Genomic DNA, 140755 nt, shown 5'->3' on the forward strand with positions numbered 1-140755 from the left:
ATCATGCTCTTGGCCCTTGTAGCTCGTAATGATGGTGTTTCCTTCTCCCAGCGTGTCTCTTTTTCCGAGGACACCGATGGTGATGCTCAAGTAATATTTTTTTTTCCCAAATGTAATTATACTTGTATATGTTTTTTTATTACACTTCAATAAGTGTGAGTTTTTGAGGGGCAAATGAGAGTTTATTAAAGTGTGAAGTATTTTTGTTTGAAAAGCCAAAGACCATTTAGACAAAAGTCAAGTTAAAAAAATCAATTATCTTTTCATACATACGTTTTCAAAATAAAATTTCTCATTTATATGTCCCCATTTTTCTTCCTTTTTTTACAAGCACTTGCAATGTTGATGGGAGAAAAAGAAAACACGGATTATAGAATTTATAAATTTAAACAGTACTTATAATAATTAAATTAGTGGTAGTAAGTTAGTGATAAATCTCGGATTCACTTATGCACGTTCTTGATTGTTGATACTACCAAGAAATACATATCTAAGATCGATAGATTTGCTAAAAAAAAAAAAAAAATCGACAGATTGATTTTTATTTTTAGAGAAAAAGGTCACAGATCTAACTTTAGCAAGGCATATAGCCAAAACACCCTCTTACAAATCAAGAGGGAGACTAGAAATCCAAAGAGAAATTTCAATTTTTTAGACTTAAAAAATTAGCAAAATATCTTAATTAGGTCATACATTTTCAAAATATATCAAATTGAACGTTTAGCTCATTTTCGGACAAAAATACTTTACATTATTTTCATACTTCTCTATATCTCAAACTCTCTATTTTAACATTTTCGACGATCTCTGATGATTTTCTATGATCTCTGATGATTTTTAACGCACGTGCAAAATTTATTTTTTTTAAATCATTTTTTTTTTCATTTTTGACTATATCATAAAAGAAAATGATGAATTTCATTGCTAACTATCGTAAAACATTGCTAACCATTGCAAGTTATGGCAAAAAAAAAAAAAAAAAACAGGGACATCGACGCTTTTTATAAAATTGGAAAAAAGCAACATCGACTCGTTTTGTAGTCGTTGTTTCTCTTTTCAAGTACTTTGCGATAGTTTGCAACGGTTACCGACGTTTTGCGATGGATAGCGACGATTTACGATGATTAATGATGAAATTCGTCATTTTCGTCAATGGTATAGTAAAAAAAATGAAAAAACTGGTTTTTTAAAATTAGTTTTGCACGTGTTCTTCTAAAATCACCGGAGATCGTCAAAAATTATCGAAAATCATCGGAGATCTTCAAAAGTGCTAAAATAGAGAGTTGGAGGAGGGATAGAGAGTTTTTTTTTAGAGAATTGTGAAGGGGTGTTTTTGTCGGAAATGGAGCAAAAGTCCAATTTGAGATATTTTGAACATAAATGGTATGTCCAAGATATTTTTCTAGATTTTAGGTCTAGAAAATGAAATTTCTTAATCCAAAATACATCGTAATCAATAATATGACTTTTTTGTTACAAGTTTATAAGCCATCATATTATATTACATTGTATAAGAAAAAATATAATATTAAAATTATAGAAGTTCATGATTACATGAACAATATTATCGTTTACTTTGGTCGTCAGGCCTTTTTGGTCTTGACAAGGTGAAAAACCACCTCACAATCCGATCACATCAAGATCATAGTAACTCTTGTTGTGATAGCTTCAATTGTACTACGCAAATCGTCATCTTACCCACTACCAAAGAGCAAAAGGGTCGACCTACACGAGTACTATAGATATATAGAACTAGACCGATATAGTTACAGAAAATACCTTCAATTCCAAACTCTGTCCTATCTTTTTCAATGGTCGCATCTACACTCACGACCGTTATATGTTGGTGGCCACGGTGTTAATCTTGCACTTTGGTTTGGTGGATGCCGGTATTGTATACATTCGTTTCTCGAACATCAAGACGCGTCTAGAAACCCAATCGCCCAATTGATAAGCTTGGATGGGGTTCCCACCAGTGTGTTGTGAAGTATGTTGTTTCATCTAGTCAATTCTAAGGACTCCATGTCACCACCATAAAGAGCTTGAAATCATGTGAAGATAAAAAAAAATGTTAATAAAGAGGTCAAGGGTCTCCTCATAATAATTTCCTTTAATCATCTTCCAACAACCGAGCGACTTCGGACACTCACTTTACATTCACAAATAGTATTGAAGGTAGACTCCTTCCATCTCGGACACCTCGTGCAAAAAGGGTCCATCGCCATTCCACGTCTCGCTAAGGTTTTGAAAGTAAGAATCCAATTGCGGTTCTTCTTCCAAAGGAAAGCTCAAACCTTAGGAGGAACCCGAATCTTCCGTAAACTCTCCCATAAAATTTTGCACAAGTCTAGGAGTCGTGTCCCGACAACCGATCATGAGTCGCACACCACCCGATAGGTGCTTCTCACCTAGTATATCCCATTCTTAGTGAAGTGCAAAACCAACTTGTCACTCGCCGTCGTAGACGAACCAGGAATCTTCAAAACTTCACTCACATTGGAGCACAATAAATCTCGGATAAGAGACCTCCCAAACTTGGAAACCTCCATATGTTGAAATTTATCTATCTCGTCGCACGTTCACCATGGCTTCCGATCTTATCCTCCAACGAGAACCTTCCTCAATCACCTCCCGACCATATAGAAGGCCGTTCAAAAGGTTAGAAACTTAATGATTCAAAAAAAAAAAGGTTAGAAACTTAATACATGCGAATAGAAATAAGAATACAAGAATCGGGAAAGTAGCTTACTTTCAAGACCTTAGATGCTAATGAATTAGGAAACTAGAGCACTCTCCAATCGATCTTTCCCAAAAGTGCTATGTTAAATCATGCCAAGTTTCGAAAGTCCATCCCACTAATGAGTTTTTTTGCGTTTCTGCATCACTCCCCCACCAAATATTGGCAACCATTGTACGTAGATCACCATTGTTGACTGATCCTCAAGTACTTCTGAGGTTACAAGTGACGTAGTAATGATTAATGTCTCATCCTTATCCTTTTTCGTCGGGCTCTGACAATTATTTAGCCATTCATGCTCTCCATCAATTAGAGAAAGCTTAGTAATTCCCAAGCCAGGGGCGCATCTAATTGTCCACCACTACATTGGAAATCTTTTCAGTTAAGGCGTACCAAGTCTCACTATGATGTACTGAGATAAAAAATTGTGTCAATAGATTGATAGTTATGTAATTATTTTTTGTTATTTCACTAGGAAAAAAAGGCCTTTATAAGCGACAAAAGTCGCTTCTAAATATCAAACTGTCGTTTCTATTTGACTTTTAGAAGCGACTTTGTTGCTTCTAATGTTTCGCTTCTAAAATTTAGAAGCGACAAGTCTCCTCTATTGTCGCTTTAAGTTCCTCGAAAGTGTTGCGCGAAAAGGCTTCCACGATGAATTGAGTCCAAAAGTCTAAACACAATTAAATAAACTATTTAATACGACTATTAAATGATTTAATTTAAACGGATGAGGATATGCACAATTAATAAATAGTCGAATTTGGTTCTAACAATTATTTTTGCGAGCACGATTAACACGACATGAACACAAAATTGTCATCCATAGCATAGGGTAAACTTTTTTAACACACACACACACACACACACACACACACACACACACACACACACACACACACACACACACACACACACACACACACACACACACACACACACACACACACACACACACACACACACACACACACACACACACACACACACACACACACACACACACACACACACACACACACACACACACACACACACACACACACACACACACACACACACACACTGCAAAGTCTCGTCAGAGATTTTGCATGGAAATGACAACACTTTTAACAAGATCAGTCGTACCATCCAGTGAAATTTTTTTATTTTTGTACATTTTCCTTCAAAACATCAGAAGCACTAGACTTCTCAATGAGATCACTACTGGCTTTTCTTTCTCAAAAGACTTTTTTTTTTTTTTTGATAAAAAAACTAGAACTAAAAGACATTCTTAAAAAATTAACAAATTATTAGCTCACTTTCTTAAAGTCTTGTGCAAAAATATTTCCTAATTATATATATAAATATATATATATATATATGCTCTGGCGCTCTTCATTTTTTGTGTTTTTTTTAAATTGAGACTTGTACGAAACGGACTAGTATGTTATTTGATTGATATGCATTATACAATTTAAATATATTTCAATATACGGACATACATTGAATAAAATTTATCAGCATGTGAGACCGGGTCCTAGACACCTTGTCCTATACACGTGATATTGTACAATGTCATAATCTGGGAATTAATATCAAATTTGTATTAGTGGCATTTATCTCAAAACAGCTGGTCCTTTTAATGGCAATTTAGTGGTGCTACTTAGTGTCGGCTTGTCTTAAAGCACTTAAAAGAAAGATTTGGCACTTGAGAATAAAATCTTGTTATTATTATTTCAATTTTCGAACCAGCAATGTCTTTGTTGGCCAGCAACTGCATCTACATGACATAAACAACTTTTTTTTTTTGAGGAATTTCATAATGGAAATCATCGATTTCCATTTCGAACCAATCATATATTATATAGCAATGATAGTTCTTACCCCCCGCGCATAATAGATTTTAAAGTTCATTTTCTATGAATCTGTTCACCTTAATTTTCCAAATCTCACAACTATTATTTACCATCATCATTACCTATCACAATTACCAAACCATATTTTGTTTAATAGATTAAAACAAATGCTTTTCATATTACTTTTAAACGTCAAGTTGACACCCTTTAGCGTCTAAAATTAAAATTCGATTGTTGATTAGTAAAATAAGTTTACATTTATTATTCAATTAAAAAAAATTGAATATACTTTTGTGTTATAAAATAACATTGTCAATTTCATACAATTCTTAAACTTGATCGGTTAATATACTTAGATAGATAGATAGATAATCACATATGTGAAAACATAAGTGACATTGATATTGAGTGGGAGCATGCTTGCAGACAGTATACCTACGACCTATACTTACTTCTTTGAGATGATCATATGTAAATTGATCTTAATCATGACATGGTCATAAACTCTTAGGTCACTACAAAATGTAATTGATCTTATTCGTGTTAGAAATCATAAAAACGTAAAGTGTTTTAAAAACCTAACAGAAGAAACACAAAACATATCCAGAATCCATAAATTCAAAATAAAATAGCAAATCATTAAATGTAAATGAACTTACAGTTTTGGAGGGACGACATTGTGAGCAGAAACGTAAATATTGATCTTCAATCGATTTTCCTTAGACAAAATGATGGAGACCTTGGCGTTTTTCTTTTCACTTCAATTATGGCTTAGTGGGCAGTTATATTTTCGGAATAAATGGAAGTGGTAACTACCCCAACATGAGGAAAGGTCTATTTATAATATTTCTAAGGTAACCGTTGGGACCAATATTTTTAAAAAATGGCAATTTGAATTTTTCCATCAAAAATTACTTGTTCCTTCTCATTAGTCATATCCTTTCATTAGTGTTATTTAATGAAAATAACATAGGCCACATAATAAATAAAAATAACATTCTCCCACTTGGCCGTAATGTTATATCATAATCAAGGAATGAAAAATAAATAAATGAAAATTAGCTAATACAATTTTCATCAATATAAACCTGTTCAGTTAGATATACCAAACCAAACTAATGTAATCAAAATAACAATATCATTATTTGATCCCCATCAATCATAGCACTGGTATTCTATCCAACGATGGTTGTAATATTCATTGGTCCTACAAAATAATTTGCTTAGTTTAATAAGTAAATGATGTGCATCGAAATAACAAGCAAATTCATAAATTTAGAGTCAATACTGGACATCTATGTATATCATAATATATATATATATATATATATATATATATATATATATATACACATACTTTCTTACAACAATAAAATTATAATACATCAACCAAGCCCATGCCGGCAACATGCTCTTTGTAAAGAGTGGGTGGTAGCGCCTTAGTCAGAGAATCAGCTAACATTGCTCTTGTATTTATATGTTGTATTGCAACAGTACCATCTTTGACTTTGTCTCTAACAACTAGATATTTAATGTCGATCCACTTGGATGCACCACTTGATTTGTTGTTCTTAGAGAAGAAAACCGCAGCCTCGTTATCACAAAATAAGGTTAATGGCCTTGAAATAGTGTCTATGATTTGAAGTCCCGGAATAAAGTTCTTCAACCAAACCGCTTGACCAGTAGCATGATAACATGCTACAAATTCTGCTTGCATAGTGGAAGATGCTGTTATCGACTGCTTAGCACTCTTCCATGAAATAGGTCCCCCTGCAAGCATAAATATGTAACCTGATGTGGATTTCTTACTGTCGATACATCCAGAAAAATCTGAATCAGAATAACCAATAACTTCAAGGTTATTTGACCTTTTGTAAGTAAGCATATAATCTTTTGTCCCTTGCAAATAGCGTAAGACTTTCTTGGCAGCTTTCCAATGTTCCATCCCTGGATTAGTTTGATATCGGCCAAGCATGCCAACTGCAAATGCAATATCAGGTCGTGTACAAACTTGTGCATACATTAGACTCCCTACTACCGAAGCATAAGGAATTTGTTGCATTTGAGCACGTTCTAATTCATTTTTAGGACATTGAAATTTACTAAATTTGTCACCCTTTACAATATGAGCGACACTAGGGGAGCATCTGTGCATGTTATATCTTTTAAGCATTTTTTCAATATATGCTCTTTGGGATAAACCCAAGATCCCACGAGACCGATCACGGAAAATTTCAATGCCTATAACATAAGAGGCTTCACCGATATCTTTCATTTCAAATTTAGTTGAAAGAAAACGTTTTGTCTCATACAACATGTCCAAATCATTGCATGCTAATAAAATATCATCCACGTACAAAACGAGGAATATAAATTTACTCCCACTAATCTTGAGGTATATGCATTGATCTATAGTGTTTTCTTTAAATCCAAATTCGGTTATGACCTCATCAAATTTGAGATACCATTGTCGTGAAGCTTGCTTCAACCCATATATTGAACGTTTTAACCGACAAGCCATATGTTCCTTGCCTTTTACCACAAACCCTTCGGGTTGTTTCATAAAAATTTCTTCATGCAAGTTACCATTAAGAAATGTTGTTTTCACATCCATTTGGTGTAGCTCCAAATCATAATGAGCCACAAGAGCTAAAATAATTCTTAATGAATCTTTCTTTGAGACCGGAGAGAATGTATTATCAAAATGTACACCTTCTTGTTGTGTAAACCCTTTAGCGACTAATCTTGCTTTAAATCTGTCTATGTTACCTCCTAACAGAAGAAACACAAAACATATCCAGAATCCATAAATTCAAAATAAAATAGCAAACCATTAAATGTAAATGAACTTACAGTTTTGGAGAGACGACATTGTGAGCGGAAACGTAAATATTGATCTTCAATCGATTTTCCTTAGACAAAATGATGGAGACCTTGGCGTTTTTCTTTTCACTTCAATTATGGCTTAGTGGGCAGTTATATTTTCGGAATAAATGGAAGTGGTAACTACCCCAACATGAGGAAAGGTCTATTTATAATATTTCTAAGGTAACCGTTGGGACCAATATTTTTTAAAAATGGCAATTTGAATTTTTCCATAAAAAATTACTTGTGCCTTCTCATTAGTCATATCCTTTCATTAGTGTTATTTAATGAAAATAACATAGGCCACATAATAAATAAAAATAACAATTCGTTCATTTATAATCAGTTTATAATACTTATATGTTGGAATTTTGATGTATGATCCCTATAAAATAAGATTTACATATAAAAAGAATCAAGTTTTTTAAAGAGAGTTAATATTTTCTCATCTAAGGGTGTACTCCATAACCGAATAAATATGCACACTTTCATGATGTGATCAAGATTGAATCACACGATTGGTAGTCAATGGTACATAGGCTTGACTGTGCCTTAAAGTATAAACTCGACATGACATGTGTTAATTTAGAGGATCGATGATCATGTATCATTAGTATATCATTGAACATTCGATAATCGATTAAATTTTACTAATACTATCAAAGTGTTCATTTTTTAGTTTAAATGCAATAATAATATAATTAACAAAATGGTTGAATGTCACTACTACAAAGAGAAGATTTTACATGAAAAAAAAAAAATCACAATTGTTTTGTATTGTTGGTGAAGACTTTACAACGGTACAAAAAATGTTGTAGAAAGTCAAGTTTCTGCAACAGTATAGAATTGTCGCTAAAATTTTAATTTCTACAACAACACAAAACGGTCATAGAAACTGGACTTTCTACAACAGTTTATGTACCATTGTACAAAATCACTCGTCGAGACTTTATACAATAGTAGAGGCCACCATTGTGGAATTTTATATTCTCTTTCGCGAGACTTTACACAATGACACATCGTGGTATTACCACCCTTCAACTTGGCAAGACATGCTACAAATTTTATCAAGAACTTTACACAATGCACCATTGTGTAAAGTGCTTGATAAAATTTATAGTATTTCTTGCCACGTTGGAGGTCGGTAATACCACGACGAGCTACTACTTTTTGTGCACGACAGAACCAACGACTAATATAAAAAAAATATCAAAAAGTTGATTTAGTTTTTCGATTTAGATTACCTAAGGATGACATACAAATTTATCCAATACAAAAATTCATCCAATATAAAAATCTATTGAATACCCACAAAATATATGGTCATCCAATATATTCAAACTAAGCAAATACTATCTAATCGTCGAAACTTACCAATGATTGTACATGATTCATCCATTGTTCTCTAACTCTCACTAGATGATCAGGTGTATATGTTTTTCGTTTGATGTTTCAATACTCATTTTATCAGGCATTAAAAATAAAACGTATCTCTGAATCGTCTAGCATGTCCATTAAAAGTTTCAATCATTGTGGATTATCAAGTATCTTGGTGCCCAAACATTAAAAATTAGATCAAATAAGAATCATGAAAACTACATCAAAGATTGAAGTAGCCGGAAGGCTTCGAGGAGAAGGGCAAAGAGGAGCTCGTGTGCAAGCTCCAAAAGAGTCTTTACGGGATGAAACATCCCCCAATTCAGTGGTGGTACAATAAGTTTGACGACTTCATGAAGCGAGCTAAGTTCAACAGATGCAAAGCCGACCACTGGTGCTACTTCAAAAAACTTGAATACTCCTACGTGATTCTTCTTCTCTATGTCGATGACATGCTGATCGTAGGTGCCACCTACACGAGATCGACGAGTTGAAGAAGAGATTTTTCAAAGAGTTTACGATGAAGGATTTGGGAGCCGAGAAGCAGATCCTCGGGATGAGAATCAATAGGACCAGAGAAAGCATCGAGCTATCGTGAGAGGAGTACGTGAAGAAAGTACTCAAGCGCTTCAACATGGAGCAGACGAGATTAGTCAGCATGCCGTTGGCTGGTCACTTCAAATCTTCCACAGAGAAATCGCCAGTGACGATGGACGAGCTGGTGCACATAGACAAGATCCCATATGCTTCAGCCATCAGAAGCTTGATGTGCGTAATGAGATGTACGAGGCCGAACATTGCTCATGTAGTGGGAGTTGTGAGTAAACTTATGAGTAACTCGGGGATAGAGCGTTGGGAAGCTATGAAGTGGATCCCTCAATACCTGAAGGGAAGCTCAAGCTCGGTATTGGTATTTAGGAAGTTTCAGCTAGGACTTCAAGACTACGTCGATGCTGACAATGGAGGCGACATAAATAGTAGGAAAAGGATACATTTAAACGTCCGGATGGACTGCTATCTGTTGGGTGTCGGGAATGCATAATTTTGTCACCTTGTTGAGTTGCTAGGCGTAGATTTGCGCGAGCTGGATCAAGACCACGGCACGCCATATAGTGATAGCCAAAGTATCATTCAGTTGGCAAAGAACCCGGTGTATCATGCTCGAACAAAGCATATACAGATGTGATACCACTTCATCATATCAGCACTGGAAGATGAAGTGCTAATGCTTGAGAAGATCGCAGAAAGTCATAATCAAGTTGACATGTTGACAAAGTCATTGCCATATGACAAACTGAAATTGTGCTCGACTTTAGTTGGACTCTTCGCATGATGAGCGGAGTCGCAGCTACAAATGGAGACAGATGATTAGATTAGTCTCAAGTGAGAAATTGTTGAGGTTGTTACCGTGCTACTTTGGCCCAGTGCCAAATTACCAACATGGGCCCACACAAAAGGAAACTACAGGCCCATCCCTTGGAGCCAAAAGACCCATGTAGGAAGGTCTTGGCAGGCGGGACCGTGGCCGCCCAACCAGGGTCTCAGCCGAGATCGGAAGGTCTAGGCCATCGAGGGTTTTGGCCTACGAAGTCCCGTCCAGCTTGTTAAGGTCTTGGCTCGACATGTGGTGACCCATGAACTCTCGAATGTGGAAGTGGCGGCCTACAAAGTCCCGCCTTGTATGCTAAGGTCCCGGCCCGGGAGGAGGCGCCCCATAAGGTTCCGCTCGGCCTGCTAGGGTCTCGGTCGGTGACGCGAGGTCTCGTCCAAGAGGTTGCGGCCCATAAGACCCCGTCCGGCTTGAGGAGGTCTCTCCCAGCGCACCCGTAGCGGAAAGAATGGTTTCTTCTCATTCACACGTATCTTATGCCTATAAATACCAAGCTCGGCACACAAAACAAAGAAAAAAAACGAATTCTAGAGTACCAACACGCTGGCAGAAAGTCTACTAAAGCTCGTTTAACTCGAATCCGCTCTAAACACCCTAAAACCTCACAAATAATTTCATCTCAACCCTACTAATGTTGAGCGTCGGAGAGGTAATCAGGGGCATTGTCTCTGAGTCCCTTTGAAGTTCATCTTTGTTCTTTCTTGTTTCGGATCATCCGACGAACAATATTTCTGATCATTCAGGAAGAGGAACTCGTATCTTCTGGTCTTAGACACCTTTGGCTAGGGACTTGGTCCGACCTTAGATCCAATCGCATCACCACTAAATAGTTGTACAAAAATGAGCGATAATATTTTGACTCTAGAAGGAGGGGACTTCACCACTTAGCGGCCACGTTTTCTCTTCCACTATTCCTTTTTCTTCATTCATCGTTTCAACGACCTTTTCTGACAATGAGTCAGTTACGCGTTGCATCTATGGTGGGAAATAACGCAAATGTCAAAGCAGCAAGCTCTAACCTTCCCCCCCCCCCCCCCCCCCCCCCCCCCCCCCCCAAGCGACAAGCTCGAGGTATGACCTCCATGAGGGCGCCTCAAAACCCCGTGGCGACAAGGAACGGCGCGAAGATCAGAGCTCGCAAAAGCCATCAGGCAGCGCTCGTTGAAGAAAGTGATCGTAGGCTCGTTGAACTCCTCACTCAACCCGGTTAAATAGGGATCTCATCACAAACCTTTTTTGGGTTATGAAATTAGGGAGGATGCCCTAGCCTCCATCACGTACAACAAACTCGATCCTGATTATGTCGAAGAAATTGAGTTCGAGGAAGTCAATTTTAGTCAGTCTCGCACCCGCTCTGGGCCCGCACACTCGAGAGCCGATAGGAGAGCGCTGACGAACGCCTAACCTATTGGGGCCCGGTCCGCTCGTCAAAACTCTGGAAGCTCTCAAGGGAACGTGGCCACTAGGTCTAGGGCGGGACACTCGAGACCCTCCGCTCTCTAGAGTGCCGAACAGGGTGAGGATGGCACCGATAGCTGAGACACTCATTGGATAGCCTACATGAGAAGTGCAAGTCAACTCCGCACGTCGAGTGTGGACTTGAGAGAGCACCTCAACACCCAAAGAGGAGCTCGAGGGGGCGACCTGAGGTAAATGATGAGCTCCCAAAAGGAGGTGCATGGGCTTCCGACCAAACGTCTTGGAAAAAACGTCAAACAAACAACGTCAGATCACTCTTATGGCTCAAATCGCCGCACCGACCAATGGTTCGAAAATGGTCACAATGATGATCAAATCATCAAAATCAGGGAGTCGGGGAAAGGTATTCTGGGTATTTCAGATCATTATGTTTCCCTAGATGTTTCTCTATAAATATGTTATAACCGTCACTTTTGTATGTGTGTAAAGTAAAGAGAGAAAAGTCGGTACATAAATAAAAGAAAGAATGACTTTGTAATCACTCATCTTATTAGATTTATCGTGATATTTGCAACGATAAAATGGACATAAATCTCACGTTGAGATTGAACCACTATAAAGTTTATGTTTATTTTTTTCATTTATTTGTTTCGTTTTTTATTGTGAGAGAGATTCGGCGTGAAATCTCTACAATTTGCTACAATGGGATCTAAGTTAAATGATAAAACTAATGCTCAAGACTAACGATTAACATCAAACATGAAATTGTGGATTAAAATAATGTTAAAAAAGAAATTGTGACTCACGTTAAAAGTATAACTCGATAATATAAAATTGACTAATGTTAAATTTTTTTTTTTTTTAAAGAGACTAATGTTCAATTATTAACTATTTAAACGTAATCTAAAATGCGACAACTCAAACTAATCTGACCCAAAGACGTCAGTACACTTGGCAGTTCCGTTCCCGTTCTAAACATGAATTCACGCGCTCAGGTGCGCGTCGGAATTTATTATTTTATATACGCCATTGAAATAAGTAATCATGCTTCGAGTTTTTGACCACTTCTTCTTCTGATTTCACCGACACGTAAAAAATATTTTAAAAAGATCACATGAGTTGTTATTGCTTTCTACGTACTCAAAACGGCAGTTTTCCTTTTGCTTAAAACACGACCAACTCTATCAACTGTCATCATATCATATGGAAATGTTTTATTTGGCATCATATATAATGATACTAATTCCGATAAATAAATAAAAAAATAAAGATACTAATAAGATAAGATTAAAATTTGTTTTTCTGTACGTAGGTGACACTAAAAAATAATCATATACAGAAATCTATTATATTGGATGTCAATATATTACGAGATTTACGATCAACTAATTCTTTGTATCCGATGATAACACTCACAAAACCACTAATACTGCTCGAATAAGCACTAATAAGCAGCATGTTAAGTGTTAAACAATAGAACTGAAGTACAAAAATTAACAGTATATAAAAGTATACCTAAAGAGCAACACTGGTCAAAAACCTATATATGTTAATATTAATATATATATAATAGAAGCATATTAGACAGAGACTGCTGCTATATTTCCTATCACGTGGGCCAGTGTGGCGAGGCATGAGATATGAATATATGATAGTGTGAGAGCTTTTAATCTCTCTAATCTCTAATCTCTAATCTCTCTCTCTCTCTCTCTCTTGAATTACCCATAATAGCCGTCAATTCACTCACGAGTCACAGACTCAAAAGCCTCGAGAGACAAAGCCAATTAAAAACAGAAAATATATACCTTCACATTGTCAAAGTTCGTAACTTGAAATCTATTAGAGAGAGAGAGAGAGAGAGAGAGAGAGAGAGCTCAATAGATATAAAATATTATTTACATATATACATAAGTTGTAAGTTTCATGTATCGTTGGTAGACATTTACGGGTGATGTCCCTCGCCGGCCAAAGGAGGAATAAGAGGAGAAAAGGGGTATTTTCGTCCATTTGCGCGGCGGTGATTCTGGTCCTTCCAATGCTGCAGCTCTGGCTCTGCGGCGGTGGGTGCACAGCAGCTGCCGTGAGGCTGCCCCCACGGGATTCTGCCACGTGGAGGCCCCAGAGCAGTAGCGACAGCGAGAAGGCGTTTTACAAGTTCTTCAATGGAAGAAAAAACCCGGATTTCAACGAAACGACGTTAAAAGAGGCCAAACGACGAGTCCCCAGTTGCCCAGATCCTCTTCACAACTAGTACTATTTATTTATATCATTTTGTTTTATTTTCCTTTTCTTATACAAAAGGAAATTTTGTTGTGAATTTAATCAGAAAAACCGAAATACCCACGTTTTTCTCATCTTACTAGCGGTAGAGAAAAGAGTTCTTGTGTTCTGAGCTTTTGTAATTCAGGTGGGAAAATCGGGGGTATTTTGGTTATATAGTTTATCAGAATCCTTTTTTTGTTATATTAGAATAATCTGTGTATGTAACTATATGTATCATGCTATGATCCTTTTGGTTCTGAGAAGAAGAACAGGAAAGATAAAAAAAGAATGGCAGCAATGTAATTTTATCCAGCGACGATTCAAAAGGTCGTATTTTTTTTATTGAAACCTTTTTGAGTTCTGCCGAAATGTTTACCTTTTTAGTTTTCTAGCTCTCATCCTCATGGTACCTATTTATTTATTTAATATGTAAATTCGAAAAACAGTGTTTGATTGATACGGTCTTAACTCTTAATATCTTTTTAGTTCCAAAGACAACCAAAGTCACTGTTTTTTTTGTTTTCACGAAATCACGCTATTAAAAAAGTTAAAAGTCTCATGATTTTTTTTAGTGACGAGACTTGAAGTGGTTGTTGAAGAATGTGGACTAATACCAACGACTTGTTCCATCACTTCGTACATCTACATCACTACGGTTGGAAATGTTAAATCTATATAGTAATATGTGAAATGCTAATGATCACAATCTTTCAAAACATTTATGAAGTTTTGTCCGACCCAAGGTTTAAAATATCGATACCGATACCCATACCGAGGTTCTGATTTTACGGATATATCGAGTATCGATGGATATATCGACGGATATTCTATAACAATTTAAATACCGACTACCGATTATATCGATGATATATCGATGATATATCGGATACCGACGGATATATCGGCAGAAATCCTATAAAAATATATATAATTTAATGATACATATAACAATTATATTTTAAATATATATATATAACATATCTATATAGATATATACATATATTTATATCTATAAATATACGTAATGAATGAATATATAACATTTATTTAGCTAACAATAAAGTTCACCTTATTATGAAATTAATAAATTTTAAAAAATCACTCCATATAAACATATGTATTTCTATGAATTTTAATAAGCAATAATGAGTCTTCATCTTCCCAAGAACTCAAGTTTAAATTTTGGGCCTGTTTAGAGCTATGTAAATAGGTATTTCAGGAATAACTTTTCTGTTTTGGCTGTTGTAGGAATTTGTTTACATTTAAAAAAAATCACTTCATATGTAGTTCTATGAATTTTAATAAGCAATAATGAGTCTTCATATTCCTAAGAACTCAAGTTTAAATTTTGGACCTGTTTAGAGCTATGAAAATAGGTATTTCAGGAATAACTTTTATGTTTTTGCTGTTGTAGGAATTTTTTTTAGAAAAACGGTATATCGGGAAGAAAACGATATTTAGGCTGTTATATCAGTTTTTTTACCGAGCCTTCAAAAAAACGGATATATCGGCGATATATCCCTATATATCGCCGATATTTAGAACCTTGGTCCGACCACATTATTTGGGTCAGATATCTTATATCTCCCTTTGTATTTTATTAAATGAATATAAAATCACCACAATTTCAAAATTTAATAAAACTAGCCAAAAATGATGTAGTCAAAGAACTTTCAAGCGCCTATTTAAAAAAAAATAAAAAAAATAAAACAATTTTCAAGCGCATTACTGAACTTGTTGGGGATTTGCTGACGCACTTCACTATCTCACAATCGGATTTATGTAATACATGCATATAACAGAAGTCGGTTTCATTTACGTTGGTTTTTTGAAAGAATAGTGTTAAAAGTAGAAGAAATTATATGAAATAGTTAAATGCCTACTCTCAAATAAAATTATAGTTCAACAATTCAATACAGCCTAATTCATGCTTTTTTTTTTCACGGTAAGACGCATCCGTCTGGCTTTAATTTAGATTATTTTTAAAATTTTTAGATAGTTTGAACGTCATTTTTTAACAAAATTAATAGATACTATTTGTGATTATCATTTGATGATATGTACGGCCTTTCACTTTTTTAAATCATTATTATTTGCATTTACATCCAACTTGATGCCAAGTTTGATGACTTATTGGAGAAGGATAATATTTTAAGAAAGTTTATCTTCAGGAATGTTTTCTTCAAACAAAATAATAATAATAATAATAATAATAATAATAATAATAATAATAATAAATAAATCTTAAGGAATGTGACTTTTAACTCAACTATTATATGGGAAGTGGCTTGAAAATTACAGCGATAAAAGAAAAAGAAAAGCAAAAAGGAAGACTATGTCGTTGTCTTTAATTTATTTTAAAGCGTGGTTTGTTTGGTAATGGAGTGAGTGAGATATGATGGCTCAAGTCAATATATTCGACTCTTTATAAACGCATATAGACATATAACTTCTATAGTTAAATATAGGTAAAATCCTTCGAGCAAAAAAAATATATATAGGTAAAATCCAAAGCTGAATTGAAGATTGGACTGTAGTGTTTGTAACCTAGTGTAATGCAGAAAAATAAACGTAATTTGTACTATATATATATTGTGTTTATCCCAATAGTAACTCTTTTGGCTTGTCGTTGAAGAATTAGGTCAAGACAAATTAATGCACTTTATAATAAATTTTCCTCCACTTGTTATTAGAGTACGTTTCGACGTTTAAAACCATGCACACTGTTTTTAATTTGTTTTGTTGATGAACATTTTTATTTTATTTTTCTAAAAATTTGAGAAACAAGTTTTGAGTGTATCGTACAAAAAAAAAAAAAAAAAAATTAGAGCCCCTTCAGCTATGTAAAAATTCCATTCGCATTACCTTTGACCAAAAGTATTACAAACCTGTGCAAAATGTTTAGTAAACCCATTAAAGTGATTACATTAAAAATGATATTAACAAAAAAAACGACTTTAAGAAAATCCTAACCATTAAAAATAGCTAATTAGGGCATGTCGTATGAAACTATAATAACATATCGAATCCAATAGTTAAATGGTCACTTGAAAATGTATTAATCATATATTCGATCTGTTTCAGAAAATACAATACAATAGTTACAGTATTGGACAATTTCTTTAGCAAAATAATTGAGACTTCTCATTCTGTAATGAATAAGTCACTTGAAAATGTATTAATCATATATTTAAGTTTGAAATCCGTAATTTTTTATTCTTTTTGAATGGTCATTCTATTATGGTATTTTTTTTCCCTTCAAGAAACTATTTAATTTGATTTACCTTAATCAATTTGACTTTTAATTCAGTCAACCTATGCTGACTTGTTGACCTTTAATTTTTTTTTTTTTTTTTTTTTTTTTTTTGAGTACCCGTGTTAAGTTCATGATTGAGCTCCTGCAATATGATAAAAAGAAAATATAGTAACTGCATATTTCTGGAACTTATAAATCTATTTTTTTTAGTTTCAAACGAAATTAAAAAAAAAAAAAAAGGTTAATGGTTTCAAACTAAAACTTCTCAATTAAACTCGGTTAATACAATATTTCTTTTGTTTCACAATTTCTACTCCATTTCTTAAGAAGATATAATAGTTTTGAGTCTCGTACTTGTTTTTTTTTTTTTTTTTTCTTGGCTAGAATCGTACTTGGTATTTTACTACATAATTAGGAATTGCATTGAAAGAGTGGAAACTAATGTGGAAAAGCGCCACGTAGTCTGCGGCTTTAGAGGGGTTATTACTTTTTAATTATATTTTATTTTCAATCCGTAAATTGAATACAAAATACAGAACATGCATTAGTTTTCATAGGTGTGTTTTTTTGTCCTTTTGTGTATGGACATGGAATCAAATTGACTCAATTCACATATTTACTCATAAATGACAATTTAGCTCATCGATGCCTTGCCTACCGCTGCCGTACTCATTATCACTCCTATTTTATTTTTTTGTGCACAAATTTTATACCACTGCCTTGACTCAATATTTTTTTGAACTTTTTCTAATCTTTTTCAACTCGTCTCTTAAAGTTAATTGAGAATTATTTTAATTAATCGATTTCTTAAAAAAAAAATTATTTGCTAGAGTTTTGTAAAAAATAACTTAATTAAGAAAATCATTGATACTCTTAATAGAACGCTCTTACCAAGAAAATTCTAGAGTAACACGTGTCTAAGAGCAAATAAAATATTTTACTCGAGCCAAAATTAAATTCAAGAAAAATAAATCTTGAAAAATTAAGTAACGGTCGTATAATGAACGCATACAAATTTTAAGTAAAAATAACACGTGTAGCTTGGTCAAATGCTACCTCCTTTAATTTTGTGACATGTTCTTCACTTCTCAAAAAGAAAATCTAATTTTTTCAAAAGACATAACTCCCAAACAACAACAGCTATTGACATGATTATTATTCTAGAATACTTACGAGAACATATAGAGGATTTGTTATGAGGAAACAATATTAATAAGAAAAAGATCGAAAAATCAAAAAACAAAAAGTGCTCGATTTTGAACAAAAAATATTTTTACTCAAAACAACTAAGCTAATATGCACTTAGCTCGTACCAGCTTTTAGAAACAATGCGTAGGGTGTTGAAAAATATTTGACATATCAAGATATGTCGGAAAACAATAAAATGTCTTATTTCATAAAAACTCAAGCTTTAAAAAAAAGATGCTTTAACGAGAGTAACGTTTTTAGAGCAGCAACTAGTGATCTTCAATTTTTTATGTTCTTCTCTCCATGAGCACCACAAGGCTCCTTCTTAATGTTGAAGTGTAACCACAAATAGAATCTTAAACACTACTAAAGAAACCGTGTATATTTTTGTGTGGGCATAAGTGAAGCAATGTTGTTGTTACGTGCGTTGTTGCCTTATTTTTTAGTGCAAGTTTATTTGGCAAGATGACTTGCAATACGCTCCAGGATATGTTGAGACATCTTGACCAATGTGTGCAAAACTGTATTTCTGGCAAGTTTTCTGTTTCGCCATAATGTTTCACGGAAGACCTTATTCATATATTTTCTCCGCGTGAATGGGTAAAAAAAACTCCTAATTCGACTTCCACCGGTACTTTGACAGGAAAAAATTTGCCTATTAAAAAGCTTACATGTGCTCCTTTATGAAGTCTGTTGACAATAAGACTTGGAAAGCTATTATCAATGGGTGGATTCCTTTTATTAACGAAATTGTTGGTCTGGTGGTCTCCTTTAAGGATAAGAAAGACTGGGATGCTGAAGAAGATGAAACTACTCTTGGTAACTCACGGGCTCTCAATGCTCTTTACAACGTGTTGACAAGAATATTTTTAGGCTCATTAGTAAATGTAAGAGCACCCAGAAGGCATGTAAGATCCTAAAAGTTGCGCATAAAGCCAACTCCAACGTGCGTAGCCAGAAACTCTAGCTTCTTGCCACAAAATTGGCCATGAACATGCCTGAAGAAGAAATGAATTCAATGTTCACATCCGAGATGTCACTAATGAGTCTTTTTCTCTTGGATTTCTTATGAATGATGAGAAACTTGTTTGAAAAATATTGAGATCTCTTTCTAGAAGATTTGGAATGAATATTAGCGCCATCGAAGAAGTTAATGATCTTTCCCAAATGAAAGTTGATGATATGTTCAGGTCCCGCATGACCTATGAGTTGTCTCTTCTCAAACCTGAGAAAAAGAACAAAGGTGTGGCTCTCAAAAACACTATTACTGATCACAAGGAGCATGTATACTCTGAAGCCGATGATGATTTTGTGATTCCATTGCTATGATTGCCAAGAATTTTGGTAGGGTGATGAAGAGGCTTGAGAAAAGTACTGAGAGAAATGTGTCTCCTATTTTAGAATTCCGGATTTTCAGCCCCACTACCTTGAGTTATAGAACTCTAATGAGAAAAATTTCTTGAGCAAAAATGTTTTACATAAGATTATAAACATGATGTGTAAGATTACAATGTTTTGATTTTTGAAAGTTTAATTGAAATTGAATTTTTACAAAACTAGTTTGAATTTTGAAAAACCGTTTTTGTTTTCAAACTTGAAAATATTTTGTCATCCAAATCAAATAAGTTTTCAAAATGTTTTCAAAACTATATCTATATCACATATGTTCAAAATCTATATGCTCTTGAAAATTTGAGTGGGAGGTCTCCTTGTAGACAACCCGAAAAATAAAAAGATGTGTAATCTCAAACGTTCAAGTGTTCGAGTGAGTTGAAGTTCACACTTCCCTCACGCACTTTCCCGAAATAGAAAATAGGAAAAGATCCGAGTATGTCCCTTGTGCTTTTATGCACTAACACTGCTCTGAACATGAAAATCTAGGATTCTCTTCTAGTTGTCCGCTCTGTCATTCTCTAACTAGGAAATCTGTTTCCGAACTTATAAGAGTCGATGAACCAACTCCAAAAACTAAGTGGGAGGGTTATACTTGTTGTTTGTAACCCACGATCCCCAACACTAATGAAAAGTGCAATTGTCGCTAGACTAAGAGTCACCCTCGTGGCCCTCTCTTAAATGAGAGTACTCAAGGGCGCTTTGCACTGATCATTGCTCAATGAGCTAAATCCGAAAGTGAGACAATGAGACAAGACCTCCCCTCGGCGGATTATTTTTCAAAGTCAATCTTTTGGACTAAGTGGTTGGTTACACACTTAGACTCAATCCCTAGTAATCCTCCCCCGAGGCCCTGCGAAAGGATGTGAGTGATCAAACCAATTTACAAGGTGGCTGGTCAAAATTGGTGTATTGACATCTTGGCTAAGCATTAATGATGTGCCATTTACTTATAAATGGAGATTTTTTGCGGCCTTCCCTCGAAGGAGTAAATTATCGTTTGGTTTATAACACCTTTGGATTTTATCAAATGTTTAAAAACTTAAATCCTAAACCAAAGATTAATCATAAACTTGTTTCAACTTAAATAAGCATATGTCTCTCAACCTTCTCTCGTTCATCCTTTCCTCGAACAAACTCGAAAACGAAAACTACGTAGATTCGAAACATAACCTCGACATAATACCTACCGTTAACAAGCACAAATGGGTACTCACCACCCCGTGTCCTCCTCTGACGAATGATGATTCGACTCAAGAGGACAAAGACGCCTTGGCGGCCTGCCTCTGCTCCGATGAGATTGTGAGGTGCTATATCTTAGCATTAATGAACAATGTGTTGCAACAACAACATCGTGACATCGAGACTGTCGCCGACATGCTCAACTATCTCCATGAGATGTTTGGAGGGCAAATACGTCAAACAAGGCTACAAGCAGTCCGACAGTTTATGAACTGTCGCATGAAGGCTGGGACAACTCCTGTCAGAGACATTATGATACCGATCATTAGTTATCTGAATAAAATGGAAATCCTAGGATCTGAGATTGATGGGAAGAATGTCATAGAAACTCTCCCCGCATCTCTTGATACCTCCAAGATGAACTACTCCATAAACAAGCTAGAGTACACTGTCACCGAGCTTATGAAGGAGCATCATACTGCTGAAGGTCTCACTAAGAGAAAGAGGAATAAAGGAGAGGCACATGCTACTGAGCACAAAGCCTCCGCCTATGGAACTAAGAAGAGACATCATAAGGCCGATAAAAAGAACTGTCCTGCCTATCTCAAAGCAAAGGAACATAGTATTGTACTAGTTACCGAAGCATGCTTAGTAGCTGATAATGTATCAACGTGGATTCTTGACTCCGCTGCTACTAACCATATTTGATGTTCCTTGAATGGTTTCAAGAAAACCAAAAGCTTAGAGGAAGGCGAGTTCTGTTTCAAATGGGGTGATGGGAGCCTGGTGTCTGCGAAGGCTGTGGGATCCGTGACGTTGTCTTTTGAAGACCGCACTTTAAACTTGAATAATATTTATTTTGTTCCTACTTTTGGGAAGAACTTAATATCCATTGCTCGTCTTCTTGAGCAAGATTATTGTTTAAAGTTCATTAAGAATGGAATTCGTATTTCGTTTCCTGATAATTCTTTTGTAACTGATGCATGTATGAATAATGCTCTTTTCTACATCTATCCCACTCAACCTTTTCTTTTAGACACCGAAATAGATAATGATCTAATTAGGGAGCCAAAGAGGATCAAACTTTCTGAATCCTCCGATCTAACAAAATCAACATACCTATGGCACTTAAGACTTGGTCATATCAGTATAGATAGGATTAAGAGACTTGTGAGGGACGATCCACTCCAAGCCTCTGCAATAGGTTCACTACCTGCTTGTGAATCCTACATAGAAGGAAAAATGACTAAGCGACCTTTCTCCGATAAGGGTCGAAGAGCCACTGAGTTGCTGGAACTAGTACATTCTGATGTATGTGGTCCAACAGGCACGTGGAGGATACGAATACTTCGTTACCTTCACCGATGATTACTCACGATATGGTTTTGTCTATTTGCTCAAACACAAATCCGAGACCTTTAACGTATTTAAGGTCTTTAGGGCTTTAGTGGAAAAGCAAACTGGCAAAGTGATCAAAACCCTTCGATCTGATCGAGGTGGTGAGTATATGTCTGGAGAGTTCGATGACTTTCTTAAAGAAGAAGGTATCGCTTCTCAGCTTACCGCACCTGGCACACCTCAACAAAACAAAGTGTCAGAGAGAAGAAACCGAACTCTTATGGAGATGGTTAGATCAATGATGAGTTACTCATCACTCCCTCTTTCCTTTTGGGGATATGCCCTCGAAACAGCCGTTTATATTCTGAACCAAGTTCCGTCCAAGACGGTTTCTGGTACTCCTTATGAACGATGGACTGGCCGTAAAGTAAATCTTGGCCGCATCAAAATTTGGGGTTGCCCTGCACACGTGCTAAGGCAAAAGACTAGCAAGTTGGCTAGTAGGTCAGAATTGTGTCTGTTCGTTAGATATCCAAAGGAAACCAAGGGTTTCATCTTCTATAGTCCCGAGGACGATAAGACTGTCGTTAGCACGAATGCTCGTTTCCTCGAGGAAGACTTTATGAAGAATGCAAAACCTAGAAGCAAAATTGTGCTTGAAGAAAAGTTGGGTGAGGAAGCTTCTACCTCATCTGTAAGAACTGTTCTTACCCCAACTGAAACACAACCTAACTCTTCAGAATCTCGTCAAGTAGTTCTTCGACGTAGTGGGAGGGCTACTCAAAAGCCTGACAGGTACATGTCCTATGGAGACTCTCTCGTAGCCGTCTCTGACATGGATGATCATGTTTCCTATAGCCAAGCAATGGCTTGTTCTGAATCAAACCTTTGGCTTGACATCATGAAAGTTGAAATGCACTCGATGTATGTCAACAAAGTCTGGAAACTTGTAGACCGTCCTGAATGGATTAAACCCGTAGGGTGTAAGTGGATATACAAGAAGAAAATGAGTCCTGATGGGAACGTCGAGACGTTCAAAGCACGACTTGTGGCGAAGGGTTATACCCAACAAGAAGGGATTGACTATGAAGAAACCTTCTCGCCGACCGTGATGCTTAAATCCATCCGCATACTCCTATCCATAGCTGCAGCTCTCGACTATGAAATCTGGCAAGACAGCCTTCCTGAATGGCAATCTTGACGAGCGCATTTACATGGCTCCAAGCATCTTATATTGATAAGGTAATGGATCGCTTCTCGATGCAAGACTCCAAGAAGGGCCAAACACCCTTTAGGCATGGATTTTCACTCTCTAAGGACCAGTCTCCCAAGACTGCACAAGAGATTGAAGACATGAGGAAAATTCCTTACGCCTCTGTCGTAGGAAGCCTCATGTATGCTATGCTTTGCACTAGACCTGGCATCTGTTTCGCTGTTGGCGTAGTTAGCCGTTTCCAATCCAACCCTGGACCCGAGCACTAGATTGTTGTCAAGCATGTTCTTAAGTATCTTCGAAGAACTAGGAACTTGATGCTTACATACTCAGGTACTGACCTGACTATGACGGGATATACCGACTCCGATTTTCAAGCGGATAAGGATTCCAGGAAATCCACTTCGGGATCTGTGTTCATCCTTAATGGTGGAGCTGTTGTGTGGAGGAGTATTAAGCAATCTTGCATTGCTGACTCCACCATGGAAGCAGAATATGTGGCTGCTTGTGAAGCATCCAAAGAGGCTGTATGGCTTAGAAAATTCCTTAAGTATTTGGAAGTTGTTCTAAACGTCGACGAGCCCATGACCCTTTATTGTGATAATAGTGGGGTTGTCGCTAACTCAAAGGAACCTCGAAGCCATAAGCGCTCTAAGCATATTGAGAGGAAATACCATTTGATTTGAGAGATCGTGCAGCGCGGAGACGTGGAAGTGAAGAAGATCTCAACGGTGGACAACCTAGCAGATCCATTCAGAAAGGCCCTAGCGAACAAGGTCTTCGACCAACATCGAGAGGGATTAGGCATGAAGGACTACACACATTTTCTTTGAGTCAAGTGGGAGTTTGTTGTCAATGGTGCCCACAAGAAGAGTTGTAATCTTTATATTATACATTTGATGTAATAAAGTCTCATGAAGACTCTTGCTTGTAATTGCTTATTCATTAATAAAAAGTTGAAACGTTCATTCATTCTTCCGTGTCTGTTTGAAGCTTTATGATAAAACATTAGTCTTTAGTCCATAAACAAACTAAACAACTTACGAAGAGATAAATGTAGATTTGCATGAACAAACTCTTCGTAGTTTGCTTAAAATGATATATTCGCAATCTAAGGGTCAAAGGACTATTGACCCCAGTATGATTGTTAGAAGAATCTATGATGTCTGGTTATGAGGCATTGAGAGTTGGAGACTCTATAGTTCTTCTAGGTATCTTCCGAAGGTACTGAATTGACCAGTGCACTTCTGGAGACAAGATAAGAACAAACCATTTAACCTCTTATGTCTCGAAGTCAGTACGTATGAATTGCATCGTGATTACCTTAATCCTGAAATGAGACATGTCATTTCACACCTTAGTATTCTCATTTGAGAAAGTCAGAGTTCGGACTCACTATGTGATTCCGAACAAGGCCTATTGGTGAAGTACTAAGTTGTGAGAATGTCATGAGTAACTTTGTGAAGATCTCATAGATATGGAATTCATGTACAAGATTGCTGAAATGCAATGTATATCACCTCATGCTTTGTTCCTTGGAGTGTGAATTAATGAACTGGCCAGTGTCCAAATTGAGTCTTGACTCTTTTGGATGAAACAATGTGAGTTGTTAGCTCCTCGTCAATACATTGTTTCTAACTTATTCACAAGCGACAAAGGAGTTGAGGAAATAACAGCTAGAAGGGTAAAATGGTAATTTTGTAAATCCCGACTAGCTGATGATATTCATGAAGGGTAAACATTGATAACATTCTGTGGATCCACTCATTACAATTAGGTTGAATTCTTGAGTAGAAAATAAATTCATTTGAACCGAGAGATTTTCAGTGTCAACTCATTAGTGGAGTCAGTTGACATTAAGCTAAACTTGGAAAAGGTTTGTGAACTTTTGAGTCCAAGTATTTAGCTCAAGCTTTGTTCATTTGGATCCATGAGGTCACTGTCACGAATCACATCGAGTAGGAATAGTTAAACTGGAAGCTAAGTCAAAACAAGAACGAAAATAGTCAAAAGGGTATTTTTGTCTTTTGAGACATAGGATGAAAAGAATGTCAATAAATTTTTTGACAAGGTCATTTAGTGACATGTTTCACTCGGCCAATATTAGTTCAATCGGGCCTTGTGGATTAATTTCATTTCATAAGAATTTTAATGAAAATTCTTAATGGGTCTTTTTCATGTTGTTATGAACAAATGGAAAAGCTTCTAGAAGCCCTTTCTAGAAGGCTATAGGCGCCCAAATACCCAAGAGAAAGAGAGATTATTTTGTGCATAAATGTATCAAGATACTTGCCAAAAGAAAAAGAGGAAACAAATTTCCCCTAAGAGGAAACAAGGTGGGCTCCCAAATGAGTCAAAGGAGAAGCAAACAAAAGAGGAAACAAATCCAAGGACTTACTTGATATGTCTTGGCTGTGCACCTCATGAAGGGAAAAGGGAAATTGGCTCATGAATATGTGATATTCTATAGAAGAGAAAACTACCTTATTGAAGGTGAGACCTCTCCTATAAATATGAGCCTCATTCCACACATTTCATTCATCCAAAGTTTTAGAGATTGAGAGCTTCTCTCTCTAGACTTGGCCGCCCCTCTCCTCTCTCTCTCTAGTCAATTTCGTTTTATTGTTTTGGCACCTAGGTCCTCATTTGACCTAGAGTTTAGCTCTGCGACTTCAAGACTCGTTCTTAAGTCGTAGTGTTTAAAAGTGCCCACACACTAATTCCTTTTATTTCGAGTGATTTAGTGATAGAAACTTTCGTGGTTGCTCGAGTTAACGCGGAAAGAAAGAGAGACGTGCTGCGCGGGGAGACGAACGTTGCAACCTTTATCCAAAAGCTTCTCAACGTTCAAGCGTCTAAAAGGTTAGTAAACTTCTATGATCATATTAGTTTTTATTTACATGTGCTTGCTCTTTGTCTAGGTTAGTAAAAACTGTTTTACTTGAAAAAGAAAATTTTTAAAATTCCGCCGCTTAACGATGCGTTAAACTTTTTCTTAAACCCTAGATCAATTCCAACATTCACTACTAAAAATTTCATTTTCTGGTGTAGAATGGTATCTGGTGCGACATGTCGCACCCACCTAAATGGGAATTGGGTGCAACATGTCGCACCGGCTACCCTTCCAGAAAACCAAAAATTTCGCTCATTTTAAGTGGTATCGGGTGCGACATGTCGCACCTAATACTAACCGGTGCGACATGTCGCACCTAAAAGTTTTAAAAATTCTAAGCGGGCTTAAAATCCCTCTTATTTTCACTGTCCTGAATTGAATTTTTTTTTTACTATCCGGTGCGACATGTCGCACCTAATACTGATTTAGGTGCGACTTGTCGCACCCAATACGAACAATAGTGCGACATGTCGCACCGGATACCATTCCAGAAAACCAAAAAATTTGCTCATTTTGAATGGTATCGGGTGCGACATGTCGCACCTAATACGAGCAACAAGTACGTCATGTCGCACTTAATATAGGCAACGACTCTCTCTCTCTCTCTCATCCCTCTGCACGCCTTGCCGGATCTCGCCGCCCCTCCTCCTCGTCGTCGAACTTTAATGTAAGCTCACTCGCACTCTCTTTCTCTATATCTCACTCTCTTTCTTATTCTCTTTCTCTCTCTGTCGGACCTCAGGCCCACCACTGCCCCTCCTTGTCGCCGGACCTCAGCCCTCACTCTCGCCGACCTTAGCCTCACCCTTGCCGGCCTTCGCCTCTCTCTCTCATTTTTCTTCTTCTTCACACTCGCCTCTCTCTCTCTCTCTCTCTCTCTCTCTCTCTCTCTCTCCTGAAACACGTGTGGGAAATTTCCCTCCATTTCAAAATTTTGTTGACTTTTTTTTAGTTTGGACTAGGGGTGAAATCGGTTCGGTTTTGGACCAATTTGAAAACCGAAACCAAACTTTCGGTTTTGAAAATTTTGGACCAATGACCAAACCGAATTGGTCCAAAACCGAAAATCGGTTAACCGAAAATTCGGTTAACCGGTTTTGTAAAACTGATAACCGGTTTTATAACCGTTTTAAAACTGGTTAACCAGTTTTAAAGATGTTACAATTATCCAAATCGGTTATCCGGTTTTAAAACTGGTTATCCGGTTTCAAAACTGGATAAAAAAAATCGGTTAAATAACCGATAACCGAATTTTTGGATTTTCAAGACCGATAACCGAACCGATTCTTAAATTCGGTTTCGGTTAACCGAACCGAATTTTCGGTTTGATGACGTGGCACCGAATTTCGGTTCCGGATCGGTTCGGTTATCGGTTTAACCAATTTTCGGTCAATTTTTGTACACCCCTAGTTTGGACTACTTTTTTATATTGATTGTAGTGGATATAAAGTTAATAACTATAGTTTTAATTTTGAATGGAGTCTAATAAATCTCATAAATTTGATGACCGTAGTCTATTTTAACATACGACATTTTTTAAGCAAAATGTATTCTTAAAAAAAAAAAACTTTAATTAATAAACAGTTTTGTAATAGTGACTTGAACCTAAAAACTTATATGTTCCAAAAGTTCATATGAGCATTTAAGCTCAAGGGGGTGGTTCGGTGAATTCTCACTAGATCTTAAGATGTCATGGTACTTAAGTTTTTGTCTCATTACGAGCATTTTGGCTCGGAAATAGCTCAGTAAATTGTAACTAGATCTCAAATTGCACGGTAGTTAGGTTCTTGTTTCATTTCGAGACACTATCCAGACTTTAAAATTTAAACCACAAAGTAAGGTGGCTCAGGCCACCAAATCTAATTTTGTTACGTGCAATTCCTTCAAAAATATTTTCTTAAGTCTTAGTTAAAGAATATTTGATTTTGATTTTACATTTTTCTCTTAAAATGATTTTGAATCTCTAAAATAGCAAGAATGAGCAAAAGAGAAATTTGATCGATACATGATGGAGATGCACACTAAAACTATAATTCAAAAAAATACTAATAAATCGGAAGAAAAGAAAATTTCCATATAATCACCTATTATATAACAATATTATTCTAAAAGTTATCATTTTAAAAATCGGCATACCAATTCTTTCTCCTCAAAATTATCATACGTTGATTTTATAAATAAATAAATATACTTGTATGCCAACGATATATCATCCGATTTTATTAAACGGTTTGATATATAATCGATTTTATTTTTGAGAGATTGAATTTCTCACTACACCAACAGTATACCAACGAAATACCTATGTATATAAAAATGAACAAAATTACGCAGACGCATGAACCGACTAGTAAAATTCAAATAGAGCTCAAGACGTTAAAAAAGGCAACCATATGACACGTAGAAGTAAATGCAATAAAAGTTGGAAAGTTCTCATAAACTAGAATGAATTTTTTTTAATATTTTTTTTGCATGTAAGCCATGTGTTTATACTAAACCCACATACTGGATTCTGTTTCACGGCTTTAAATTATACTTGTAGTGGATGCTGATTTGAAAATACCTCAATCACCACTTTGAGATATGAAATATTTGTATTTTGACGGCAAGTGTTCATAATGGTATAGAAGATCATCATCATATCATGAGACGCCATTATTTAAGGTAAATGTTATAATAATCAAATTTACGAAAATGTCTAATTCATTTCCCATTTAAGGGAAAGCACAAGTTATTTTCCCATGTCATGACCACCGCAACAACATTGTGACAATTTTTTCTTCCTCTGCGTCACAATCTCTCCAATTTTGTCTATCCTATACCTTTAACAATTCCCAATTTTCCATCCAGAGACAAAAAAAAAAAAAAAAAAAAAAACAAGTGAGCCAAAAAGTCAAGGCAAGCCGAGAGTGAGGTCCAAGCCAAGCTGGCTAAGCTCTGCGCGCCGAGCCACAGAAGCGTCTTCGGTCTCGGAAGAGTCGGTCTCGTCATTCTTATTATTCCACCAAAAGTACTCGTGGCAAGGGTTCAGAAACCGAGCGAAGTCGGCCGAGCCGGGCTTTGATTCGGCTCCGGGCTTGTTTCTTTTCCTCCGAGGCCCGGACAGGTCATCGGCCGAGCTGGAGGACACGTGGCGGATGTCGCAGGAGTTCAGGGGAACGCTATGGTGCGACGCGTCCACGGTGATGGGCTTGCCGGCGAGGACAGCTTCCACGGCGGCCTGACATTTGGCCCACTCGCCGGACCAGAGAAGGCCCACTGAGCCATGTATTGGGCTCACGATCCTCCCACATGCCTCGTACAATAATGACTTAAATACCGCTACCAAAACAAACACACGTGTCTTTAATTATAAATTCAAAAAACCTACACTCAAGGAGAATCATATTTATATATAATAAAAAAAAACATAGATAATTTTAATTTATAAGGATTTTTTTTTTTCAATGTTCGAATAAAAAGGTTAAACCAATATTATTGCCAATTAATTATTTCTTCAGAATTCAGCTATATATATATACCAAAACACACATACAGCGAGTTTAGTTATGATTTCAAATAAATAATATTTTTAAGAGTCAATTTAAATAAAATTAAAAAAAAATTCGAAAGAACAAATTCCATGTATTTGATAAACTTTTGTCATAGTAACTTTCTAAATAGTTCACAACACAAAAAAGCGATTGAGAAATTGTAGGTAAAAACAATGTCATAATTACGTAAATACCCTCAGAAATGAAATTAATTACCAGGCCGGAGATAATCAGGGCCGGCGTGGATGAGGTTGAGGAGGCCGGTCCGGCCGTAGAACTTGGCGAGAAAGAGAGTGGCTTGGGCTTGGGACTCAGGGGTTTTGATCCACTGCAAACACGGCCTTATCGTGCACTCTTCGCTACACCCCTTCCGGAGAACTCGGCACCCATTGCAGCTACTTCTCATTATATTGGGTTTGTGCGTTTTTGGGTGTTAGAGAGAGATTATTTGGGGTTATATGTATCTTTGTATATGCAATGTTCTATCAATATATTTTGGTGGCCAGTGGTTTCTGAAAAGTTGTTTCGATGGGTTGAGAAATAAAAGAGGAAGAACAAAACAATCGTTCGCACTCAAAACCATGGGGGTTGTTTCGTTCTCAGTGTGTGTGTGTGTGTGTGTGTGTGTGTGTATAATCCTATAATGTTAAAATGGGAAGAGAAAAAGAAAACATCCCTTAAAAATTTGCCATATTTTGGCATTTGGGATTTGTGTTATTTTTTGCTCAGAATAGAAAAGGCACCGCATGCATGAGTTATTTACGGATTTGCCACTGTTAGTCTCGAAAATGTTTCCAAGCTTATATAATGACTTTATTGGCATATACGTGCTCCACAATTTTCTTTCGGGGTATTCATTGTCCATGTGTTAGGATTCGCGGAGGGTAAAATTGTAATTTGTTACAGATTCTGGGCTTATTTTAAGTAATGCGTGTCAAAGAACAACGGCCAAGTGTGGAAGCCATGCAACGGTCAACCGAAACAAGACAACGTTACGTGCTGGCACGTGCTTAGGTTACCAAATGGGAAAATCCGAGAGAAAACCATTTCCGGTTACAGAGAGAAAACCACCGGCACAACCGGTGTAAAATAGAAAATTAATGCAAAATCCGGTCTTCTTATGTTACACCAGATTCGTGTTATTTCCTTTCCTTTTATTACCTCAATTATCCTCATCTTTTTCTACTAAATAGGAAGATCTGTCTGAAATTAATGTTCAGATTTTCATTTATATTTGAAGTTTATCAATAAGTTCAACATACAACAAGCAAGTCATTAACTTATTGTTAAAAGTGTGTCTTTTGATACTAAAGAACTTAATATTATTTTATTAATTTATTTGTGAAATATTCGAATGAGGCCTATTTGTCTAAATTGTAATGTTTTAAGCAATTCTTATTTCTCATTCTATAATGTATAAGATTGATTATTTATTTACTAAATAATCGGAGTTAAAATAAATGAGAAATTTATGCTCAAAGTTTTTTGAAAAACATAAAAAAATTGTAGAAGAAAACTATGTTATGTGTGTGAATAGATGTTCAATGTGCACATATAACAGTCTCACATGTTAAAGTTATATGGAGTTTATTGTGCATATAAAAATTGGATAAGTCTTTGGACTTCCAAGTGTGACCCACTTTTATAGAAGATCTGAGGCGCATGCAAGCCCAAGTTCAACACATACGTGTGTCATCGTTGTTGCTCATATTTTACAGCACATGCTAGGAGAGCCATATTGCTTTGAACAAATCGTTCAACGAGCCTCGACGTTCTCCATTTGCTTATCTTATCATACTAACTAATCCGATTTTTATTTTTATTTCTAATTATTTCTTTTCATATGCCTACGTATTTATTATATATTAGTTTCCGCTTTTTTTTTATTGAATAACAGTATTGAGATTTTTCTTTTTATTCAGTCATGCCTATTAGAATCATGGACGGAGCTACAGTAGGCCGAGAGAGCTGAGCCCCCCTAAAAAAAATTTGTTGCACTTTTGGCCATTTAATTTTTTTTCATTTTTTTACCCTAAAAATTCAAAAAATTAGCCCCTCGAAACTTTTTTTTTCAAATTAGCCCCCTTTGATGAGCTTCTCTGGCACCGTGCCCGATTAGAATTATGGCTAACAATCTTAAAGTGTTATTTTTACTTTAAGCAATTTGGAGTCCCAGAGTTCTCAAGTCGATTTGTTTATTTCCCCTTTTTGAAATATTAACGAAACTAATATTTTTTATTTTTATTTTGAAGATATGCAGACTATAATTTATTTATTAATTTGAATGCTCCTAGAGCTTTAAATCCCACATGATATAATCATTGGCTTTTTTTATATCCTTTTGATTTGGGTAAAACCACGTTGTTGGCTACGGTCGGGAATGGACTTGCAGGTCTGTTTCCATGTGAGTTCGTGGCACGAGTGCCTGTCACTATAATGATATTGTTAGGTCCCTGACCGTAGATCCTCCAACCTCCCGAGAGGTTGGGGATCAATTAAAAGTACTTATGGCACTTTAAATATGAGGAATGAGATTCCTGCCTCACATGTTGGAATTATGCGATGACAAGTCTTAAATGACTTGCTATATTTTCATACTAATCTTCCACGAAATTCACACCAAAAACGGATTTAAATATATTAATCCTTTTAAGTTGTCTCAGTTATCTTTTAACTAGTCTCGGTTATCGAGAATCCGTCTACATGTTTGGAAGGAAATCAAAACTTTCTTATTTAGCACTTGCGAAAGGTGTTAAGTTTTGATCACGAAGTTGTACGTTCTTCTTTGATTCAAAGATATGAACGTGGCTCCGAAATGAGGTTTGTGACTACTTAGGTGTAGATCAACGTCATATAATGTAATGAACTAAATTTTTTAAGTCAAATGTTGGAAGAGAAGTTTCTCAAAACGACGAGAATAAACCGAGAATGGAATTTAAAGATATTAATAGTCGACAAGGTTTCGAAATATTTTTTAGAAGTTATGAAGGGCCGTGAAAGTGAAAATAAATTCTAACGACCTTAATTAAATTCTTCCTGAAATGAATTTGAAGGGAAAATTATTTAACTAATTTTTCGGTAATGTTTTCCATCTCCCGAGAAAGAAATAAAAGAAAAAGGATCCATTTGCAACAAAAGAAAAAAAAATGGTCTTGTGGAGGATATTACTAGAGGCAGAAGTATAAAGGATTTGATGAGCAAATAAGGAGAGACTTATTTGCAATTTTCGAAACTTCCTTCAGCCTTGTCTTCAGTTAAGTCAGTCTTCTTCCTCATGAAGCGATACGATCGGAAGAAAAGAGACAAACACACATAAAAGAAAGAGAAGACAAATCGTGAGAAAGAAAATCGCGGAGAGAGAGAGAGAGAAAATCGCGGAGAGAGAGAGAGAGGAGTAGAACGCGAAGATTCTCGTCAGAGGTTTGTCTTTATCTCGAGGTAATGGAAATATCTTGAATCCATCTCTTTTTTGGTTTGAATTTTTGGGATTCATGAAATCAAATTGGGAAGTTTTGATTTATAGGGTTTGGCTTCAACTCTGAATTGGGGCTTTTCTTTCTCTCGGGTTTGAACGGAATATTGGAGAATTCAGAGTAGGAGCTGCAGAGAGGTTGAATTTGTTCAAAAGTAACCCTTTTTCCTTGATGGATTTCAGAGATAAAGATTAGGGTTATAATTGGGGATTTTTTATAAGATGATTCGAAATTTTTGGATTATGAAATTGAATGGGATATTTGATTTTGTATCCATGTTGGAATTGGCATGAGGAATTGTTTGCCTTGGTTCACTTTTGGTTTGATTATGTTGGATTTTAAAAGCTGAACGTTCTGGGGATAATTCGATGTGAACCTTGATTGAATTCTTAAAACTCGAATTCTGGTTCGAAATGATTCTGAATTTCAACTCTCTCTCTCTCTCTCTCTCTCTCTCACGTCGCTGATGGAGCAGAAACTCACTACGCCGACCAAACCCCATGAGCTCCGAGAAAAGGTCAGTGATATTGGTTTAGGGTTCTAGAGTTGATCTGAAGTTGAGATCTATTTTGGTTGTAGATCTGGTATCGAAATTGATTTAGGGGTTTAGTAGATTGAATTTGATATCTTATGAAATTGTTATTGTGATTTGGTTGAATGTAAGAGAGTCGTCAACTAGAGACCTTGAGGACAATAAATAGCACTAGAATCAATCAATTGTTTTTCTCTGTTTTACTTATCTCCGCTTTGTTACCTCGTGTCCTTTTTTAGTTTCTTATTTTTCAAGTTTATAAAATGAACTGTTTGTTGTAAATAGACAAACATAAATTCGGTATCATGTTTGTGTCTAAATATATATGAGCAAAAAAGAATGTAGCTAAAATTTTCTATATGAATGAGATGATATGCTATGTAGTATGTACTAAATTTGATTATTCGAACACTTACTACTGGTTCTATTGGTATGGTATCATTGATTCAGATCTGGGCTTCTTTTCCTGAGAATTTCTCTGCTGTTTCGGAAGTTTTGAACTTTGTTTTTTCAGTAATGGTAATTTCAATAAATAAGTTGCATATATTATGTATATACTGTGTTGTTAACTCAAAACTGACAAAGATTTGAGTGTGAACATGATATTGAGACCCATTACTTCTCTTTGGCGCTTTAGATCAATTTCCCTTACTGATCTAGTAGTGTTTGAATTGTGACCCAAATTTGTTTCTTTTCTTTATTTGAATATTTCTCGTATTTTATTTTCTTGTCCCCTTATAGATCAATGTTGGCTATGTGATGTCTTTTCTATTTTTGCATTGTGTTTTTTCGGGGGTCCTGATTTAGGACTTTCCGGTTGATTTCATTGAGATTTGATAGACATCGCATTAAAGAAAGAGTCTATTCATGGTGCATTGAAGATATATCACGATTCTTCTCTTTGATTCTCAACGAAACTTATATGTTTTCATTTGTGTATGCATTGTAGTTTTATCATCAAGAAATTATATTGTTTTACTGCAAAATAAATCATATTCTCCTTATTTGCAGATTTACACCGATGAACTGCATTCAGCGTAAAATTTATCTATACAACGTTACTTTTGGACTATATATGTTGGACACGTGGGAGCAATGGCTATTCAGTATCCTTTACTTCTTTTATACAATGCTTGTTCTATGGATTTTTAGTCAATATACCGAACATTGTGTACTATATATATGTGTAATTATTAGGTTGGTTTAGGTTGAACTTCTGATGAGACAGTTTTAAGTAATTATTCATTGCTGGCTATTAAGATTAAAATTTGCCAAAGTGGTTTGGCTCCTTAACAGTTGACAGATATAATGATTGGGCTATTGGCGTGGTTTTTGTTTACTAACGGATCAAAATATGCATCAGAGTATATGAAGAGGTACGCTCGGGAAAATCTCTTTATCTTCATATGGTGCTTATATTTACAGGTTTTTCGCTTGTACTTTTCTTTGGCCTAACCAAGACTTTCTTGTATTCATGTTAATTTGAGAGTTTCTTAAAAAACAAAAATGCAACCGGTCCACGTATTCAACATTTTGTGTCCCTAGCTTATAGAACGTGATTTAGGTCATTGCTTATGTCAAAGTTAGTAATAACCCAATATTATTTGTTAAAGAAAATCATTTGAAAGAGTAGCGCTATATAATTCTTCCCCCTTTTGCAGAGTTAACATTTAAGCTTTTAGGGTGTAGAATTAAGCTTTCGCTATTTTTTTTTTCTTTTGTTATAATCTTAAGTTGGCAAAAAGTGTGGAATTTTTTTTTTTTTTTTTTTTTTTTTTTTTTTTTTAGGAAGCAAAAAGTGTGTAATTAGTGCTATGTTACTGGATAGAGAAATTTGAAATCGAGTGATATTAACATTGTTTCTGAATGGTTGAAGCATAGTATTGGGATTCAACAAATGTTAAACAGCTTAACATTTCATTCATAATAGTTTTCATACTTTTTAGTGCTCTTGTTGCAAGCTCAAATTGATTTGTCTGATTGTGTTTTACCTACAATTTCAGATATCTTTGGTAAAACACGAGAAGGGTATTTATGGAACCAGAACGACAAGGATGACTCGGAATGTGCAAATGTATTTTGTGTCAAATTAGGTGGTCACTCTCAAATTAGGCGTACAACATATTTTATGTGGCCAAGTTTAATTTATTCTTTTTATGTTGTTTTTAGTAACTGGTCCCACTTATATGAGTGTTACTGTTAGAGTAAGTGTTAATTTTTCAGAGTTTCTGTGTTTTAAGCAAGACATTCAGAAAAATTCTATGCTTCGGCACTTGTCTTTATTGATCACAAGCAAAAATGCCCGCGCTTTGCTGTGGGTTGATATATATTGGTACTAAAAAGTTATTGAAATAATTAATAGTACTTTTGTGATAATAAATACGACATACTCGTTGAGCTATTTTAGTTAACTAGTATCGTCGGTGTCCCTCCAATGCCACCATTCATGTCATGTAATGGTGGTGACTTATGTGGTGATTAAATTGGTTATCTGTATATGTACCCTGCAATATATATATGATCAAGGGACAAAGCTAATCAAGGCTAAGTAGGCTCCCCTCAATTTTTTCCTTACATTTTTAATCTAATTTTTTTTTTCCTTATTTTTATCTTGAAAATTTATAAATGGAAAAAAATGACTTATCCTCCCTAAATTTTCTAATTCCGTCCTTGTTGTTGATAAGTATTTCAACAATCACAATAATTAACCAACTGACTGAACAAAAACCAAATCGGGATAAAAATAAAGGATCCTAAATATTAAAGAAAAAAATTCGGTTAAAGAAAAAAAAAATTATTTAAATTTTAACCGAATAAAAAACAATTAACCTAGGTTAATTGAAAAAAATAATAATAGTTTATTGTAAAGTTGTTTGTTTTCTCACGGAACATTTACAAATTGCCCGCTTTCCAGTTAAAAGAATTAATTACAATTAATTGTCCACTTTTCTATTTCGGTTAACAATTAACCGTGAGAAAAAAATTCGATTAATAGTTAATTGAAGTTAACCGAATTTTCAACACTACTAAATATAAAACAAAAGTCCATTAGAACTAGGATATTGACATCTTGATTCTTGAGCCAAAAGACACTCATACAGAATATATACGCGATTGGGATTTTTCTCGTTTTCACTTTATCTACATTTTAAGTACCAAACAAAAAAGTACCATAGTTTGTATTAATGACATTTTACTTAATCTAATTGTATTGTGATTCATCTAATATAATTACAATTCAGCCTGGATTATTGATGTGTCCATCGGATCTGTTCAGCATACACTATAGTATTTGCTGAAACTGTTCTTGTATCTAAATCTTTATCAACAACAAATATAAAAGAATTTGTTTCTATGAAATACAAAAATAGATTGTAGGGACCTTTCCTTTAATAATAAATGCCAGTAAGGGGATCCATCATAGTAAAATTATTTTACAAATAATTGGTTGCGTAGCCATCTTAAACATTAGTAATTTTTTTTTCGCCAACATTTCGTTAATTTCCTGTAAATAGCCATATTGTTTACGTGGCAGCTTATTAATTAAATTAGGTTTACACTTTTGCCCTTATTTAATTCGCAGATTTTTTTAATTAGGTAGTTTTTTTTTCAAATTTCGAATCAAATAATGAAACCGAATAGAGAAGTTTTCAAATTTGAAATTTCCTGCAGATTTTGAAAGTTAATAGTCCATTTATTATTATGTATTTGGAAGTTTTCAGCGTTGCCTTTAGGTAATTAGTACCTATTTTCGTGGCAATTTATTATGGATAAAATATAAAAATATATTCTTCATTTATTGATATTATTTTGTCTTCCATATATTCATAATTTCCAGAATTTTCGTGCCCAAAATATTTCCAGAATTTTTTTCAGTTTATTTACACGAATATACTGTAAATATGCTTTGTATTTACAGTGAATATACTGTAAATATGCTTTGTATTTACAATTTATATACTGTAAATATGCTTTGTATTTACACGAATATACTGTAAATATGTTTTCTTTTTACACGAACACACTATTAATGTGAGCAACAACCAAAAAAAAAAAAAAAAACTGTTCTTCGCGGAGTCCATGATTCCGATCGGGACCTTTGGATGCAGATCGCGGAGAGGAGGACGAAGTGAGAGGCGCCGGAGTTTTTCCCGGCGACGAGGCTGTTCTTCGTGGAAAATCGCGGAGAGGAGGACGAAGTGAGAGGCGCCGGAGTTTTTCCTGGCGATGAGGCTGTTTTTCGTGGCAGATCTGCCTCTCAGCGTGGAACGTCGGGAAGAGGACGAAGACATTCCTTTTTGTACCGTCCACAAACGGCGTTGCGATTCTGATTTAACAAACTCACAACTCAAATCAGCAACCAAAATTCAGAATTAAAAAAAAAAACACACACACACACACACACCTTAGGCGGAGGAGGAACTCTGATAGCCTGAAAGCTCCGATCCGAATCGGGAGCAACCAAACCGACGAGAGCATCGTCGATGCAAGGAACCAAATCCCACATGAAGAAATCATCGCAACATTGTTCGAAATCGCCTTCGAGGAGGGCCTTCTTGTCGAGATCGTCGAAGCCTAGGATGTTGAGGAAGTCGGAGACGTCGGGGCAGGCGGCGAAGCCCTCGAGGGGTCTGCGGCGGCGGTGGTGGAGGAGGGAGGAGCGGTGGGCGTCCCAGTCGCAGTTGTGGCAGAGGACCAACGCCTCGTCGGAGCAGAAGATCGACGCCGGAGAGCCGCCGCAGGAGTCGCAGAGGAGGGACCGAGTGTGGCGACCGAAGAGGGCGTTCGCCGAGTGCACGTGCCGGTCGCACGCAAAGAACAGCTTCGATGAGTCCGCGCGGCAGTACAGAACCGCCGTCGCCGCGTCACAGTTACTTGTGGTGGTTTTAATTTGGTTTAAATGAATATCCCACGAAATCCGCGCGAGTAGTTAATGCTGAAATCTTATTTATTTTTTTAATTAAATGAATATATTTCTTGGGCGGGAAACTGCTGGACATATGCGTCATTTCGTCTACTGTAAATAAATGACACTGGCTATTTACAGCATATTAACGAAAGGTGGGCTAAAAAAATTGCTTATTTTCGAGAGGCCATTTAACTTAATTACCCATTATTTTATATCTGTTATAATTCTGCTCATCAGAGTATAATTATATTCCAATTATATATACACATATATAACAAAAATTCATATACCGACCCATATATGCAGGTCCGGCTCAACACAAAAGAGCTAAAGCCATTGCTTTAGGCCCTCACTTTAAAAAAGGCACAATATTTTTCAAAATACCTCTATACCCTTATTATATTATAACATGGATCATGCCATTCACTTTTGGACAACCCATTCTTTATCAAATAAAGGCCTTTTCCAGTAGTCGGATTTTATGCATAGACCTTTTAAGTAGGTAATTAATTTTGAGAAGACCCAATACCCAACAATTATAAATGGGAAATTGCTCTCGATAGATAGGAGTAAAAAAAAAGGGTTTCGACTTTTTTGGATTTTTTTTTCAAAAAGGTCAGCAATGGGACTTATGAATTTAAAATGAATTATGTATTTACAATTTTATCTTTAATTTTACTTTTTAATTACAATTCCCTATATTTCATTTAACATATGTATTTTTCTTTCCTTTTATTTATCTTCATTTCTCTCTCTGACTCTCTCTCTCTCTCTCTCTCTCTCTCTCTCTATCTCTCTCTCTCTCTCCACCATTTTTCCCCTCTTCTTCACCGTTAAAAAAATTGAGATATCCAGTCAGATGCTGGGTCTCGAGTATCAGCTCCGATTCGTGGAAAGTTTCGGTACTTCAGCCCCGATTCGAGGAGCGACGAGTTCTACTCTTTGCCTTATGACCTCAACAGGTTTCTGAGCTAGCTTCACACCCATGCTATAGAAGCGATGAAAGGCATAATATATAAATATATCCTTTTAAGTTTTTTTTATATAGAATAGGGTGATGTAACTGAATAGCCAATTTAAAGTTATGAATTTGCAAAATAGCGAATGTTTGTCTTAATTTAGTGAAATAGCCAAGATGTGCAGTAAGTTGGTTTAAAAAAAAAATTTTGAACCCAAGATTAATTTTTTTGAAAGTGATAAATTGCTTATACTAATCGTCAAAAAAATTTAATCTTGGCTGTCAAATTTTTTTGAAAACGTAAATTTGGCTACTTTGTTGAAAAGTTGAAACCTTGGCTATTTTGCTAATGAATAAGTTTCAAATGATTATTTTGTACAATTTTTCCTATAGAATATAGGTGTTGCTGTCGATGTAAAGCTACTACTGAACTGATCTGATAATAACGGTGTTTTTACAGACTTATGAAATGATCCAACTTTGGAGTTGTTTGATTTGATTGCTGATGGAGTTATAATATATATGTATATGTGAAATGTCATTCCCTGACTTATACTCTTATACATCATTTGAGAAGAATTAAGTTGCTTGTATGTGAGAAATACCAGTCAATGTTTGGAGTATTTTATTTTTGTTCCTTCATAGTTCAAATATTAAGCTGACAATCCTATTGTGGAGATTTGGCCTGGTCAAATATAGCTGTCACACCATTTTATAGCGAACCCCGGCTCGGAGTAGAGGCAAAGACCTTGAGGAAATACAAGACGAAATACAATTGAGCTGCAAAAGGATCAACGATGAGTTCGGCCGGCCCGGTTACAAACTCATCATCTTCATCGACAGAGTGGTGTCTTGGAATTTTAGTTTGTGACAAAATTGTCACTAAATTTAGAATTTTTTTTGAAAAATTCATCCAAAATTAATGGATACTTTGATGTATTATTCTATTGAAAGTTATTCCAACCTTCAGTGGACTACTAGTCCGTAAGCAAATATATGTCAAAGGAACAAATTATTTCAAACAAAAAAGTGAATAAGAAGGACCCTATTTCGTGACCATGTTGTCACTAAATCTTCCAATTTTGTGACAAGACGATCATGAAATCCATTATATTTGTGACCAAGTGATCACGAAATACATTATTTTCGTGATCAAGTGGTCACGAAAATTCAATATTTCTTGATCAAAAGGTCACCGGAGTCCAATTTTTTGTGACCTGTTTTTCTCACGAAACAGATGTATTTCGCAACCTTTTTGTCCAATTTTTATGACTTGTTTGTAATTTCAATATATAAGTACAAATTTACCCAAAAAATGGAAGTGTGAGGTTTTTATTTTATATTTTCATACGAGCAGAACAGTCAATACAAAAATGACGAAGATAAAAAAAAAGCATACAAATATAGCAATCGAAACTCATTAAAATATAGATATATGGATTCAAGCTTTATAAACTTCAGAAACTCACTCACTAATTTTCAGGTCATATCTTACTTTTTTTTTTTTTTTTTTTTTTTTTTTTTCTCTATCTTAGTTTATTACTATATTTAAATTAGCTTTGTGCGTATGTGTTTTTTTTTATTATTAATATAATTTTAATTACAATGGGTTTGGTAGAAATAATAGGTATTTAGTCCACTAACTTTTATTGTCCAATTTTATCCTCGTTAGATTATAATTATTAATATTAGTTTTTTTGTACTTATTTAAAATTTTCGTTTAAATAAAGGCCGATTTTTCGAAGTTTCGCCATAGGCCTCAAAATGCGTTAAGCCGGCCTTGCATATATGTTAAAGTTTTGACAAAACTAGAACCTACCCTTTTCATTATCATTCTTATAAACCCTATTTTCCATTGTCCGAAGGGTACTTTAATTTTTTTTTTTTTTGGCATAATATTGTCATCAACCTGATGGATCTGTATCTTAATCATATGACTTTACAGTCTTGATAATATTGCAGAAAAATCGATTAAACCATGAAGCGGATAAAACCTAGGTTTTTAAACCGGCAATCCTATTAAAAATGATTAGTAGAGTAAATGGTTTGGTCTAAATTTTTAACCGGTTTTCTGGGTCCAGTTCGATAATCGTTTACTGAACCGCAGTTCAAACTCGTGCGGACCAGTTTAATATCATTATAATTTTTACAATTTTTTATGTTAGTTTTAGGGTGTGTTTTTGTTTCCACCTTCTTTTTAGATTGAGTTTTTGTTTCCCGATTTTTTTTTTTTCACTGTAATTTATGTAGTACAATCCTATGGATTTCCTACTTTTTTTTTCTTTATTTATTCAAATTTTCCACTTCCTTTTTCTCATCATATCTATTTAATACACTTACTAAATATATCAAAATTTACCAACCTATTCCAAATCTACCAACTAGGCCTACTACCAACCCCAATCCCAAATCTCAAATTTGTTTTAGGCCGTTTGAAACCCAAATATGTAAGAGAAAATAAAAATTTGAAGAAAAATAAAAATTGTATGGAGAATGCGTAGAGAAAATCAAAATTCTTTATTATGTTTGGAAGTGGTTAAAATCAAATTTTCTCTCTTATTTTTTTAAATCCAAGAAAACCTAGAAAATCACAGCAGATTCTCATCCTCTTTTTCCTCACATTTTCGGTCCAAGCACAAGTCAATGAGTCTCTCCGTTGTCAATTTGGACATAGATTCCACCTAAGCTGGGTATTGATTGATATCAATTTGGGTATCGCAACGATTTGGTTTGCTGTTGTTTGCATATTGATGATTGTGGATTTCAATGGTGTTTTATTTGTATGCAAATGGAATATAGATAAGTTTGGGTATTGAAGGATGGTGATTTTGATAGTTAAGAGTCAAAAAGATTTTTCTTTTGGCGTTTGATTCGAATCCATGGCATTGATTTTTACTTCCACATAATTGACTCCATTTAATTTACTGGTTTTTGTAGACCACTTGGTCCAGTCTTGTCTGATTTCTTGGCCGGTCTCCCATTTACAGCACTATATATTTACATGCATGGTGATTTACTTTACTACATCATAATTATTTGACCGGTACAAAGACAAATATGATTGTGTAATCACCGATCAACTTAACTAAAAGTTGGTCTATGAAATAAATTAATATACATGGGTCTCAACAATCATTTGAGCAAAGGAAAATGGGGTGCTACAAAAGAAGCTCTCTTAACAAACCTTCCTTTCATCCTTGGCCTCTTCTCGGCGTTCAGTTTTCGAACCTCGTACCGGATTTTCTTCGAAAAGAGTCGAGTCCGTCGCTTTTCTCGGTACCTTGAAACTCGAGCCTCTCTGCTTCCGTCGGTCAACATCATCGGTGTCCCTCCAATGCCACCGTTCATGTGCATGTAATGGTGGTGACTCGTTTGGTGGTTAAATTGATTATCTGTATATGTATCCTGCAAAATATATATCCATATGATTTAGTAACAAATTATATTATCATAATTTGAACGGAACATAATATTGATCAATACGAATAAAAAAAAAAGGTCATATTAAATATATGATCATATCAAAATTCAAATTTTATCATATAGTCCATTTTTGGTAAATTTCAAATATATAATCATGAGATTTTATAAACAAAGCTAAAAAACGTTAAAAATTATAAATAATCGTTAATAATTATTAATTAACCATCAGACTTCGATGGCATAAATGAAATGCTAAAAAATCCAAAACAATATCACATCTTTATAATAGTTATTTATTTAAAATTTATAAAATGTTGACTATAGTAAATCTCTAAATTTTGTTGACTTAGTTACTTATAAATTTGATAAAAAAACAAAAAATATGTGTGTTTCTTATAAATTCATCAATTAAAAGTTGTTGTCTTCACATTACTAATTTATTTTCTGGATGAACCGAAATATCTAGTTGGCCCAACAAAAGCTAGCAGCGCATAAATATCTTCAATATTTATTTACCCTTTTAGTTTATCGAAATGACTCTTTTTTTTTAACCCAATAATGGTTTACTCAACGTCATTGAAACTTGAAACGTGAAAAATCACTTTTTCATGCAAAACAAAAGTACAATTCCATTATTATTACCACGAGGGACACGTACGTACCATGAGACAGTCAGGCCAATGAGAGTCTAGGTCAACGTCAGGCCGATCTCCGGTGGTCCACGGCGAACCCTGGCTCGCCCACGCCGTGATTACTCCCTCGTAGTCCAAACTCAGAACAATCTTCTTCCTCTTCTTCTTCTTTTTCTTCTTCTTGTTTTTCTTTTTCATGTTCCCACTGGATTCACTCTTTTCGTCGTTTTTAATCTCATCCTCTTCGCCTTCTTCTTGGTCTTCCTCTCCTTCTTCTTCTTCTTCTTGATCGGGCTCAGTCTTCAGATGCTGCGACGGCGCTGGTGAATCCTCGTAGTCGTCGAAGTTCAGCTCCAACGGGTCAGCCGAAATCTCGCTCCAGCATATTTTCATATCATCATTTTCTGTATAGGTTTAAACATACGTACACATATTACAAAGAGCTTATATAGTATACGAATTTATAATCGTACCTATTGAAATTCAAACAGGCATACATACATACATACCTTCTCGTTCTTCCTCATCTTCGCGAATTTCGATCTTGACAAGTCCAGCGGAAGAATCAAAACAGTCTCGCTCCGTATCGCACTCGACAAACCCTAACCCTTCGATCCCGAAATCGCACTCGTCTTCGAGCCCTCGGCCGAGAAGGCTCTCCACATCCGCCGCAAACTCCTCCAAATCCATCTCCGACGGAAGAAACGCCGCCTCATTCAAGTCCACCTTCGGCGAAACCATCGCCGCCGCATCTTTACCGGTAACAGACGACGAAAACACGTCGCTTTTTCCAAAAGCATCATTATTATTATTACTGTTATTGTTATTGTTGGAATTAGTGTTGGAGACGCAGAGCTCGGCGACGAGCGGGTCGAAAACCGGTACGCGGTAGAGAAGGTGGTCGTCGGTGACGTCATCGGTCGAAATCTCCGGGACCGGCGAGGCGTTGGTGGGCTTGCCGTTGGTGGGACGAGGGGTTCGGGGCTTTGTGGTGAAGCCGCGGTGCCACGCTGGCGAGGGCGGCTGAGGTTTGTCGGAGGAGAGAGTGTTGAGTCGGACACGGTGGTGGCGTCCGGCGAGGGAGTTGGCGGAGTGGACGGAAGTGTCGCACGCTTGACACAGAAACGCGTCGTCGGCGGCGCAGTACCACCGCGCTCTCCTCTTCACACAGCTGTCGCACGCACGCGCCGTCTTTCCTTCGCCGCCGAACGCTTTCTTGCTCGTCATCGCTTTTTCTTTTCTCTTTTTTTTTTTTCTGAAGTTGGATATTTTGTGGAAGCAAACAGTTTGGTTTTATAAAAATACTGGACCCACTGAAGACTAGCGCTTTTTACAGTGATATTTATTAGTTTGCACTTTTCGGCAACTTTTCATTTTTTTTTTCTCGCAGTTTCTCCTCTTCGCAGGTCGAAAGGGCTTATTTTTATTTGTTTTTTTGTGTTCACTTTTGGGGCCTACGGTAACACCTTATCTGAACTCTTATTGGTTGAGATTTGAAATTCCATCGTCGTTTCTGTTTCCTGATTGGTTGCCTATCCAATCAATGTGGATTTTCTCTTTTCTATCTATATGTTTATTTATTTATTTATTTTATGAATGTGACCGTAGTGTTTCTACTATACGAGTATTATACGAGTGAGTCAAATAATTGTTAGGAAAAAACGAATGGCACTTTATTTTTTTCAAGTGGAGGATTGTTGTCGTAATCGTAGCTCGGTTGTGGTCCCTATAATTGATGCTCTCCGTCTTAATTGGTTTTTGCTACCAGTTCATCAGTCATTTTCTTTGAAGGGGCATATATACATTTGTTGTGATTGTAATTGTAATTGAATATGTGTCACTGGTCTTATCTATTCACTAGACAAATGCCCAAACCTAGACTGCAGGCAATGTTCTTGTTGGACAGTAGGCCTATTATCTGTTTTTTTTTTTTTCTTCTTTTCAAACAGGTCATATGAAGTTAATAGATAGTGCAGACTATAAAAATTGTCCAAATATCATTAAAAATTGGTTACTTGATGTAAATAGAATGGAATGTTATGAGAGACACATAATTGTTAAGACTCAGCTTCGGGCTAATATTGAAGAACGTCCACGATATATTCGATCTAAGATCAGACCTTGAGGTTGGGCTGTAGTTAAAGTGTTGGTCACGATCTCCTCTAGTTACGTGACCTCGTAAGAGAGGTATATCCTCTTATCCAATTTTTCTATAAATGAAACAGAGGAACAATGAACTCAAAAAGGCACTGTAGAATTTTTTCCAAACCGCTCTCCATTGTTGACAATTTGTTCTGTTTGTTTGAGGAGGGGATCACATCTTATCTCCAACTCTAATTCTTTTAAGAATAAAAATAAAAATCTGGAATTTGTGGTTTGACAGAGTTTTTAGAAATGTTGAAATTTCGTATAGGTTTTAGAAAAATATTTGACATAGCAACTATTGCGTAATTTAAAAAAAAAAAAAAAAAAAAAAAAAAAAATTTCACAAAAACCGGTTTTAGGTGTAAGTTACAAATTGTGCATAATAACTTGTTTAGTGATTAAAGATTTTGAGATCATGCTTGAGTTTTTAGATTCTAAATCTCTTTCCTTCCTAAGTCTCCTTCTTGATCTTGGAAGAGTAACAAGTGAGTCTTCAACTATACTCAAAGAAAACCGTGTATAGATTATGTGGGCACAAGTGAATACACACTACCACAAAACTGTTTATCAACTACAGTCTTTTTTAAGAAGACTCGTTTTGATCCAAAAATGGAGTCTGTTGAAATAGACTACGGTAATTAAATGTTTGGCAGTTATTAGACTCCAGTCATATATATAAAACAATAGTGATTGGCTCTATATTCACTATGGTCACTATAAAAACGTAGTGTAAAACTAAAAAAAAAATGAAAATGTCAAATTTTCACCAAGTGTAGGAGAGGAAAATTATCCCTCTAAAGATTTAATTGAGCGGTAGATCAAAATTCAAATTTTACTTTTACTATTTTATATCTCTTCTAATAAGAAATTAAACAAAACAAGACCTTCAAATTCATTTATACCTCTCTCTCTCTCTCTTTCTGCCGCGCTAACCGCACCACCCTCCAACAGTTCTCTGTTGTTGGCCGTCGTTGGTCGTGCTCCGCCTACAACTCTGACGGCAAGTCATCTCCTCCTCAAATCCTCTCTCTCCGCCGCTTCTCTTCGTCACCTTTCGCAGAGTGAGATGATGAGGAATATTGAAGCCTAAGACGAAATCTATCAATAGAATTTTGAGAGTTTGAATTCGTGTCTGAAAGAGTTTAAACGTGTTTGGTTTGCTGATTTGGAGTTTAAAATCGAATATGCGATTTAGAATTATATTCTCCTTCTTAGATTTAATAGTAGAGTTTGAATTATTGTCTTAGTTCTTTGAAGGGAGAGAAGTGAGCATTGAGGGTCTATCGTGGATGAGCTCGATAGCAACGCGTGTTATGTTTGGCGACGCAAATCTAAGCAGCAAGGCGGCGCGGAGGTTTTCGCAGAAGATATGTGTCGACGGAGAAGTAAGAAAATGTCAATTTATTTGACATATATAAATTTTAATAAGTCACAAAAATATGTTTAAAGTTTTCACAATGGTGTATCACTATTGGAGTCTTTGGTGATTTACTTGAGGCATTACATCGACACCAACGCCTTGCGGCAGGCCAAGGCTCTCTGTGTAGTCAGTGACAAGGAGATCGTCGCCAACAATGAGAGTTGTGAGCAAAACAAACGTGGTGGTATGTTTGTCTATCAATGCATCAGAGTGAGCTGTGTTTGTTTTCCAAGGAGAAGGGAAGTATGTTCAAAGCCCTTTCTCTTCAATACTAGTTTCATAGAAAAAAAATCCAATATTAAATTGATGTCTATCTTTAAAATTCATGATATCAGGAAACAACAACACCAACAACAGTTTGAAAGAGGAGAATATTCTTCCCTATGCTTAAGCCTATCGCGATTACGATATACACCACAATATATACACACCATCACAATTTGTTTGGCATTTAGTAGTTTGATTCCAGCCCTTTATATAGTGATCTTATTGCTCGAAATTTTTGGTGCGCTCTATACATACATATATACATACATATATATATATATATATATATATATATATATATATATTCATTCGTTCATTGGTGATAGAGACATGATCAGGTGCTCCTGTTTTCTAGGCTTGCGATATTCCTAGAATTAAATCATATGATTGAATAAGTTTTAGATTGGGCATGTTGGAATAATAATTTTTAGTTTTGATTCTGCATCTATTGTTAGATTTAGAAAGTTTAACTTTTAGGTCCCCTTAGTGATCACTTCTACTGTTTCATTAGGATATTCAAAATCTGTATTAACATGGTGTAGACAACCATCTTAATTATAAGACTTTGAATTTGAACAAAGTTGGCTATAGCAAAGGTTTTATTTCTCGATGTCTATTATAAGTAGTGTGTTTATCTATGCGTACCTCCAAATGTTGCTAAAACTTATGATCGTGATCTTTTTGCTCTGGGAAATTGGTCCTTAGACTTTCATAGTTTTAGTTGACTTTCATAGTTTCAAATGTTGAGTCTTGTATGGAATGACTTTAACAACTTGGCAGGTGTATATGTGTAGATACTTTTGCTTCTATTAGTTGTAGAGCTTGCTTGTTATGGTTGGAGGAGTTGTCTGTAGTTTGACTGATAATACACGAGAACTATGATGTTTCTCTCCTTTTGGTGTAGGTGCCTTATTTTCTTGTTTTTTGTTCATGATATTATAGTTTACTAAGTTTTTGTTATGGTTACTCTGTTTCCAAAGTGTGTGTTTGGAATCTTTGTCTGATATGGATGATTTGGCAAGTACTTTTGCAAAGGTCATTTTCCTTGACTTTGATGAGCAATAATTAACGAAAATAGTATCATAAATAGTTATACTTTTTGGACCCATGAAGTGTACATGGATTTTTAAAATTGACAATGAATTGCATTTTATCAGTTTATTGGTTGACACCAAAGTTAATATTTAAGTATGATCTATAGCTTTTAGGTTTAGATTATTTTTTGCTACTGAATTTGGAAACTTGTCTTGGTTATTTTTGTGTTGCGTTTGTGTGAGGTTTGGTTTGGCAGCGATCGAGGCAAAGGAGGTGATGTTCAATCTTTGATAAAGACAACGTAGCTAATAAGTAGCACGAGTTTGGTTTAGCGACGAAATAATGGTGACATTGTTGATCACAGTCGTTACTCTAATTTTATTTTACTTTATTTTTTTGGACAGTGAATTTACGACTTGTGGTGCTAGTAGCGGCATATAAGTGTTGCTCTTTTTCTTATTTATTTGAGTGTTAAAAGAGCAAAGCTTAGTATAATATAGATTAAATGTAATTCATAATGACTTAGTATACATTTTTATGGCAGTGGAGAAGAGTAATTATTATGATTGGATTTTGTGAAACCCCTAATATATATATATATATATATATATATATATATATATATATATATATATATATATATATATATATATATATATATAAAAGTCAGGTTCAAAGGAGTAAAGTTTTTTTTAGTCTTCTCATGATTGTAATGATTCTCATGATTGTGGAAGCAATTCTTTGTTATTTTGAGCTAGTGAGTGTAAATTATATCATGTGTTGCCCGCACTGGCATTGCGAGTATATACTCCTTCGGAGCGAATAGCTAGCCGGTTACTCATAGTTGCTCGAGTGTGAGCGTGCCTTTTGTTTTGGGACTCAAAAATTTGTTACCATTCTTTTGGGGAGAATGGCCTATTTATGGGTGTTGAGAGGCATGCATTTAAGGTTTTCGCACACTTCCTCAATCATAATGGTCAGAACCTTGTGTGTAAGTGTTGGATTGCTAGAGTCTGGGAGGCTGGGTGGTCAGAGCCTACGCAATGGGTGGATGGTCGGAGCCTACTCTACTAGATGGTCAGAGCCTCTCTCCTGAACGACTAGCCATGACTTATTCTCGGTCAGTAGGGATGGACAGCGCCTTCATTGACTGAGGCCCATTGGCTGGAGCCTCGGAGGCATAGCCAGAACTCGTCGTCGGCCCGTGCGTGATTGGAAGTGGGATTTGTCGAGGGTTCACCGTGGTCGTGTCGTATATTTTAATCATCATAAATAATCCGATAACATGTACAATTTGTATCTAGAAGGTTAAAACACCCTCTAGCACAAATTGATATTTTGAATTATATGAAAGAAAGAAAGAGGAAATGGACTTAGCTAGTACTTTGGACAAAAATAGTAGTGTTTTTGAACACTTTTACTAGTAACTGTACACTTATATCACTACAATTGTTATTAATTGTAGACTTGTAAATCTATAGTTTATGACAACTGTATACTTTGATGTCTACAGTTACTAGTAAAAATGTCCAAAAACATAGTTGCTACTATTTTGGTCAAAATTATCAAAATTACTACTAGTTGATGGGGAAATGGCTGGATCTACTACTCAATTCAATGATTTGGACCAAAATTTAGAGTTTTTTATTTTGGACACTTTTAGTAGTTGCTTAAGTGAGCAAGTACATATTTGCCCTTCTTCTTCATTCTTCACGTTATCTTCTTCTTCTTCTCTCCTCACCCGTGCGACATTGGAGAGCAAACAGAACAAGAAAAAAAAATTCCAGACCACATCATCCAAGCTCTCTTCCCGGCCGGCCACCCAAAATCATCATCGCCACCTTTCCTCGCCTTCCTTCTTCCTTTCCTATTCCCGCGCGCCACCACCGAGTCTCCTCCATCGCGCGACTCACAGCCACCGATCCTCCACCGCACGTGCGCCGGCCGAGAGAAGGGAGAACGCCGCTACCGCCGAGGCCCATCTTGGACGCGAACCTCGACCACTCCGATCATCTTCTCTTTGCTTAGCTCTCTCGCGTGGATCGCTGCCAAGGAACGAGCCCAGGCGCACGACCACCGAGTCTCCTCGAGCGCTCGACTGCCGTGAAGTGTACGCCGCCGCGAGCTAGGAGAAACGCCGGGATGGAGAGAGAGCTTGTGGAGGAGGCCGGATTTCAGGAACATAGAGAGGTGAAGAGATTTCTTCATATTGGAATCCATGTTGATTAGGATTAGGTTTTGATTTGGGGGTTTTGGTTGTGAACGTGCTTTGATGATTTTAGTTGAAGATTTGAATAGCTTTCGGTGATGATTCTTCTGGTTATGGGTTTGTTCTTGGTTTTGGACGAGTGTTGTTTTGGATTGGGTCTTGGCCGTGAGCTTGGTTTGCTTGTGTGTTTTTGGTCGTGAGCTAAGGTTGGCCGTGAGCTTGGTTTGCTTATTTTTTGCCGTGTTTTACGTTTTGGCCGTGTGGTTCTTTTGGCTGGGAATTCTGAAATGTGTTGTTGTTTAGTGTCTTGTGATAGAAAATCTGAGCCTCGGGAATTCTGAAATTTGAGATTTGATATTTCGTTCGGGCTCGGGTTTCTGTTAGTTAATTCTGAGATTGAAATGTGGTTTTTATGACGAGTTAAGTAATTTAGAAATTGACTCGATGTTCATTTCTGAATTTCACAGCTCAGTCGCAGATCAAGTCAAAGCGAGCGAAAATCGGCGGAAACTGAGCGCGTCGAAGCCGAAGAGTAGTGAATTCAGAAAAAGATTTTAAAGCTCGATCTCACTCGTGAGTCGTTTATCGCTTTATAGCGTTAGACTCGAGTTTTAATTTTTGGATTTGAGATTGTATTAAGGGATTATTAATTATTTATTTAAGAATGTTCGAGAATTTAAATTCTGGTTAATTAAATCAGAATTCTCGGTTTGTATGATTTTTCGGATTATTCATTTAATTTATTTAAGACTCGTTAAATTCTCGAACCCTGAACCAACTCGCAGTGAATCCCGATGACGAACCTTAAGCTCGTCAGCTTCTCCCGAATCATTGACTAATGAGATTTCAACATTTTGAACAACTATTGTCATTTATGTTTAGGAATTAAAGACGTAAAAAAGACATAAATTACTGAAATTGTAACATATAATTAGTCATTCATCCATTATTGAAATACACTCCAAGTTTCAAAAAGACATATAATTAGTCATTAAACTATAATAACTGAAATTAATTCCAAAAACACATACAACTATAATAATTCATACATTCCTCTCGGACAAAGGAACTGGACTGTTGCATGTAGTCCGGTTGTGACCAACTTCTCCACATCGCGAACACTTCCTAAGAATAGGCTCTTCCCCTTGAGAATGTATCAGTCTCTTCTTCGGTCTACCGACGACACGTGATCTGTATGTCGGAGGCTTGTCTCTCATTTATACAACAAATATGTTCACTCTCATACCTGAATAAGAAAATTTAAAAATCAGAATAACTTTAGATTGGTATGTATAATTGTAATAAAAAAGCTGTCATAAATTGTAGACTACAATTGTTGTTAACTGTAGACTTATAAGTCTACAGTTAACAACAATTGTAGATATCGATGTCTAGAGTTGTAGTAACTGTAGACTTATAATATCTACAATGAGACTATTTGTATATATGTATATCTACAATTACACCAATTGTAGATATACATGTCTACAATTCTTGTAATTGTAGACATATAGGTCTACACTTTCAGCAGTTGTAGACTTATTACAAGAATTGTAGACATGTATATCTACAATTACAATAACGACGTATGACGGAGACAGTCTACAATTGCAGAGATTGTAGACATGTATATCTACAATTCAAGAACGCGAAAAAAACTCAAATGTCCAAAAACACGAAGAACAACACACAAACAAACCCAGCAACAAACAACACAGAGACGACGGGTAATGGCACCAACAAACCCAGAACGACACATACCTGAACTAGATCTCCGGCCATGATTTTTTTGCCTCACCATCGGATCGCGGCCATGAACAACGTCGTGATTTAGAAACAAAGCCATGTGCTGAATCTCAACAAAGTTCATCTTCATGTGCTCACGCGCTCGAGCTCTTCGGTGGTGAGCGAGGACGACCAACATAAAAAGGTAAGCTTTTTTTGTATGTCAAAATGAACGAGAGAGAAAAACAGAGGAGAGAGAGAGAGAGAGAGAGAGAGAGAGAGAGAGAGAGAGAGAGAGAGAGAGAGCTCTGAGAGGTGAGAGCTTTTTTGGCTTTATGAGCAAGTTTTGGATTAAAATGAACAAAATTAAAAATTAAAGGACAAAGAGGGTAACAAAGATTTATCTCTCCTCATATTGGTAGTATAATTGTTCAAAAACATGGACCACAATATTTTGGTTAAAACTTTCCAAATCACTACTAGTTGAGGCCATTTCCCCTAGTTGATGCCATTTCTTGAAAAGAAAAGGTTTGATGGGCTTGTGAAAATTTAGGCCCAAAAAGGAAAAAAAAAAATTGAATACCAAGTAGAGACAGACACCCATGACCCAGAGCGCGAAATCTCCACCGCAGTTCTGGTCGAAACGCACCGTCGTCGCTCATTCCGATTGAGTATCGAAACCACTGGAGGCTCTCTCGCTTGTTCTTATCCCATGTAAGCGCTTATTTTGTATACTAGACGCTGCGAACGAGCTTGTTCATTCTGTCTTGTAATTTTTTGCTTTCGCTTTTTTAGGTTCCCAAATTCGTCTGAATAATATTTCTCACGATAATTAACATGTTGTTTTTGTTGATTGATTGTTTAGAGAATCTTTTCAATGTGGTTTCTAAAGAAACCAAACCATCATAATAAATGAACGAAAGCAAAAAAAAAATAAATTTTGTTGATTGTGAGCAGGATCAGTAAAATTCAGTTGGGTTTTTTAATAAGAAAAGTAATGCCAATTTCGTTATTTATGTGTGGGAGAAGCGAACAATCCAACGATACGAGTTTTTCGGATACGTATTTGTAAAATTTATATTCATAGAACCTGATATTTCATTGAATTGAAGCTGTGATGAGATACTCGGATATACACTTTGTGGTTCTGTAGAAAAAAACTCGTTTCTAGGTTTAATAAGAAATATAGAAAATATGGCTTTTCATTTCAGATTCCGATTAGGTTCTGAGAAGATTGTTGGGAATTGAAGAAGCCTTTGGCAGCCAGACCTTTCCATGGATATGTGAAATAGGCTCCGATTAATCACTTTGTTGAGTTTTATCGTTAGGCCAAAGATTTTTGCCAAAGTGCTGCCGAAAATTTGATTTTTTGGCTAGCCCTTAATCTCTTTCAAGCTGAACACAGACGAGTATGTTCTGCTTTGGAATCATTCATATGATTCTTCGGAAAAAAACTGTTGGGCGACTCTCTCACTTCTTTTCCTTGCTTGGCTCTGTCTTCATAAGATTCCGGAAAGAACTGACAAGTGGCGTCCCACGGCTAAAATGATTATTATTACCTCATCTTGAGGATTAATCGTTGCGATTCAATTAGTCTTTCTTCCTTTTCTTGGACCAATCTCATACGAGACTACACAGTGTTCTCGTGATAATAGACAAGACAAAGTCTATCAAACCATTAGGAGAGAAAAAAGAGCCGCAGAGCAATGCTATGATTAGGAGAAAGTGCTATATCAGGATTTCCGACCTAAACAATATCCTCCGGTTTAGCCTTCCAACGAACGACAAGCCACTTGGAAACTCAGAATCGGGGCTGGAGAATCTATCGATACGGACGTTTCTAAGTGGATATATGTGCTAATGCCGGGAAGCAATCAGAAATCTCAATCCCAATTCAACGGTCCATAAATACTGCTTGAATTGATGTTAACTTCGCTCCTATGAATTGAGTTTTTTTATCCAAAAAAAAAATATGTAATCACTTTGTCATCCCGGGGATTCTATCGGAAGCAAAATTTATTGGAACCTCACTAGTAGAGAGTTCGCTGAAGTGTCTAGGTGGAGGACATCGCTCAGTTGGAAGCCAGGAATTCTGGGGCTGAGACTTTCTCGGTCAAATCTATGCCAGGAATGTTAAATGGTGACATGTTGTCAGTGTTGTCTTATTTTCTTCTTGTTGGGAACTCGGGGGCGGTCGGATCATAAATTCCTTTGAAGAAGTCATTCTACGATCTGTGGGAGAAAATCATTGGAAACATATAGTGCTGTATTGGTTCCAGATTTTGGAAATTTTTCATTGAACGATCTCACTCGGGATCTGTTAAGCGCTATATAGCTTATACTTTGCTTTGGATTATCCACAGCTCTCTCTTTCTTTCTCTCTCAAGTTTCTTCTAAAAAAGGAGAAATAAATAAATGTACCCATCTTTCTGAAGCTTTGTTAGATTTTTAAAGTAGAGATTATGAATAATAGTGTTATTATGTTTTTTTTTTGTTTTTTTTAATCAGGATTTATGCTTGTAATATATACATACACAAGCTGTTGGTCGAGCAGCGAAGGCGTTTTGATGCTGTTTGAGACTTTCTGCTGCAAGAGCCAATCGCGATAGAAATCAGAAACAATCCAAATCAAGTATATTCTTCAGATACCACTTGATCTCCTAAATGTCTGGGAGATATAACAGACCTCGATGGTCCGAAGATTACCGCGGCTCTAATCCTGATCCTCCTCGTCCCATTACAAGCCGGTTGTCGCTGCCCATTTCTGCTTCGGCTATGGAGAATGAACTCCGTGAGCAAGACCGAGAAGCGAAGATAATATTTGCAGAGAATCGTGTTATGATCGAAGAGAACACGCTGCTTCACCGGGAGTTATCGGCCACGAAGGAGGAGATCAGCCGATTGGACGAGGTCATACCGACGCTAAGAGCCGAGAGAGAGACCCGTCAGAGGGATTTGATCAAGAGGAAGACGATACTCGAAGCTGATCTCCGTGCCTCCGAGCCATCAAAGCTCGAGATCGCTCGGCTCAGAGCCGAGGTTTTGGATCTGAATGCTGCTCGGGAAGAGCTTTGTATGCAGATCCAGGGGCTCACAAACATCGTGAATAGATTCAGAGACGAGAATCAGAAAGTGGGGACTATGAGGACTGATATCGAGAGGCTGAAGAAAGAACTGGTCGAAGCAAGGTTTGAGACCACTTTGATAAAGTAGTATCTGGGGTTTTTTTTAGTGTTTCTTTTTCCTCAACTGTTTTTTTTTTAGGAAGGATTGCGAGTATGAGAAGAAAGCCACTGAGGAACAAGCTGAGATGAAACAAGCGGTGGAAAAGAACCTCGAGTTTATGGCTCGTGAAATCGAGGAGTTGCGAGCGGAGAAAATGAATTCTGATAGAATACTATGCGACCCAGGTAGAGAAAATGAATTCTTTTACCCTGAAAAGTAACGTTTTTTTGAGTCTTTTTCCGCACATATGTATAGGCATTGATAGATACGAGAGGTTTAATGGGAGCTCCGAAATAAGATACCCAAGTGGGAATTTCGGTGAAGGTTACGCGAATGCATGGAGACAATACGAGAAACGCAGCCCGACTCGGCGTGAACACATGTACTGAATCAAAATTTTCTTTTTTTGGTTGGTCATCGACCCAACTCCTTTCTTTTATACATATGAGAATTATGGGGGGGTTTCATAGACAAGTAATTACTTTTGAGAGAGAGAGACAGAGAGAGAGAGAGAGAGAGAGAGAGAGAGAGAGAGAGAGAATGGGTAGTGTATTCACAGGCGTGGGCTATTGACTTGTAATTTCATTTTAAACCATTTGCCTTTGAGCAAAGAGATAGTAACATCAATTAATCCAAAGGGCGTTTTGGCTATTTGTATCAAACATAACATAGTGGTTGGAAAGTTCTCGAGTATGCCATGGCTTCTTTTGCGTCGGAGTTGTGGGTTTTGAGATCGTGATTGCAGATAAACTCTACACAAACAGACAAGACACCGTCGGGTTTCCTCGAATATGCTAGGTTCTTTGTTCTCTACATTTCGGTACTGTTTGAAGAATCTTAGCTCTTGTTCCGGATTTTAATGGCTCCTCGAACCATATCGATCCGAGAGGCCTTAAGTGGCTTTAATGAATTACAGGATTTAGTGCTTCAGCCTTTTAAGCAGCTTGTAATATGTTTAATGATGAATTCAATCTATCTCGGTCGATACTATTTTTATAAGAAGCTTTGAAGTCCAATAAGGCTGTGTGAGAAACAAATCACTTGATTGAAAATAAATTAATAAACCAATGAATACATCACAGATAATAAATAGAGAAATGGACTACGTATTTCTAGAATTTTTTCCCCCTTTGCTATAGATTAAACTTCTCCAACTTTTAATCTACCCACCCTGATAATTTTGTAAAGCTTTGTGGCATTAAAAATATATTTTTTAAAAGTAATTTTTCTGTTCTATCTTCAAGTGGTATGTTTGAGAGCCTTTGATACGGATTGAATGGTCGAAGGCGTTGTCCGACAACAACCTCCGATAAGTTTGGCGCCGGAATCGCGCCATTTTTTAGCAAAACATTCGAATTTGTGGTCACCGGAGCACTTTGATGGCTGTTCATCATTAAAAAAAAACTTCAATTTCGTTTTTACGGAATAAACATTCATTAGAAGTGATCAAACTCACCAGCCATCTCTTAGCTTTGCCATCCCAAATCTCCCCGCTGTTTGGGTATACTATTATTGCCTTCTCTGTCAGCTGCAGAAAAATTCATTTTTATGTTCAGCCAAGTTAATTATGTTGCACTTCTTTATAGAGTGGCATTTGGTCCTTTAGACTAATTTAGTGAAGAAAAATAGTCAAACTAAAACAATTGCTTTTTGTATTATTTAAGTCATAATCATAAGATATTAAAATGAGAATAACAATCAAATGACCAAGGAGTGAATGTAATGGAAATGAAAACTTGATTACTTTATTTGGTAAGTACATATTGAAATGGGAAATTGAATATGCAATAACATATTTAGTTATTAGTGGAATGGAATGAAATCAAATGGTTTTTTTTTGTTTTGTTTTTATTTTTTTATTACTAAATTACTGTTATTATAAGTGAATGTGTGCAAGTATATAGAATTATGACTGTATATACATATATATATATATATATATATATATATATATATATATATATATGGACGCAAAATGCATATACTCGAATATACGTAAACCACTATTTTTTTATATGATAGTATACATAGAATTATCAATTAAATATTGTACTCGATAACGTATATAATTCATAATATCTTTAGATTAGCATTGTCTATACTCTATACATATTTTATAATTACACATTCTAATTTAATAATAAAATAATTGTCTGTTTCTTTCAGTAATATTTTAGTTTTGTAAAGTTTTAAAGTGGTGAAAATAATATAAGTGTGCATATATTCTTAATAAAATTATTCGATTTTAATAAACAAAAATCTTGATCATATTGTATGAAAATGACTAAAATGTACAAAATCAACACTCTTAGAGAAAAATAAAAATCATTTTTTGCCAATAAATTTTGCTCAACAGCCGGAAGACTATTTGCCGCGAAAGCCTGTATTATAAAACGTGCATGTCAATAACTACACCTACCATATAAACGCTCTCTTCTTCTCTGATATATTTTTCTTAGATTAGACACCCTTTAATCGATTTGACTTGGTAGTACAAGTGTACTATTTTTATCTTGTTTTTACCTTGGTGAATTTGCGAATGAGCGAGTCAACGAACTGAGGAGGTGCACAGTTAATCCCGACGGCGTGGACTCTGTCGCTATCGTTGATAACACCGAGACAATCTTCGAAACTCTCTCCGGAAGGAGCGTTTTCACCGTCGACAGAGCTGAAGCAAATCCAAGACGGTATTTTTACGTCTTCCTCTTCCAGCAACTCCACACAAGCCTAAATAAATCAAAAAACCCGTTCAAAATCCCGAGACAATTTTAGATGTAGTGAAATTCAAGATCGGAGTGAAACCTGTGCTTCGAGTTTGTTGGGAATGGTTTCGAATGCGAGCAAATCGGCGCCGGCTTCCACCACAACTTGCAGCCTCCGCCGGTGGAAATCCTTCAACTTCTCCACACTTACATTCTCGCCATAATTACCGCTGCAATACCAAATCATAGCAAAAAAAAAAAATTATTGATATCTGGTACATACATAAATGGATGGAGCCAGGGCCGGCCCAAGCTATTATTTGACCTTAGTAAAAATGAAAAAAATGAGGAGTTTTTAAATATATTATAAAAAAATTGGAATTTAGAGTTTTGGACATAGTAGTTTTCCTTTCTAAAAATTAGGAGTGTGCATGGTCCGGTCCAGTCCGGTCTAAATCCGGCTTTCAAATCGGACCAGATCGATTTATTTATAGTCAAGAAAAATATTTAAACCTTTTTTCACTAAAGATCTGAAGCTTTGGGACATTGCCTGAATGACCTAAGACTTGGGCTGGCCTTGGATGGAGTCAGAAACCTAAACTAAGGAGGGCTTATATGCAAAAACAACTTCAAAATTGACTAATTTATAGTAAAAAATTATTTTAAAAAAAAAAACGATCTTTTACATATTTTCATTCAAAGGAGTAGAAAACTTCATGACCAGAAACCTAAATTAAGGGGGTTAATATGCAAAAAAAAAAAAAAAAAAAAAAAAAAAAAAGGGTTCAGGAAAGCCAATTTGTAAACAGTAAACACATAATAAAAAATAGACCATCTTTTACGTATTTGCATTAAAAGGAGGAGTTATTAAAACTTGAGAGAGTTGTTTGATTTCGTTGAAACTGTGTATAAATAAAAGAAAGAACCTGTATTCGGAGCCGTCGGCGAGATAGGCACCGTAGCTTCCGATGGAGGCGGCGACGAGAGCGCGGTTATAAGTGTTCCCCGGCCTCCCTTTCACACAGTCCCAGAAACTGTCCCTCGCTTCTCTCGCCACTCTCACGCTCCGCCGCAGCAACATTTCTGCTTCCTCCACCGACACTCCCCGAGACACAAATCCAGGTATCGTCGCCTATAAACACAATACACACAATTCACAATCAAATCAATACATGTATATTTATATATGTATATAAGTATGTATGTGCATTCCTGACCTGGTACGAGGACGTGACGAGAATATCGGCGCCGGCTTCCAAGTATTCTCTGTGCACCTATGCGTGAATGTGATGTACAATGAGAATGAATACACTAAAAAGGAAATGTGAAAAGAAAAAAGAAAGAGAGATTTGAAATGAAACCAGTTTGATGAGATGAGGGCTTTTGATAAGGCAAAGAGCGCTCCACAGAGGATCATTGATGTCGGCGCCGTGAATCTCCAGCTGCGTCGCGAAGCCGCCGTCCACCACCGCGCACCCTCCGGCGCTCGAAATCAGCTCATCCAGCGGCGACGATTTCGTCCTTTTTTCGAATCCCATTTCTCTCTCTCTCTCTCTCTCTGAACGACTATTGGTGTGGAGGTTTTTTTTTTTTTTTTTTTAAAGAGGAGAGACTGGCGGGGAATTTAATGGCTTTGATGGCGAATTTAGCCGTCTTAATGTACGATAATTGAATCTGGACGGGATTAAGAATCAGATTCCTTACTCCTCCTTCACGCCACGCATTTACCCCGAATCACCAGCCAAAACAGAGTTTTATGAAGAAAAATATATATTGGGTCTGTGTCTCTTCGATTCGAAACTTTTTTTTGTTTTTTCCTCGGAATGTTTTAATGTTTTGTTATTATCAGTTCTGGAAAATTAGATTCTGGACTGATACGTGTCCTTATGGGGATGAAAGTTGAAAAGGAACAAAATTGGAGATTAGTTTGGTTTTTAATTTTTGCTTCTTTTTTTTTTTTTGTTTCCTTATGGATTGAAAAAACAAAAAAACAAAAAATTCGATACGATCGTGTTTGCCAAAATATGAATGCAAATCGAAAATCCCAAGGTCCAATTTGATCAGAAATGTTTGATGGTGCAAGGAAAAAGTGTCGAGGTGATCGATTATATATAGTGTTGGTGGTTGGTTGGTTGGTTGGTATGTTCTTACAAATAAATAAATTATTAATTAAAGATTGGTGTTAGTTGTGAGTTGAAAACATCAAATATAGATTAAATAATTTCTTATTTTCTTTCATATCCAAGACTTATATAGATGCCCTATTGACTAAATATTAACTTTGGTTTTCTATATTGCACACCAATTTAGCTTCATTAATTCGATATTTACCCGAAAGGATTCATTTATAAATGAAAAATATCACAAAGAGTTAGACAAATCACGAAACAAGAGAATCAAATCTTCACATGGGACAGTCTAAATTATATAATTGTAATAATTAGTTTGATTGCTCCAAGATAATTTTTTTGACAAATTTGGTAAGTAAATTGAAATACGTGAAATCCTAACCAGTTTGTAATTTTATTATTTTATTTTTATTAAATAGCTATAAAGTTTAAGTTACATTTTTGTTTAATAGTTTGGTTGAGCCTAACATTTATTACAATGTTTGCCCCAACTAATTAAACTTATTTTAGTTTCCATCACTTGTGTACAAATGAATTTTTTTTTATTCAAATTGGTGACATTCAATGCCATCATATCATTCATACTTTTTTTTTGTTTAACTTGTTGGTTTTGTTGCCTTTGTATTTTAGTTACCATAAGCCTTATAATATAGAGCTAGGCATTTGTCCGTTTGAATTATTGAGAAAATAACTAAATTAAGATATAAGCAGTGCAATATTTGAAGGGGAAGAAAAAAAAAAGAAGGGTTTTAGGGGTTGGTAAAAAAGAGTTGGTTGGTATGGTGGGCTTCGCGTGACTTGTTGGAGAAAGTCGTGTAGTTCACATACGAAACACACTTGAAAAGCGAGAAACACATATTGTCGCCTATAACAAAGAATGCCCAGCCAGTCCAAGCAACAACAAAGAGTCATAAATATATATGCTTCAATATCAGGCAATTATTTTGACTTGAATACCCACTAGTGGAATACAGCGAGAAATCTTGAGAAATTTCTTTTTCTATTAAAATATAATTTAAGCGGTAGTCTTCGTCTCTTCGCAACATATATAAATATATGTAGTAAATAATTTTTTTTTATCTGTGTTATGTGAAGCAGAAAAATGCCCAGATCACAAAAGTGGTTTAGAATTATAATCAAAGTAAAAAAAACAATTCAGATATCTAAAATAGTAGAAAATTAACCAACAAATTGAGGAAAGAATCCCGAATCACACACGTTTTGTCAGAGTGAATTTATAATTATTTTACACTTTCCATGTTTCTTTCTCAATTTTTTTTTTTTTCAGACTAAGCCTTTCATGTTGAATAATGCTTCAAGGAATAGGTGAGAAAGGAATACATATAATCGAGAAAATAATTCTTGAAAATGGCATGGGAGTGGTTGGTGAAATGTTAAGGTAGTTTGACTTGGTTCTCCTTTACCAACCTCACCAACCTGGATCTTCTCATACTTTAATTTCTCTTTATTAAAGACCTCTTCATAAAAGTGTGACTGTATTAATCCATTGAATTATAATAATCGTACATAATTGGATTAAAAAAAACAAAAGAACTCATGTTTGAAGATCATGCATTAGATCTACAAATAAAACTAAAATAATTTTCTAGTTTCTTTCAAATGTAAAATTAATAATTAAATTTGAAACCTTTTCCTAAGTTATTTTCTAGGACAATTTTAATTTTAATTTTTTTTTGGTTGAACAAAGCCACCGGCTTAAACCGCGTACATAAAGATTTGCAAAAGTCACAACCTCTAGACGTATTGAAAACTCACGTTATATTCTTTGACTTTATGCGAAAAAAAAAAAAGAAAAAAAAAAAAGTGAATCATGGTTCATCAATGTTTTCATAGAAGCACCAGCTGGATTTATCCATGTTCATAGTAGCATAGCTGTTCCCTAGATAAAGAAAAGAAAGAAAAAGAAGCAACATATTAACATGCAATGTCTTCAACATTTGAGAATTTTAATTAAATTCGCAAGATCTAGGCATACTCGATGTGTATGTGAGTCATAACTGGGTGGAAAGGTTTAGTTCATATATAAAGTACGGTCACCGAATTTAGCTTCAATGATTACAAAGATATAGTAAAGATGGGACTGAAAAGCTTAATTTTCAGTTAATTCTGCTTCAATGTCTTGAATTTTCAGTTAATTTCAATTTTAATAAAAAATAATTCTTTTAAAAATTATCAATGTTGGATTGAAGCCCATCAATTAGTGCCGAAGCCCAATTGCGAGCCCACTAAGAGAAGTAAACATGGATGTCGTTTTGAAGATTGGTGCTCTGTCGTTTGGTCTTTTACAAGATCTACGACAATGTAGCAGCTCTTCAATGAGAACCGTCGCTTAATCCGACGGCCACACATAAATCTATCTTATTAGCTCTAATATAATGAACTCGAGGACTTTGTTCAAGTCATTATGTTCTATTGCACTTATTGCTAGGGTTTTTTTTCTCTATGTTCTTTTTCTCTCTGAGTGTTCTATTCTTGGTCGATCATCTTGATTGTGTTTTCTTGTGAGAAACTGTGAAAAAAATTCAGCTGTATTGAGAGAATGAGTGATCCTGTATTCCTGTAAAGAGAGAAATATTTGGTGAGGCTGAGGGTGTAATCGAGACAAGCATAGTACAGACCGAGCTTCGCTGACGGAGCTCAACGTGCACGTAGTTCTTTATTGAACGAAGCACATGAAAAATATTGCATGTGTACTTTCCTTTATGTTCTTATTTTGTGTGTATGTGTTTGTTAGTCTGTCTGATAGATTTAGGCGAAGTTACGGCAAAAGTTACTACAATTAACTTAGACTAATTTTTTGAGATTAAAAAATCCTAAAAATTCTAAAAAGCATATTTAAATAAAACAGTTATTTAGTTAACTTCAACCAAATCTTTATTCAACTGATTAAATAAAAACACTTACTTATAAAGTTAACTTCGATTAAACCTTTATTCATCCGGCTAAAATTTATCTTGGTTATTTCGAACCAAAACTTTTAGTTGAAATTAAGCTTCGTCGACTGAAATCGATGGAAAATGATTAAGCTTTATAATGCTATATTGAATAAATTCATTATTTGCACTGACGAATCATATACCGATGATTCTAGAAATTAAAATAAATGTAAAAAATTAAAAAAAATAACTGCACGTGCACTAAAATCATACTGACCGTGAAAAATGTTGGAAAATATAAAAGTTGTTATGTCATCACTTTTCTTACGAGAAAAACGATACTCATTCTTTAAACGACTATAAAGGCCCAAGTAAACCTGGCCTAGCGGTAATAACCGCTAGTCCCGTCCCGCCCGAGCCCGGACTCCCGTTGTTTGGCCTAACGGGACGGTAGCGGGTCCTGCCTAACGGGATTCGGACCCCGTTAGGCGGAAAAAAAATTAAAAAAAAATGTTTAAAAAGAATATAAATAATTATATAGAAGGATGTAATTGAAAGAATTTTAAACTAAGTGGGTAGAAAAAAAGAATAAAGAAGAATGTAAATTTAAAAATGGGCCTCCTAAAAAACCTCACCGACCCCTAAAAAGGTGCGACGGCGAGGAAAAAGAGCACCCCTTTCCTCGTTAATTATTTGAAAAATTATCCCGGACAAGGGTCAGGATATCCCTTAGGTATACAAGGTAGTCTAACCATTGATGTTTACATTTGCGTAATCAACTTCAAAATCGTCAAGAATATCGAAGCACATGAATGTTTCTTGTGCTCGATTTCTAAGTTGAGGTTTATGATATGGGTAGCACATCGTTGATGCAAAGAGGTATCGTCAACATTATGTTTCTCCTTTAACTCTCTAATCATGGCGTTGTTGCTTGTGACATTATCTAAGGTTACAGATAAAATCCTATCGGTCAAACCCCACTCAGCTATAACACTAACTATGATTATGCACTACAACACTCATGAAATCCATTTTAGATTGACCAGTCCAGATATCCGAGGTTAAGGCTACACTATACCTACAAGATGATATTGTGTGTTTCATTTGTTCATTTTCTCCTAAAAACCATTTTAGGATATCGGATCTCAAGGCTTTCCTAGACATTATTTGAACGTTTGGAATTATAGAACTCGTGAATCTAACGAAGCCTTGAGATTCGATATGACTAAAAGATTGATCGGTGGAAACAAAATATTCAACTACATCACGTCTAAAGCTTACATGATCGATGTGACTTACCTGGCTTGACGAGACTCCAGATTGCGTCCACTGGCAGTGCCTGTGATGACTCCACAATAGCGACGTCCCGACTCTTGTGTTGTGAGCGCTGAAGATTTTGCCACAACTGTGACATTTTTCGGCTTTTTCGTCGTTCGCCATCACCTCTTCAAAGAAGTCCACACAACGGACCTAGCACGACGTTGTGGTGGTGGTGGTTGTTGTTGTTGTTGTTGTTGTTGTTGTTGTTCTTGAGCACCTTCATGTTGTTGTTGTTGTTGTTGTCGTCGTGCTCGTCGTTGTCGTCGTTGTTGTGTCTCATCTTGTTGTTCACGTTGTCGAGGTCGTGGAACTTGACTTCGACGTTGAGGTGATGGTGGTGGTACGTCTTCTTCCTCCTCCTCCTCCTCTTCTTCATTTGGATTTTGGGTTTCATCGTATCTTCTTCTTCATTTAGATTTTGGGATTCACGATAATGTTGCTCGAATTCTTGAAATTCTTGAGAAGCCACTTCGGATGGCGGAATTTGAGCTTGATAGGTTTGCTCGGGATCCATTTGAGGGTAGCATGGCACTTGGGTGTTTGGAATTTCGATGAATTCCGAATGGCCGAAAGTAGGAGCAACATAATTTGGATCGAAACTGTATTCGGTGTTTTGGTTGGGGGCGTTTTGAGACAAGTGCAACCAATTTTCTTCAAATCGGTGCATTTGTTGACCTCGGGAAGCTCTTCCCCTTCGACCTCCTCGGTTGTGGGATGAGGATGCCATTAAAAATTGAGAGCGTTTGAGAGAATATGAGTTGAAGATTGAGAGAATTTGAGATTGAGATTGAGAGAGTTTGAGAGAATTTGAGAGAGTTAGAAAGAAATGTGTGAAGAAAATGAATGAATTGGAGGGGGGGTATTTATAGATTTTAGAAATAAATGGGTAAAAAAAAAATTAAAAAAAACTCGGAATAGCCACCAACGATAATATTGCAACGGTAAAAAAAAAACGACTACTTTTTTTTCGGTCGTTGGATCAAAGATCCAACGGCCAGAATTTTTTTAAAAAAATCTTGCCCGAGACTAACGGGATCACCGTATCCCATTAGTCCCATTAACGGGAGTCCCGCTCCCGTTACTGCGCCTAATGGTAGCGGGGATTCCGTCTCGTCCCGCTACCGTTAGGCCAGGTTAAGGCCCAAGGCAACTCGGTGTAAACAAGGAAATTAATGAGTTTCTCTGTGACTACCTGTCCCGATTCACTATTGAGTCGTACATGGTCGACAAATTCAAGGATAGCAACACCATATCTGCTGTCCTTAACATTATAAATTGAATACAACATTAATTATATTTTGTAAAATTAATTAAATAAAAAAGGTATAAATATATTTTGACTTATAAGCAACTTTGGTTTCTCAATATAGTTAATATGAAGAAGAAAATACAATTTAACTTACATTAATTCACTTGCTTGTTTTAGCTTTAAATGTTTAATGCCCAATCAGCCAGGAAAAAGAAGGGGAAAAATCCACAGCCCAATAAGTCTGTAGGCTTATGACGTAATGGGCCAACTTATTTATGGCTCTAATGAAGTCTGTATGCTTAGGCTGCTGAGTTTTTTTTTATTTTTATATATATATATATATAAATAATCTAATAAAATCGAATGGGCCATTCTTGTACTTCAAACGTTATCTTTTAATGAAATGCTTCTCTTTTTTTCTTTTAAAAAAAAGCTAGAAACCATGTGTGATGTCACTATAAATACACCTAATAATAATATCAATGAAATATCATGCTTGATCAACTAAACTAAAGGAGCCGATGATTGCGGGAATTCTTTGGGCTGACTTTCAATGAACTATTTCTAAATGATACTTTTACGGCGTTAATAATATCCTCATCAAGCGTCCTTCACATAGTCCCCACTAAAATCTGTAATTCTGGAAGTAAAGCAACCATCATCATCAACTGTTACAACCAAATTCTCTCCCTGCAAGCATATAGAACAAATAACATAAAAAAAAAAAAAAAAAAAATTCCATGAAAACCTTCAAACACAAAACTCCAGGAGAGATAACAAGTTCTAGAAGTAAGAATATAGATTTCAAACTACTTTCGTAAGAATGAAAAAAAAAAAAAAAAAAACACCTCGCATATATAAAAAAAAATGATTTGAGTACTACTAAGCCATAAACAAGCAATTTCCAACTCTAGTTATTTTTTACACATCCCCGAGAAACAACTCATCGAGCCATTAGACACAAAACAAAAATGAGAGATAAAAAAGGGCCAAGTATCCATATGATATATGATTAAAAAAGCAATAGGGATTTTGACATTAATGATACCATTGGTTTGATACTTACCAAAAATCATCCAAAATTCAAAATTTGACACATCTAGTGCTCAGCTCAGTGAGCCAAGACAATTATACCCTCAAATATAATTATGTACAAATAAAAAATAATATAAACCCAATCTCACTCAAGTGCCATGTTCCTTCTCTTCCAAATCTTCTCACACACAATTGACTCTTGAGCTTTTGACATTAATAATATCATTTGGCTTAGCACTCACTAAAAACCACTCAAAACTCAAAATTTGACACATCTAGTACTCAGCCCAGTGAGCAAAGACAATTATACCCTCAAATATAATTATGCACAAATAAAAAAAATATAAACTGAACTTCTCTCAACTGCCACATCCTTCTTTTTTAAATCTTCCCACGCACGATTGACTCTTCACATCTCCATTCGAAGAAAAAAAAACAAAAAAAAAAATTTCTCTCAAACTAGACCTCTCTCTCTCTCAACTTTGCGATTTACCATCCTTCGCAATTACCCATCAATAAAATCAGAATAAAACCCTAAAAAAACCCCATTACAATGACGAAATCAAAATCGAACAAGGCCGCCACTTATGCGCCAAAGGATGTCCGACAAAGCTCTAGGACGGCTTCGAAAAGTGACCAAAAATCCCCACCGTCTCTAAAGAGGAAGGAGCTAGAGTTTTCGCCGCGTATACTCGAGCGGAGACAAAAAAAAGAAGTTCGATACTCCAACGGCAGACTCCGATGATGATGCGTTCATGGTCAAGCCCAGTATGAGAAACCTAGAAAAATGAAAATCGGCCTTGGAGACAATGTCATCCCTGATTTTCAAAAAAAGTAGGTGTCACAAACCCATTTGGTGGAAAAAGTGCAAGAAATTGTTTGTGCATGTGGAGATTGTATGTTTATTTTCGGGATTATATTGTGTTGCATTGTTAGATGGACGAATTGCATGTATTTTTGGTCACGAACTTGTTGATTTCGTGACTCATATTTCATGAAATGGGCCATCGGTCTCGAACTCATGAAATGGGCCATCAGTCTCGAACTTATAATTTATTTTCGATTGTAAAATTATATAATTTATAAGAAAAAATTAATGGTTTATGTATATTAAGGAGGAGAATGTTTTTCTTTTAAATTTGTATGTATTATAAAATTATATAATTATTATTTAATTCATTTTAAGAAAAATATTGATTTTTCATTAAATTTATGCTTGCTACATGTTTTTTCATCCAACTTAACGACATAGATAACTTCGACGCAACTAAAATATAACACTAGGTATTTTTGTCGCTGAAAAAAAATTAAGTATATAAGTGTGATTTCGGAAAAAGATTAGCTATTTTTACCGCCAATATAACTCTAAATAATATTCACGAAGGGTAATATTGATAAGTATTTTGTGAATTAATGTAGTAGTTTCGGTATTGCATCAAACATAAAATATATACGTGTACGTAAGAATTCAGAGATTATCGATATCATTCATTTAGTGGAGTTGAGTGGCGTCTATAATGAAAGCTCAGAAAAAGAAAAGGTATGTGAACTTTTGAGTTTAAGATTTATTCTTAAGCTTTATTTATACGGTCCATCATGTCTCAACACAAGATCAACGTATTAGAATATGTTGAACTAGAACCAATAGAAGTCTAATATTTTTTTGTTTAGGGGTCATGTTTAAATCAACTTTGAACTTACATGAGTTCCAAGTCCAGAATTTTGTTTTGGATCAAACTTTATTCTAATGAACAAATTGGATTTGAGCCTATAGACTCCTTAAGAATGTATAAGAATTAAAAGCCCAATTGATTTGATCAAGAGTGGCCGGGAGTTTATTAAATACAAAAGCAAAGATTTTCACAAAATTGACACATGTAATAATCTTATTGGTTTAGAACTTTTTAAGAGCAATGATGGTATTTAAAAACATGAATAAGTCATGATTTTGTTTGTGATAACATATGCAGGAGTATCATTTAGATTAATTAATTAAAATGCTCAATATATAGTCAGAATTAATCACAAAATGACATGTATTTTTGTCATTACTTTAAGATTTAATGGCGACATAAATACTCATTATTTTAAAGTAGTGTCACTTTAATGCTTTATCTTTTTTTTCTTACGGGAAGACTACTCAATGTTTGTTTTGAGTATGTCCGTTACTACCTCAGGGTTTATAGTAAGGATGATGTAGCTAAATAGTCAATTTGAAGTTATGAATTTGCAAAATAGGTAAAGTTTGTCTTAAATGAGTAAAATAGTCAAAATATGCAGCAATCTGGTTTCAAAAAAAAATTTGACCCAAAGATTAATTTTTTTGAAAGTGATAAATTGCTTATAATAATCGTAAAAAATTTTAATCCTGGCTGTCATAAAAATTTTGAAAAAGTAAATTTGACTACTCTGTTAAAAAATTGAAACTTTGGCTATTTTGCTAATCAATAAGTTTCAAATGACTATTTTGTACAATTTTTCCTTATATTAACGGATATCCTACGTGGCACTATTATTTATGCTAATACTCAACTTTTTCATTCAAATTTGGTATTTATTAATTATTTAAATAATTACATGTTTACTAATTTAATAAAATGCTGTAAAAAAAACGAAACCTAATAACCCTAAATCCGAAATAGACTGAACAACGATAAAAGAAGCTGAGCAAAAAAAGCTTTGTTTTTATGAATAGCTCTTTCGTTACACATGTGGTTTTATGAATATATTATGATATGGGAATCTATATGTGAAACTCTGTTAATGATATGGAAAGCTAGTTGAAAAGCTAGCCATGAGCATATTCTGATATGGAAAGCATGTATTACAGGTCTGTTTTGAAAGCTATAGATTTATATTAGAAAAATCACATATTTTGTTTACTGCTGTTTTGACATGCTTAGCAAGTCTGTTTTGAACTCCAATATCAAAAGCTATATGTCACAATTCAGTACAAAATCTCCAATTCATTATCAAGTCATAAAGCTTAGAACAACACCAGTACTATAGACTCTACTTACACAACAAAAAATACAACAACTACAAATCATTAATCTTTTATTAGACGATCACATAAATTACAAACAGAATAATCAACATTCCATGCATAAAAGCAGCCACAAATAATCTCCAATTTATCCTTTGGCAGTTCGAACATCGTCGGTCTTCAACACTGAATCTAAATTTTTCATTCTCGAATTCCAGTGTTCAATCTTTGCAAAAATCCGGGAATGACTTGCTTCGATCTGTCGCAAATTTTCGGATCCACCCAACTAAAATACGAACAACCACCATCGATTTGAAGACAAAAAATTGAAATTTTAAAAAAAAAGGACCAACATAACCTCATTCCATACTGAACCTCCATTTAATTCTGCAAAAACTCAGACGAAAAAAACTGACTTTTCGCTTGTAGCAACTTCTGAACCTTCTTCCGGTATTCGAAATCGTCCACGCCATTTTCTCCATCACTGGAATGCCACAAAAAAATTCCATGATGAAATCCTCTTACTCGCACAACGATTTTTCCCAGACGATGAAGACTAGCAGTGCTCATCAGCCATTTCCGACTTCCAAGAAGCAATCAGCAAAGAAGAGAGAACCACGCAGAAAAAGAAAGAACGAGTATAATGAGTATAATACCTAATTCTATGGAATTGAGGCTTTTGAAAGTCAAGCCTATTTAGTTTGTTCTCTTTTAATTATTTTATATATAAATTACTTCGTTTTTTTTAGTTAAAAATATTTGTGTTTCTCATTTCGGCACGTGGACAGCTGTTAACTTAAACTCCTGAGGTAGCAACGAAGATACTCAAAACGAGCACTGAGTATTTTTCTGGTGAAAAAAGAGAAAAAATATTTAAATGACACTACGCTGAAACAATGAGTATTTATACCGTCATTAATTATTACTTTAAAACTTTTTGACAGAGATAACAATTGAAGAATATGACTCGGCCTGAGAGGTCTTGGTTGAAACTAGATTTGATTTTTGTATTTAAAGGAAATTAGAGAGAAAATGAGCTAATGAATTCATTATTTTTTAGTGACCTCTCTCTCTCTCTCTCTCTCTCTCTCTCTCTCTCTCTCTCTCTCTCTCTCTCATGCGTGAGCTAAGTTTTCAGTTTGACTATTCCAAAAATATGATTTCGTTAATGAAAATATGCGCATTGATTTTTATCAGCTGGTTGTGGTAATTATGTTGAGTTTGATGTACATATTTTCCTTATTTATGGTCATTTAAATTGCAAGGAAAACGCAGTTAGGAAAAACGCACACAATATTTAATGGGAAATCATAACAGTATAATATAATGTTTTAAATGACTTATCAGAAATATCAAACATAAACATATTCATACAGTTCAACATAAATGACTTATATCAAAACATTATATTATACTTTTATATCAAACATTATATCTGAAAATTAAATGACTTATATCAAACATATTCATACAGTTTAACATAAATGACTTATATCTCTCATAAAAATACAATATATTACAAATATCATCATTTTCGTTTATTTTTTACAAATTTTTTTTTGAATTCCGCACATTACCCTTAATGAAATAACTTTTTTATTTTCCATTTAATATATAAAAAAGTTAAATTAAAAACTTTCTTTATAAAAAATTAAGGATTTTTATTTTTTAAAGAGAAGTTTTGATTTTTTTTATTAATAAAAACAATAAATAAATATTTATTCTATTAAGAGTATTTTGGAGAATTCAAATTATTTTTTGTAAAAAATAAACGAAAATGGTGGTATTTTAAATATAACATAATTTTTAGGAAATATATATTTATCATTTATATTAAACTGAAGGAATATATCCAATATTTCTAAAAACTGAGGGTATAAATCGCGCATTTTAATTAAACAGAGGGGATACCGTTGATAGTTTCTCATATTAAATTGAGATGTGTTTTTTTTTGTCAAAACGCACTATGTGCGATGGTTAAAAGATTGTTGTGCAAAGTAGAGCTTTAAAAACAGTAAATACATAAATAAAACCAACAAATATCGCTGCAGCAACACATTTTCCGTTGAGGCAACATTTTATTTTATGATAACAAACTTAAATCTTTGACAACGGTTTTTAAGTTCGCTGTCCAATTTATACATCCCGTCGTGGCGTGTTAATATTGATTTGCGGCGAGATATACATTGTACTATATTTACTATTGTCATGGGATGTTTTTAGCAGTGAAAATGTTTGCCGCTGATGCAAGGGTTATTAAAAAAATTAGAACACTTAGATGATAGGCTTATAAATGTCGTCCAAGTGATTTTTACTGTGGCGGGAATTGTGTCCGCCGCGGTAGAACCCATATTTTGGACGAGGCCAATTTTAATTAAAGTTAGTTGAAGATTTAACATGGGCTTAAACGACAAAAACAAAATTGTTGTCCAAACCTTAGGCAATGTTTTTAACTATTCTCCAAGCCCAAATTCTAGTAGTGGATTTATTTCTATGATTGAATCATTTTCCGTCAAGGAAACCTGGATGCAACAATTTATGTGTGTGCAAGTAAGTCCGTTTACACCTATTATGTAATTTTGGCCGATAGTTCCACTTACGTTTTGCATTACTAATATATCATGTAATCCAGACCCGATAGTGCTTCTGCTAAAAAAAAAAAAGAGTTATCAATTTAACGTTTTTATGACGGAAATTTTCAATCCTTAAAGTAACTTTTTACATAGTGGATTCCACGATGGAAGATGTCCATTAATGGGAAATCCAGCTTCCATAGTACTGTATTTGGAATCTCGAGCATATATATATATATATATATATATATATATATATATATATATATATATATCTTTGCGCAAGTATATTCTTCGTAATCCGCAAGTTTTCGAACACAAATCGTCTAAAAATTAGTATTAGAGCTTGGTGTTTGTTAGTGTGCTGCCTTTCTTTAAATTTCATGCACACACCACATGGTCGGTAATTTATTTTCTTGAAGCTTTAGATTCTTGAGATTGCGTCGACGAAAGTTTATATAAATAAATTCGGATTGTTAAAAATGAAATATGTTGAGCGTTGACTCATGTCGACAACACGAGTCTCTGAAAGACCTTCGATTGAGTCGATAAACATTTGTCAATGTGGCAAGTGACATAGAGCGAGGAGGTGATAGAATGGCTTTCTAATACTTTGACATTTATTGTTTGGTGATAACTGATAAGGTATTATGAAAGATTTTGCGGTGTAGGTCGATATTCAACATATACTTGGAAATTAGAATCACTGTACGTGACTTTATGGCTAATCCCTCAATCAACAATTATAATTTCTGTCACGAGGACTCTGATTTTGATTGTACTGCGAGCCTTACGAGTTACTTTCTGCTCAACCACTCTATATGTAATAGGAACCCCACAATCGCACAAATGGCGACATAGTACGATCTCCAGACCACAAGAAAACACGTCTCTATTTATGATTTAGTTTTATTATGTTTACAGATAGTAACGAGTCTATCGAAATTGATAAATTAATTGACACGTACGTTTCCTAATCGTAAAGCTTCTCGCAAGTATGCCAATAGGATTAACACACTCATGATGATCCTTTATAAACCTTTCATATAATTTACACTTGTTCGATACATTTATTGCAATTCTAAGATCCATAAATTCGTTGACAGTACGGCTAACCAAACTACTGTCCCTTGATAATCCTTTTGTTTTATTGTTTTTGTAGTGATGATTTTTTTGTTTTTTTTTTTTTCGTTCTAGAGGAAGAAAAACAAAACAAAAACTTGCTCCCTTGATAATGAGCTTGATGTATTATAGCAAAATCAATAATTCAGAAACGGTGATTAGTCCAAAGTACCATTGATGACGTGGAACAAAGCAAGTAGCTGAGAGAAGGCAGCAGAAATCACCCTAATTCTAGAACCGTATATTGTCGACTTCTATTATCAATGACCGAGACAGAAAAAACCTGACGGCAATAAATGGTTGATCAATATTTTAGTCCTCTCGTTGCGTATATATATATATATATATATATATATATATATATATATATAGATCCCGCGAATTGCCGAGGATATTTTATTTTATTATAAGATAAATAATAGTAGTACTGCACAAGTACACCGTAAAAATGAAAAAAAAAAATTGAGAGAAAATTACATAAGAAAGTCATGAGTAATTATAATCTTTTGAACCCTCAAATCGATTTATATTAGTGAAAAAATTTACGGAAGACATTGCCTTAGTTTGAATCTGAATATAATATATATATATATATATATATATATATATATATATATATATATATATATTGCACGTTGCTGCGTTTTTTTTAGGGTGATGTAACTAAATAACCAATTTAAAGTTATGAATTTGCAAAAAGGTGAATTAGCTTATTAGCCCAATTAACATATCTTTATTAAAAAAAATAGCCAAAGTTTGAATTAATTAAGAGAATAGCCAAATTATATTTCAGTTTCCAAAACTACCCTTATATTTAAACCTCAAAACAATCAGATGCCTCAAAATTACCCCGAAGATTCTCAAGAACAGCGACGCCGATTACTCTCCAGATCTAGGCGATCTTCGAGGTCGAGAAGCTCCAGCGGAGAAGCGGCAGCGGAATTGGGGACGGGAGAGCGAAAATGAAAGCCTAGAAATAACAAAACAAACAAAAAAATCTCATCGTCATCATCGGCAATTACAGAGAGCTAGGGTTTGAATCACGAGAACAGAAATGTGAGTAATTCTTGTTTTCCAAACCAAAACGACGCCGATTCGTCTCTTTTTCGCAACGATTTCAGCGATGTTCTCTCTCTCTCAGCGATGCCGACGATGATGTACATGCTCGCCATCACGGTCGTCTGCATCATTCGTGCATCGGACGGCGCAGAGGACGAGGACGAGGAGGGCGTGGCGGCGGTTGTGGGCGTGGAAGTGGGAGGGGTCGACGCAGGCGGCGCAGAGGAAGGGGCCGGCGGCGGAAAGGAAATCGGCGGCGATGGAGGGGATTGAGGAGAGACACTTTGTACATTCGCGAATCGGTTAATTTAATTAACCTACTGGAGTGAGTTAGGTTAATTAATTAACTGATTCGTGAATGATTTGAAATTCACAAAAAAAATTACAAAAATCATAACTTAAGTCAATTGATATTCAAAGCATTCAATTAATTAACCTAATTCTGAATTCAGAGGAATCGGCGGCGGAGAGGAAATCGGCGGCGATGGAGGGGATTGAGGAGAGGCACTTTGTAAATTCGCGAATCGTTTAATTTAATTAACCTACTGGAGTGAGTTCGGTTAATTAATTAACTGGTTCGTGAATGATTTGAAATGCACAAAAAATTTACAAAAATCATAACTTAAGTCAATTGATATTCAAGATATTCAAAGCATTCAATTAATTAACCTAATTCCGAATTAAATCATTTAGTAAATTAACTTTACTCACAAAAAATCAGAACCTAAACTAATATTCAACCAATAAGTTAATTAATTAACCTAATTCACTCCAGTAGGTTAATTAAATTAACCAATTCGCGAATTTGCCAAGGGCATTATGGTCTGAGCCGAAAATATGTGTTATTTGCTTAATAAAATGAAACTTGGGTTATTCCCCCAATAAGAATGACAAACTTGGCTAGTTACAACAAATTTCACTTTGCAAAATAGCTAAGGTTTGTCTTAATTTAGTGAAATAACAAAAATGTGCAGCAATCTGGTTTCAAAAATTTTAATCCTGGTTGTAAAAAAAATTTGGAAAACGTAAATTTGGCTACTTTACTGAAAAGTTAAAACTTTGACTATTTTGATAATCAATAAGTTTCAAATGAGTATTTTGTATAATTTTTCTTTTTTTTTTAAAGATATAATATTTTATAAAATTGACCATATGAGTATCAAACCAAAATAGCCAATGACCAATGGTACTATAAACTATGATTTATTACATATATTTATATGTAAAAAAATTATAAAAATAACGATCATATTAATAATACTGTATAAAAAGTAATATGATTTATATTTGAATGTTTTATAATAAAATAAGTTTACATGTTGTTGGGCAATAGCAAGGATGTGGATTGTTTGGCTGGACAAATTAAATTTGTTTATGTTATTATATATTTTCATTGGTTATGTTATATCTATAGAGTACATATCTCAGATTTTTATTATATACGTAGGCGCATAAAATTACACATATATGATTGTTATTGGGCTTTCTTATGAACAGTAAAACCTAATTTATACTTATAATACATGTATAGGTAGATATACTATGTACAAGTTCTCTCTTTCCCCCTCTCTCTATATATCTGTGTGCGCGTCTATATATATAATGCTGGCTATGAAAAATGGCTTCCCATTTGATGAGCTAATTAGTTGTAATTGTTGCCTTTGTAATAAAGAGAGCTGCTATTGTCTCTTTCATGTTGCGGAGCACATGGGAGCCATGAACTAATGCTAGCAATGCACATTTATGGCTTCCAAAGAAAACATAAATAAATTAAATGGATTTCATAATTTGTGGCTAAAAAGTTATGTAAATAGCCCGGTGATGTGGTGCCAAATCGGCGTGGGCATTGAATCAGCCTTTGAAAATAAATGCTAGTAATTGTAACTTGGCTTAGATAGATCATAACATTCATATTCTAACTATGTTTCGTTTTATTTTTATTTTATTTTATTTTATGATTCGAGATCATGCATGTGTTTCGGTAAAATTGGCTGTAAATGATTTTACAAAACGAGTCTATGATTACCACGTTACTTCTCGTGAGATTTTGATCAAGCTCGTCTTGACGACTATACTTATTAGGTGCCATTTTTTTTTATAAAAAATTAGCTCATTTAAAAAAGGCGTTCTTCGACGAAATTGATAATCTGATGATAGTTCTTCGATTTGCACCGAATTCATTTGTTCTTCTTTATTTTTCACTTTTATTTATTTTGTTGCTTTAAACCTTCATTTATTTTATATGAGTTTATTGTTCTTCTCAATGTTGATTCTTTTGTTTTTAATTATTATTTTGTTTTTAGTTTTGTTTATGAGTTCTTTTAGCGGCCGATTTCTAAATCATCGACATGGACGAGGACTGCGACATCTCTATACTATCGGTAAGGGCTTTCTTAGTCACATGTGGTGCTCGCATTGACATGCAAAAAGGCGATCTGAAGACGCGAGTAAAGAACGAGGAAGAGACGTTCGGGATCTACAAAGCCCGAAAGTGCGCAAAAGAGAAGGAAGAGGTCTAAGTCCTTGAGATGGACGAAGTTGTGACTTCGCAGTCCCACCATCACCACGTGATCCTTCTGACAAACCCGAGAAAGGCGCGAGCAAGGGTCCGGTGCGACGCTGAAGTCTCCATTCAAACCATGGGGATGAAAGTGGCCAACACCATTCATAGAGAGGTGGAAGAAGAAGGGCGATCAAGAGTGCTGGAATGAAAAAGAAAAATCATTACCCGAGCGCGGCCGCAACGAGTAAGGGTGTTCTACCACCCCCGCGAGGTAAGGTTTCTTTCTCCCGTGTTTTTATGGCTCTACATTGAGGACATTGTAGATATTAAGTTTGGAAGGGATGAACTACTTTGTGGGAGATTCTTGTTAAATTAGGTTGTTCTATTTATTTATTTTTATTTTTCTTAATTTTGTTTGGTGATTGCTTGTTAGTAGTAGTGTTAGGTATTTTCTCATGTGAGTGCCAATGATACCATGTTTATTGTCAAAGAATTCCGGGTTTGAGTCATTTAAAATTTTTTGTGCTTCAATATTGTAATTGACTAGTGGTTTGAGTGGCACAGTTTTGGTTGATTTTTTCCTTTTATGCACACACGTCCGTCTTGAAGTTTTGAGTAGTCTCTTAGGAGTTCGATGTCGTTTTAAATGTCTTTTAGCGCACGAACACTAAAAACCGCTCTAGCCCTCTTCGAGGTGAAATGATCTGACACGAACCTAGGAAAAATGATATAGGCCTTTACTTCGACCGATTAGCACCAAAAAGCCAACATGTACTACTATCCTTGAGCACCATTTTCAGAAAAAGCCAAAAGTTTTCCCTCCTCAATACTAAGTCAGAAAAAGCCGAGTCGATGATTTTGAATTCCCACAAAGAACACCGTTAACTTAGCGATATTTTGATTGAATGTTTTCAATTTTATGTGATGTTGTTCAAATGTCTCTACGTGTTTCATATTTTATTAGACACCACACCGGTGATTGTTTGTTTTTATTGTTTTGAAAAGAAAAAAAAATGGAAAAGAAAAAAACGTGTTTAATTTCTGTGTTTTATTTTATTGTTTATTTGTTTTTAGTTTTTGGCGTGGTGTTCAGTGATATTAGGTTTAGAGACTAGATCGATGCTTAGTCGAAGTTTGGTGAGTTTTGGTGAGATTGAGTTGCTAGGTCGACGTTTGAGCCACATTTTTATTCTATCCTACCGTTGACTATAGCCTAACATTACAAGCCGAAAAAGCCGTATTGATTTTCTCCGTAAGTATCTTGCACTAGTGGAGAGTGAGCGGCGAAAAGTATTATGGTGTTCGAGTCACGTATTTCATTTATTATTTGAGCATTAGACATTAGAGGGCGTGAACGAACTTTCGATTTGACCTCTCTCTCTCTTTCGAGACACATTTCACACACTGGAATTTTTGATTGGGAACGTGTTGCAAATGCTACTTAGTTAATCTTTTTTTTTTGTTTCATATGAAAATTGACTCGGATTCAGAAAATTTTGTAAATTGAGGCATTTAACTAACACTTGACACCATTGCTAATTTTGTAATCACCATTCGTTTTTTGTGTAACTTATTTACTGTGTTTATTTTTATTATCTAGTTTTGTTTGTTGCTTGAGGATAAGCAACGGTTCAAGTTTTGGAGGTATTTAAAAGAAATTGGAGGTCAAAACAAGTCAAGACGAAGACATTTCCACAATGGAAAAAATCATTTTTTGAGGTCACCGCGCCGTGGCGAACCTCCAGAAGCAGATTACGGTAAAAACTATGCACTAGCGCGCCGCCCTGAAGCAATTTCCGAAGCCTCCGTCACATTTTTGCCAGGGCGTGCCTCCCTGACTCCTTGCGACGCGCTGAAGCCAAGATCAGCTTAATTTGTTTCTCGATTTTTAGCGTTTTTGGGCCTTTGGATCTAATCCAAAGGCTCATATTGCTCCGAAAGCTCCTTGACCTATATCTTCAACTTTGTAACCTCAAAAACATATCTTTCCCTTCCTTTTAGTTTTTCATTAGTGTTTGGCTTGGTTTTTAGAGCTTTTGGAAGAGGAAAAAAAGTGTTCTTCAATGGAATTGACAACCCGATGAGTTCTTCTTCTCTTAATTCATTCGTTCTTCTTTCTTATTCTCTTTTAGTTCTTTTGTTACTTTAATTTACTGTTGAACCTCAATTTATTTAATATGAGTTCATTTTTCTTTTCAATATTGATTCTTTTGCTTTTAATTATTATTTTGTTTCTAGTTTTGTTTATGAACTCTTTAAGCGGCTAGATTTTTATGGGATTGCGATGTAGTCTGAACGGATGTGAACGTGTTGATGATTCTGTAATATTTCTCTATTGCTCGTTTCCGAAGATTTTTGCTTGATTATTAGGCATGCTTAATGTTACTTCATTGATTAGTTACTTTTTTAATTATTGTTTAGGAGAGAGAGAGAGAGAGAGCGAGAGAGAGAGACAGAGAGAGAGAGAGAGAGAGAGAGAGAGAGAGTAAATTATCGTACTTTTGCTATAATCTTCATGATCGACCTAGGTTAGTAGAAAACTCCAGGCGAGAGTGCAATCGTTTGAACTCTTGTTTTTAATGCGTGTAATTGTTCTAATAGGATTAGACGCTGAGAGGATAACAATCCTCAATTGCATAGGTTTGCTAAAACCTTGAGAGAGGCTAGTGAATATGTTAGAAAGAGTGAGATTTGTAAAATAGGAACGAGGCAACAATAGACAATATATGGGCTAGTTAACGTAGTCGGTTCGTGGTGAAATCGTGACCCTTCTTTTCTTATTATTTAAATTGGTTTGATTTATTGTTTCTTTTTTATTTATTTATTTTTAGTTTAATCGTAGCCTTTTCTTACCATACTTTGGAATCAATTCTCATTCAAGTTAGAGTAAATTGTTCAAATTGCTAGTTCTCGTGGGTTCGACATCCTTACTTACAAATTTATATTATTTGGACGATATGTTCGCTTGCGTGTGTGATTTATTCGCAACAGAATGCTGCCACATAAAAGTAATATAATAATTACCTTTAGGTGTATAATTTTGATTTTTTTAAAGATTACTATTAAATGAAATATAAAATCATAATAATAATAAAAGAAGATTACTTACAAACCTATATTAAGCAAAACATTAGACTAACTTGACTTAAGTTCACATTAGACTAACTTGACTTAAGTTCACATTTTGATATATATATGGCAAATCATATATTTTATTTTGGAAATGTTAAATCACATTTAGTTCTATTTATTTTAAGACAAACAAGTCACCTATAAAAGTACTTATCATCGCCATTTTTTTTTTCATATTTAATTGCAGTCGCGCCTACTTTCTAAATGTTCATAATATCAAGTTGTTGACAGCAAAAACTGTTTAGGGCTTATTTTGTGGTTTAGTCAACTTTGATAGAATTGGCGATATGCATCCATAAAATTTGAGGCTCGAAAGCATAACGCATATCTTACAATCAAAAGAAGAAGTTAATGTTGTTATATCAATATATCATATGGTTAGCTGGTAACAAGGGGGACCAGTATTTATGGAGACGTGAAACAATTAGTTATAAAAAAAAGTCACTAACTTTTATTATATAGTTGTCCTGATCTGTGACTGTGAGCCCTATTTGTCATCGAGTGAGCATGACCTTCGAGTAAAATATGGCCATTCCCAACTGAATATATATATAGGTGTAGAGAAATAAATTAGCGGATGGAGAGAGCTACAGCCGAAAAAAAATTCTTTTATAACATAAGTTTTCTAAATTGAGTTTCTTACTGCTATATAAAAGTTAGGAGTACTGAACATCCGTAGATATTATACAATTATATAGGTGAAACAGATTTTAATATATATGATTAAAAAAATAATATGAGTTGATATTTGATATATATATTAAAACAGATTTGATCGTAAATCGTAGGAATTTCAGAATGAATGATTAAAAAAATAAAATAAAGTAAAATATATATGAGTTGATATTTGATATATATATACACACACACGTGTATCATAGTTGCAGTGAACCGCGGTTTCAAAGGGTCAACCAATATCATGGCTTATTCTTTTTAAATACATGTTTAAATGTCTAATATAATCCATCATATGAGATATTCATTTATGATTGAAATTATTTAAGAAAATAATAATAATAATAATAATATTGTCATTGGAAATTAAAGCTTACTAATACCAACCCATGAGACTTGGTGTAGTGAATATTTGACCGATAAACTACATTTATATCAGTATTGACTGCTATGCACCGTCAATCACACGAAGCATAAACTGGAAAAGACATCTAAATGTAACAAATTAGAAACGTATTGCATGTGATATTGCATCTAAATGTCACTAAAAGCAACAGCCAACTTAACAAGAAGTCCCATTATATATAAGAAATATTGAATATGCCCATCCATGTAACAACGCTAAAAAAATGTTGCATGTGAATTGCATGCAAATGCAATAAACAAGTGTGAGTGTCTAGAATAATAAATCCTAATAAATTAGATGTTTAATTTTAACGCCTGTGAGATCTTAGTCACATTCGTCAAAAAAAAAAAAAAAAAAAAAAAAAAAAAAAAAAAAAACCTAATTCAATTGATTTCAGACAGGCCTCATGCCACATACAGACATATATATATATATATATATATATAATACAAAATTCACAGGGAGTGAAACAATTAAATCAGCATTTAATCGGGAAGAGTTTCATCCAAATGCCAACAATAATATAACAAGTAGTTGATGTTTTCCCTTTCATGGAAGACTTTTTTATTACCACATTAAAAGGAACTTCTCTATCGAGTATACACGCATCCAATTTCTTAAAAGACCAAAGTTTTCATTAAGAACAAATTTTACAATAAATGCACATCTACAAAAGGACATAACATGCTGCCGTGAGTTTCCCAAATCCCAATGTTAGCTTTACATCAGAAGAACAAACATCAAAGAAACAATATCGAAAATGTAAACCCTGATGTAGATATAACATTTTTTGTTTTTAACATGAGAAATCAACGCACTTATATAACTTGTTTTTCTCCTTTCTTTCAATATATCTATTGACAGTGGCATGGAAATACTACTAGCAGTGTGTTTCTATTTTAACATTTACCGGATCACTGTGTAAGGTCCCCAAAAAAAGAAAAAAAAAACGAATACACATAAAAAAAAAAAAACGATCAGATATAGAGAGAGAGAGAGAGAGAGAGAGAGAGAGAGAGAGAGAGTAGATACATATTGATTGATAATGAAGCGAATAGTGTTATCTAGAGCTTGACGATCTCGGGGATATGAACCGGGTACCGATCGATACAGTCAGCCCAGGGAGTTTCTTCTCCGCCGGAGGACTTTTTGACAGAGCGGTTACACTTCCACACAGCGGAGTTGCACTTAAATCCGCTCCCGAAAGCGATCTGCCAAACCCGATCGCCTTTCTTCATCCTTCCCTTGGCTTCGATGTAAGCCAGCTCGTACCACAGCGACGACGACGACGTGTTCCCGAACCGGTGCAGAGTCATCCTCGAGGCCTCGCAGTGCTCCGCCGAGAGCTGCAGATTCTTCTGAAGCTCGTCGATCACCGCTCTCCCTCCGGCGTGGATACAGAAGTGATCGAAGGCCTGCTTGAAGTCCGGGATGTAGGGTTTCCACTTCGGGTTGAAGATCTTCCGACCGATGAGCGTCGCCAGGAACAGAAGCTGCTCCGACGCCGGGAGGACCAGAGGCCCGATCGTCGTGATGTTCGACTTGAGCGCTTCCCCGGCGATCGCCATGAGGTCTTTCGAGAGGGAAATCCCGACGTTCCCGTCCCGGTCTTCCTCCTCGAAGACGCAGCGGTACGCCTTGTCGTCGGCTCCTTTGTGGGTCCGCACGACGTGGACGAGCCGGTACTTGGCTCGCCGGCGGTCCTTCTTGCGGTTTGAGAGGAGAATCGCCGCGCCGCCCATTCGGAACAGGCAGTTCGGGAGAAGCATGGCTCGCTCGTTCCCTTGGTAGTAGTTCGGCGTGATGATCTCGGTGCTGACCACGACCGCGTTCGAGTTCGGGTGGACTTGGAGGAGGTCGCGGGCGAGATCCACCGCGATCACCCCCGCGCTACACCCCATCCCGGAGAGGTTAAAGCTCTTGATGTTGCTCCTCAGCTTGTACTTGTTGATCACCATCGCGGACAGCGAAGGAGTCGGAGAGAAGAGGCTACAATTGACGATTAGGATGTCGATGTCTTTAGGGCTCAGCCCGGTCTTGGCGAGGAGCGAGTCGACGGCCGAGAAAATTACGAGCTCGGCCTCGCCCCTCGCGGCCTCCATGGTGGGGGTGGGTGGGATGTAGTGGATGGCCGGGGGTAAACACGTCTCTTCCCCGAGCCCCGAGCGCTCGAGGATTCTCATCTGAAACTCGACGCTCTTCGGCTTGTCCTTGAGGATGAGCCGAGAGTGTTCCATGAAGGTCGAGAACGGGACACGGCACGTCACGGGGGGCTTGAAGCAAGCGTAGTCCACAAGGAACACCGTCCTCGGCTTCGACATCAAGTACATCGTCGCGACGAACACCACGGCGAACAACGAGCACGTGACGTGGATTAGGTCAAGCTCTCTCACCGACCGCCACATCTCGCCCACCTCCGCGGGACCCAGCCGCAGAAGCTCGAGCGCCGCGACGGCCATGACCGGGATCATTACGAGGGTCAGGATATGGTTGACGAGGTATTGGTACCCGAGCTTTACGTACTTGAGCTTCACCGAGCTCGAAAACTCCGGCAATATCGGAGGCATTGTTGTTGGTGTTGTTATTTTTAGGGCTTGAGTATATTTTTCTTTCTTGGGTATTTTGTTTTGTTTTTGGGAGTGAAGAGGAGATATAGATAGATGGAAGGAGTGGTGAAGGGTGAGGGGGTTTTAAAGCACACGGGTCCATAGCAATGAAGTTGGCAGATGAGAGGAATTAATGAGATCAAGGGTCTTTCTACTATTCACCTCTCTCTCAACGCTCATTTCACTTTATTTTTAATCCTTCTTTCCTATATATGTAATGTACGTGCGGAATTATTGCAGCCACAAGCTATTTGTTATGTTGATTGTGTATACCAATTACCAACTTTCCACGCTCATTCACACGCACTTTCTCTTTCTACTCTATCGGTCACTTATAATGGCTTGAATATGCCTTTTTTTGTAGAATATATATAAGCAAACAAACCGATCTCGTTGAATTTTCTTTTCTCTGTTTTTTGACGTTAGATTACAACTTATTCAATTCACATATAATATTGTAAATATGGAAATATTAAACCGAGGGGATATGATTATAATAATTAAATGGAACTCTATATTTACAAGTGCCGTGAGTGCGTAGACGGTAAAACTCCGTATTGTTTTGTACCTCAACAAGCATATATATCTCTAGCTATTATTCTTACTTATACACACTAAATGTTTCTAAAAGTTTTCCAAATCTCAGATATATAAACTTGACATTTTATAATTAATTTAAGAGCAAACTAGCAACATAACTATTTTGAAACGTGGTTTTTAATTTATAGCCCACGTTTGATAAATTTTGTAATCTAACAATTTACTGAAATTTACGACTATGAAATACCTAATATATCATTGTATGATTTAAATTACTTGGAAAAAAAAAACAGTAGCCAACATTTGATTCAATAAGATTAAAATAAACTAAAAAACATTAGCCAACGTTTGAGGAAATGTACACGTTTGGATTCAAATTTGAATACTTAAAAGGAAAATCGTTTATGAAATAATATATGAAAGAAATAATAATTGATTTTAAAAGTCAACAACGTCATCACGGGTTGATTCAAATTTGAATGTTTAACCAGAATGAATATAATATAGGAAACAAAATAAACAGTGATTAATTCACCTAATCACATGAGTGTAAAAGTAGCAACATTAATGATAACAAAAAAATATTCAATAGAACTAAAATAAACCATTCAATAGGACGAATAACATTTATATTTGAAGGATGTTGAATAATTTTTTTTAAATGAAACAGTAGATCACGTGTATTAAATGCAAATTTTGGCTGATCAAGCGTGACTATAAGTTTTGTTAACCAAATTTTAGTAGATGATAGTATAGTAATTAACTTCGTATATGATTAAGTCACGACATCATTTTTTGCTAGAATAGAAACTTGGATGAAACGTTGGCTAGATTACAATATCAACGTTTCAAGTGGCTTAATTCGACTAATTTTTCGATAATCTCTAGTTTTGTTTATAATTTCTCCTCAATATCGACTCCTTTATTATTTTGGTTGGCCGTTACCACTTAACTTAAATGGAGGATCGTATTCGTACGCTCCTAATTTGATATATAGCTTTGCATGTAACTATAGCCGATTTAAAGACTACCGGTAATTAAATTGAATATACACAAAGACAGCCTACTTGTTTAATCTCTTTTGTATTGTTATATTTTAATTCTATTTTATTAGAACTCTTCCTGGGAAGTCACTTAATTAATGATATTGCCTTCAAAATTGTACCCACGTATGACATCTGCGTCAATTGACCATGCCATATAGGACGATATTAAATATCACTAGATAGGTCGAACTAAATTCGGATGCAGTACTTCAATCGATTACTGTGCGTTAATTGTTACATGAAAAAAAAAAAAACAGCGCACTGATGTGTGGTTAAGTCATCGTTATATAACTTTAAAAAGAGCAGACAAATTCTAGCTAAGCACGAATAATTTAAGAAATAAACTATAAGAAGTCAACTATGCACTTTATTTTTGCTGTATCTACTATCTACTAACTGTGGGACTTTAATTTATGGATGATATTCATTAGTCTCACTAATGATGTGTTGACTATATCTCAGCTGGCACGTTCTATCAGATAACTGACGTATAGCGTTTTTATATATTATCCATACGAAACTCATGTCCTCTTGATCAGTTGTTAATAGTAAGTTCAGCTTATGAGATTTTTATTTATTTATTTATCGTTAATTAAAAAAATTAAAACTTTTTTCATTTAAAGTAGTTATATATTTTTGTTAATTTCAATTTCCAATCTAGTGAAAATATTCAGAAATATGTTTGAAAATTATAACTTATATTCAAAATCATATTAGTTACAAAATTTAGACGGTAGAGACATAAAGAGATCGAACGAAGAGGGTTCGCTAACATTGACTTTAAGTCATAGAAAGAAAAGAAAAAGAAAATTAATCAGCAGATCAGTAATGGAAGATGTAAAAAAGAAATGTGGCTTGTAGAGATGATGTAATTAATACACTTGAATATATCTGACGTAACTAACTTTCTATCAAAGAAAAGTCCTTAGATACTTCCCATCAACTAGATTAATGAGTTTTACATTATAAAGTTTGATTAATTAAGAACATAAATAACACGAGGTTTTGATTGGTATAAGCAGCACGTACGCACCATGATCTGGAATCCATAGTGATTGATCTAGCTTATTTTGGAATCATAGATCCATGGGAAGTGATCTAGCTTGTTTTGGAATTTACAATCAATGACAATTATTGATCTGTATATGCACAGCGTTGGAATAGATCGAATTAAAGAGGATTTAATTCAATATTGATAGATCATTTTGTGGAAAATATTTGAGCGAGAATTCTGGGACGGAACTAGAGAAGCATCAGGGTGCTAATTTAAAAAAAAAAAAAGTTTCGGGGGAAACTAATTTATAGATTTTCAAGGTAAAAATATAATTTTTAAAAAAAGGTCAAAAGTGTAAATTTTCATGATAAACGAATGTATTTTTTTTTTAAAATTGGCAAAAAATGTAAAAAAAAAAAAAAATTTGAGGGGGGCCTGCTGTAGCTCCACCCTTGAGTGAGATCTACACGTCGAAACTGAATTTTTTTTTTCAGATTCTTATTTTTTGTTGTGAGAGGTATAAGATCAATTATTTATTTGTCAAAATCGAAGCTAAGATGAATGATAATTTGATGCTCAAAGTGTGTTGATAATACCAAAAATTGTGAAATACAATTAGATGTAGATGTTGTGGTTGAAAGTGAATTTGCAAAAAAGTCCCACATGTAAAAAATATGTGGACTTTGTAGTGTTATATATGAAAAAATTGTATAAGCCTTTGGGCATCTAAGGGAGACCCAATTTCGTAGAGAGTTTGAAGTGGAGGGAAGCCCAAGTCTACCGCACACGCGCACACTGAGATGAGGTGTAACTTTCATCTCGTATGTTGTTGTATCTTAAGACCCTAATGCCTCGTGTTGTTTTAGCACATGATGGGTGAGCTATAACACGTTAAAGAAATTATCAAATAAGTCTCGAAGTTCTCCACTTTCTTCTCTATACCGATTTCTTGAATTAATCCGGTTTATTTATTTTATTTGTACTCATGTACCTATACGGTTTTAGTTTTCATTAATATTTGTTTAAATAAAATAATTGCAATTTATCTTTTTATTCTTGTCTATAATTAGTAAAATATGGCTAAAACACATACTTGCTCTGAGTTTGTATCCCTAGAGAGTTAATTAATATTGTAATTATTCTAATTGAGACTAGATATTTACCATGTATATATCCAGTGGCGGAGCTAGAAATTCACTTGAGAAGGGGCACAAAGAAACTAACAACAAAAATCATGATTTAATTCATTACAATTGTCATCTACGGTTACTCATACATTGAAAATATTGCATAATACTTTCATTTTCAACTTTATCAAAAATATCTTTCTCTATGTATACGATCAAACTCTCATTCATCCACTTATCATTCATCCGATTGCGTAATTGACTCTTCACAATAGCCATAGCAAAAAATGCTCTCTCAACTGTAGCGGTAGCAACGGGAAGAATAAGAGCTAAGTTCAAGAGCCTATAGACCAAAGGGTACACTTGATTTCTTTTTGTCTTCACCATGTTTTTAGCGAGATCACCAATACCTCCTAGTTTTGAAAAATCCATGCTAGAACGAACATCACAAATATAATTTTCAAGTTGATCGTCAAGTTTCAAAATGTCGATTAGAGAAAAGTCTTCCGGATAGTGCTTAGCAAGACATATTAATCTTCCTTTATCAAAAGAAGAGAATAAATCACGAGGGCATAAACCAGCTATACAAAGAAGCAATTCCGTGTTCACCTCGGTAAAATGGTCATTTAGCTCTCGAAGTTGCATATCGATGACGGCATAAAATATATCAACTTTGAAGTGATGCAAATTTGTAACCTCTTCCACGTTGCGCCGCGATCGACCTCGCATAACAAATCTATCATTCATCCTCGGTATATCTATATTGTACTTTTTTCAAAAAGAATAGATATTATCAAGTAACGACTCCCATTCTTCATTTCTCATCTTTTGAAGTTGTGTCTTGGCTATCTTCACAAGATTCATCGCATTTACAATATCTTGATCTTTTCGTTGTAATGCCTTCGACAACTCGTTCGTGCTCCCCAACATCTTTCTCATCAAATGCAAACTAAAAACAAACTCAAATGATTGGATCGTATCCAAGAGGCTATTTGTTTCACATCTTTGTTCCATGCTTAATTTGTCATCTACAATCTTTTCAAGAACATCAATGATAGAGGGAAACATGTGAATCACACTTATCAAAGTGTCATAATGAGAACTCCAACGTGTCTCACCCGGCCTTTTAAGAGTGGTAGATTGATTTAAGCCTTTTCCACTTAGTATATCACCACTCTTCAATGCCTCATCGTTCACCACAACTTGTTTTTCATGAAGCATGTCACAACGCTTTGAGGAAGATCCGAAGACGTTCAGTAAAATAGAAATTGTACCAAAGAAGGATGCTATATGTATTTGTTTCTTTGCCACGCCGACAAGAGCTAACTGAAGTTGATGAGCAAAGCAATGAATATAAAAAGCGGATGGATTTTGCTTCAAGATTAGTGCTTTGAGGCCATTGAATTCATCTTGCATATTGCTAGCCCCATCATATCCTTGCCCACGCAATCTTGACATACTCGAACCATATTTAGAGAACAATTTATCAATCGCTGCCTTTAACGAGAGAGCAGTGGTACTAGCAACATGTTCAACACCAACAAATCGTTCGATTATATCTCTATTCTTGTTCAAATATCGCAAAACTATAGCCATTTGTTCCTTCATAGAAACGTCACGAGATTCATCTACTAACACGGCAAAGAGTGCATCACCAATATCTTTAATGATAACATCAAGAGTAATAGCAGCAGCAGCAGATACAATATATTTCTGAATATCGGTGACGTTAGTTTATTATTTTCTGGAGCCTTGTCTAACGAGACATTCTCTATCGCATCATTATGAGCACACAAAAATTTCAACAACTCCAGAAAGTTACCTTGATTGGCTGAATGTTCAGATTCATCATGACCACGAAACGCGAGACCTTGTCGTAGAAGAAAGCGGGCACAATCAACAGATGCATTTAGGCGAGTTCGATACTCACCACGAGATACCTCTGTATGGTTGGAGAGAATTGTCTGAATATGTTGATCTTGATTCTTCAAAGCCTCGTAGTTCTTCCAAGCATTGTTATGAGCACTGCCTATCCCTCCTACATGCTTTTGAAAATTTTCCTTTTTCTTCCAATTTGAATATCCAAGCCCAACAAAAGAATCACCACCGGATTGTTCTCCACAATTTGATCTAAAAAGATAGCAACATATACAATACGCTGCATCTTTTTCAATACTATACTCTAACCAACTTTCGTACTCTAGAAACCAATCGCGGTTAAAACGTCTTGATTTTGTTCCAAAATTTGTAAACGGAAAAGAATGATCTTTGGGTTGACATGGACCTTTAAGCATATAATGTCGTCCAACTCGATCGCGCAAATTGGGATGATATGTGATGATAGGAAGTCGAAGACCGGGATCGGTGGGAAGAGCTTTAACACTAAATTCATCATTGTCCACCTTTGCATTTTTTTCAATATGCCATTTTTCTTGACATTGAGATTCTAATTTTCTCATAAAATATTTACCAATACCTATGCCAAAAATATTAAACAATAACCATAGTCAAACTTTAGATATTTTATAAACATTAGCTAATAAAAATCATCATCAATAGAACACTTCAATCATATAAAAAAAATCATCTGCATTATTTGGGAATTGAAGTGAACAAATAAGAAAATAAATTTTTAATTGCTAAGTGATACCTTGAGAATGAGAAGTCATGGAGTTGGAGTGAACAAGACTTATTGGTGAATTTTTTAAAATTGCTAAGTGGATTTTTTTGCCTGCTGCGCATGAATTTTTGAAGAAGAAGAAACAAAAGATATTTGGAGTTGGAGTGGAGAAGAAGTTGTACGGTTGTTTTCTCTTAATGTATATATAATTTATTTTATTCCTTTGGACTTAAAATGAGCTGTGAAAGTGGGCTGTGAAAATGGGCTGTAGTGGTCCTTTAATTATTTATTTAAAGAAATAAAATTATTGTTATTACTGCAATTATTTATGTTGATAGTGATTGGGAGAGGTAGTACACTGATACGTGCCACGTGTGATATCTAAATATGCTATACCAAATATATATATATATATATATATATATATATATATATATTAAAAGTCAGGACGGGCTCGTGCCCACTCTGGCCCCCACCTCCCTCCGCCTTTGTTAATATATCTTCATATTCTTTATATATATCTAGTTATTCATGTATCTCTCTACGTAAATGAATAGATTTATTTTTACATTTTTAATACACAAGTTGAATTTTTTTTTCCTTTTTTCTACATATTTCTATCTCTCTCTCAATACGTTACATTGTATCACAGCTCATATCAAACCCATTATTTGCGTCCTCTCATGTAAACCTTGATAAATTCTCTCATCATATCACGAGTCACTAACTAATTAATTAATGGTCATAGCTACCTTCACTAATCGCAATATGCGTTCATATTCATTTTTGTGTGATTAGTATGACTACCTCACCGGCGTTGCAAAGGTACCAAAGAGTGAAAATTTAGTATACAAAAGATGAAAGACCAAGAACGACATTGTGATCCTCATTGTAGAATACGAGACTTGTCAACCAATTCCTTATATTTACCTCAGAGGGTAATTTCAATTTGATCCTCAATTGTAGACAGTGAGATTTGACTAGCCATCTCCATTTGTGATGTGTTAGGCTTTGGTTGAACCCACGGCCTCTTCTCCCGATGAGAAGGTAAGATTTCTAGAGAAATCTCATCCACAATGTGCATGATCATAGGATGGTTTCAGCAAGCTCTAACTAATTTTAAGCTTTATTGAGTGCATTGACCAAAAAATATGTAAGTTTCTAACCCTTTTGCATTATTTTTACAGATTCTACTGCGACATGAAATTTTTTTGTTGCGGCGAAATCGGGTACTATGAAGTCCGAGAGCATCAATTTTTTTGTTTCATCTTCGATGCGACTTTATAATTTTAAGTCATGACAAAATCATACATCGCCGTGACAGGTTTTATTTACATCATAGCGGAAATTTTTTTTTTTACGCCCGAGAGCATGCATTTATGGGTTTCTATTCCGCTGCTACGAAAAATTTTGGGTCGCGGCGTAATCAATCATTTTCACCAAATTTTGTTGAATTTTTATTATTTTTTATTTTAAACAGTATGAGAAACATGGAAAATACCCTACAAGGAAATATCTATGGGTGGAGGCAAGAACTTTTGACGAGAATCCATCATAAAAAAATATTAAGAAGAAAATTGTTAGTGTTCATTGCTTATGTTTTTAATCTTCATATAGAGCTTTTAGATTATAATGCACTTTATTTTTCAGAATGACTTAAAAAAGAAAGAAGAAAATGGGTTGTGGGTATCGGAATCTTTCAAGATGTCTTTGGGATCCAAAGAGCATCATGGCCGGCTCCGAGCTGGACAATCAAAGTTTGTTACGCTATGAAGTATTATGCTACTCCCATTTTCTCCAACAATGATTTTGTCAAGCTAAGAAGTGATTGGAGTGCATTTTAAGCGCTCATGTTGAAGTCGCGGAGTGCTTCCGTCGAAGGTCATCTTGTCCACGATTCGGGCGAAAAAATACATTATTCCATCGAAGAAGATGGTGCGACAAATCTACAAGAAAATGTTCATGCGACGAATGACAGGGAAGATAATGTTGATGCCACTATTCAATAAGACAATGATGATGCTTTAACTCATATAAGTCAAGAAAAACACAATAGCATGAAAGGTAGTTGCTCGGTCAATCCATAATCGATCGCCTCAACAATTTTCTTTGATGCCATCTTTCGATGAAAGTGCGGTATGTTTTCTTTTTCTCATTGACTCGGAAACGAGGAATCTACTGAGCGTTGCTAGTGGCCGAGTTTATTTAGCTCTTAGACGAAACACAGAAGTTCACGGCTTACCATTAGGTCCAGATAATGTACGATAAGCGTTGACATGACATTTGAAGCAACTACCTTTGAAGTCGCGGTTAGGAGTTTTGTAGCTTGGCCTAGAAAGTTGTTAACCTTCGATACAGTCAAAAAGAGTCGCGGTCCGAACCCCGTACAATTCCTGAAGATTGATAGTGCTGCTGAAGCTCACGAAGTTGAAAGCAAAAAGATTGTGTACACTCTCATCCTTCTGAAGTTTCGATTCCTAGCCCAATAGGCCAACCGATCAATGTTAGAATTCTAGAGGATAATCAATGTCAAGGTTTGCAAGACTCTTTAGTCGATTGATGTTTCATTAAATTTTGATGATATATCAGAGCTTTTGATGTGTGAAGAAATAAGTCTTCCGAGTGTAATAGTCTACATAAGGTAATATTTATTATTTTTTTATTTTATTTTATTATTGTGTATATTGTTTTAAATACCCACAATGCCTAATTTAATTTTTTTTTTCTAAGCTTGCTAAAAACCAAAGTGGAGCAATTGAAACGGGCACACGAATTCCAATTTGATCCTCCATGCATGAGTTTTTTAATTGCCCACGATGTGATCGACACACGGAGCAACAACATCAACAAGTCCATAAAAAAATGCATACGAAGACAAAGTTTTCTCATTCCATACAATTTCGAAGCGCATTGGATGCTGTAATTTTTGAACCTTGGACTTGTAACAGTATTCTCTTCGATCTGTTAAAGATGCATAAAAAGCCTCCTTCCGACTTAAAAGATTTGATCTCAAGGTAAACTATCTAAATTATTTATAAATATAATTAGTTTAGTAAGTATAAAAATGATAAAATTATATTATATACTTTTTTGTAGGGTTTGCATAAGTTTCAAACTTGAGCATGCGCAGGTTAAAGAAAATGGAGCACTTACCTTGTCAAAAGGATATACAAAACAATAAGGAAACACAAATTGCAGATATTATATGTTGTTGTACATATGCAATATCGTTGATGAAGGTAAAGCTTCAATAAAATAAACATTATACACAAATTGATATTGACAGTGTTAGAGAAGAATGAGTGAATTATGTTACTTTATTTGTTGATTTTGGATACTCTTATAAGTCATTTGGTGTTTTTTGGATATTGAATATTGATGTACGTAATTGTTTGGTCTTATTTTTGTTGTGGAAATAAAACTTAGTCCTATTTTTGGTAATGGATATAGTAGGAATCTCATTGTTTGATGGACGTAATAGTTTAGGACATTTGATTTAGTCCTATTTTTGTTGATGGATGTAGTTTTAGTCCTCAATTTTGTTTATGAAATATTTGGATATGAATATTGGATATAGATATTGAATGATGGAAGATATGAATATAGATTTATGGATTTGGATACGTGTTTGGATATTGAGATTTTTTAATATTAGTACGTTTTTGGCAACCGCAAAACAGCGAGCATTATTGCATAAAAAACAAAAAAAAAACAAAAAACATAAATTTCAGGAAAACCAAATTCATGAAGTAGAATCTCGCCGTGACGATAAAAATACCGGACGCGACAGGGTAATTTTAAAAATTATTAATTAATAACCACGATGGTCTTTTTTTGTCATATAAACACCAAATTCCCGAAGTGGAACATACAATAACGTCCTAAATATATGTCGCGACGACGAAAAAGCCTTTCGAGACAGATATTAGGTGTATCTTCCGCAAAAGTATTATTCCGTCGTGGAATCTCCGTGAATTTTCACACATGGTCATCACGATGGGGAAAAACCACTCACGACAACGGTTAAACAATCAACAACGGCTATTATTCTGTTGTGGAATCTTCGTGGCAATCACGTTACGACGATATAAGAATCTTCAACGATGGTTATTCTTCATATTATACTAAATTTGGTCGCGATGCAAAAATATTCGTAGCGACAAGATGATTCGACGACGGTTATTATCCGTCATATATGTATTTCATCACGAAGTAAGATTGGTTCGGTCACGACAGAATATGCCTTCCCCATAGCAGAATTAGAACCCGTCGCGACTCGAAATCATTTTTGAGCACTTTCAACGACGAAAAAACACCGGCACGGAAGTTGAAAGTGTCAAATTATTAAGTCAATATAGCTTCCCAATTTTAGCCTTACGACAGTAAAAAAAGTGTCGTTTAAAAAACTTTATACGACAGACATGATTCACTCGCGGTAACTTACCACGATAATAAAATCAATGATGGAAGGCAATTGTCGTGGAAGACTTAGACGACGGTGAATAATTGTCGTTGATTCCAAAATTTCTACTAGTGAATGGATACTTGTGAGATGTTACTAAAACATCTCGATTTAAGTACCTCTCACTATTTCTCTTGAATATCAAATCCCATGCATATTCATTCAAAGATTTACAACGTATCTATTCGCTCTGATGTCACCAGGCATTCAATGAATACTTGTGATCAATGACCATTTTATTTATATCATTTATCATATATTTATCATTAATTTGTATTGATTGTGATAAATTCTTTAGTGACTTTGATCTACTAACTAATCTTAAGCACTAGTGAGAGTACAAAAGATACTTAACTCCTTTTTTCCCAGCTTCGTCTCCAAGTAGTCTAAGACATCTTGAAATCTTGAAAGGGAATCGAAACGTTCAATCGATGGAAAATGAGTATATTCCCACCCGTCCATCACTCAAGGAAAATATAGGATAGCATGATTCTTCAAGTTGAACTAGAAAATGCAAAGTAAACATTTTGTTGGGGTAGCAACCCAAATCCCACATCAGAAAAATATGCAAGAATTGCCTTGTAAGTGTTCCACCAATTCTATTAGTATGATGCATTTTGGGAATGTGCCAAAAAAAAAACAAAACCGTGCGGACTTAGGCCCAAAGCGGACAATATCATACTAATGTAGAGTTAATGTGAGGTGGCAACCCAACAAGGTCGAAGAACGGGAGCCCTACACATTTAGCAGAGGTCGGGATGTGATGTCGGGCCAGGTTCACGCGGGCGAGAATTATGTCATGATTTGCTCTCTAGATGAGATTTTACATTTAGGATTGAGACTGAATTTCCACACCGTGTTCCATACATTGACTGTGTGGCTGGAATCCGATGAGGACGAACAAATTTCTGACTCCATGGCGATGTGATATCCAGCTTTGAAGAGTAATTCCCGCAGCAATCAAAGTGCCAAACAGTAGAGTCTGGGCTAATACTCACTGATCGCGGAATTTGGAGAATTGTGTCGGCTTCAAACGAAAAAAAGAGGCACGAACTAGTCTTTCGTCCCACGAACTAACCATTAAGGAGTAGCAATGCACTAACCAAGGACTCGATGGGAAGCTGTCTCGGAGATTGAATTATGAAAGCTCTGGGTCTAGGCAACCAGCGATTACCATAAATTTTTATTGAGTTCCCATTTCCAATATGACATCGTCAATCTCTATCAATGAGCTCTTTCCCGACATCAAGTTGCACCATACATATGAACAACCATCAACAACTTGGGCTTCTAGTATAGACGATATTGGGAAGTATTTCCTTTTGAGAACATGTCCTACTAATGAATCCGGATTGTTGGCCAGCCACCACACCAGTCTCCCGATGACGGATTGAATGAATTGTTGGAGTCGTCAAAACCCCATTCCCTATCCGCTTTAGGACAACAAAGATTTTCCCAACTTTTCCAATGCATTTTATTTTTTTTACCTTTGAATTTTCACTAGAAATCTACGCAAAGACGCTCAATTTCTTGCCAAATAGATATCATAATTTTGAAAGTTCCAATGGTAATGGTATAGCTTGTAGTTTATTTTAGTTGGTCTTTTGAGTGTTTTCATTACATAAAAAAAATATTCAACTTTTTTTTTTAGTGTACCATAAAAAAATGTGTAGTCAGTCCTTTGAGTGTTTTCATTACATGAAAGAAAACAGATTAAAGAGTCTAAAAAAAATTAAGTGTACAATAAATAAAACTTGCGTAGTCAGTCCTTTGAGTGTTTTTATTTCATGAAAGAAATCTGGTTAAAGTGTTTATCAAAGTTACACATGTGTAGAATTTTGATAGTTAAATACCAATACACACAAATTCTAAGGAAATTTGATTCAAAAACGAAATACCACACATTTTCTAAATGAGTTTAAGAGTATTTTCATTTCGATAAAGGAATTAATTCTTAACTAGGCTCAAAGTGCTATCACGAGTGAATAGTAAGTAAAAATGACACAATAAAGATAATACAAATAAAACCTAATCAACACGATTCTTAAATGGGTGATACAATTCCCCATTATGACCCACACGAATATGACTAAACTATTACAAGTGTGATTAATAGCAAGATTAAAACCGAGTAAAGCACGATTCTTATACGCAAAAGTGTTTAAATGCATAGCCTCACGCTTTAAAACATGAAAAAATAACCTATCATCTAAAGTCACTAAGTACACGACAATAAACAAAATTTCTTAATGCTTCTTAATCAACAATGACACTATAGTAAATTAACGTTGATGTAACTATTAGAACACATACCTCGTCTTTACTCATAGACTCGAATAATACTTGCAAGAAAAATTCTTGAAAATCATCATCAATTCTGCAAAATTTTCATTTACTAATTAGAACACATAAGCTTAAGCTTACTAATTAATAAAGTACTAAAATTCCATTCTGCATAGAAAAAAAAGAGTCATATGACTGATTTTTTTTTTACAACAAAATGCTTGAGCTAACATTAATTAGGCAAGTCCGCCATAACAACAGTTACGATATACGGTGAAACCAACCCCACCCATTTAGCAGGTTCATTGAAATTCAGTGCCATTTTTTTCTAATATATGCGCGTGGACATTACACAAGCGCGAAACATAAAAGAAAGAACAACTCTCCAAAAGATTACTAAAAAGCAGAATCTCATCAATAGTATTACCGATAACGGATAAAGGAGACTCGATCCACGAGAAAAGCAATCATCGTTGCATTGTCAGATTACACAGCCACCCGCCTCTGGACCGCCTCCAAAGTGTGTCGTAGTCCTACCAGAATTGCATGAGCTTCTTCCAATTCCCCGCAAAGTGGTCTCATAACAGGTGCAATGAGGGAGGACAATACTCTCGCGTCACTGTTGCACACCAAAGCTCCAGTTTCAACCTTCCCCCGAGCATAGTCCGTCGCAGCATCCACGAAGACCGCCACCCATCCCACTGGAGGGGTAGGCTAGGGTGGACGTACGACAGGTTCACGGTTAGGCATATTCACCTTTATTCATTGCAGCACGGAAGTCTGCAGCAAAGCTCAACACCCACTCCACCATAGTAACTGGATTTACCATCCGTCCTCTAAACAGCGAACCATTCCGAGGATTCCCGAACTGCCACACCAGAATCATAAGCCTTTCCAGGTCCTCACTACTCTCATCGGTTCTTTACTTGCTAAAAAAACTGATCCAATCGAATCTACCCTTAAGCCGTCTAAAAGGATTAAGACTCGCTGCTTTCCATAACAGTTTAGAGTCCTGACATCTAACCAAAGCGTGTAGATCAGATTATGGTTCCATACTGCAGTGCTCGCAAAGTCCATCATGCGTGATGTGCCTTCGTACAAGATTGGCCTTCATAGGGAGCCAATTCTTGCAGAGTTTCCACATAAAAATCTTCACATTCAGGGTACCCTCATACACCACAACGCCTTCCACCATTTCATCATCGCACTACCCTCGGAGGGACCTTCAACTTCTTGAACACTACCAGCCACGTGATAACCAGTTTTCATCGAATAATCTCTACTCCTCGAGAAGTGCCCAAATTCTCACATCTTTCAGATCAAGGGCCGAGCAAGGGATTTTTTAAAAATTCTTTAGCCTCCTCATCGCTAAACAATGATGCAATAAAATCCACATTCCAGTCTCCGTTGGAGAGTTTGAGGTCAGCCACGTGCAGACCTTCCCTGAGAAACGAGGGATTAACTAACCTTGAGTTATGAATATTAGAGATCCACAGGTCATCCACAATATCAATACTCTCTCCATTTTCTACATGCCATCTCGATCCCTTCTCAATGACTTCCCGACCCCAAAGGATTCCTTGCCACACTGATGACTCCTAGCACGACTCAGTAGCATTCATAAAGTCTGTCGACGGGAAGTACGAGGCTTTGAGGATGCGATTCGGAAGCGATAAGAGCTTTTGTATCACATTCCAAGCCCTCTTAGCAAGAAGCGCTTGGTTGAACGCTTCTAATTCCTTAAAGCCCCCCCCCCCCCCCCCCCCTTTCTCTAATTTTGGTTTACAAAGTTTCGATCACGCTCCTCCCAATGAATCTTTTTTTTTTCTTAGTGCTGCCCCACCAAAATTCTGCTAGGAGCTTCTCAATCTCCGTCACAAGGGCGATCGAAAGTTTGAAAATGTACATCACATACCTCAGGATTGATTGAAGAACTTCTTTGATTAGAACCTCTTTTCCGGCCATAGAAAATATTTTCCCCTTTCACCTTTTAATCTTGTTCCCAACTTTTCGACGAACAAATTCGAACGTTTAACGCTTCTTCCTACCCACCATGGCAGGGAGGCCAAGGTCGTTATCATGGGATTCAGTATGGACTACTCCAAGCATTGCCACTAACTCATCGCTCGTACTTTCTTCCACATCGCGTCCAAAGCATATTTTTTATTTGTCAAAGTTGACAACCTGTCTCGATGCCCTTGCGTATTCAGCCAAGGCTAAGCTCACAGACATCTCTTCCTCGGTATTAGCTTTGAAAAAAAAAACAAAGCTATCATCGGGGAATAGCAAATGAGAAAATTGAGGGCCATCTACACCAAACCTTATCCCCTAAAGTAGACCAGCCTCTTCACGCTTCCTCAAGATTCTGGAGAGTCCTTCAGCTACGAAGAGGAAAAGAAACGGAGAAAGAGGATCTCCTTGTCTCAACCCTCTTTTGCGGCACAACGGACCCGCACAGAGTCCCGTTAACGTTGAAGGAAAACTTGACTGAGGTGACACATTTCATGATCTTCAAAACCCAATGCTCTGCTTGATCCGTCAACTACCCCGACATCAACATGGAACCTTGAGTAAGATCCCACAGAGATATCCACAGAGTCTTGCCAAACCTCCACTTGAGCCCACTCGCTCCACCACAAAACAATTTTCAAAACCAATTTGAACTCTCATGTTCTCTACCTAGGACTTAGTCATATTTGTCTCAGATTGAAAAATAGTCTCCGGAGAATATTTATTATTATGAGAACAAAGTGCTTTCACTGTCCAAAGATTCCCGAGCCCTTGGACATTCCAGAGAAGGCAATTCATTGCTCTCGGCAGCCTTGCTCCGCAAGGCTCGCCGTTTCATTGCAATGTGCGAAGGACGAATCCATAGACCCAGAAACATCCATCACTATAGTACCAATCTCAAAGTTTGAAGAAAGCTTAACCTCCACCGTTCCCTCTGTCTGAACCGGAAGGTCGACATCCCAGAGTCACCACCCATAGTCGTGCCTTCTGATCACCATCGAGCCCCGCACTAAACTTTGCCTCCCCTCCACCTCGAGATCGATGTTTCCGATTTGACTTTTTTCCTCTCACAGTAAGCCCGGTCAGCGACGGAACGGAGATCTCAGCACCGGACGAATCCCTTCTCTTCTTCGTGTTGCTTCTCCCGCCTTCAAATTGAACTGAGCCAACAACTGGAATATCAACTAGTCCTTCCTCTTCCACATTAATTTCCTTTGAATTTTGGGCTTTCACACAAGAACTTGGGCCCATCTGAGTAGCTTTATTCACACCAGGCCCAAAATTAGGGGAAATATGGGTAATGGATATCAGTAGGGAATTTCAGTAACAGCACGACCTCCTCGAACCGCTCAACCTTCATCCAATCACCAAACGCTGGGACTTCCTCTCCATTTGGACGCAAGATCTTCATCACCGATGAAGCACATGAATGGGAGCCTCTCATAATTAAATTCAGGATTGGAAACATTCCAGTGACCTCGCAAATTCATTCCCACAGATATAAAGGCCTCTTGAGTATACCAATTGTAACAAAACTAATCCAAGTGAATTGACCCACTTACGTAACGTCAGTAATTGAAGATTGCAATGCCATGGACATATAACCAAACCAATTGCCTAATAACATATTAACATTGTAGAGAAAAGGAAGCGCCAGCAAAACTCACATGAATTTAAAGATGTGACCAAGCTCCAGAGAGCTTAGTGATCCCTATGACAGAGCACATTTCATTCTGTTCTACTTCTCTTGTTTCAGATTTTTGCTGAAAATGCTTGACATAACCAAAAAGATATAATCACTATATTCAAACAAATCCACTCATATATAAGATCAGTCTATCAAATCCACTGTTTCAGCGTCAAATAATATAAATAATCTATGAAAAAGATTTATTCAGGATAGCTATCCTGTCCAGCTCCAGGATAGCTAGTAGAACCTGAATAAAATTTCCACGCCTAATTGTGATAATACTCGAAACTCATAATACATGATGTATGTCAATAGGATTAAATCTACTCAAGCAAATATATACAGAGATTAATCCAAAGACATCGCTGCAGTTAAGAAGATAATATCTTGATATATGATATCCTAGAATTATGCAATAGGTGTTTATCATGTATGTTTATTTTCAATTTCTGTTTCTTCAACAAATCTCGTGATTTTATATTTTATATATTTGTCTTTAAATCTGATTGAGATTGATTTGTTTTGCAGGAGTACGAAAACAACCTTTTTTTCTGCAGCGTGACAAATGCAGAATGATGGTAATGTTCCTTATTAGTAATGTTTATCATAGTTGTTTGGATAATTATGATTCACTCTTATTTGCGGTGATCTATACTATCATACACAACATTTTTTTGGTTTGTCAATGTTTGAAGATTGTATAGATTAAGCTAATTTTTTTCAGATTTTATTTCTTAGCGTGTGGTGCTCCCTTTTTTTCAGTTCATTGTTGGTTATCGAATTCATTATGTCGTTTTCTAGGTGTATGCACGGTGCTACTAAGAAGAGGATGATCACAGTTTTTGTGATATTATTTAGTCAATAATCCTTACATTAATGTTTCCTTAAAAAAATTCCAGAGACTTGTTTATCTGATGTGAAGAGGATGCAATGTATATCTAAATCATTTCTACTCTTTTGCATCCGCAAATATTCATATTATTTTCTTTTTCCCACTGATCCCTTGATTTATCAATTAACAAATTATCTCCCCTTACCAATTCATCTCTAATTTATTATTTAAATAGGATCAGTGGAAGCTACCTTGCTTCATTTGTGGAGTTTCTTATCGAGCCTGTATTCAAATTAGCTCTCTTATAATTTAGTTTCTACTCAATTTTTGCAGTGTTTATGCATTGTGTGTGTATTGTTGCTGCCAATACAGCATCGGCTTTTGTTTTTGTTTTGTCGGGATATAGGCTTATTATACATGAAGCTGAAAAATCTCATTGATTGAATAAATATTCCCGGTTGTATTTTCATCGATCGAGAAGGGTGTCAAGTTTGTTAACCCAAGATCGGCTTGAAATTGTGGTCTAAATTTTTGCAGTGTTTATTGTCGCTGCCGAGACAGCACCGGCTTTTGTTTTTGTTCTGTTAGGATATAGGCTTATGGTCGCCAGTGCGTTTCTACTCTGCCTCATTATTTACTCTTTCCATTTTCTATAGCTTGAGGCTAAAGTCAGACTTTATCTTCTCTCTTTTTTGAGGACGATGAAAAGAATCAGTGTATTCGTTTTCTTTCCTTTTGCAAGAGGCCATCTAATGAGTATTCGAAACTGTTTTTCAATTTTCCCCGCCACTTAAATCAATCTGAATGTACTCGAACTGGTATGTTATGTTCAATACCAGTTTGTATATGATGTTTCAAATGTATTTTCCTTTTCCCATTTGGTATTTATTTCCCCATCAAGTGAGACTTTCTTTGCTGGAGAAGTTTGAATGCATATACTAGCATGCATGTATGAATTTTTGGGGGTCTTGTTATTTCAGTCGGGTTACACATTGATATCGCCGTAGTCGCGTGATATCACAAACAAATTTAATAATATCGGTGGTTTTCATTCTTTCTTTATTTTAGTTTGTATGTGAATTATTGGCTCTGCTTAGAATCCATGGCAAATATGGAAACCCAGATCCACCTCCTCAAGCAAGAAGCGGCTAACTAGTATCTATTTTATTGTAATGAAATAATATGCAACTTTCTTGATAACTGATTGTTTTGTACGGTTTATTTTTTATTTGAATGAATTGTGTTTTTTTTAATTGCTATTTTTTTCCTGGAAAACTATAGTGCTAAAATAAAGCAAAATATTTGTAAAGAAAAACTATTCACATCGCTCTACTAAACGCGACGCCTAAACATAAGTTTTTACAACGGTAAAAAGAACCGTTGTAGAAACTTGAAATTCACGTTGGTCTTTAGGAGAGCGGCGTCTATACCTCACTTTATACAACGGCTTAGTTACTTTCTAGTTCTACAATGGGTTTTTCCGTAGTGATCATATCCGGCTTGTGGTTTCTAATACCAGTTATTATAGTCAACAACAATAACTCATATATACAACGAGTATCGGTATGAATTGACATTTGGCATTAACTATCATGAATTGATCGTAGGAAGTACGAGATATCGAAATGAAAAGTTCGATCTCTTAGATAACAGCCTAAATTACATTACCCGTCCAAGGGTCATGAAATGATTGTTCATGCTTATGCTTATGAATGGGGAATAACAACATTAACATTTGACAATAATATGATAAGAGCTTCAAATTTTTTTTAATTAGCAAGTCATAGGGAAATTGTCATTTTTTATGTAAGAATTATATATTTTGATATATTTTTTAATTTATTTTAAATTTTTAATGGAAAAGAAAAATCTGTATTACATAACTGAAATAATTTGTTGCATTTCTTTAATAAAACCTTTTAGAACAAAATTGTGACACATTCAATCTATACAGAGCACGAAGAGCGTGTACCGATCTTGATCCGATTTTCTTGCCGGACAGATTTATGCGACGAGCAAATTTTATTTAGAATCTTTGGTAACTTATGGAAGAAAATGAGGATTAACGTTGTAAACTCTAAATAAATGCGTCAAAAAAAGGGAAGAAAAAAAAAAACACCACGCATCTTAGAACAATTTCGGGCAACCAATGCGAGATCACTGTAAATAATAACGTCCATACCTCTGCAGTACATCAAATTTGTTGCCGACGGATTAGAAGTCCCAACTTTGAATTGGTCACGTCACTCGATGACTCAATTTGCACAGTGTAAATCTTTTCCTTATGAAAAAAAAATGAAAAATTATATTTGGACAGTGTCCCAAAGAAGTCTCTCTCTCTCTCTCTAGATATTTTAAATCCTCATATTAAAAATAATGAACAAATTTTGTAACCTATTTTACATGTTTATAACAGTTTATAATAGTTAATAAAAATGGAAATATGATGTATAAAATCAATCAATAATATTCATATCTCACGTTTTATGCAATTAACGACAATTTCTTTCTTTATTTTGTAGTTACAATGGATTTTATTTGAATTTTCATTCCTTTATTTTAGGAATTAATTATTTTCAATACTCTCTTTTTCATTCTTCTGTAAAAAGTTTATATCCTCATATTAAAAGAATTACTAAAATTCCGTAGCCTATTGTACCTGTTTTTAGCGGTTTTTATAATAGTTAATTTTGATCAATAACGTATATTATACAGTAACATAAAAAAAAATTAACTGAACGAATTAAAAATGGAATCATGATCATTTAATTATCAATAATATTCATATCCAACGTTTTATTCCAACAATAGCAATTTATGTATTTATTTTATAATTACATTTGATTTTATTGACAACTCCTTTATTTTAGGAATTAGTTATTTTCAATGCTCTCTCTCTCGTTGTTATTCCCATATTTTTATTCAAATCGTCATTTAAAAAATAATTGAGATTTTGTAGCCTATTTTATATGTTCATAACCGTTTGTTATTATGGTTAATTTGTAAATATAAAAGGATTGACATATTCCAGATTAAAAAATAAGCAACAGTTGATTGATATAACCGTTTTTGTTACTAAAAAATTTAAAAAATAACAAATCCCTAATCAGGGGAATTTAAAATTATCAATGAAAGCCACACGTAAAATAGGAGAATATTATACATTAATCCTAAATAAATCAATTAACTATAAAATGGGAGAGTGAAAATTAAACGAAAATGTATTACAAATGCTATTAAAAAGCTATTAATAAATGAAACGTGGGTTGTGAAAGTTATTCATCAACACTTAAACGCGTACTGCATACTACTTTTCACCCATTTTTTAAGTAGCGGTATTAATCTAAATTGAAATCTATTAACATGGCCACGTCATCTAATTTAGGTATACATTTCATAAGTTTAAAAATTCGAATATATATATATATATATATATATATATATATTTGATAGATTATGCAATATTTTCTTCGTACTTGGTATGTCAATTTTTTTATTTAATTTTGTTATTTTGTGGAAAATCGTGTTTTTTAGTTACTTAGTTATTTTAATAATTTAGTTCACTATTTCCAAAAAATTTAGTATTAAACACTCATTATTTCTCGAAAATTTACTCTTGTGTAAGGTTTGATTATCAATTGTTTAATGACAAAGTCTAACCTCGTCAATCGAGCTTATACCTTATATCAATACGTATAATTGAGATAAATGGAACGGCCTATTGTTTCTAAACTTTAAATTGTAAAAATTGTTAGGTTAGCTCGGTCAATTTATTTGTGTCATAATTAAGTCAATCATTAAATGGTAACAACTTTTATTCATGACACATAATTAAGAGTTACACAAATAGATCATTTTCAAATTTTGATTCTTGATAAACCTCATGTATAATTATATCTCTATCAATTATGTCTTTCGACGTACGTCTCATTTAGTTTTCTTCTAGTTCATGCTCTTTAGCAAGTGATATTTTGACTTACCAATCAAGGTCAAGTCAAATTTCTCGCAGTAAATAATTTACTTTCGAACATATTAACACTTCGCGTATCATACACCAGACCTTATATCTTTTAAAGATCATAAGTCTACCTATTCTCGGTGTATGACCCTTTTGGTGCCAAAACAAGTTGCACCTAATCATGTATTACTCTTTCACCTCTAACCATAGTGTGAATTATTGAATCATGTTTGTTAAAAACTTCTATTGACCTATTTTCATTACTTGGTTATTTATAGTTTATCTTATCAGTCGCGTTCATATCCAATATACAAGGGACTTTAAGGAATTACTATATTTAATAACTAAGTGTCTCTTTATTTCTAGAAACCTTAGTGTTTAACACTTTGACGTTTCTCAGAAATTTACTTTTGTCAAAGAATCTGATTAATTAGATCTTTTAATGACAAAGTTTTTAGCCTCGACAATCGAGCTCATACCTTATATCAAATAAGTTTGTGTGAGACAAAATAGAATGAGCTTGTCGTTTCCAAACTTTATGTTGAAGAAACTGTTAGCTTAGACAATTTTCAGTGTGTCACAATTTAGTCCAATACCAACGGGTAATGACTTTATTTATGACAATTATTTTGGAGATTCATTAATCGATCATTTTCAAAATATCGATGATTTCACGAACTATCATATTCGTTCAGCAATTAGATCAACTTTTCATATTTCAAAAAGTTTTAGTAGTTCAACTACTATGATCCATATCATAGGTTTTCAGAACCTCATCCAATCAATTTGGATTGTTCATCTTCCAGTTGGAAGACCTCAATGATCTTGTTCGTAGTATTATATAGAATAGTGAAATTGTTGCCAATGATTCTTCTAAAGCGTTCAATCTCTTTTATACTATTCAGCTTCTTAAAGCTCGAACATATTCATTAATCTATTTATAGATCCATCTCTATCCATCAAGCTAATAGCTTAACTGGCAGATCTACTAAATTGGGTATATGACAATTGCTTAGTTAGTTTTGATCTTATGTGATGATTCACGATCAATTACTTTCTTCTTAAAGAAAGATGCAGTTGGTGATTACGACAATGATCGACGCAAGGATGCTTCCACCAGTGTATTGATTTTTAATGGCAAGGTAATTATCAATTATCCTTCCATTCGAATTATCGAATCACGTGGTAAGGTAATTAATTACCCTCCCAATCAAATTATTGAATAATAGCAGTTTACTCCAATTAAGGATGCCACTGTTAATATTGGCTCGAATCCTGTTAAGGATGTTGCTATTATGTTATTGATCATTCGAAGCCGCATTCCTGTTAAGGATTCCTCTTTTGATCAACAATGGCCAGGTTTCATTCAAGGATGCTCCCACTCAATAATTTGGTTTCTCATAGTGACTAAGTTCCATATAAGGATGTTCCCACTTTTGATAATACGATGCTTGTGGTTAGAATCCATCAAAAGGACTACCACTCAATTATTGAATAAGAGTAGCTAGGTTCCTTCTAGGGATGCTCTCACTCTTTTAATTCAAATGGCTAGGTTCCAGGAAAGGAAGCTTGCATTTATTAATCAATAGTGACGAGGTTCCATTAAGGACACTCTCACATAACTATATCATCAACATTAATTTTTTATTTTTTTTGTTTTGTGTCTCCATATTACCTTTTATTCGCACAAATCATTGTCGATATAAGGTAATATTTATTTAGACGCAGTTGTTGCTCTAAATTGTTCTTAACATTAAAAAAAACATATTCAATAACTAGAAATAAAGATAACCTTAAAGCTAACTAAATTTCTAGCAGAGATTTACAACATAGAAAATTATGAAACCATTGTGTTTATGAACGGATACTCATATCCTTCATATTTATAGTACATGAACGGTAATTTATAACTCTCACATTCTATATCATTAGGACCGGACATTCATGCATATCATAATATCATAAAGGCATTCAAGGCAAGGCATTCAATAAATAAGGAGAGAAATATTTAATGAAGCACCCATGTGCTTATAAATAATGTAATTAAACATAAAGAAAGAAAAGATTCATCGTATCCGAAATAACCTCAAATAAAAGGTTACAATCCAGAAAAATGGATAATTATTATGACACATCCTCATGTTCAAAAATAAATATAAATCCAACAATGAAGAGCTGGGGCGTGCCTTAGATAACTTAGCACCAGAAGAGGATTTCTTCTTTGTTTTGGGCGAGGAACTCTAGTCAGCGTAGTTTGCCAACCCTTTGTTCCTCCCAGGTTGAGTGATAGACTCGAAAGTCTGTAGCTCATTCAATAGCTGAGACAGTCCATAGTTCAACTTATTCATAATATAGTTGGACGTGAACTGTATGAAGTCACTCGAAGGGGAGTTCAGTATGATTCCCACCTGAGTGATCTCATCCATTTTTGCCTCATGGAGCTCAGCTTCGGTAAAGTAGTTAGTCATTTTCATGATGTGGTCTCTTACCGGAGTTCCCGGAATCATCCTAGTGCTAGTGCACTTACAGGTGTGTTCAATACGGGCTTGCTCGCTCTGCATCCCAAACATTTGTTGCAGTGCGTCAAAGATCTCCACAGCCGTCTCTTTCCCTTCCATCTTTGTTCGCAACGCATCAGACATACTTGCGAGCATGTAGGCCACAGCTTTGTTATTGGCCGTGACCCACTTGTCATAATCCTCTTATAGGTTTCTAGAGGCATTAGGACCAGGAAGCGAAGGTCTGTCTTCAGTGAGGATAAAGCGAATGCTTTCACTCACCATCACAATGTTCAGGTTCGACTTCCACTTAGGAAAGTGTTCACCAGTAAGTACGTCTTTCGACAACAAGGTCATAATAGAGTTTGACATGATTATTGAATATATAAAAGAACTTCTATTAGCAATATGAAAAGAAACAACTATCTAACAAGTTTTGGAAATAAAAACATAATGCAAACAAGCGCGGGATAAAACACCAAGGCAAAAAAACCCAGTTTTTATATTCCAGGGTAATCCACCAATAGCCACAGTGCGTCTCACTATGGACGAAGGGCACCTAGTGAAAATGAGTACCATCTCAGATTAGTGAGCAATCATGATTCATGTACATTCATAACTATGCTCACTAACTACCCAGTTTTATAGGAATCGTTGGCCACATGAGCAACCAAAGGTTGGTTCATGCTTGAGTCGACCCAACATTTCGATGAAAGAAGCCTAGCCCAAACACACTGACTTAGCCAGTACACGCCGGATTTGACCCTCCCACCTATCGCCAGAGACACAACCTTGGTATTGGAATCAAGAAAAGAATGTCCTTAGGAGCATATCACCATGTCTTAAATAAGACCGCCGATCAAGCAGGGATCCATCATCCTCACGGTGTTGTGCCAATGTTGGAGGCCTAAGACTCAATATACTTTCAGTATTTTAATTTTTCTAGCATTAACATTAGTCTAGGTGATCCACTCGAGTTTACTAAATCATATTAAAAACTCAAGAGTGTTTCTAAACTACCCTTAAAAACAATTAAGTTTCGATATAGTTTAGTGATTGGGTTTTCGTGACAACTAGTCTTGATTAACCTAATAGCATCCCTTCACGGATGAGCTTCCAGAAGGGAGGGAAGACATCGTCTTTTAATAACCTCCCCGCTTAGCCTCTTATCGGCTTGGTGACAAAGCTCTCCGATCCATTCAACTCATTCATTAAAACTATCCTAATCCGATTAGATATTTTAATATGAATGAAAACCCATAAGCAAGCAACACACGATACAATATCCAAGCATAGCAAGCATATATGGCAAAACAACAAGCATAAACTAGCAAGCATGGTTTGTTTCGGTTTTGATCGTTTCCTATTTGATCCTATAAAGAAATTGAGATGAGCCCAATCATATTGGCTCATGGATTCTAATTTGGGCCCATAAGCAATGTCCCATGAAAAATAAATCAATTATCCAAATGATTTATTTTCCATTTAAAATAAATTTCATTAGGGCCCATAACTATGTCCCTTAGAAAAATAGATCAATATACAAATTATTTATTTTTCATGTTTAAAATAAAATCATTAAGGCCCCCATATGAATTAATTAAATTAAACAGAAATTTAATTTAATTTTTTTTAAAAATTTCAGTGGGCCCACTGGGCTGACTGGGCCGAGGCCCAGTCGAATCCAGCAGCCCTAGCCCGTGAGAATATAATAATAAAAACATTATTATTAGAAAGTTCATATTCGTCTTTATCAAAGCTGAGTCGGGGACTATGGACCTAGTATTTGAAGCTTAGCAAATCCGATCAAAAAGACAAAAAAAGTCCTTTCTCTTTTTCGATCGATTCGTCTAATCTTAGTCAATACTCCACCGTGTAAGCTAAGACTGAACTCTCATTTAATACTAGAATTATATTTACTCGTTGTGACGAGTGTCCACGGATATAGTCAGTTAGTGATCAAGATCCCCCAGGTTCAACCCGTATCGAGAAAATGTCAATTATTCCGTTATACCGTTCTCATACATATAAGCTCTAAGTATCGTTGCTTCCCCAGCGAAAGATTCTCTCGAACGTTATTTACTTCGAGAGTGCCGGCAATCTATCGATTATGGAAACAACCCTCAGTGAGAGAACATTTACCTTCTTTCAGGAAGGATGGATTACGTATCTGTGAAACACTTCCCTTCTACGATCATGTCCCGAGTTCCCAAAACATCAATTTATTCAACCTTCATTGGCCATTAACGTGATAAATCAAAGAACCCGGCAACATGACCTAGAAGTCCATGATCACTTCAGGATTTAGATCAAGTCTCACTGTGACCATCATAGTGACCTCGGCTAGTGTGTTGTAACGGTGCTTAAACGACACATCTCAGGCAAGGTCTGTCCAGGTCGTACACTTACCAAAAGTGTAGAATGCTCCCACTAAGTGATCAGCCTTCACTTAGTGTTCCACATATATGATTTTAGATATAGCTTCTCACGCGTGTATCAATCATCGACCATGTTTTAGCACACCGCCCGAACTTAGATGCCCAACATGTAATTCAGTTTAATACGGAGGGCTATGGAAATAGTTGTTATTGATTTTATATATTAATATCATAATTCAACCCACTAATCATAAATGCTACAGTGTTCTTCTTATCGAATTCAATAATCATTTATCTTCAGTGGACAATATTCCTAACATAAATAACATCATTAATATATTATTTATTTCTCACAATAAGAGATAATATTCTATAAATAGGATCGTAAAGAATATCTCCATGATGCTCTCAATAAATAACATAATTAATATATTATTTGTTTCTCATAATAGGATATACTATTCCATAAAAGGAAAAATAGAGAATATCTCCATGATACTCTCATAAATAATTACTACATTAAATACTCACCAAATCGGATTATATTTAATGTATAATATTTATTTCCTATTCGAGAAAAACCTTAATACAATTGAGTTTTAATCAAACAAATCCAATGCCCATGTACCATGATGTTCACGCCTACCATAAGCCCTATTGGGCCTTCTGGGCTGATTTAAATTGCTCTTTTACAAGCTCATTTAAATCTAAGGGATATTTCGAAGTTATTTAAACAATTAATAACTTATTCGTAAAATACTTTATTATGAACGCGAAAGAAATTACAACCAACTTGCAGTAGTGAGAGTGTAATCAATTATATAACTGAAGCTTGTACGAATCTGAACAACATAGACGAAATCTATATTTTCTCTTATTCATTCGATTCGTCAATCTCAGCGTCACTCCATAAGATGAGCCGAGACTGCACTCTTCTTGTTACTAGAATTATATTTTACTCGATGTTATGAACGTCCATTAATATTGTCAGTTCATGAGCTCAATCCTCCAGATTCAACTCGTATCGAGAAATATCAATTATTTTGGTATATCTTTCTTGATACATATGAGCCCTAAACATCGTTACATCCCCAGCGAAAGATTCTTTCATACGTACTTACTACGAAAGTACGCGCAATCAATCGATTCTGGAATCAACCCTTAGGTGAGTGAACATTGATCTTCTTTCAGGAAGGCTGGATTTCGTATCAGTGAATCATTTTTCGCTCATATCATGTCCTGAATTCCCAAGACATAAGTATTTATGCATCTTCAAGTAGCCATTAACGAATGAGTCAAAGAACTCTGTAATACAACCTAGAAATCCGTGACCGCTTCAGGATTTAGATTAATTTTCATTGTGACCATCATAGTGATCTCAGTTAGTGTGTCGTAACGGTGCTTAAAAGACACATCAACAACCAAAGTCTGTCCAGGTCGTACACATACCAAATGTGTAGAATGCTCTGCCCAAGTGATCAACTTTTCACTTGTGTTCCGCATATGTGATTTTAGATCCAGTTATCTAGGTATAGATCTATCACCGACCATATTTTAGCTCACCGCCCAAACTTAGATGTTCAACATATAATTCAGTTTAATACGGAGACTATGGATGATACTTGTTATTGATTATAACTAGAAAACAACTCACTAATCAATAATGCTAATAAAGTAAACTTCCTAAATAATTATTCATGTTTTTTCTAAAAAAAAAAAAATTATTCATGTTTATTTGATTATCTTGAGTGGACAATATTCCTAACAGATTGCTCTCGATTTTGCTGGATTTTCTGGATGAAGTCGAAAGCTGATGTGCATGGTTTGATTCCTCGATTTTGTGCAATGGTTCAAACATAGTTTGGTAAAGTTATCAAGCAGTTCAGATCGGACAATGCTAGAGAATTTATATTTGCAAATTTCTTTTCCAAGAAAAGAATTGTTCATTAGTTTTCGTGTGTGGAATCACCTTAGCAAAACTTTCTAGTAGAGAGAAAGCATCAGTACCTCCTCAATGTTGCTTGTGCACAGTATTTCCAGTGAAGAGTGCCAATCAAATTATGGTCAGAATGTGTTTTAATGACAACTTTTATCAATCGACACATGTATTAAGGAATAAGTCACCATATGAGTGCTTATTTACCAAACAGGTTGACTATTCTATGCTAAGGGTGTTTGGAGATTTGGTATATGCATCAACACTTAAAGCTCATAGGACAAAATTTGAGCCAAGAGCACGACGAGGTGTATTCATTGGATATCCACCAGAAGTCAAAGGTTACAGATTATTTGATATTAACAAACAAGAAATATTCTTCTCAAGAGATGTGGTCTTTCATGAACATATTTTTCCATTATGTTACTATCACAAATCCAGATGACTCTGTGGATCATTTCGTTGATCTAGCACTCCCTTCTCCACAACCAATATTCGTTTTGATGTGTATGATGAGTCTGCTCGTAATAGCTCAGTGAATGATGAGAATGTTGAATCTAATCTCACACATGTTAAGTCTTCACCTACGTCAACATCCATAAATCAACCTGTAGAGCCTCATATTACAGATACTCGGCCACATGTAGATTTTGTTCATAGAAGATCAACAAGGCATGCACAACAACCTCTGAGACTCAGAGATTATCATTGCAACCTTGCTGACACTAATCGCAATGCAATGCTTGTCTTGACTTCGACACATGTACTTTATTAAGTGTTTCTCTCACCAAGCTACAAAATGTTTGCTTTATTTGTGTCTGTTCACTCCGAACTACAGTTTTATCACATTGCAGCCAAACATGAGCATTGGAAACATGCTATGGATGAAGAGATTGAGGCGCTATGCATTCGAACAACACTTGGTCAGTGGTCATTTTACCAACAACAATTGGTTGTAGATGGTTGTATAAGAACAAATTAGGAGCAGATGGTTCTTTGGCAAGACATAAAGCCAGGATCGTGGCAAAGAGCTATAACAAACTTGAGGGAATTGATTATGGGGACACGTTACCACTGGTGGAGAAGCTGGTCAGTATCAAGTTGTCACTAGCTATTGTCGCTGCTAAAAACTTGAATCTCATTCAATTAGACATTAATAATGCCTTCTTGAATGGAGATGTTTGAGGAAGTCTATATGGACTTACTGGGGTATTTGTCTCACTCAGAGAGAGAAAAGTAAAATGGGAAGCCTGTATGTCATTTACACAAATCCATTTATGGGTTAAAACAAGCTTCACGACAATGGAACATCAAGTTCACATTAGCGGTGGTGAAGCTTGGTTTCAAACAATCTCAAGCAGATCATTCCTTATTCACTAATGGCTTTTATACTTCTTTTGTGGCAGTGCTCCTTTATGTTGATGATATCATCTAGGTTGGTCCGGATTTGACTTGTGTCCAAGAAGTCAAACCTCATCTCAGTTCTTTGTTCAATTTGAAAGACCTTGGGGACTTGAAGTTTTTTTGGGCCTTGAGATTTCTAGATCATCAGAAGGGATAGCAACTTTCCAGCGACAATATGCCCTTCAATTGCTTGAAGATTTTGATTTCTTGGCTGCTAAGTCAACTCACACTCCAATGAATCTGAGGCTCACTCTCAATAACACTGATGGTAGCTTGCTCAATGATCTAACTCATTACAGGAATTTGGATGGTAAGATGCTGTATTTGACCATTACCCGCATGGACATCACATTCTACGTTAACACACTCAGTCAATTCATTGCGGCACCGCGTGACACTCACTTGAAAGCAGCTCACCATTTACTTCGCTACATAAAGCTCATCCGGGTATAGGTCTTCTGTATCCAATTGGCTATAATATGCAACTCAATGCGTTTTCTTATGCCGATTGGGCCAGGTGTCAGGACTCACGACGCTATGTGACGGGGTTTTGTGTGTTCTTGGGTAATTCCCTTGTTTCGTGGAAATCCAAGAAGCAAACCTCAATATCCAGGTTGTTGGATGATGCTGAATATCGAGCGCTCGCTGCAACTATAAGTGAAGTGACCTGGTTGCAACAATTGTTAGCTGACTTGTGCATCAAGCAATCTTCGAAAGTCGTGCTCTTTTGTGATAATCAGGAGGTTATTCACATTGCGTCTCATCCTGCGTTTTATGTGCGCACGAAACGAATCGAAATCAATTGCCATTTCGTGCATCATCATCTTCAATCTTGTGCCTCACAGCTGCTTCCGGTTCAGCCTCGTCAACAACTCGCTGACTTGCTGACCAAGCTTCTTCCGGCGCCACTTTTAAAGGATTTCATGTGCAAGTTGTCACTGTATATACACATGTTTTTTTGTTCATTAGAAGTCACAGTATGTACACGAGCTATTTAAGCTCTCTGATGTAACCATTTTTCGACTAATGAGAACCGTTGATCTTTCATAAATTGTGAAGATCTCTTTCCCCCAAACATCGTCAGCGATTGATCGTATTAATAATCATGGAATTCTGCAATTATTAGTGATTCTCTCCATGCAGATATTATGTTTGTCCCATTAAAGAAATAATGTGATATTTTTTCAAGCGGATATAATTAATGTTTAATTAGTTTAAAGATTTTTTTTTCCAAGTATTTGTTGCAACTAGCCAATCATCTACCTCATTTTAAGAATCTAGCCCAAGTTTCATTTTATTAGGGAAATAAATATTTTTTTTTCGGTCTGGTGGACTATTTTCTTAATAAAATGAAACCTGATCTATTTTTTAAAAAGATGGTGGACTATTGGGTTACTAGTTTAACTGCCCAATTTTTTTGTATATGAGATATTTTTAAATTTTTTGTATTATAAAAATATATATCTAATGTTGAACTAATTTTAAGAAAAAATATCAATTTTTTCGTTAAACCAGAGGCTGCCATTTTTTTTCCATCCAATTTAACGGAGAAAGTACTTACGACGCAATTAAAACGTAACATTAGATATTATTATCAGCGCAAAAAAAAGAATGAATATATAAATATAATTTTGGGTAAATATTAAGTATTTGTGTTGCTATTAACCCTTTTTACTAAGGTGGAAATTTCCTTTTTGTTTCCTTAGCCATTCCTTGGGAACCGAGAGTTTCTACGCTCTCAGTGTCATTCTTGTAATTTTTCTGAAGGTTGACTTTGAAATTGTTCATGAAAATTTACAACCAATAAGGTTGGGTTTGTTTTTCATTCCAAAAACTGTTTTTCACTTTTTGAGTTGAAAAAATTGAAAACAAAAAGTGAAAATGTGTTTGTTTTAATTTTTCGGAAATAATTTTCAAAAAATTTTGAAGTTGTTTTATAAAAAAGTAAAGAAAACTGAAAACAAATAAAATGTGTTTTTGGAAATTTTTTTCTTCTCTTCTCTTCTCCTTCTCCTCATCTTCTCTTTTCATTCATTCAAAAACAAAAATGAAAACTATACCAAACACTTTTTTTCAGTTTTTTCACTTTCTCAAAAACAAAAATGAAAACTGTACCAAACAGCTTTTTGAAAACAACTGCAAAATAATTTTTCAGTACAACTATAAAAATTAGAAAATAGAAAACAAAATTTTTTGAGTTAACTACCAAACACAACCTAAACCTTTCATTTTATTCTCTATTTTTAAATATAAAGCGCGCACAATCACGTCTTTACAACACTTTAAAAAAATGACATAAGCGAAAGATCGTCGACGTGTGAAATTCACGCGAATTAATTTAAGAGAAACACAACCATCCGATCCTGCGATTGTGTATCACAAAAATCGAATATGATATAGCTACTCTTCTTTAAAATATCATAGGTATCCTTATATTTTTTTACAAATGCTACCATCAAACCCTCTCTTTGAAAGCCCATCAGAAATATCCTGGCACTTCCATCTATTTTGAGTTACAGCTTTTTTGTTACTTAATTCCTTAAATTTCGAATTTTTTGTTTGACTTTTCTACCTGAGAAAGTTATATATTTAGTACATTAACATTCATTAAAAAAATAAAATGTAGATTCTGAAAGTTTTATGTAGGGGATGTTTATGAACCACTTAAAAATAAGTGGTATAAATATATAATGTCACTAAATTAAAGGGATGTTTATGTTATTTCAAATTTTTATTTTATTTTGAGGAGCAAAATATGCATGACATGCTAGTATGGGATGATCATGCTACATGGGTGTCCATATCCCTCAGCCCATGCCAGCTTTACAGTCTCAGAATGAACAAAATATCATAAATAAAGAAAATTATGACTTTGTTTTAATTTTTTTTTGCTACAGAATTCGGTCCTTTTTCAAGAATTTTAATGAAATTAAATCCATTTGTCTCTCTCCACCGCAAATGTCTTTAATGCATTATTTTGACCGCTTGGGGAAGAGTGAATGGTCGTGCCAGTGTGGGAGACAGAAAGATTACTTAATCAAATAACAAATAAATTATTTTATTATTTCGAAAACCGGGTTTCGGTTTTTTTCTCTACCTAAAAAAGTTTAAAACTTTAAATAACAATTTATATCTTCCAATCCATGGAGATTTGCGACTTTTTTTTTTCTCCTCATAAAACAAAAAATCTTATTATTTAAAAAAAGCATTAAACATTTACTATTCTTGTTCCTCTCTCTCTTCATCGACGGTCTATATGTTATGTCACTCTCTTTCTCTCTCTCAAAAATCGATAAAACCCCTCTCAACTTTTACTTGTCATGTTTTGGAAAGAGAAAATCGCAGCCATAGACTTGTAATCCTTTTCTCTCTCCTTCTCTCTCTCTAAACCCTTACAGGGTTTTGGTTTCTTCTTCACTGATACTCTACAAATTATATCAATCCAAATCCCTCACTCCCTTTTGCTCTTTTTCGCTCTCATACTCAGAGCGTTTTGTTTTATCTTCTCTATCATCTACGAAGCTTCTCCGTTAGAGCTCTGTTTGGTTTCTCGGAGAGAGAGAGAGAGAGAGAGAGAGGGTTGAGAAAGGTCGATTCCGGGGGATTTATGTCGGCTGGGTTTGAATCGGCGCTGATTGGAGCTCTGTCTAAGCAGCTCTGGATTTCATCTCCTTCCTCGTCTTCTTTCTTACAGAGACTCAATCTGGTGAACTTCGTTTCGATGCGTTTGAGACCAAAAAGGTAAAAATCATTACACCTCTTTCTCTCTCTCTTTCATCGTTCTTCTTCGTCTCTAACTCATTACCTATTTTAGAACCTGACCATTATAATTTTTTTTTTTCTGTTGACTTTGTGCTCATCCAAACAGGACTTATTCTGGAGTAGAGTGTTTTGGTACTTTTCATATAAAGAGATTTTCCTTCCTCAGAGGCGGTCTCACTTGAAACGCCTTCGATCTTGAAAATTTTGTCCTCTTTTTTTTTTCTAGTTGAAAATTCCCTGCCAAAAACACAGTTTTCTTTTGTTTTATTTTGTTTTTTTTTTTAAATATTTTTCTTCGTTTTCGGAAATGCCTGAGCCTCGGAGGAATCAGAGACCGAATAAATCAATGGTTTCCGAGTCAAAACCCATGAGAAAAATCCGCGTAATCTGTTCCGATCCCTACGCGACCGATTCCAGCGACGACGAAAAAAATCCACAGAACGAAATCAAGCGAGTCGTACGGGAGATCCGAATCCCTCTCTCTGTGCTCAAACCGTCTCCAGATTTTTCCGAGAGCTCTTCTCAGGACTGCAACTTCGGACTCGTCACTCCGAAGAAGAACGCCGGCGCAGCCGCCGGAGGCAAAGTCCGGCGAACCTTTCCGGCGAGGAAGCCCTCCTCGTCGCCGTACAGAGGCGTCCGTCAGCGGAAGTGGGGAAAATGGGCGGCGGAGATCCGCGACCCGTTCAAAGGAGCTAGGGTTTGGCTCGGCACGTACGTCACTCCCGAGGAAGCTTTCAGAGCCTACGAAGCAAAACGACAAGAGTTCGAAGCCGCTCAGGCCAAAAACGCAAACGACACTCCAAAGTCCGTCATCGACCACGAGTCGTCTCTCAGCTCGGCTTCTCAATCGTCTCCCTCGACCGTCCTCGAACCAGAAGCCTCCGTTTCCGATAACGGAAAGGATATGGAGATCGAGAATCTCGAGTCTATGTTGGCCGTGGAATCTCTCGACTCGATCCCCTTTGATCACGAATTCGGGCTCGGAATCGAACAGGTCTTCGACGAACTTGTTCTCGAGGACTTCGGAAAGTTCTTCAACGAGTTCAGCGACATCGACGATGTACAGCTCTTCGGTCTCGACGGCGGCGATGGAAGCGAGCTTCCGGATTGTGACTTCGGCGATTTCGGCAAAGACGACCTAGCTGGTTGGATCAACGATTCTCTCGACATCCCGTGCCTATAATATAATATATATTATATTATATAAGTTTTGATTACATATGTTTGTTTTGGTTTCATTTTTTTTGTTAGCATCAAGAACTGTGGAACATTGTTCTTGATGAGCGAAGTTAGTTCCGAGGGTGCTTTGTTAATGTGAGCGAGTTTTAGATGAGGTTTTTTTTATTTTTATTTTATTTAGAGAAATGAGAAGGAGAAGAAAGAAAAAAAAAGTGTAATCGGCCTCAGATGACACTCTTGGGTTTTTCCAGTGCTTTCAGAGCCGTCCAAGAGTGTTGTTTACTCTAAAAAAAATGATCCGAATGCCTAACTATTATTATTAATTATTACCGTGTTTTCATTTTATTGACATCGTCTACTTTTAAATTTTAATGTCAATTTTTGGTAATCGTTTTCAACGAGGTCTGTTCGTACTGTGGTGTAGCTGAGAGACAATTGGTATCAGAAGTTAGTAGTTGTAGAAGGACGAAACTATGACTATTAGTCTATGAGGTTGAGTATGGTAATGGTTTATAAAAATAATATAAAATAAAAAGGCGTTGGGGTGTGAAATTTCACTGCGGTTTCAGTTTTTCTGTGAAGGGTTGTGGTGGCAGGTAGTGTGGGGCCCATAAAGAGGGGGTTTTGGACAATTGGACTTGCTTTTGCCAAGCAAAGCACATCTTGAATCAGAGGTAAATAAATAAAAATGTTATCTTTGGGTTTTTGGGTTCTTTTTAGTCCTTTTTTAGCTAGCTGTACTCCAATTGGCATTTACGGCTGCAGCGCAGTTTTATGAACGTTTCTCTCTTCTAAAGAATTTTTTTGGGGGTTAAAAATAGTGGTCATACATATTTTCTAGCCTAAAATATCGTATATTCTATTTTTAAAAGATACTGTATTTATATATTATATTCTACATTGGATTACAATCAAATTTAAGCGTTTAATATTCATACCCATTTCAATCTATTTATCAATTTTATTACTTATTCGTTAAGTTCTTAAACTTTCAAATATTAATTAGATATTAATTCAAAAAATATATGCTATAAAAAGACACAAATGGTTAAACATAGATATAGAGGAAATTTTACGGTATTCGCTGAAGCCAAAAAAATCGCTTATTCGAATCGGAGCGTGCATCGTATTTTGTATTTATTGACAAAATGAATTTGTCATTTACTTGATTTATTTGCTGGAGAGTTATTTGATGGTTATGTTGTGTGTGACGAATGTGGGTGTGTTTGGTGACACATCTTCAATTTTCTTAATTACTTGTTTGGTTTTAGTGAGGCTGTTTTAGTGCACTCTCGAGTCTCCACTTGTTTTTCCTTCTGTTGAGATGTTTATGGGTGAAAATGAAATGACCATAATTTTAACATAAGTTGATCCGAGTTGTCACGTCATATGTTGGTATTTAAACATTACAACAAATGATAATGTTACGAATCTATGTCATGAGAGATACGTAAAGAGCACGTTGTTAATCATTTCATTTATCAATATTATTATTTGTTATGTAGTAGAGTTTTTGAGTTAGTAATGGTTTAATTTAACGAGTCAAATGATTTGGAGTCGTATATGCGTTCAAAAATAATCTACATTTCAAAGAAAATGATTGTTATGATGGTTAATAATTGGTATGAAAATAATTTATCTTTCACCCGTTAGCTCTACACAATTCAGTTTTTTTTTTAATCTAAAAAATTAAATTCATTAATTTCTTTCGTATATGGTTTCGAATGAATCTTTCAAATTTTATAACTCTCTAAATAGATATATGTATATAATGTGATCGTATCTCAGAATTACCGAATTAAATTAAGGTATATTGCCTAAATCAGAAATTTCCACAACACCTAGAATTTCCTGCTTTGAGAAATTCATTTAAGTAATATATATTATTTTAATGATTAGATTCTCGAATAATAGCACATGTGACATGTCACACGCTCTAAGTTCGGATTTCTTAGATAGTTGTTACTATTATTATTATTATTTTAAAAATAAAGATGAGAAATATTATTGTTTACTATTTTTTGCAACCTGAACGCTTATTTCTATATATATATATATATATATATATATATATATATCGTAGAGATTGCCGTGCAACATCACGTACATCATTCATTATAATATTATTGCACGAAATATTAAAGTTAAAAATGGCATGAGATTCTCCAACTAAAAAATAAAATAGCATGATATCCGGTCCACTCTTTAGTCTACTACTACATTAATTGAAATTATACGTGCCGATTAAGAATCTAGCTGAAAAAAAAAACTATATCAACTAGGCAAACACTACCCTTCATTAAAATTATAGCTATATTATTTCAATTATAAAAAAAAAAAATAGTCCAACGTATGTTTATGTGTCCATTATATGATGCATGCCACATGTATTAGTTTTGACTACTTTTTTAATTTTTTAAATAATTTGACTAAAATTTTAACGTAGGAAGTTTGAATAAGCTGTTGTCGCAGTTTTTCGGACAACGATTTAGGAGTCAAAGGCGGTTAGACCCAAGGCCGGACCAAGTGGTCTCGTCTTGAGTCGAGCGTGTCGGACTTGATATCCCAAGTCGTCCCTTAGCGGTGAGTGTCCCTTGAGTTCGTCCAAGTACCTGAAAAGGAAGAAGAGAGGTGTGAACTACAAAGGGGAAATAGAGGGGGTGCCTCTATTTACCTCTCCGACGCTCAACATTAGTAGGATTGAGGCGGATATAGAGGGTTTGCGTGTTTAGAGGCCGAGACTTGAGAGAAACGAGCGAGGTCCGAGTTCGGCAGCGTTTCAGTACTCAAGAATGGATTACCTGGACCGGGGGCGGGACCCCGGCATTTATAGGCGACCGAGGGGCATTTTGAGCATCCCCTTGGTCGAAGGCCGGCCCTGGAGCTGGAGGTCGAGCTCATGAGGCCGACTGGAGGTCGAGCTCATGAGGCCGGAGGTCGGCCATGGAGCTGGAGGTCGAGCTCATGAGGCCGGAGATCGGCCATGGAGCTGGAGGTCGAGCTCATGAGGCCGACTGGAGGTCGGCCATGGAGCCGGAGGTCGGCCATGGAGCTGGAGGCCGAGCTCATGAGGCCGGAGGTCGGCCATGGAGCTGGAGGCCGGCCTTGGGTCGGCCATGAAGCCGAAGGCCGGCCCTGGGTCGGCCATGGAGCCGAATGCCGGCCCTGGGTCGGCCATGGAGCCGAAGGCCGGCCCTGGGTCGGCCATGGAGCCGAAGGCCGACCCTGGGTCGTCCATGGAGCCGAAGGCCGGCCATGGAGCCGGAGGCCGACCCTGGGTCGTCCATGGAGCTGGAGGCCGGCTCTGGGTCGGCCATGGAGCCGGAGGCCGGCCCTGGGTCGGCCATGGAGCCGGAGGCCGACCCTGGGTCGTCCATGGAGCCGGAGGTCGAGCTCATGAGGCCGACTGGAGGTCGAGCTCATGAGACCGAAGGTCAGCCATGGAGCTGGAGGTCGAGCTCATGAAGCCGGAGGTCGGCCATGGAGCCGGAGGTCGGTCATGGAGCTGGAGGCCGAGCTCATGAGGACGGAGGTCGGCCATGGAGCTGGAGGCCGAGCTCATGAGGCCGGAGATCGGCCATGGAGCTGGAGGCCGGCCTTGGGTCGGCCATGGAGCCGAAGGCCGGCCCTGGGTCGGCCATGGGGCCGGAGGCCGACTCTGGGTCGGCCATGGAGCCGGAGGCCGGCCCTGGGTCGGCTGTGCGTCGGGGGAGTCCCGGGGTGGTCGCTATCGCGGCCCTCGCTGCTCTACTGGGCCGAGATGGACCGGTAACATAAGCTAAACAAGTATTTCGAAATTTTGAAATAATAACGATGATAATCAAGATAACAGATGTCTTTTCCCAGCTACACTAGGTCTATTTATAGCTGCGTCAATTCATTCTCGTCGTCGATCTGAAGGACACGTGGTTGGGCTAGAGGTCTTCATGGAGATCGAACTATACTGACTCAAGCTGGCGGAGGCAAGAAGACCGGGTGAGGATTTATGATTTGGCCTAGTGCTTTGATGAGGGCGCTTGGGCGGAGTCGAGAGGTCGTGGTCCGACGGTGTAGACTTTTGTTGTAATATCGTGCAATGATTCTGACCAACGCTTGTCCCCTATTCTCATATATGGACGTTTGACCAATTATTTTGAACTTAAATACCCTTCTAGCCATTTAAACATAAGTTTCATTTAGTTTTTTTTTTTTTTTTTCATTTCAACTATCTATCTCTCTCTCTCTCTCTCTCTCTCTCTCTCTCTCTCTCTCTCTCTCTCTCTCATCCTTGTCTGATTCCGAGGAATTCTGACAATCTCCAATGATATTCGACAACGTTTGACAAACATGCCCGAAATTAATTTTAATTTTTTTTTCATTTTAAACTCCATCATTGAAAATATTGATTTTCATCAAAATTTATAAAAAAATTATCATAATTCATCAGAAGTTATTGTTGCTCTTAATTCAAATTAAATCCAATGATATTCAAAGGTCATCAAAAGTTACGGAAATAATTGAAAGTCATAGTAATTAATCAAAAGTAATGGAAATTAATTTTAATTAAAAGAAGGGCAGTGTAGCAAAATAGCTAAAATGAAACTATGAAATTTGTTTTTAGCCTACGTTTCAACACTTTTAGTGAAATAGTCCACAGGTTTATGTGGCAATAATTAAGGTCTGATTTACCCTTATTTATTAATAAATTCGTAATTTTATCTCTCCTACTTTTTTCAAACACTTTTTTTTTACATAAAAACTTCAAAAAACCATATCTATCTCATATGAACTCGAAATTGAGTGATTCCAAATCTTACGGATTCGTGACACCGAGATCTTCAAATAGATCCATTGTGTTTGATGAAAAATAATGTTTAATACCATAGATGTAGAAAAATCACGTTACTACTTTAAATATGGAAATAACTGAAATTTTTTGAAATTATCAAAAAAATAAATGGAAACGTAAATATGATGCATTAAACATAATTTTTCATCAAACACAATGGATCTATTTTTGAAGATCCCGACGTCACAAATTTGTAGGATCTGAAATCACTCAATTTCGAGTTCATATGAGAAATATACGAATTTTTGAAGTTTTGATGCAAAAAAAATTATTTGAAAAAAAATAGGAGAGAGAAAGTGACGAATTTGTTGATAAATAAGAGAAAATCAAACATTAATTATTGCCACATAAGCCTTTTGACTATATTCCTAAAATTTTTGAAACTTAAGCTAGATCCAAAATTACATGTTTAAAGTGGTCTAGTTAATTACAAATCTCTTAAAAGAAACATTTTTACAGTCATTGTTGCCAAATAGAGTCATTGTTTTTTTTTTCATATGAATTAATTCATATGATTCAGACAAATTCCGATAAAATTCAATATTTTCTTCATTGGGAGAGTTTAAAATGAAAAAAAATAAAAAATTAATTGTGAACGTGTTTGTCGGAGATCGCCAGAATTAGGGATCGCAACAAGTCCAGGTACGGCCGGGTCCACCTATTCAGTTACCCGAACCCGGTTACAAAATAGACATGCTACTCCGATCCGTTTAACTGGTTTTAGAAAAGGGTTGTGTATTGGGTATACTTGGAGTGTAAATGCACTACTACAAATAGGACTTTTGGCTTCGAAAGAGTATTGGATGCGACTAGTCGCATCCAATAAAGCATTGTCGCATCCAAAGGTGTTCCCAAGAATCAAAAACTTCGATCATTATACTTGGTTTTTTTAGCATTGGATGCGACAAGTGGCGGTCATTAAGAAACCTTGAGTATTGGATGCGACAAAAGTTGCATCCAATACTCAAAATTTAAAGCGGGACATAATTTCTCTCTTTTATTTTCGTTCAATTAATGACGTGAAATTTTTTCCCCAATTTATTTTTGATACCTTCTGATGCGACTAGTCATATCCATATGGACATTCGGATGCAATTAGTTGCATCCGAAAGTATCATTGGATACGACTTTATCATATCCAATATCTAGGTCAGTTCTATTTAAAATCGTCTTCTTCCTCTCCTCTTCCTCATTAGAAATCCGAACCAGCTTTCCAAATTTTAAATCTCCAGACCGCCCAATCTCCTCGAAATCTCCTCGTCTCAGACCACCATTCTTCGTCTCATACTCCTTCCCGGCCTTCCGCCCCGTCCCCACGAGGCTCTTCCGTCCGCCGCCGCCGTCTTCTTCCTCGCTCGCGGCTCCGACTCCGACCGCCATCACCGGCTCCGAGGCCGCCATCACTAGCCCGCGTTCAAACTGTCACCACGACCTCCATCATCGGCGCGAGACGACCACCAGCGCAAGACAAGCTCCGGCGCGAGACCGCCATCACCGGCGCGAGACCACCTCTGTCGGTATCTGTCTCTCTGTCTCTCCATTTTTCCCACGTTTTATCCGACTCTCTTTACTACCCACCAAGGCCTCGCTGACCGCTCGCTCGCCGTCGTAACCTCTCTCCGGTGCTCTATCCACATCGCCGCCCCGCCGCCTCTCTCTCATTCTCACCCAGCCTTTCGCTCTCCCTCTTCTATCAGATTTCTCTCGGTCCGAAACTCTCGATCGGTCTATCTCTCTCGGTCTATCTCTCCATACGTATAGGTTAGTTTTTTTATACGTTATTTTGGTAATTAATATATGGTAAAGTGTTTACTTTAGTATATATATTTACATTTGTGTTATTTTACTAAATTAATTGGTTATGTAACATGTTTAGGTTATTTGTTTTAATTAGTTTAGGTTTTTTTTAACTAGTTTAGGTTAATTGTCATTGTAATCGAAATTACCAATTTGTAATTGTAATTAGTTTAGTAACATGTTTTGTTTAGGTTGTTTATTTATATATTTTTTGTAATTATAAATGTTAATATGACTACATAAGTTTAAGTAATTGTGATAAAATTGTAATTTTTAGTTAAATTGTTTGGTTTTGATTATTAGTATAGGTTAACTGTAATTGTAATTGTGATTGTAATTGTTAAGTGAAATGGTAATTGTTAAGTTAAATTGTAATTGTTAAATGAAATTGTCTTTGTTAATTGAAATTGTAATTGGTTTTCGATTTTGATGGAAAAGTTGTATCAAGGACGCAAGAAATAGTTGTATATTTTTTATTACCGAATTTACTTTTACGTTTTATAAAATGTTTTCTATTACGTTTTATTGTTATCGAATGTATATAATATTTTCTATTACGTTTTATAAGAAACTTATTTTATTATAATTCGAATTTTTATTTTTATTATTAAGTATTTAGTATTAATTAAATTTTTTAAAAATAAATAAAACTACCATTGGATGAAAATAAATAAAACTACCATTGGATGCCAATGACTAATATTCTTCCAAATAATATATCCCGCAATAGTTATTTATGCGATAATAGATGCGACTAGTCGCATCCAATAATTCGCATAAAAAAACCTAGACTTTTGGATGCGTCTAGTCGCATCCATGATCATTTGATGCGGATTATTGGATGTGATTTTGTCACATCCAATGTCGCATCTATTTTGACTTTTGGATGCGACATTTCAATTTTTGGATGCGACAAAATCATATCCAAAAGTGTTATTTGTTCTAGTAATGACTAGAAAAGATCGGACCTGTTACTCATTTACCAGCTGATTATATTCGGGTACCGGGTTAGGTAGACCAAATTACCGGTTTATATATAAAATAAAATAAAATAAAAAACTAAACAACCAACCATCTTAAGATCGTTCAAACCTAAAAAAGTATCAAACTCATGATACAATTCAAAGAAAATTGAATTGAAAATTTATAAATATCACGGTTTATGATTTTTTTCAATTATAAAAATTATTAAAAAAAACACGATCAACATTAGAAAGTTAGTCAAGTGGCAACTAACACTTGAAACAACCTAATGGATCCGAGATCGATTCTTATTGATGGCACTATATTTTAGTGTTAAGTATTAACAGGCCGGATACCGGTTAGACGGGTGTGGATATGCTAAAATCAAGGCTGCGAAAGAGAGAGAGAGAGAGAGAGAGAGAGAGAGAGAGAGAGAGAGAGAGAGAGAGAGAGAGAGAGAGAGAGAGAGAGATCTTTAATATGAGAGAAAAAAATTAAAATTATTTAGAAATGCTCTGAAAAGTAATTTGGTCCGAAAATTGATCAAAAATCTAATTACATTAAAATAACAAAGTCCATTATTAGTATTTTCTAATTTATTAGATTTTCATTATGAAAGTTCTCAAAGAAAGATATCTAGATGAGATTACATTTGGGTAAAATTGTGCGGTGGGATTTGGGGTTTTTTTTTTTTTTTTTTCGTTCGGAGAGAGAGAGAGAGTTATATTTTGCTTGTCTCAGTGTCTGCCTAACCAATAAAGAAAATGTCGTCAACGCCCAGGGACAAAAATGAAAAATGAAAAGAAAAAAGGAAAATATAGAAAACATACAGTTTTTTATTTTTATTTTTATATAGCCACGGCAGACTCTTACCTAACTATGGGTATTTGTGTCATCAAGGGCTTGTATCAATTTTGGCATAGATTCATCATTCATTAAACAATATTTAATTGTGTTTAATTATTGTCTGACTTTCTGCTCATGTGTTGGCTACCTTTGTCCCTCTTCTCGTATATTTTCATTTTTTATTTTTTTCTCCCATAATACTATTTAAATAGTGTACACGTAGAAATACCGAACAATGCTCAAGAAGCGCATCATATATACGTATAGACCATTCATGGAGAGAGAGGATCTTTTGATTGCGTTTACTTATAATTTTTTTTTTTTTTTTTTTTTTTTTTTTTTTAAAAAGAGAGAGAATTAGTTAACTAAATGTTTGTTCAAGCTTGTCGTGTAAGCATATAATAATAAAAAAAATCTTATAATATTTTTTTTTACTAAGGTAAACACTATATTATATATAGCCTAAGAAGATTTGTACCTACTCCTTATTGTTGAATTCTAAAATAAGTTGCATGAAAATTTTGGTCAAACATCTTATAATAAGCTTTTTCTATAATTTTGAATTATTACGTATTTTCTTTAAGAGAAGCTTAGATATTTTCTTTAAGGGAAGCTTAGATCATCTCTAGCCCATAACATCAAATTAGTGCAACTATTACATCAAACAGTGTTTTCATTTCTAACTCACAAAACAAATTCTTACACAAAAAAAATATTCCATTTTTATATTTTTCAATATTACTTTATATCAATTACATATCAACCCCTCTATTAACTTGTTATATCAATAAGGGAAAATGACACATATATACCTTGTGTTTTAGTGAAATATTGAGTTTAACCTTTGGTTTTCAAAAATGTCGTGATCATACCCTCTGTTTAACTAAAATAATGAAATTATATCCAGAAATAGACAACGGTGTCACAAATCTTCTTTTTATTGACTTTTTTTTTATTGATGTTGACTATAATATTTATATGTAAACACCAATTATCTTTATTTATTCGCGTCATATATGTAATTTATTAAAAAATACCTAAAAAATAAACAACAGTCTATTAATCGTGAATAATGTAAAAAGAGGCAAAATGGTAAAAATCGACAGTTGATAGTCATCAAAATTACAGATTCGAACAGAGAACCCATGATTCAGAGTTGCAATTCGAACACAGAATGAAGTCATCTCTTGAGAGATATGAATTTTATTATTTAAGGCTATTTCAAAATTGGAAATTTGGAAGTTAGGATACTGTTTTGAATTTGATTCGGTTTTTCTTATATAAGAGCTAATATCAATGCAAGGAATATTTGTGACACTGTTATCCATTTCAGGGTATAATTTCGTCATTTTAGTTAAACAGAGGGTATGATCTCGACATTTTTGAAAACCAAATGTTTAAATCGATATTTCACTAAAACACATGGTATATATGTGTTATTTTCCCTATCAATAATAATCAGACAAATATTATATTGTTTTTCTATATCAACATATCAAATTAATTTATAATACTATTAATATTATGTTAATATCACAAAATTAAAAAACTTTAACAAAATCACCTTGAAAAAATCAAATATGAGATTACATCATTGGGGGAAGGCACCTCAACCATGTCTGAACCATGTGCTTGACATAGCGCCGAGGGCAAGCCTCTTTGAACCTGGGCAGGCCCCTCGGCTATGCCTGAGCCACACGCTCAGTAATATGCCATGGACAAAACACCAAATGCAAAACTTACTCTGCACCATACACAAACTAGGGCAAGCTTCGGCACACGCCCAAAAACATAAATCTACTTATCTCAAACCTAATAATGTTCTTGACTCAAGTGGGGGTTACAAGGTCAAGCCCCGTATCGAACAATTTGAGTTCCTCGATGTTGTCTAAAAAAACGAGCGACAATATTTTGGTGCTAGAAGTAGGGGATCAAAGAAATACCCACAAGTTCCCGAGCACTTACCTTAACCAGGAAGATCGTGTAAGTACAAAAATGTAGGGGTGAAATCGGTTCGGTTTTGGAGCTCAGGCATAGCAGAGGGGGCTTTCCCAAGTTCTAGGGAGACTTGCCTTCGCAACTATGTCGAGCGTGTGGCTTAGGCGCAGCCAATGGGTTTGCCTTTGGTGCTCTTCGCGTGGATTGTCCCTAGATGGTCGTTATTTGGCCTTTCATTTGGTCTCTTTTGGAGTGGACTATTTGTATTTTTCTCGTTCGAAATTTCTGGCACCACATTATCTATTATGGAGTCAAGGGCAATAACGGATCAAGGATGAAATAAAATCGTAGCTCACTTAGTCACACGGCCGACTATAAATCCATGTGAATGAAATTCAACCAATAAATTTTAAACACACATTTTAGTCATTAAATAATCACTTAAGAAAATTGAACAAGTGATATGCGATGCATAATTTTGTTTACCAAAATCACAGTGCCGCATATATTAGAAATCATCTTTGGTACTACTTGAATCTCAAATTACCTTACGCAATGTGCAGTTTTCCGAATACACTTTGCCTTAGTCAACGACGATGGACTGGTTTCGTTGCACTGTTGTCCAAAAATATAACAAAAGTCCTATTATGGTGTCTATTCATAATTTTCCACTACTTCGTAGGACTTAAAAATAAAACTTCTCATCATTCATTTGCCATAAAAACCATCTAACCATTATCCATCCATGATACTTTATGATCATCTACTGCTTCTCCACACGCATCATACACACATACATAACATGATCATACATAATTAGTAAGCATGCATGTATGGCACGTGATATGGTCGTTAAATTTTTTAACTGGTTATCCACGTCAGCAAAAAAATATTATATTTGATATTATAGAAATGGGAAAAGTCATTAGATGATGAGAGGACAAGTGGTGGGCTACGAAAGGAGCGGTGAGTGGGGAGGACCGGAGGAGGGAGAAAGAGAGGGTTATCACTTATCGCTTCGAATTCCCGCCAAGGGGTGGGACCCACATGCCTCTTTTTCCCGCCAAAAAAAGCACCTCACTTCTCTGGCCCACGACGAAGGAGGGCTTCCCACGTGCCTAAAAGTTTGACACGTGTCATTTAGCTGTTTGGCCGAATGTACGTTGTGTGGCCGTGTCTCGCCCCCGCCAGTGTTGGAAATATGAGCAGAAAAAGTGTACGAGTTTTCTCAGCGCTCAGTCAACATTGACATGCGATGAATTTTATATGATTTTGGTAGAGGTCTTTTTTTTTTTTTTTCTTCTTGTAAATGTTTAAGGAAATACTACGGTGTATTGTTAAACGAATTCTTACAAATAAAATACATCCTAAAATAATATGTTTTAAAAATAGAAAAAATAATTAAATATTGGTCCTGATATAATTTTGTCATTTTTTAAAATAAGTCATACTTGAAACGTCAAAAACCAATATTTTTAAAGTAGAAAAATTTATCGTAACGGCCTAATCTTGAATTCATTAGCTCTAATTTTAGAGTCTAACTAATTTATAAATAATATTGCATCTCTTAAGAAAGAAGAGAACCTTTTTTTCTAGGAATGTCTACACTTTTCTTCTGCTCTGCTGCGCCAAAATGTCTCCTTTGTCACTTTCATTGTGAAGAAGTAAATAGGGGAAAAATTACGCTTGAAGATTCTCTTCTGGTAAAACTTCTGAAATTCTGATTAGTTGCAAAGTTAAGATGTCGCACACAATGTGTTGACAATGTGTCCGACAACTTGTTTGAACACAGATATGGATAAACAACAGAACAGTGCAATAAACAAAGTACACACGATATGGTTACCCAGTTCGGTGAAACACACCTACATCTGGGGGCACGCTGCCAGTGGAAAGGTTTTTCACTATCTTATAGTCAATAGTACACACAACGTTTATATCTGATTACAAACAACAAATCAATAAAACCTAGAGACTATTACCACCAGTGATCACCTAGTCAGGGACTCCCCCTGAATTTGAGCTCCGTCTCAATTCCACCCTTCGAACAACCTCCTGGCTCGGATGACCTTTAGTCTTCAGCAGTACGTGAACCTTCAATCACGAGAACACAAGACCCAACTCTCACAGACACTCAATCTTTGTGGAATAGTGTTTGAGAGACTACACCGCTTACAACCAAAACACACAGCCTCCCAATCCGCCGGTCTTGCACGTCTAAGAGCTCTGAGTGTTTGATCAAAAGCGTCAAGGCTGCTAAGGGGGAGCGCATGGCTTTTATAGCAGCTTTACAATCCTGGAAGTTATCTCGGGTTTCCTTACCCGGCCTCAAGCGAATATCACAAAGTAAAGACTCCATCAAGGCGAATATCGTGCAATGAAGACAGTAGCGAGAGATATCTTGCAATGAAGACACCAGCGAGGCAGATATCTCGTAATGAAGACAGCAGCGAGGCAATAACTCAACAATAAGTCACCAACGAAACAATCTGTCAAAACTGGAAACTTGTCAGAAAAAAGAGTCTGCACATAGGAAGAAAGATGTCATACCAGAAGTGAATACATAACGACCGACATCTTTCCACACATCTTCCACTAAAAAATAAAGCCAATAAATAACGTATCAACAATCTCCACCTTTGGCTATTTTTTAGGCAAGCACTTCCAGGACCAATTCTCATATAAGCGTCATGACCAGCGAAGAGAGTCAAAATAAATGACCTTATGACGCCTCTCCCCCTGATTGCCTCAAAATAATACCAAATGCAAGGATAGACCAACACAGAGGGAGGAACAACAGCCTGAAAAGATGAGAACTTGAATACACAGCATATCATTAACCAGTAAAAGTATGAGAAAGCTGTCTTACAAACCATCCAGTAAGAACACATCAGTCTGAAACACACAGAAGCAGTAGCAAAAGATGTCTTAAAAAGTAGAATATTACAAACTAGGTCTTGAGAGAAAAAATTAAGCCGAACCACCAACAATATCCTGGTCACTCCCAGAGAATCTTTTCAGCACTCTCAGATTCTTCAGCGGCTTCAGAAACATGGGACACAGAGGCTTGACCCGGCTGAGAAGAGGTAGCTGAGCTAGGGGCAGTAAGATCCTTGAAAAGAGCTTCACACTTGGTCTTCCTGAAGGAGAGAGTCTCGATGGTCTTTTTGTTGGAATCGATCTAGGGTTTGAGAAAATAATTAACGCTTCGGTAAGCGGCGGAATTTTAAAAATTTTCTTTTACAAGTAAAACAGTTTTTACTAACCTAGACAAGTGCAAGTACATGTAATTAAAAACCAATATGAGCTAGAAGTTTACTAACCTTTCTTGAAGCTTGAACTTTGAAGAAGCTTGTGGAAAGTTTGCAACGCTCGTCTCCCATCGCAGCACGTCTCTCTTTCTTTCCTCGGCACCTCGAGCAACCACGAAAGTTTCTATCACTAAATCACTCGAAAAGAAGGAATCAGTGAGTTGGCACTTTTAAACGCTACGACTTAAGAACGAGTCTCGAAGTCGCAGAGCTAAACACTAGGTCGAGTGAGGACCTAGGTGCCAAGACAAGAAAAAAATCGAAAATAAACTAGAGAGAGAGAGAGGATTTTCGGCCAAGTTCTAGAGAGAGAGTCTCTCAATCTCTTAAACTTAGGATGAATGAAATGTGAGGAATGAGGCTCCTATTTATAGGAGAGGTTTTACCTTCAATAAGGTACTTTCCTCTTCTATAGAATATCACATATTCATGAGCAAAAATCCCTTATTTCCCATTCCATGTTGGGCGCCCAAGGCTGCCTCCTAGAGGCTTGGATTTGTTTCCTTTTTTGTTCCTTGCCTTGCCCATTACTCTCTTGGCCGAAATTCCTTGTGCATCTACATGCAAATTTGTTTCCTCTTTTTCTTTTGGCAAGTATCTAAATACATTTATGCACAAAATAAACTCTCTTTCCTTGGGTATTATGGGCGCCTATTCTCATCTAGAAGGAGCTTCTAGAAGCTTCTTCATTTGTTCATGACAACATGAGAAAAGCCCATTAAGAATTTTCAATAAAATTCTTATGAAACGAAATTAATTCACAAGGCCCAATAATTAAGTTATGGCCGAGTGACATTAAGTCATCAAATGAACTTGTCAAAAAATTTATTGACATTCATTTCATCATATGTCTCAAAAGACAAAAATACCCTTTTGACTATTTTCGTTCTTGTTTTGACTTAGCTTCCAGTTTAACTATTCCTATCGATGTGATTCGTGACAGTGACCTCATGGACCCAAATGAACAAAGCTTGAGCTAAAAACTTGGACTCAAAAGTTCACAAACCTTTTCCAAGTTTAGCTTAATGCCAACTGACTCCACTAAAGAGCTGACACTGAAAATCTCTCGGTTCAAATGAATTTGTTTTCTACTCAAGAATTCGACCTAATTATGATGAGCGGATCCACTGAATATTATCTATGTTTACCCTTCATGAATGTCATCAGCCAGTCGGGATTTACTAAATTACAATTTTACCCTTCTAGCTGTTATTTCCTCAACTACTTTGTCGCTTGTGAATAAGTTAGAAACAATGTATTGACGAGGAGCTAACAAGTCACATTATTTCATCCAAAAGAGTTAGGACTCAATTTGGACACTGGCCAGTTCATTTATTCACACTCCAAGGAACAAAGCATGAGGTGACATACATTGCATTTCAGCAATCTTGTACATGAATTCCATATCTATGAGAACTTCACAAAGTTACTCATGACAGACTCACAACTTAGTACTTCACCAATAGGCCTTGTTCGGAATCACATAGTGAGTCCGAACATTGACTTTCTCAAATGAGAATACTAAGTTGTGAAATGGCATGTCTCATTTCAGGATTAAGGTAAGCATGATGCAATTCATACATAGTGACTTCGAGACATAAGAGGTTAAATGGTTTGTTCTTATATTGTCTCTAGAAGTGCACTGGTCAATTCAGTACCTTCGGAAGATACCTAGAAGAACTATAGAGTCCCCAACTCTCAATGCCTCATAACCAGACATCATAGATTCTTCTAACAATCATACTGAGGTCACTAGTCCTTTGACCCTAAGATTGCGAATATATCGTTTTAAGCAAACTACGAAGAGTTTGTTCATGCAAATCTACATTTGTCTCTTCGTAAGTTGTTAAGTTTGTTTATGGACTAAAACACTAAAGTTTTATCATAAAGCTTCAAACAAAGAAAGAATGAATGAACGTTTCAACTTTATTAATGAATAGATAGGCAATTATAAGCAAGACTCTTCGTAAGACTATATGACATCAAATGTACATAAATAGACACTACTACTCTTCTTGTGGGCACCATTGACAACACTTTTTAAGAGTCTCAATCTCTTCAAGAAGTTCTTTCACCACTTTTCTCTGAACATCTTCTGTCATAGATCCCAAGTGAAGTTTGCTCGCAGGGGCGTCAGATGTCACGACAGAAGGTCTGACAAGATCTTGGGCATGTTTCCCTTCAAATAATTTGGGACTGAAGGTGAGAGCAACAGGTCGTTTACCCACCACATCTAAACTTCTCAAGATGTTCTTGTTTTGATCAAGCAGGATCCCAGTGATAAGAGAGGGAAAACCTATGGGAAGCTTTACTGCAAAAGACTTGGCATGCTTTGCCAAGTGATCAAACACAAAATCACCAAAATCAAATGAGGAACGGGTACCTATCTGGAAGATGAGACATGCCAGATCAGCCGTGATACTCGACCCATGAGAGGAGGGAGCCCAATTGGCGAAGCCAATGCGATAAAGGACGGAGTATTTGGCAGTAAGCTCGGCAGAAGGCAAGGTCCCATTTGAAGGCCAGAACTTGGTTTCATCGCCTGTGATCTCTTGCGCGATGATGTCCAGAGAGGAAACACGATCGGCTGTGATGATCTTCCCTCGACCCAGGAACTTGTTGATTACATCGGGAGAAAACTCAAAACAATGTCCTCTGACAAAGACCTTCCTGAACTCTGCGTCTTCTGGAGAATCGAAGGATGAGGAGAGATTCACAATAAATTCCTTCACCAGAGCCGGATAGAAAACTCCAATATCAGTGACAGTCCTGAGCATCTCGGCTTCGTGTAGGAGCTCCATGACGGCATCAATTTTGATCGCCTCAGCAGACAATTCCTTTTCAGGAAAAATGGCTCGATGATACACATATCTCCATTTGAGAACACCATCTTATTTATGGAAAGAGACATTGTCCAAGGGGGCAGCAGAGACATTCTTCGGGAGCTTTTGCCCTCCCACAGATCTCTTGTTTCCCAATCCAAGAGAAATTACAGGTTCTTCTTCTTCAACCACCTGGTCCTCAACAACAAGAGACAAGGGAGTCTGAGCCGGCTTCTTTACTTGCTTCTTAATCATGCCCACCTTTTCTTTCTTCTTTTTTCTTGACAGTGATGAGGACAGCAGTAGAGCTTTCTTCCAGAGACTTCCTCTTCTTCTTTCTCTTCTCCGACAGAAGAGTGGCTAAGCAGACATCATCATCTCTCTGTACCTTCTTCTTCAGAGAAACGAGAATGTCCTCTCCAACATCCTGAACATGGTCTCCCTTCCTCTCTTGCCCCAGAGAAGATGTAGGAACATCTTTCGTGACTTCTTTACTTAGACCCAGAATACCTCCAATGGCGTCAACATGAGGAGGCTCTTGAACATGGGGAAGAGAATCCCTATCCCTATGATTATCAACAGGGATATCAGAAGCTTTAGGGTTACCTTGTACAATCTTGTGAGGACTCTCGATTGGAGATCCTCCAGAGCGAACTTCTTCTTCAGGAACAGCTTCGTCTCGTGTCTCTTCTTTGGAAGAACTGCTGGAGCTTGCTTCTCCTGTGATGTCAGTGATTGAAAGAGCAGCTTTCTTGAGTATGGCGCTTCTGGCGGCGGAAAGGGATGGATTCTCAGGAGGAACCGATGACCCAGCGATTGCACCTCCGGCCTGACCATCGACGCATTCACTGGATCGCAGTCCTCGAACCCTAACACCCTGCATGTTGCTTTCAGCGCCTGATTTCCTTGTCGCGATATTTTTCCTCTTCATAGTGGCTTTCTCGTTTTTCCGAGGGAATGGTTGTGTTGATCCCGCTTCTGGTTCCAACCATTTTGAAAGGAATTTTAAGAAAACTGCCACACAGGTAACCGTCAAGAAGGATAAGCGAGCAAGTATGGAAAACAAAGCTTAAGAGCACCGAGGAAAAACGGGAAATTTCAAAGTTCAAACAAGAAGTAACTTCCCCTTCTTTCTCGAGAATGTAACCGTCTGCATGAATGAGAGCAAGGCAAGGAGAAATACGACGTCGTGACATAAAGTGGGCCTTGATCGATCTTAGGCCCAGAGAAACAACAATTTGCACTTTAGCCCGGTAAAACAGTCGAATGGGCCAACCAAATAAATGGGCCCATGAAATGAAATTCACAACAGACACGCGAACAAGAATCAGCGAAGGATTAGCACAGAAGATAAGACCAAAAATCCATCCGATAAACAGTAATTGCTATTGATCAATAACGCATAAACCAAGAAAGGATCTGAGATTTTCAAACCGGTTAGCATCCAAAGCCTTGGTCAAAATATCTGCAAGCTGTTTCTCGGTGTGAATGTATTCGAGTTTGATCTTCTTTTCTTCTACAAGATCTCGAATGAAATGATGTCTGATCTCTATATGCTTGGTCTTACTGTGTTGAACATGATTTTTTGAGATGTTGATTGCGCTAATGTTGTCGCAGAACAATGTCATGACATCTTGTCCAACATTATATTCAGTTAGCATCTGCTTCATCCAGAGAAGCTGAGTGAAGCTACTCCCAGCGGCGATGTATTCAACTTCAGCTGTGGACAGGGAAACACAGTTCTGCTTCTTGCTGAACCAGGAGATGAGATTGTTTCCAAGGTAGAAACATCCACCAGAGGTACTTTTTCTATCGACCGTGCTACCTGCCCAGTCAGCATCACAGTATCCCACAAGCGTAGAGGAAGTATCATAAGTATATAAGAGGCCAAAATTGGCAGTTCCTGAGATATACCTTATGATTCGCTTGGCTTGAGCCAGATGACTAGCTTTGGGATTGGCTTGATATCGCGCACACACACTTACAGAGTAGGCTATGTCTGGTCGGCTGGCAGTGAGGTACAGAAGACTGCCAATAATACTCCTGTAGAGGCTTTGATCAACAGATTCTCCATGCTCATCCTTAGAGAGTTTGATGTGAGTAGCGGCAGGGGTCCGCTTGTGAGAAGAATTTTCCAAGCCAAACTTCTTAACCAAGTTTTTGGCATACTTACTTTGGGAGATAAAGATGCCATCTTCCATTTGCTTGATCTGGAAGCCCAGAAAGTAGTTTAGCCCACCGACCATACTCATTTCAAACTCTGATTGCATTTGTCGAACAAAAAGGTCCACCATCTTGGTTGACATTCCTCCAAAAACGATATCGTCAACATATATATGGGCAATCATAAGATTTCCATTCTCCTTTTTCACGAATAAAGTCTTGTCAACTCCACATCGGGTGTAACCATTCTGCACAAGGAACTGAGTCAGTCTCTCATACCATGCACGAGGAGCCTGCTTAAGGCCATAGAGAGCTTTTCTGAGTCTGTAGACATGCTGTGGAGAGCTGGGATCTGTAAACCCTTTTGGTTGTGCTACATAGACTTCCTCATTCAGGTACCCATTGAGGAAAACACTCTTAACATCCATCTGGTAAAGCTTGAAGTGCAGGTGACAAGAGATGCCAAGCAGGAGTCTGATTGCTTCAAGTCTCGCAACAGGGGCAAAGGTTTCATCAAAGTCTACGCATTCCACCTGTGTATAGTCTTGCGCCACAAGTCTAGCTTTGTTCCGAGTTATATTACCATGTTCATCAGATTTATTCTTAAAAATCCACTTAGTTCCAATGACATTCACATTGTCAGGTTTAGGAACTAACTCTCAGACTTCATTTCTTTCAAACTGAACAAGTTCCTCTTGCATATCATTAACCCAATATTCATCATCAATTGCCTCATTAATATTCTTAGGTTCAATCTTAGAGACAAAGCAGAGATTACCAATCATCTCCCGATAGTTAACAGGAGGTTTTGGACGAGTCTTTATTCCTTCACTGATTTCGCCAATCACCTCATGAGCAGGATGATTTTTCTGAATTCTTCTGGAAGGAATTCTTTGTTCAGTCTCGGGAGGAGATCCTTCATCTGGAACAATGTCGCTTACTTTGTCATCAGCATCAGTCCTGACATTTGGGTTTCCAGAAGAGATGTCGTCCAAAGAGTTTTCAGCATCTGTCCTGACATCTGTGTTTTCAGCATCTGTCTTGACATCTGTATTACTAGGAAAAACTTCATCCTCATCATTAGTACTGTTAGTAACATCATGATCATCGTTAACCACCACATTTATGGACTCAATCATAGTCTTAGTGCGTTTGTTAAAAACACGATAGGCACGACTATTTCTAGAATATCCAAGAAATATATCTTCATCACTTTTTGGGTCAAATTTTCGTCGAGGATCTCTGTCAGCGAGTATATAACAAACTGAACCAAAGACATGAAAGTACTTCACATTAGGCTTTCTCCCCCTCCATATTTCATAATGAGTGATCGAAGTACCTAGACGAATAGTAACTCGATTGTCAATATGGCAGGCAGTATTAAGAGCTTCTGCCCAGAAATGTGGTGGAATGTTTTTAGCCAACATCATAACTCTAGCCATCTCTTGGAGGGTTCGATTTTTCCTTTCAACAATTCCATTTTGTTGTGGTGTGATAGGAGCAGAGAATTCATGGGCTATCACTTCTTCAGTACAGAACTTAGCAAAGCTCATGTTCTCAAATTCCCTCCCATGATCACTCCGGATCCTGATCACTTTGCCGATGCTCTCTCATTTTTCTCTCTGAACCTTCTTACAAAGAGCTTCAAAAACAGCAAAAGTGTCAGATTTCTCACAAATAAATTAAACCCAAGTATACCTAGAGTAGTCATCCACACATACGAACACGTATCTCTTCCCTCCGAGACTTTCGACCTGCATTGGTCCCATCAAATCCATGTGAAGAAGCTCCAGAACACGGAATGTGGTAAGATGTTGCACCATCTTGTGAGACTTCTTGACCTGTTTCCCAATCTGGCATTCACCACAGATTTTTCCTTCAACAATCTTCAGATTTGGGACACCGATGATGGCTTTCTCATAAACAATTTTCTGCATGCTTCTGAGATTAAGGTGACCAAGCTTTTGGTGCCACAGCTTGGTTTCGTCAACCTTGGTCAAGAGGCAATTGTTGTTTGGTACGGGTGACCACATGTAGCAATTGTCACGTGATCTGGTTCCTCGCATAAGTTCATCATGTTCCTCATTAATCACCACACACTTATCACGAGTAAAATTGACATGTAAGTTTAGATCACAAAGCTGACTAATACTGATGAGATTAGTAGTAAGTCCTTCTACCAACAACGCCTCAGTCAAACAAGACATACCAGGATAGTTTAACTGACATTTACCCACAATTTTGGCTTTTACTCCATCTCCAAAAGTAACATGGCAGTTGGAGTAAGATTTCACGTTGGTCAGGAAGGTGTGATCAACTGTCATATGACGAGAGCAGCCACTATCGAAATACCAGTCACTTCCGGTGGATGCACTCAGAGATGTGTAGGCAATATTGGCATGATAGTTCGTATTTTTTATTCTCCATTCCAGCCGAGTAGAAGGTTGTTGACGAGGTAGGGCATTCCTGTGAATAGACTTTTGCTGACGAACGTTTCTCCCGTATAACCGATAGCAAAAAGGTCGAATATGTCCCTTTCTTCCACAATAATGGCATACCCAACGAGGTCTGTTGACTAGAGACCTGGTTGGTCCAGATGGATGATGCCGGAGAAGATCATGAGATTTGTCATTACCAGATGGTTGAGGCATGTTTCGTGACATCTGGCTAGTCTGTTTTTGGGGAATGAACGTAGTCTGTGATGATGAAGCTCCATGGGTGTATCCAAGCCCCTTCATGTTCTTTGCGGGTTTGCCAATGGTGAGGATTTTGTCAAGGCTGTCAGTCCCAGAGTTCAGCATTCTGACTGATTTAGTCATTTGATCAAATTCCCCATTCAGCCAACTGACTTCCTTCTTCAGATCCACAATCGTTTCTAGGAGCCTTGCCTCATCTTCTGTCAGAGTAAGAATAAGAGCACTCTGTTTGTCGAGAATCTGGGATTCCTCAACCCATTTGGTGTGCAGGGTATTGTATGCTTCATTCATAGCATCGTCAGATAGTTCTTTATCTAGAACATATTTCTGAGAGCATTCACCAAATTCATTAGTAGACTCATGAGTATGGACAGAGGCAGTAAAGGCTACAAAGTTACTTATCTGATCTGAGTCGCTATCTTCATCTTCTTCATCCGAA

At 36.0% G+C, this 140755-nt stretch overlaps 8 protein-coding genes and 2 pseudogenes across 11 annotated transcripts; 3 read left to right on the plus strand and 7 right to left on the minus strand.

Moving 5' to 3' along the window:
- Positions 1-29143: 29143 nt before the first annotated feature.
- Positions 29144-30448, minus strand: LOC149401930 (LOB domain-containing protein 40-like). Its single transcript, XM_089609983.1, has 2 exons — positions 30100-30448; positions 29144-29671 (listed from the first exon to the last, which is right to left on the minus strand). Exons 1-2 carry the CDS (start codon positions 30287-30289, stop codon positions 29244-29246), a joined length of 618 nt encoding a protein of 205 aa, XP_089466109.1. The 5' UTR covers positions 30290-30448; the 3' UTR covers positions 29144-29243.
- A 2651-nt stretch (positions 30449-33099) lies between these two features.
- On the plus strand, positions 33100-36215 carry LOC149401931 (uncharacterized). Of its 4 annotated transcripts, none has more exons than XM_089610171.1 (6): positions 33101-33321; positions 33407-33510; positions 33832-33873; positions 34900-34994; positions 35192-35264; positions 35892-36215. In XM_089610171.1, exons 3-6 carry the CDS (start codon positions 33857-33859, stop codon positions 35902-35904), a joined length of 198 nt encoding a protein of 65 aa, XP_089466297.1. In that variant the 5' UTR covers positions 33101-33321; positions 33407-33510; positions 33832-33856; the 3' UTR covers positions 35905-36215. The 4 variants fall into 4 exon arrangements, with proteins under 4 accessions (XP_089466300.1, XP_089466297.1, XP_089466298.1 ...); XM_089610172.1 differs by having other exon boundaries at positions 33407-33493; XM_089610173.1 differs by lacking the exon at positions 33407-33510.
- A 1931-nt stretch (positions 36216-38146) lies between these two features.
- On the minus strand, positions 38147-39784 carry LOC149401932 (zinc finger protein CONSTANS-LIKE 13-like). The gene is made up of 3 exons (XM_089609361.1): positions 39744-39784; positions 38294-38762; positions 38147-38215 (listed from the first exon to the last, which is right to left on the minus strand). Exons 1-3 carry the CDS (start codon positions 39782-39784, stop codon positions 38147-38149), a joined length of 579 nt encoding a protein of 192 aa, XP_089465487.1.
- Positions 39785-42610: 2826 nt separating this feature from the next.
- Positions 42611-45207, minus strand: LOC149401933 (zinc finger protein CONSTANS-LIKE 16-like). The gene is made up of 3 exons (XM_089610047.1): positions 44320-45207; positions 43841-44214; positions 42611-43160 (listed from the first exon to the last, which is right to left on the minus strand). Exons 1-3 carry the CDS (start codon positions 45035-45037, stop codon positions 42888-42890), a joined length of 1365 nt encoding a protein of 454 aa, XP_089466173.1. The 5' UTR covers positions 45038-45207; the 3' UTR covers positions 42611-42887.
- A 7947-nt stretch (positions 45208-53154) lies between these two features.
- On the plus strand, positions 53155-56838 carry LOC149401934 (protein FLX-like 3). Its single transcript, XM_089609095.1, has 4 exons — positions 53155-53325; positions 55120-55799; positions 55876-56021; positions 56092-56838. Exons 2-4 carry the CDS (start codon positions 55276-55278, stop codon positions 56223-56225), a joined length of 804 nt encoding a protein of 267 aa, XP_089465221.1. The 5' UTR covers positions 53155-53325; positions 55120-55275; the 3' UTR covers positions 56226-56838.
- Positions 56839-56860: 22 nt separating this feature from the next.
- On the minus strand, positions 56861-60615 carry HMT-1 (Homocysteine S-methyltransferase family protein). The gene is made up of 7 exons (XM_089609094.1): positions 59900-60615; positions 59756-59812; positions 59465-59670; positions 58639-58768; positions 58360-58563; positions 57293-57364; positions 56861-57219 (listed from the first exon to the last, which is right to left on the minus strand). Exons 1-7 carry the CDS (start codon positions 60074-60076, stop codon positions 57076-57078), a joined length of 990 nt encoding a protein of 329 aa, XP_089465220.1. The 5' UTR covers positions 60077-60615; the 3' UTR covers positions 56861-57075.
- Positions 60616-82237: 21622 nt separating this feature from the next.
- Positions 82238-84365, minus strand: LOC149401936 (3-ketoacyl-CoA synthase 6-like). Its single transcript, XM_089608997.1, has one exon. It carries the CDS (start codon positions 84189-84191, stop codon positions 82689-82691), a length of 1503 nt encoding a protein of 500 aa, XP_089465123.1. The 5' UTR covers positions 84192-84365; the 3' UTR covers positions 82238-82688.
- Positions 84366-88066: 3701 nt separating this feature from the next.
- On the minus strand, positions 88067-89533 carry LOC149401937 (uncharacterized; annotated as a pseudogene).
- Positions 89534-89536: 3 nt separating this feature from the next.
- Positions 89537-98571, minus strand: LOC149401938 (uncharacterized; annotated as a pseudogene).
- Positions 98572-117298: 18727 nt separating this feature from the next.
- On the plus strand, positions 117299-119297 carry LOC149401939 (ethylene-responsive transcription factor ERF118-like). Its single transcript, XM_089609713.1, has 2 exons — positions 117299-117749; positions 117877-119297. Exon 2 carries the CDS (start codon positions 118078-118080, stop codon positions 118954-118956), a length of 879 nt encoding a protein of 292 aa, XP_089465839.1. The 5' UTR covers positions 117299-117749; positions 117877-118077; the 3' UTR covers positions 118957-119297.
- Positions 119298-140755: the final 21458 nt, after the last annotated feature.

Source organism: Urtica dioica, chromosome 3 (genome assembly GCF_054948205.1).
Source record: "Urtica dioica subsp. dioica isolate 48M chromosome 3, U.dioica_male_clone48M_v1_H2, whole genome shotgun sequence".
NCBI lineage: Eukaryota > Viridiplantae > Streptophyta > Magnoliopsida > Rosales > Urticaceae > Urtica > Urtica dioica.

Coding starts and splice junctions, on each gene's coding strand:
- LOC149401930 (XM_089609983.1), bottom strand. CDS start 30,289: ATGAGAAGTAGCTGCAATGGGTGCCGAGTTCTCCGGAAGGGGTGTAGC. Junction 29,672..30,099: donor CCCTGATTATCTCCGGCCTG/GTAATTAATTTC, acceptor TTGTTTTGGTAG/CGGTATTTAAGTCATTATTG.
- LOC149401931 (XM_089610171.1), top strand. Junction 34,995..35,191: donor GTGGGAGCAATGGCTATTCA/GTATCCTTTACT, acceptor AACAGTTGACAG/ATATAATGATTGGGCTATTG.
- LOC149401932 (XM_089609361.1), bottom strand. CDS start 39,784: ATGGGTGTGAAGCTAGCTCAGAAACCTGTTGAGGTCATAAG. Junction 38,763..39,743: donor AAACCTGTTGAGGTCATAAG/GCAAAGAGTAGA, acceptor AACCACCACAAG/TAACTGTGACGCGGCGACGG. Junction 38,216..38,293: donor GAGTTCCTCCTCCGCCTAAG/GTGTGTGTGTGT, acceptor TTGTTAAATCAG/AATCGCAACGCCGTTTGTGG.
- LOC149401933 (XM_089610047.1), bottom strand. CDS start 45,037: ATGACGAGCAAGAAAGCGTTCGGCGGCGAAGGAAAGACGGCGCGTGCG. Junction 44,215..44,319: donor AGATGAGGAAGAACGAGAAG/GTATGTATGTAT, acceptor AAACCTATACAG/AAAATGATGATATGAAAATA. Junction 43,161..43,840: donor ATTGGCCTGACTGTCTCATG/GTACGTACGTGT, acceptor TATATTTTGCAG/GATACATATACAGATAATCA.
- LOC149401934 (XM_089609095.1), top strand. CDS start 55,276: ATGTCTGGGAGATATAACAGACCTCGATGGTCCGAAGATTACCGCGGC. Junction 55,800..55,875: donor AAAGAACTGGTCGAAGCAAG/GTTTGAGACCAC, acceptor TTTTTTTTTTAG/GAAGGATTGCGAGTATGAGA. Junction 56,022..56,091: donor TAGAATACTATGCGACCCAG/GTAGAGAAAATG, acceptor ACATATGTATAG/GCATTGATAGATACGAGAGG.
- HMT-1 (XM_089609094.1), bottom strand. CDS start 60,076: ATGGGATTCGAAAAAAGGACGAAATCGTCGCCGCTGGATGAGCTGATT. Junction 58,564..58,638: donor CCAACAAACTCGAAGCACAG/GTTTCACTCCGA, acceptor TGATTTATTTAG/GCTTGTGTGGAGTTGCTGGA. Junction 57,365..58,359: donor TCATTCGCAAATTCACCAAG/GTAAAAACAAGA, acceptor ATTTTTCTGCAG/CTGACAGAGAAGGCAATAAT.
- LOC149401936 (XM_089608997.1), bottom strand. CDS start 84,191: ATGCCTCCGATATTGCCGGAGTTTTCGAGCTCGGTGAAGCTCAAGTAC.
- LOC149401939 (XM_089609713.1), top strand. CDS start 118,078: ATGCCTGAGCCTCGGAGGAATCAGAGACCGAATAAATCAATGGTTTCC.